This window comes from Balaenoptera acutorostrata, chromosome 11, assembly GCF_949987535.1.
Source record: "Balaenoptera acutorostrata chromosome 11, mBalAcu1.1, whole genome shotgun sequence".
In the NCBI taxonomy this organism is placed as follows: Eukaryota; Metazoa; Chordata; class Mammalia; order Artiodactyla; family Balaenopteridae; genus Balaenoptera; species Balaenoptera acutorostrata.
The window spans coordinates 96,557,646-96,701,824 of record NC_080074.1 but is presented as its reverse complement, the minus strand read 5'-3'; the positions used below and the strand labels follow the sequence as shown (position 1 = coordinate 96,701,824).

General features: G+C 43.7%; 2 protein-coding genes and 1 long non-coding RNA gene across 3 annotated transcripts; 2 read left to right on the top strand and 1 right to left on the bottom strand.

The window, feature by feature from the left end:
• Nucleotides 1-34,151: 34,151 nt before the first annotated feature.
• On the top strand, nucleotides 34,152-71,281 carry FAM234B (family with sequence similarity 234 member B). Its single transcript, XM_007196046.3, has 13 exons — nucleotides 34,152-34,370; nucleotides 45,177-45,575; nucleotides 49,009-49,107; nucleotides 52,694-52,882; nucleotides 54,378-54,508; nucleotides 59,215-59,362; nucleotides 59,708-59,849; nucleotides 60,865-61,008; nucleotides 61,168-61,249; nucleotides 63,631-63,786; nucleotides 66,200-66,317; nucleotides 67,827-68,047; nucleotides 68,629-71,281. The coding sequence occupies exons 1-13, from the start codon at nucleotides 34,193-34,195 to the stop codon at nucleotides 68,632-68,634; spliced, it is 2,013 nt and encodes a 670-aa protein (XP_007196108.2). The 5' UTR covers nucleotides 34,152-34,192; the 3' UTR covers nucleotides 68,635-71,281.
• A 717-nt stretch (nucleotides 71,282-71,998) lies between these two features.
• Nucleotides 71,999-99,355, bottom strand: GSG1 (germ cell associated 1). The gene is given in 10 exon segments (XM_057556991.1): nucleotides 71,999-72,037; nucleotides 72,040-72,176; nucleotides 72,179-72,302; nucleotides 72,304-72,346; nucleotides 74,167-74,278; nucleotides 74,931-75,083; nucleotides 75,902-75,949; nucleotides 76,236-76,304; nucleotides 77,244-77,562; nucleotides 99,228-99,355. Coding segments are annotated over 9 exon segments (1,044 nt in total). The 5' UTR covers nucleotides 99,228-99,355.
• LOC130709242 (uncharacterized) lies at nucleotides 86,055-142,232 on the top strand. The gene is made up of 4 exons (XR_009009749.1): nucleotides 86,055-86,593; nucleotides 87,388-87,595; nucleotides 91,649-91,773; nucleotides 142,131-142,232. It is a non-coding gene; the product is annotated as an uncharacterized LOC130709242 (long non-coding RNA).
• The last annotated feature ends 1,947 nt before the right edge of the window (nucleotides 142,233-144,179 follow it).

Below are 144,179 nucleotides of genomic sequence, written 5' to 3'. Positions count from 1 at the left end.
GAAGTATAGTGGATTTACGATGTATTAGTTTCAGGTGTACAACAAAATGTTATACATATGTATATGTCTATTCATTTTTAGATTCTTTTCTGTTATAGGTTATTACAAGATATTGAACATAGTTCCTTGTGCTATACAGTAGGTCCTTGCTGTTTATCTATTTTATATATAGTGTGTGTATCTGTTTTTAATAACACTATAAAATAGTGTTTGGTACACACTATTTTATATATAGTGTGTACCAAACTCCTTATTTATCCCTCCCCCAACCTTACCCTTTAGTACCATAAGTTTGATTTCTATGTCTGTGAGTCTGTTTCTGTTTTGGAAATTAGTTCATTTGTATCATTTATTTTAGATTCTACATATAAGTTATATCATATGATATTTGTCTTTGTCTGACTTACTTCACTTAGTATGATAATCTCTAGGTCCATCCATGTTGCTGCAGATGGCATTATTTCATTTTTTTAATGGCTGAGTAGTATTCCATTGTGTATATATACCACATCTTCTTTATCTGTTCATCTATTGGAAGCGACTTAGGCTGCTTCCATGTCTTGGCTATTGTAAACAGTGCTGCTATAAACATTGGGGTGTATGTATCTTTTCAAGTTAGAGTTTTCGTCTTTTCTGGGTATATGCCCAGGAGTGGGATTGCTGGATCATATAGTAGCTCTATTTTTAGTTTTTTAAGGAACCTTCATACTGTTCTCCATAGTGGCTGCACTAATTTACATTCCCACCAGCAGCGTTTAAGAGGGCTCCCTTTTCTCCACACCCTCTCCAGCGTTTATTATTTGTAGACTTTTTGATGATGGCCATTCTGACTGGTGTGAGGTGGTACCTCACTGTAGTTTTGATTTGCATTTCTCTAATAATTAGCAATATTAAGCACCTTTTCATGTGCCTGTTGGCCATCTGTTGACATGTTTATTTAATACCTGCTATGTTCTCAGGTAGGCTCTGGGGTTGTAAACTGTAGCAATGAGCAAAACAGACAAAAATCCTTGCTTTCTTGGAGTTTACATTTCAGTGCAGGAGACAGGCAGTGCATAAGGCTCGAACCCGTGTCCCCTGCATTGGCAGGCAGATTCTCAACCACTGCGCCACCAGGGAAGCCCCTGTGCCACTTTAGATGGAGAGGTGACATCTGAACCCAGACCGGAAGAAATGAGGGCATAATCAAGGAGATAGCTGGGGGAGAAGTGTTCAAGCCAGTGAGAAGTGCACATGCAAGGTCTTGTGGTGGGAGGGTACTGGTACGTTGAGGAAAGTGAGGCGGCTGGTGTGCTGAGGTGACGGAGAGGGAGCAGGTAGCAGCGAGAGTGGCTAAGCCTGGACCCCGGAGCCAAGCTGCCTGGGGGCCAAGCCCCAGTTCTACTGCTTATGAATTGGGAGACCTTGGGCAAGTTACTTGCCTTCTCTGTGCCTCAGTGTTGTGATCTGTAAAATGAGGATAATGATAATATCTTCCTCATAGGCTTGTTATGAGGATGAATGCTTGTAAAGCCCTTGGAACAGTGCCTGGCACATTGTAAGTCAAGGAAGATCTGTTTATATCTATGTGTCTCATGTGGGTTCATTTCTCCAGAGAGCCCTGGCTAATACAGATGGGGTGCAGGGCGGATCTTGTAGGACCTTGTGGGTGTGAAAGGAAAATAAACATGGAGTCGGTATGGCTAAGAGAGCTCTCTCTCTAAAATGGAGCCAGGAGGCCATAGAGGAAGTATGACTTTTGCACATCAACCTGGATGGAATCTGGCCCTTTGACCACTTATTGTCCCAATGCAGGCATCCAGAACATCTGCAAAATGCTCCAGAAGCTCAAGATACCTATCAGACCCTTACCCTAAAGCAACTTGTGACAGTCTACCTGCTTATTAGACCCGTACCCTAAAACAGCTCGTGACAGCCTATCCCTTAGGACAAATATTTCTTTTTTTTATGTCAGGCTATAGCTTTGTGGTTTAATAGGCCCCCGACTCTTCTCTTCCCTGGAACACTCTTTCAGTTTTACCCTAATCTGTGTCTCCTGAATTGCAATTCTTAAGACCCCAAATAAACGCTTTTCTTATTTGCAGCTTTCTGTGGGTTTTGGTTTGTTCGTTTTGTGTTTTTTGGTTTTTGGTTTTGGTTTTTTTTTTTTTTGGTTCACATAGGTCATTCATAAGGACTTTGGCTTTATTCTGAGCAAGATAGGAAACCACTGGAGGGTTTAAAAGGGCCTCCCTTACCCGCTAGGCGGTAGGGGCAAGGGCAGAAGCAGAGAGACCAGGAAGCTGGCCCTTGGGAGATGCAGTGAGAGATACTGATGCTCAGACAAGGGTGGGGTCTGTGGGGATGGTGAGGAGTGGCTTTGCTCTGGATGAACCGGGAGGAACGGCTGATAGGATATTGCTGGTGAAATGGGCTGTGAGGTGTGGAGGACGGCTCCAAGGTGTTTGACCTGAGCACCTGGAAGAATGAAGAACTTTCAAAATCCAGCAGGTGGGACAGCAGCGGTGGGTGATCCTTACAGCCCTTCCTCAGGAGTGGGTGCCGATGCTGTCTGTCCGTCTGCCTGTCCTGAATTCTCTTTGCCTCACATATTCACCTCTGGGTCGCAGTTGTTCAGATAAGGACAAGTAGACCTCCCCCAAATAGCCATTAGTTTTTAGCTACAGTACAGTCTAGATGGACATATTTTCCCCCCCAAAAGAGATGGTCTGCAGAGCCAGCCTCGGCTCACACACCGACCATATGCATTTTGTCAACGCTCTGACCTCTGGTTCCTGGGAGTCGCAGCTCCTTCCACACTGTCGTTTCCCACCACGGTTTCTGCTTCACATTTGCTCATCTAAGTTGCCCGTTTGAGCAGTTTTCCCCAACATAACAGTCTGCACCAGGAGGGCATTTGAGCCTCTAAGGTAACACACACCACACACACACACACACACACACGTTTGCAGTGTTTGTAGTGAGTCTTTCAGTATGTACCATTCCTGATAACGGTATGTAAATATTTTACAGTCAAATTTCAGCCAGCGTTCAGTCTCTTCTCCACGCCAGCGGTCATAGCAAGGAGCACTTGGTCTTGAGTAGCTCAGCCCTGAGGTAATGACCGAGAAGGCCTCTTCCTCCCTGCCACTCCCCCTCCATTCCACATCTTTGCCCCCCGAGTTGGTGGCTTGGATACTTCGTGCCGTGAGCAGGCTCAGTCCAGGACTTTGGCTGACTCGTGTTTTGGAAGTCTGCCCGAGCTCTAGTCCTCACTCAGGAGGGAGATTTCTGAGTCTGGAGAGAACACAGCACAGCCACGACCTGCTGCAGAGGGAGCTGATGTGCGTACACGGTTGGAAGTGAGGACCCAACAGTTCGAGAGAAGTCGGTGAGCTCAATGTGCCAGGCGCTGGAGTAGTAGAATCACCGCCCTGCGTGTGTGTCCAGGACGCTTCTCGGTCACGGAATTTCATGCCTGTGAGAACTGGCGAGGATTTATGTTCCCTCGTCATAGACCGAAAGAGACACAAGACATAGCAGCCAAATGCATTGTAAGGACTGTCTTTGGACCCTGATTTAAACAAAAAGTTTGAACATTTTTCCAAATAACCCAGAAAATCCAACCGAGGAATTATTGTCTGTTTTGTTGGGTATAAATTAATGTGTTTACGTTTAAAGGGTTCCTTTGATGAGGAGTAAGATATCTACATGCTCTCAAAGTATCTTTCCACAAAGAGTAACAAAGCAGTGGAGAAACTAACAATACCTTCCCCCAGATAATCACAATTAACATTACCAACAAGGGATAGCATGCCTCTGGTTTGATGCTCTGAGAACACAAAATCGCCCATGGGGCTTTCCAGCCATAGATTTGTAGCCTGAATCTAACCATAAAGACATCAGAAAAACCCACATAGAAGCAATGAACTTACTTACAAAACAAATAAGAGTTACAGTTGTATCAATAGAAAACAAACTTCTGGTTACCAAGGGGGAAAGGGGCAGGGGGAGGGATAAATTGGGAGATTGGGATTGACATATACACACTACTGTATATAAAATAGATAACTAATAAGGACCTGCTGTATAGCTCAGGGAACTCTATTTAATACTCTGTAATGGCCTATATGGGAAAAGAATCTAAAAAAGAGTGGATAGATGTATATGTAAAAAAAAATTTAATAAATCCAATCCGAGATAAGCTAAAAAAAAGCAAATTCTATGAAATTACTGACCTGTATTCTTTAAAAATGCCAATATCTTAAAAGACAAGTGAAGGCTGAGGAATTGATCCAGGGGGAAGGAGGCTAAAGAGACGTGACAACTAAATGCTGTCTGTGATTTTGGACTGGACCTTGGACCAGAAAAAATGCTATAAAGAACCTAGTGGAATAGTTGTTTACATTGGAATAAGGACTGTGGATTAGAGAAATGTATCAATGTTAAAGTTCCTCATATTGATGACTGTATTGTGGTTGTGTAAGAGAATATCCTTGTTCTTAGGAAATACACACAGAAGTATTAAGGGGTAAGAGGGCATGATACATGTAAGCTACGATGCAATGGTGTAGAGGTGAGTTATAGTACGTATATACACACGCAGCCGCCTTCTTTTATCTAATATTTTAGTATCCTCCTCCTAGTTTACTGTACTCCACCCGTACTGGTCTTTGCACTCCTCAAGAATGTAAGCATGCTCGAGATCAGAGCCTTTGCACTCGCTATTCCTCTGCTTGGAATGTTCTTCCCCCAGGAATTCACGCGGAAATTGGCTCCTCCTCATCATTCAGGTCTCAGGTCACCTCTTCAGAGAGACTTTCCTTGACTACCCAACCTAAAGTGTTCCGTCTCCCCCAGAGCACTTATTACTACCTGAAAATATATAATTTATTTCTATGCTGTTTTCTTTTGTTTGCCCCCTTCCACTAGAATGTACACATCATGGGAGGAGGGACCTTGATCAGGACTCTGTCCCTGGTAACTAGAATAGCACCAGAAACATAAGTTCTCGATATATGCTCGTTGAATGAGTGAAGGCGGGACAGGATGGGATGGTGTGGGAGGAGCAGGACGCTAGGAGGAAAGTTAGCACCATGAACATGGTTATTGGAGAGACTGTGTGTGTGTGTGTGTGTGTGCATGCGTGTGTGTGTGCGTGCTGGTATCTACCACTCCATCCTACACCAAGTACATTTTTTAGAAGGGAGAAGGAAAAAAGTTGTGCACAATTCTTATTTGAATCTTAAAGGTTGATTGTCATCAGCAATTTTGGAGAAAAAGAGGAATCCAAAGAGAGGAGCTCTACTGACATGTCTGTAATTTAATTGTCACATCAGCTATTTCTTTCTGATGACACAGTCTATATTAAAATTGCAGTCAGAATGGAGAAAGGATCTAGTTCTCATTTACATCTGCCTGGATGGATTGTCCTTTATTTTGGAAAATTCCCCTTCCATCTTATCCTATGGAGGACAAGGTTATAATTTCCCCATTCTGAGGGACCAGAGCCTGGATTTCATCTTTGGCTCTCTTCATCCTCATTTCCTTGTGCTTCCACTTTTATAATATATATATTTTTTAATGGTTTATTTATTTATTTATTTATTTATTTTTGGCTGTGTTGGGTCTTCGTTTCTGTGCGAGGGCTTTCTCTAGTTGCGGCAAGCGGGGGCCACTCTTCATCACGGTGCGCGGGCCTCTCACTGTCGCGGCCTCTCTTGTTGCGGAGCACAGGCTCCAGACGCGCAGGCTCAGTAATTGTGGCTCACGGGCCCAGTTGCTCCGCGGCATGTGGGATCTTCCCAGACCAGGGCCCGAACCCGTGTCCCCTGCATCGGCAGGCAGATTCTCAACCACTGCGCCACCAGGGAAGCCCCACTTTTATAATAATTTTATATGTGGACCTGTGAGGAGGATTTATGTTACTCACAGTGTGCTCCTTGCATCTCCCGTATCACTTGGGAAACCTGTTAATAATGCAGATTCCTTGGCCCCAAATCAGAATCTCTGGGAGGGAGCAACAGGGAAACGAACTTTTACAATTCCATATATTTTGGGAGTAGAATATATATTTCAAAAATTAAAAACATACTGAAGGATGTGTAGTAAAGAATTTCCATCTAGCCTCTGTTTTCCAACCACCCACTTCCCTTTCTCAGAGGTATGTATTGTTATGTTAGTTTCATATATATTTTTCTGAAGATTTTTTTGTACATAGACAAGGAAATACATGCATATGTTCTTCTCCCCTCTCCCTATTACTCAGATGGTAGCCTACTATACTCATGGTTTCCGTACATTGTTTTCTTTCCGTGTGCCTATATGTCTTAGGAATTATTCCATATTGGTATATGAGACCTGTCCTCATTTTTTCTGCAGCTCTATAGGTTCCCAGGTGTGGGCGTGCCATGCCTTACTGAACAAGTAGTCAATCAATGGACATTTACATTGTTTTCAATCTTTTGATAACAAGAACAATGCTGTAATGAATAACCTACTACAGATATCATTTCCCTTGTTTGCAAGTTTATATAAATAAAAATTTCCTGGGCTAAAGGATAGGTACGTTTTAAGTTTTGATAGATCTTGCTGAATTATCTTCCATATAGGTTGTTAAAATCACCAGTGAAACCATCTGGGCCTTGTGATTTATTTTTTGGAAGGCTACTAATTATCGATTCAATTTCTTTGAGATAGGACTATTCAGGTTATTTATTTTTTCTTGTGTGAGCTTTGGTAGTCTGTGTCTTTCAAGGCATTGGCCCATTTCACCTAAATTATCAAATTTGTTGGCACACAGTTGTTCATAGTCTTCCTTTATTATCCTTTTAACGTCTATGGAATCAATAGTGATGACCGCTCTTTCATGTCTGTTTTAAAAAATTTTTATGGAAGTATAATTGATTTACAATGTTGTGTTAGTTTCAGGTGTACAGCAAAGTGATTTAGTTATACCTATACATATATCCACTCCTTTTGAGATTCTTTTCCCATGTAGGTCATTACAGAGTTTTGAGTAGAGTTCCCTGTGCTATATATTAGGTCCTTGTTGGTTACCTATTTTACATATAGTAGTGTGTATATGTCAATCCCAATCTCCCAATTTATCCCTCCCCTGCTTTCCCCCCTGGTAACCATAAGATTGTTTTCTACATCTGTAACTATTTCTGTTTTGTAAATAAGTTTATTTGTACCATTTTTTAAAAAAATTAATTAATTAATTTATTTTTGGCTGTGTTGGGTCTTCGTTTCTGTGAGGGCTTTCTCTAGTTGCGGCAAGCAGGGGCCACTCTTCATCGCGGTGCGCGGGCCTCTCACTATCGTGGCCTCTCTTGTTGCAGAGCACAGGCTCCAGACGCGCAGGCTCAGTAGTTGTGGCTCACGGGCCTAGCTGCTCCGCGGCATGTGGGATCTTCCCAGACCAGGGCTCGAACCCGTGTCCCCTGCATTAGCAGGCAGATTCTCAACCACTGCGCCACCTGGGAAGCCCCCTGTACCATTTTTTTTTAGATTACACATATAAGCGGTATCACATTATATTTGTCCTTCTCTCTCTGACTTACTGCACTCAGTATGACAATCTCTAGGTCCATCCATGTTCCTGCAAAAGGCATTATTTCATTTTTTTTTATGGCTGAGTAATACTCCATTATATATATGTGTCACATCTTCTTTATCCATTCCTCTGTCGATGGACATTTAGGTTGCTTCCATGTCCTGGCTATTGTAAATAATGCTGCAGTGCACCTTGGGGTGTGTGTATCTTTTTCTTTCATTTCTGGTATTGGTAATTTGTGTCTTTTTTCCATAGGTTGGCTAGAGGATTATCAATTTTACTAATCTTTCAAAAGAACCGGTCTTTGGTTTTGTTGATTCCCTCTATTGATTTCCTGTGTTCAGTATTATTTCTTTTGTTCTTTCTGCTTTAGGACCAAATTGCTCTTCTTTCCCTAGTTTCCTAAGGTGGAAGTTCAACTTATTGGTTTTAGAGCTTTCGGCTTTTCCAACATGGGCGTTCCGTTTCCCTATAAGCACTGTTTTTGTTGCATCTCTTAAATTTTGATAAGTTGCATTTTTATTTTCATTTAGTTCAAAATATTTAAAAATTTCTCTTGAGACATCTTCTTTGACTCGTGTTATTTAGAAGCGTGTTTAATTTCCAAGTATCTGGGGGATTTTTCAGCTATCTTCCTATTGTTAATTGCTAGTTTAATTCCACTGTGATCTGAGAAATCCTTTTGTGTGATTTTTAGTCTTTTAAATTTGCTAAGATGTGTCTTAGGACCCAGAACGTGTTCTTTTGAGGTGAATGTTCTGTGTGGGCTTGAGAAGAATGTCTATTCCTGCTGTTTTTGAAGGCAATAATCTATAATGTTAATTAGATCAAGAGATCGATAGTGCTGCTAAAGTCAACTGTCTCCTTATTAATATTCTGCCTGCTTGATCTACCAATTACTAACAGGAAAATGTTGAAGTCTCTGACTATAATAGTCCATTTGTCTGTTTCTCTATTCAGCTGGGAGTTGAACAGCTTTATGATTGGTTTATCTTCTTGGAGAATTGATCCCTTTATCATTATGCAGTACCCCTCTTTATCGCTGAAAATTTTCCTTGTTCTGAAATCTGTTTGTCTGAAATTAATAAGCTCTTCTAGCATTCTTTTGGTTAATGTTAGCATTATCTATATAAATATATCTTTCTCCATCCCTTTACTTTTAATCTACCTGTGTCTTTATAATTAAAGTGGGTTTCTTGTCCTGTAGACAATATATAGTTGGTCTTGTTTTTCTTATCCACTCTGACAGTCTCTGTCTTTTAATTAGTGTATTTATAGATATATTTGCTTGAATATCCACTATGTTTGTAACTGTTTTCTATTTGTTGCCAGATGTTTCTTTTCCTGCCTTCTCTAGTTTTGACATCTTTTTTTTTTTTTGGCTGTGTTGCGTGGCTTGCGGGATCTCAGTTCCCCCACCAGGGATTGAACCTGGGTCATAGCAGTGAAAGCCCGGAATCCTGACCACTAGGCCACCAGGGAACTTCCTGCCTTCTCTAGTTTTAATTGAGCATTTTATGTTATTCCATTTTTTATCTACTCTCTTAGTTTATCAATTATACTTCTTAAAAAAATTTAATGGTTGCCCTAGAGTTTATAATATACATTTTGACCCGTCTAAATCTACCTTCTAGTAACACTAAACCATTTCCTGTGTAGTGCAGGTGCTGTCCTTACATTATAGTAATTATGCAACTCTGGGGGAGTTTTAGAGGTAAAGGAGTGGGAGAAAAAATGATCTACTTGTTCTTTCATGGGTGGAAAAAGGTTAAAAATTCCCAATCCTATTGTGTTTCTGCCTATTCTTATATCACCTACAGGTTTGTTTTATGACTATGCAATGTGATTTGGTGCATAGACACTGGTAATTGTTATATCTTTACTGTGAGTTACATCCTTTGTCATTATAAAGTGCTTTAAAAAATCTTGTTAATATTTTTTTGTTCTGAAATCAATTTTTATATTAAGATCACAGCCTCAGCTTTCTTTTCAGTTGGAGTTTTCTGATATGCTATTGCCATATTCCTTTTTTAAAAAATTAATTAATTAATTAATTATTTTTGGCTGTGTTGGGTCTTTGTTGCTGCGCACAGGCTTTCTTTAGTTGCGGCGAGAGAGGGCTACTCTTCGTTGCGGTGCACGGGCTTCTCATTGCGGTGGCTTCTCTTGTTGCAGAGCACGGGCTCTAGGCGAGCAGGCTCTAGAGCACAGGCTCAGTAGTTGTGGCGCATAGGCTTAGTTGCTCCGCGGCATGTGGGATCTTCCTGGACCAGGGCTCGAACCCGTGTCCTCTGCATTGGCAGGTGGATTCTTAACCTCTGCACCACCAGGGAAGTCCCTGTCATATTCTTATTTTTAACTTTTCTGAATTTTGAGCACACGTATTTGAACTATGGACAAAGAATTCTACCTCTGGCTATATTAATGCACTTTATAACTGAACTCACACTCTACATAGATACAGAGATGCCTTCATAAACATATGATCAGCACCAGAGAAGTTTCTAAGTGAATTTGTGACAGATGAGGTTGCATATTCAACGGTAATATGGGCCAGGTCATCTTTTTCTTGGCTCAGCTCCTACTTAGCAACTCAAGATTCATTTTCAAATAGACAAAGCAATAGACACTAGGATAATCTCTTTTAGGTGTGTCCTTATGCATAGCAGAATTTTACTCTGTGATCCAATCTGAAAACCTTTTCTTTTCAAAGGTGAATTTAGTCATTTCACATTAATTCAAGGTTAATGTTTGTTCTTGCTTTGTCATAAATTTTTAAGTGTATTTTCTGTTTTCACAATTCATAGATAGCATCTTTTTTTATGTGTGGGTTTCTTCTGTTAACACTCAAGTATCTGTATTTTTATACAAGTGGTTTACTTTATAACACACCATTTCACCTGTATTTCTTGAGATAATGCCAGTTAATTCCCTACAATGATCAATGGTAAATTTAGTATATTGGTTCTTTCACCTCCCTTCTTGAATTAGTGTGCTAAGGCTGCTGTAACAAAGTACCACAAATTGGGTGACTTAAACAGCAGAAGCTTATTGTCTCATAGTTCTGGAGGCGAGAAGTTGAAGATCAAGGTGTTGGCAGGGCTGGTTCCTACTGAGGGTTGGGAGGGAAAGATCTGTTCCAGGGCTCTCTTCTAGCTTCTGGTGGTCTCAGACATCCTTTGGCAGGTAGATGGCTTTCTCCCTGTGTTTTCACATCATCTTCCCTTTGTATGTGTCTGTCTCTGGTCCAAATGTTCCCTTTTTATACGGAGGCAGTCATATTGGATTACACCCCAATTACTTCATCTTAACTTGATCATAATTCATGACAAAACATTTGGTCTAAATTTTCATCTGGTCTATAGAAATATTTTTCTGTTGTTTTTTGATTCCCTCTTTTTTCTGTTCCTCTCCTCCATTTTTTTCCTTGCTGTGTCTCTGTATAGCTGCTATCCTAGTTCCAATTTGATTACTCAATTTTGAATGGATTTCCCACACCTTCCCACCCCCATGGAGTTGTATATATGAGAGATGAATGCATTTCTATCATAGATGCCATAGAAAAAAGTTTCAGGATGGAGAGCTTAAAGGCATTTCAGTTAAAAACTGACAGAGACTTGTGTAGGAATGTCTGCCACTGTGCCACCTGAAAACAGCCTGGGGCCTGATCTCTTTTGTCTCTGGGCCCCTGTCTCTGGATACAAGAAGGCTGAATGCTATTTTGGGGGATTTTGAAGATTTTAAATGCAGCATCAGAGAGAGAGAGAGTCAGAAGTACCAGTCAGTGAAATAAAAAGTTGAATCATTGAAAAAATTTTTTGGAATGGATTGAGTTTTTACTGGATCAGCTGTTCATGGAATGTCAGTGAGAGAGAGGGGTAAGAACGTGTATCAAGTTAGGGACATTTTAAAAAACAATTCTGAGATATATGTGGGAATTCATTTGGTCTCCCCCGCCACTCCTTTCTAACCAGATGAAATCAGTTCACAATGTAAATTGTCTCTTTTCTTACCTCCTTATGGACTGAGATGATGATGATGATGATGATGATGATGATGGTGGTGGTGGTGATGAAGAGGAGGAGGGGGAGGAGGGGGAGGGCGGGGGAATATGCCCAGTCCAAGGGATTCTTCTTTAAACCTACAGCCTATATATATATATATTTTTTTTTTTTTTGGATGACCACAACAAAAGCAACAATGATGGCAATTACCAAACACGAAACACACTCATACTATGTCATAATATTGACATTCAGTCCAGTAATCCTCCCCTGTAACAGGTCCTTTACTTTGCAGTGAAAATTGATTTGTATATTTTTTGCCTCTGAGTTCTTGTGGGATTTTTTATTTTTATTCAAACAGAAAGTCACAAAAATTATAATCATCCTCATCAGTTCACTCAGTCCCATGTAATTAAATTTTTTTTCATCTTGATCTTTTGTTAGCACTTTTATGAATTCATCAGTTTTGCATTAGAGTTCTGAAAATGCTTATTCATTCAGTTGCAGCCTATATTTTTATGAATCAACCTGTACATTCCATTCCCCACTCTTGTAAACTAATTATTTTGAGTTTGCACTTCAGTGTGTTCCCTTAATCTTGGTAAAATGCCTTTGCCAACTCTTTCTGAAATCTCTACCCCAGGGTGATCTCTCCCTCTCTGAATTTTCTTGAATCCTTGCTTAATCCTTTCTACTTTTGGCATTCTTTGGCCTACTTAGAGGTTCACAGTTTCAACTATTTCTAAATTTTATTGAATATTATGTTTGTGTTTGTGTTTCTCCTTCTCCTTGCTGTTTTGGGGTAATTTTCTAAGAGTCAGTGGATAAATTCTGCTTTTACACCATCATATTTAATTAAAAAGTTGGTGTCCAGGGACTTCCCTGGTGGCACAGTGGTTAAGAATCTGCCTGCCAATGCAGGGGACATGGGTTTGATCCCTGGTCTGGGTCTGGGAAGACCCCACATGCCGCGGAGCAACAAAGCCCAAGCACCACGACTAGTGAGCCTGTGCTCTGGAGCCCGCGAGCCACAGTTAGTGAGCCTGCGTGCCACAACTACTGAAGCCCGCGTGCCTAGAGCCCATGCTCTGCAACAAGAGAAGCCACTGCAATGAGAAGCCTGTGCACCGCAACAATGAGTAGCCCCTGCTCGCCACAACTAGAGAAAGCCCGTGCGCAGCAACGGAGACCCATTGCAGCCAAAAATAAATAAATAAATGAAAATAATAATAATAAAAATGATAAGCAGTAGCTTCTAGCATTCGCAAAAGCTGTTTTAAAAAAATATTAATAAAATAAAAAATAAAAGTTGGAGTCTGCATTTTGAAAGCTCCTCCAGTGTTAAAGTTTTAAAGATGACCACAAATTCTTTGATATTCTTCCCACTGAGAGATGAGGTCTAATTTGCCTTCCCCTTAAATCTGGACTGGCTTTAGTCAGTCACTTAGAGTAACTCACTTTTAATAGAATTAAGCAGAAATGACACTACATGACTTCTGAGGTAGGACAAAGAGGCCATGCAGCTTCTGCCTTGTTTGCTGGAGCACTTGCCCTTGGATCCCCGAGCCACCGTGTAAGAAGGTTGACTACTTGAACCTGCCATGCTGTGAGGAAGCCCACACCACATGGAAAGTCTCCATGAAAAAAACTGGCTTGATAATCCCAGCTGAGCTCAGCATTTGAGTCATCCCAGCCCAGGCACCAGACATGTCGGTGAAGAAGACTCCAGCTTATTCCAGCCTCCAGCCATCTGCGACACCCCCAGCTATAAGGCTTGTCAACTGAGCGACCCAGACATTGTGAAGTAGAGACAAGTTACCCTCACTGTGCTCTGGATTCTTGATCCATAGGAGCCCTGAGAATGATAAAATGGCTGTTGTTTTATGTCACTAATTTGGGGGAAGTTTAGTCTGTAGCAGGTAGACAATCAGAATGCCTTACGATACTTTTGCGCAATAAAACTTGAGAACTATTGTTTATAATTTACATGGAACTCAAGAAAGTTGGTGGGGTGTTTGAACCTAGCTAAGCTAGAACTGCATTTCTTAGAATTTCTTTCCCTGTGCGGTTCCAGGCTGGGGTTGGTGACAAAAGAAACTTGTGCAAGTTTCTGAAAGGTGGACGGGAAGAAGCAGCCATTTTCTAATGCTCTCAAGGTCAGTGTAGGGCATCCGTTGCTATTGCAACTCCGACGTGTTATCACTGATCTGCTGGTTTACCTTGTTGGCCTGGAGCAGAAACCTGTAGCTCCTTCACCTTCTGATGGACCTTTTCCTTTGACTTCTTTGTGTTTTGGGCGAAGGAGAAAATGCAGCTCCATGATGAAAGATGCCAGAGGCTGGGAGAGGGAGCATACCCTTGGGACAAAACAGTGAATGAGTACTGCTGTCCATCCCACATTAAAAAAAAAAAAAAAAAAAAGCTTTTGGTCCTCTTTATTGCTAGGAATTGAAAAGAATGCGCTTGCCAGGTCAGCAGTAGTGTATACCAAGTGACAGAAACTATGTTGTTCTGTTTCAGTAAAGGTATCACATCTGGTATAGCACCTGTGATTGAGACTACCCCTTGCCTAACTTTATATCAGTTTATGGTAGTGAACCAGCAGCTGTCAATCTTTTTTCTTTTTCTTTTTTCAGGATTAGAAAGGTAAATTAAACTGGGATATGATGGGGACCACCATCTCTGCTTTCTTTAATACTTTGAAGGTGGTACTAATTTCTGTAATTCTTCCCAGTATGTGGTATTCCTTCTGATATACTCTCATGGCTGGAAGAGGAAGCAGGTAATTTCAGAGGCTTTCACTTGGCCATTTCTACCATAATGACTCTTACTGAACAAGTCAAGGAATAAATATGAGGGGTTTTCCTGTTTTTAAGTATATCCATCCCAAGGATGCACTCAGGGACCTGACAACATTCATGCACACATTGTACCCACCATGAGATGAACTTGGGCTAAGACACCATTTCTCTCCTCGCTTTCATAAGCTTCACTCTCACTTGGGAACTACGATGGCATGTTAGGTCCCATGGCATCACTGTCAGTCCAGACTGTGTATCCAGTAGGTCTAGGTATTCCTCTTTCCCTAGTGTGTCTAGAAAATGGCTGCAGATTCCTTTGGGGAAGGACTAGGGAAGTGCTTATGTATGTATTTGACGTGGCATTGCAAGGTCTTTTATCAAGGGGATTAGGCATCCTTTTCAGTCAGTAGGCTCTAGGTCTCAGAACTGTCCTAGAACTGATAAATGAGATTGTAAGTAACTATTGTAGTGACTGATATCAACCTTTTTCTCATTAGCTTTCAATTTTTGTGTGGTTACATAAACCAAGTAATATTCTAATCTGTTGTCCATCTGTATTATTCCTAGTAACACCCTGGTCTATTAGCCATTGCCACAGATCCTGGTAGGTCAAGGGACCTTGACTAGCATCCCAAGCTTGGTCTGTATTACAATGATCATGTTCATCTTGACTCTTCAGTTTAGGTGCCATCATCTGGCCTCTGCTGGTCTGGAGTCCTGTCACCCCGTTTGATAATAGAGAGTTTGACTCCATGGCAGAATCTCCTGCAATCAGTGGTGTCGTACAGAGGCCACTTATTGCTGGACTTCTCGAAGATGCTGGCGCCCCATGACCAGTGTCATCTCTTGTTGCTCTTGTGATGGGAGTGCCCTCTGGGCCTTCCTGGGGGACCTAGTTAGGTATCAGGTTCTCCGAGTTGTATAGCAATCGTTCTAACATTTCTACTTTCCTGAACCTTCCTCCGCACTCTGTCAAGGCAGTTCTAGCATTTCTATCTCATGGCCAACCAACATTGTGTCCAAGCTTGAAGGAGTCATCCCAACAACATTTGAGGACTGATTCAGGTGTCCTTGTCAGGACAGTAAGCCCCAGGTCATGAAAGAGTGCTCCCATGTCAACAATTGCTCCCTTATCCTGCCTTTTATTTTTCCCTCTCTGTCTAACAGCCTTGAGTTCCATTTCCATACATGCCCCAGCTCCTGTTGCTATATGCTGGCCAGGTATTCATATTCACAGAGTGCGTATACAATATGCTTCCAGAGGAGTAATTCCCCACTTGGGTTCCACTCTGACCTGCCCCTAGTCATTGGGTTGAAGGCAAGTAGGGAAGGTGGAGCCAGATCTAGAAGAGAACAAGCATCATTTTGTGAACTACCTGCCTCAGGTGTGGTCTTTTGGGAGTCTCCGTTTGAATGGAGGCTGTTCTCCTTCAGCAAGGGGGGAGGAAGCTGCTTTTGCCAACCTGGAAGATTAAGAGGTATCAGGGTTCAAGGTGGTTAAGCTCATGCACCCAGATATCCCCATGGTAGGTCTTTGACTCTCACCATCATGATATCGGGTCCTTGAGCTTGATGTGAGACCTGTTTAGACTGTTGTTCAGTATTCTTTGAGCTCTGCTAGCCTAGCAATTAAATCCTGGACTTGATTTTCAGTCCCCTGTGAAAAAGGGTAAGAACCTCTTTAAACACTGCCATGGAGGCTTTCTCACTTTCACAGTATGTCTAGAGTTGTCTGGTTAACCTGAGCCCAACTTTTTTTATTTTTAATTTTTTTTCTTCAAGGCCTTTAAGGCCATGAACAAAAGTCAGCCAAATCCATAGTCTTTCTTACTTATCACCAGTAGTGGAGTCATTACTGTTGTTTGACCTATCAGTGACCCAGTTCCAGAATCTCCTTCTGAGGGAACAACTTTTGAAGAACCCTAGGTTCTTCAGAAAGGCAGAGCCTGCGACAAGGACTTGCATGATGGTCATTGTTTTGGAAAATGATCCTCCAAGGAGCAGAAGAAGGGAGAATGAAGCAGGAAAGGAGGAAAAGATAACCTGAGAGCACCTCACTGAGTTGATCCCGCTATGGGGAACTAGAAGTTCATCCTGCTAGGGGCACCCTGGGAAGTCATGTAGAGTGTCCGTGAAGAACTGTTGCTTGAAAGAGAAGAAAGGGGTATTTACACTGACTCCTGTCCTTGTAGGAGGCTTGCTTCGTGGGGTATTAATTCTCTTGCATTTCCAGTTTTTAGAAAAATTATTTGGTTCTTTTGTATCCTCTAAAGGTGATCAATGAGGTTTTTAAAAAAGTATCATTATAAACTTGTGGATTTTAACATATTTTATATGTTTCACTCTACTACGATCATTATTCTTATTGATAATGTTCCATCTTTGGCTATTGGGAGCCCCTGCAAATTGTTTCAGTTTTGACCATTGGGAGCTCCTTCAAACTGGTTCCCGTGGACTTTTTTACATGACCCCAGTGAACTTTAATAGCTTCCTTGTTTTCTAGTATGACTAGGTATTCCAGGCTCATTCCTGCTTCTGACAGGAATTCATCCATTTTCCCAAGGAGCCCTGGTTCCTTTTCATGGGAAATGGTATTTAGAGAATACAGTCTGGGCACTAGGGGTCCTCATTGGGCTGGTCATTGCTTCTAGGTCGTTTCCTTGGGCAGAACTAAAAACATTTGTTCTTGTATTTTAAGTTAATACTCGTATTTCCAATTCAAATAAAATATCACATTCTCAAAACCTAACTTCTTTGATTTTATATTTGTGTCTCTTTATGCTTACTCATTAGCATAATTACTTAATTTGCCTTAGTTTAGTCTATGTGTATATATAATAGTTTCAGACATCATTAACGGATTACTTGTTTTATCCTATTATATATATGTGTGTTTAACAGTTTCATACTTTTGTTATTAGCAATATGACTCCTGAATACAATTTAAGATTACTTTGCAATTCTATTTTTCCTTTAGACTATACCTTACAAGGAAGGTACAAATCGCTGTGTTTTGAAGTTATTGAATTAATTCTTCTCTGTATAGTTAAGCCATCGACTTGATATATTTGATTTTTTTTGTTTTCAATTTTCAGGATTAATATTTTCCTATCTTGATTTAATTTGGTTTTATAATTACATAAACCATTTACATGGTTTCTAAGTTAAAAGCTATAAAACAAAGTATATTCAGAGAAGTTTATCTTCTAACCCTGTTTCCTCAAACCTGCTTCTTCCTTCCTCCTAAAAGTAGTCATTTCCCATTACATTTTAATTTATTCTTCCATTTTTGAAAATACATGCATTTTCTCATTTTGCCTCCCTTTTTAGGTAAAGGTGCACTGCTATCTATACACTTTATCCTGCACCTTGCTTTTTTCACTTAGCTATGCATCATGGAATCACTCCATAGTGGTACATAGGAATCTTATTATTTTCCCCACAGCTGCATAGTTCTCCATTGTATGAATTTATCCAGGTATAAATGGAGGACAGCACCAAGAGATTTGGAATCAGTATCTAGAAGAACAGAATTATCACTTACTGTAATGGGGAAGACAGCAAAAAGAAGAGGTTTTGGGGGGAATATCAAGAGTTTGTTTGAGGACACATTTTGTTTGAGGTGCCTATTAGACATCCAAGGAGAGTTATGAGTAGACTGTTTCGGATAGACGAGTCTGGAGTTCAACGGCAAGGTCCAGGCTGGACATATGATTTGGAAGTTAATAGCCAGGGATTATGATGAAGGGGTGGAGGAATAAATGTTCCAGGCTGGTCACTTCACCCCTGCTTTTGTTAACTCCTAACTCTAGCTGAGATTTTGGTTGCCTGATTTTACCCCCTGGACCCCTATTTCACTGATTTCCCTGATGGACAAGAAGGCAGTCATTGCCTCAAAACAGAGTACGGAAGAGGCAGGAGGGAATGTCAACTTGTCTTCACTAACGTATTTCTCCCAGCCAGTCTTCTGCCCCAGGCTCTAGCCAATCCATACGCCCCCACCCCTTTCAGGTAGATAAACCACGTAAATGGTTTATGTAATTATAAAACAAAATTAAATCAAGATAGGAAAATATTAATCCTGAAAATTGAAAACAAAAAAATCAAATATATCAAGTTGATAGCTTAACTATACAGAGAAGAATTAATTCAATAACTTCAAAACACAGCGATTTGTACCTTCCTTGTAAGGTATAGTCTAAAGGAAAAATAGAATTCCCTTTCCGGTGCACTGCTTCTACCTCCCCAGAGGTTTCTTACTGTCGATGTCATTAGTCCCTGGAATTCATGTTCTCTTGAAGCTTTTTCTTGTTTGACTCTGGGGAAGAGAGCCAGCCATCTGTGCCAGTTTACCATCTTTGCAGGAACCAGAAATTCTATTTGAGTTTTAAAATTAAACAAGGGAAAAGAATATTTATTTTTTTTTAGAGGAAAAAATATTGGGGAACTCTAGTTTATCATCTCTTTTCAAATAGTTTGTGAAAACATCCCAAAGAGATTGAACCTGATTAGAGTCAGGTTCAGGAAAACAAGGATTCAACAAAGCTAGGAACTGCAAACTGAGTGAAAATATAAAAAATTGACTCTTTATGAAGAAATGTTATAATATAAGAACTCTGAAGTTCTACTATGGGTAAACGTGTAATGTCTCCTTAAGAAGTATTTCCCTGATCTATAGTATGCATGGGAAAGATGTCAAAGTTCATCACTGACTACTTCATAGAAAAGTTACAATCAACCTTAAATATGATCACCATTAAAATAACGAGACGTAGATTACGAAATGAAACTAGATGACATAATTTGAGGTTAATAAAATGTAAATAGTTATTAGAAAAGAATTTCAATGGAAATTAACATCTACATTTTATATAATTTCTCTTGATTGATTCTAGGTTCTTAGTATATTTTCTTTTTTCTTTTCTATTTCTGTTCTGGTGGCAACTTTAACATTTTTTAGAAGAAATATATGCTTATTATCCACTTATACAAGTGAATATGGAGTCAAAAGTGAAAGTTCTCTTATAACACAGATTCTCTCTGTTCATGGATGCAATGCAACACACCTCCCATAGATAATCATTCTTGACAGTTTTGTATTTACCTTTCCTGTCTTAGTCAATTTAGGCTGTTCTAACAAAAATACCCTAGATTGGGTAGTTTATAAACAACAGAAATTTGTTTCTCACAGTTCTGGAGGCTGGGAAGTCCAAGATCAAGGCGCCAGCAGATTTGGTGTCTGTTGAGGGCCCGCTTCCTGGTTCATAGAAGGCCGTCTACTTGCCATGTCCTCATGTAGCAAAGAGGCAAAGGAGCTCTGTAGGGCTCTTTTATAAGGGCACTAAGACCTTTCAAGGCCTCACCTCCAAATAACATCACATTGGGGATTACGTTTCAACATATTAATTTCAGGGGGACACAAATATTCAGCCCACTGCACCTTTTATACACGTTATCATTTTTACACGCACACACACATACACACAATAGAGCATTATAGATTTATTTCTGAAATTTATGATGGCATGTTCTCATATTAGTACATTTGTATCTATGTCATTATTTTGAGTAGCTAAAATTAATTTTGTACACATATTAATAAATTATATTTTTATTTCTTTGAAATGATATACACAAAAATCAAATTGAAATGAATTATACCTTCTTTTATTCTTTAAAATTAAAACATTGTAAATATAAACTGAAGTAGTGGGACTTCCCTGGTAGCGCAGTGGTTAAGAATCTGCCTGATAATGCAGGGGACAAGGGTTCGAGCCCTGGTCCAGGAAGATCCCACATGCCACGGAGCAACTAAGCCCGTGCGCCACAACTACTGAGCCCGCGTGCCACAACTACTGAAGCCCACACACCTAGAGCCCATGCTCTGCAACAAGAGAAGCCACCACAATGAGAAGCCCGTGCACTGCAATGAAGAGTAGCCCCTGCTCGCCACAACTAGAGAAAGCCTGCGTGCAGCAACGAAGACCCAACACAGCCAAAAATAAATAAATAAATAAAGTTACTTAAAATAAATAAATAAAAAAATAAACTGAAGTAGTAACTGGTCATTGGTCCCAGTTGTATCTCTTTTTCTCTAAGTTGCCAGTTTGTAACTTTCGTCCCTTCATTAAAAGGGATAACAAATCCACAGATCTATAAGGCTAAGGTGTGAAAAACGATACTTTTGTAAAGGAAGCAAATAGACTCTTGCATCCCTGATCTTTAAGACTGGGGAGTGGAAGAAAATATATTCAACAATTTTTCAGATAAGAAAACAGAGATGCAGGATTAAAATTAAGGTTAAAAAAAGAATTTGTAAGGTTAAAAAAAGAATTTGTAAGGTTAAAAAAAATTTGTAAGGTTGAAAAAAGAATTTGTAAAAAGAATTTATATGGACTAGGCAGAAAAACTTCATGCAAAAACCCTTTCTCTGAGGTGCTTTCTCTTATTTAAGGTTGGTCTAGTAAAGAAGAAAAAGAGCTTCATTCTTAGACATGAGAACAAAACCTCAGGTCTTTATGGTTAACTCAGAAAAAGAAAAAAGGAGAGAGTTCTGTGATGTCATAGGTAGCAGTAGCTCCAGGTGCATTCTCTTCTCTAAATAATCCATTCTTGCTCTTCACTGGGCATTTTCAGCTTTTAGAATACATGCCTAATGTCTCATGTCTTTAAAGATTTAAAGCCCGAACAGTGAGAGAAAACATTTCTGAGGGGAAGGAGGAATTAATTCCATAAAAAAACCTTCTCTCTAAGGAATGTGAGCGTTGACTGCTGAAGGAGAAATTAATGTCAAAGGAAACCTCTTGCGTTGGGAGACACAACTTCATGTGCTTAAGAGAAAGAGAAAGGAGGGAGGGAGAGAAAATATTTTTGATAGAAAGGAGGAAATAACTTCAAGCAAACAGGCTTCAGTATTTCAGGCCTCTTAAGGGTTGCCATATGGAACAGGGATTAGGCCTTGTTCGCTGCGGCTTTGGGAGGGAAAATTAGCTTGCGGGCTGGTGGGCGTGGGCAGTAGTCACGACAGCATCCAGCAGTGGATTTCGGCTGCATACCACGAGCTCTCGGGAGCTGATATTGTCCAAGCAGGGATGACGTGATGGAGGATACAGAAGCCATTCCTACTCAGCGGGGATTAGATTTGCAGAGCTCTGAGATCCTGTCCAGCACTGAGATCCAGCGCTATTAAAAGAAACAAACACACACTCTCAAATCCCCTTCAGCCAGGCAGACACTGGACACGGGGGTAGGAGTGACATAGGATGGCTCTGTTGCCATGGAGAGACTGTTGGCGGATGGGGGCAGAGGGATGACCTCGGGAAATATTTCTAGCAGGGCTTCAGCAATATAAAGAGTTTAATTTAAAATGAATGGCAGAATTCGTGGGCATGTGGGTAGAGGCAGGGTCAGAGAGCTCCCCTAAGGACAGAAACTGGAGCTGGCATGGGCAGCTCGGCCTGAATGGCCCACATGCTGGAGGAGATTTAGAGCATTTCCACACAAAGACACTTCAAAGCCTGGGGTGCCCTGAGGCATAAGGCTCCCAACAGAAGCCCCCTTTGCTCCCATGTGAAGGCTGTACTGTCCTTTCCTCTGAAATTGCCATTCTGGATCTGCATAGAAGGCATGAAATTAAAGTTGGTCCATGGGGAATTCCCTGGCGGTCCAATGGTTAGGACTCCGTGCTTTCACTGCTGAGGACCCGGGTTGGATCCCTGGTCCTAAGATCCCACAAGCCGTGAAGTGCAGCCAAAAAATAAATAAATAAATAAATAATAAATTGAACAGCATCTGAGGCAAATATATTGAGTGTGATAAAGATTAAAGAAGATTTTTATTTATCATTCCAGTTTAAACTAAATTTTTTTGCCACATTTTTTCCTCTAAATTAATACTTATGAATATCTAGTTTACCATGTACTAGAAACTGGAAGAGATGGTGTGTCATCAATGAGATTAATATTTTAAAACCTGGATAATGATGTAATGGAAGACAGATTGGAAATTAAATTGTCACTCCACTGGGAAAGAATTACATAATATAAAGCCAAAGGTAATGAAATGAAATTCTTCAGCGTCTAATATTTCTAGGCCTAGTTTCAAGGTGAAAGAGAAAAGATGTACACAGATTTTCTCAATAAGAGAACTCGATCATTATGTATTGAAGGCTGAGGAAGAAAGAAATTTGTCTTCTGAAAGAACAAGTTAATATTGTGTGAAATGTCCTCTATCAGAAATCTACTTGTCTTAAAAGATTTTGTTAGTGAAGGAGAGAGTAGTTTTGTGTAAATAAAAATCTCTGCAATAAGACAACAGAGTTTCACAACTTTAAGGCCAAGGTATTAAAGAGAAACATAAAAATAAACATTTTTCACAGGAATGAGAAAGTATAAAAGAATCATATCTTACCTCTGAGGGTGGTAGAATGAAAATGAAGTGTATGTGATGGTAATAAGAAAACAGCTTCCTGTAAATCTCCCTGAGAATACTACTAATATTCTTTAAAACTATTGATAAAGCAAAAACTACAACGACAGAAACCCCCAAGGTCTGTAACTCTAAGGAGAAAGAGAGAATGAAGAAGAAATATGTCTAATGTCATGGACGAGTAACCCCATGCCATATCATCTCTCCAAAAACTCCTCCTTGGTTTTATTTTTAGCCTCTTCCCAAATAAGGACAAGTGCCCTTTCTCAGCTGGATTGTACCTTGATGCTTTTGATCTTGAGATGGAAATGTCAGACCCTAAGAGCCAGAGGCCATCAGAGGATTTCTCATCATCTTTGTGAGCTTTGTGGCTCCTGTTCTCTGCCTGAGCTTGTCTTCCTTAAAGTTCCCCGTGGTCCTCTGCCCAGATTCAGTGTCTTTGTTCATCAGGACATGAACGACAGAGGGCAACTGAGTGTCTGCAGGCATGACCCGGTGACATTTCCAAGGACTTAGATTGTTTTTCACTCCATGTGTTACTCTGCTCAGAGCAGATCCTGTGGGTTCATGGAGATATCCATATTCTCTACTTCATTTGGGTCACCAAGGGGCAAGTTCATTCCTATCCTCTTAGAAACATGAAAACATACACACATGGTTTTTCCATAAAGAGAGGCTTTTAATGGTGAAGTTGTAAAAAAATCCTGACGCTTGTGTCAGATGTTCAGCCTGGCTTCTGGGAAGAGGTTTGTGAATCCTGTTGTACCTTGTTTAAGAACAATAATTAGGAATTATTAGGTCTGTTAATCCCATCTGCTTCCCATGAGAAGAAAGACTCACTATGGGGCTGGATTAGGGTCCCTGGCTTCACACTGAGGTATCTATACCTCCTACGGTGGGTGTTAAAAGCCGGACAAGAGAAGAAGAAAGTAGCTTGGGGGAGAATCTTTCTAAGACAGGGCAGGAAGAAGAGAAAATAATATTGGGGAAACCTACTATATATAACAAAACAAAACTTCACATCTATCAAGCAGAGATACACAAAAAGAATATTCGAGATCATTGAAGCTTTTGAGGGCCAATAAATTAATATCCATCTTCCCTGCATAGCTCCGATTGAAGGGAGAGTAGACCAAAGAGATACGCAGACGAAGATAAAAATATCAGCTTCACTATCGAAAGCTAGACTGAATAACGTGGCTTAGATTTGTGGCCAAAAGGGCTTGCAGCTTCTTTCTTTGAATTAGAGAGGCTTACTCAGTCTGGCATAGCAGGAAAACTGCAGGCTCCTTAAGCCACAGCGGAGTAGACCGAAATGCACGCTCTGAAAGCATGCAGATCACTCCTAGTCTTTCCTTCCTCGATCTCTCTGTAGCAGTTAAACAATTGATTAAATACCGCCCCCCCCATCCCCAAACACTTTTTTCTCTTGGTTTCCCGGACACCAAATTCCCCTGGTCATTCTTTGATCTCACTGGCTACTCCTGCTGGTTTCCTGCTGGTTCCCCCTCTTCTCTGTGAACTGTGAATGCTGAAATGCTTCAGGGCTCACTCTCCCCTCCCCTCCCCTCCTCTCCTTTCTCACACTCACTCTTTTAGTGACCTCATTCAAATATGGGCTATATGCTAATGCCTCCCAAATTTATATCTTCCCCTAGGACTTCTCCCTGAACTCGAGGTTCTTATATCCAGCTGCCTAGTTCCCACTTCCACTTACACGTCCGATTGGATGTCCACTTTAGCACATCCCAACCCAAACCCCTGACCTCCCTTTCTAGCCTGCTTCTCCTCCAACTCCCCCTTTCCAGTTTTCCAGGTGCTCAGGCCAAAGCCTCAAAGCCTCCTTGGTTCCTCTTTCTCTCACATTCAATTCATCAGCAATTCCCATGGGGTCTAACTTCAAAATAAATTATCTTACCACTTCTCCCCACCTCCAAAGCCACCACCCTTGTCTGAGCCATCATCAGTTCTCGGCTGGATTATTGCAGTGGCCAAAAGCTATTCACCACCACTACCATCCTGATCCAAAGGGATCCCTTTAAAATCTAAGTCTTACTTATTTGTTTGCTTGTTAATTAATTAATTTTTATTGGAGTACAGTTGATTTACAATGTTGTGTTAGTTTCTGCTGTATAGCAAAGTGAGTCAGTTATGCATATACATATATCCACTCTTTTTTAGATTCTGTTCCCATATAGGGCATTACAGAGTATTGAGTAGAGTTCCCTGTGCTATGCAGTAGGTTCTTATTAGTTATCGATTTTATATATAGTAGTGTGTATATGTCAATCCCAATATCCCAATTTATCCCTCCCCCTGCCCCTGTCCCCTTTGGTAACCATAAGTTCGTTTTCTATCTGTGAATTTCTGTTTTGTAAATAGGTTCATTTGTACCATTTTTTTTAGATTCCACACATAAGCGATAAAATCTAAGTCTTTTAAAATCAACACTTCTGTGTCCCCAAACTTTAAATAGCTCCTTATTTAACATAGACTAAAAGCCAAAGTTTTTGCTTATACCTGCAAAGCCTACATGACCTGTTTCTGCTCTGGCCATATCTGAGCTCATCTTTTGCTAATTTCCCCCTAGAACCATCCTTTCCAGCCACATTCTTGTTGGTCTTCAAACAGTCCAGGCATGCTTCTGCCTCAGAGGCTTTTCATTTGCTATTCATGCCACCTCCATAAGTCTTTGTTCAAGGGTCACCCTCTTACTGAGGCCTTCTCTAGACATCAAATTTAAAATTGGGACCCCCTCCCCCATTGCCAACAACTTTCGAACTTCATTCCCCCTTCCCTATTCTGTTTTTCTCCATGACATTTATCACCACCTGATACACTGTATATTTTATTTATTTATCTATCTTCTCCCCGACCTGGCTCCACTATTTTGTTTGATCTTACATCCCAGCATCTAGAATAGAGCCCAGAAAGTAGCAGTCACTCAAATATTTGTTGAATGAATAATTTAAAAAGTAAATGAATGAATGAATGAATGAATGAGTCCCAAAGAGGAAGCAGCTCTGCTAACATGCCCTCCTTCCTTCTTCTGATCTCACCAATCAGAAAACTCACTTCTTCCATGGTGCTGTAGCAGAAATGCCTCCATGTGCCAACATGAGACTGGGAAATAAGTGTTCCCCCAAAAAGTGATGGGGGAAAATATAGAAACCCATTACAAAACATCTTCTCAAATCAGACCAGTGCTGGCTTTTAAGACTGGGGAAGTGGAGGAAAGATTAGCCTCATGCAAAATCTTCCAAGTGAAGAACAAAACTCAGGTTTTTAAGATTAACTCAGAGAAAGAAATAAAACGAGACAGTTGTGTTGGGAAGGAGGAAACACCTTTATGCAAAATCTCATCTCTAAGTGCCCACCTGTGGTCTTTAAGACTGGGGTAAAAGAATTTAAAAAAAGTAATTACTTAGATGAAAGAATAAAATTTACAGGTTTTGATGACTAAAATAAAAAAGAATATGAGAAGGAAGAAGTAAAAGAAATGAATGAGATCTGAAGAACTGGATACATAAGAGGCAGCTTTATTTTCTGGAAATTTTCTCAGAGCCTTTAGTTCTTTAAGGACAAGCACTTGGAAGGAAAACAAAGCAAAAGAAAAAAGAATGAATGAAAATATTTGTGGAGGCAAATGTCGAGTAGATTTATTTGTCTCACAACCTCTGCCCAGTCTGTGGCTAACTACATCCTCTCAGCTCTGCCACTGCTCTTCTCAGAACCTCAGATAACATCCTAGTGATGAACTAAGCATCACATCAAGTACTGGGTTATATTAAACCCCAGGCTGATGAACCAAGCTTTCTGCCAAACCTAGAAGGATGGCCAGAAGTACATGGTGATCAGGTTTTGGTAGTTTATTTTAGAGGCAATATTATAATAAAAATATTTAAGAAATAATTAGATGATGAAAAGTATGAAATAATTTTTAGGTCAAATATTTGAGAAATAATTTTTAGGTTATTCAAAAGTTACATTATTATAATGTGCTTCAAATAAGGAAAACTGAAAGTGTTAATTGTACAGGAATGTGAATAATGGCTAGTATTTACCATGATTGTATGTTAGGGAGAACTTACTTTTTATATAGTATATCTCATAGGATGGCCATTCACCTTCCTTTTGTGACAGATTAATATAGAAGGAAAGCTGATTTCCATACGTTGCGTGTTGGGCTGTCATCTAAGGCGATAGTTCCACCTAGCCGGGGGGCATCGCTCAGGGCAGAGAGATCCAGGGAGCCTCAGTGTCTGTGTGTTATTAGGTCCAGTCCTCCAAGGGGTAAGAGCCATCCATGGCTGCAGATAAGAGCGTGGCTGTTGGAGCGGCACGTATGCGTCAGACCGGGGGTAGGTAACTGTCCCACCTACAGCCAGGCTCACCGGAGAAGGAATGTGAGTTCTGTAAGCTTCAACAGGTTGTATGATAAGAGGAAGATAAACAGCACCCATATTTTCTTTTTTTTTGCCAGAACAGGAAAGCAGGTGAAAAGTCAGAATTTGTGCATACACTGTGTCTGAGAGACAAAGCATGAGTAACTGAATCCACCATGATCTCTTTCTTGTAGCTGGTCTCCCCATCTCCACTTTCGGTTTCTTCCAGTTTATTCTCCACGTAGCAGCCAACTAGATCATATCCCTTTTTGATCAAAGTCTTTCTCGGTCAAGGCCTGGAGGTCGCTTGCATGATCTGGCTGATGTTACCTCTTGCTTCTCACCACCAGCTCTCTGCACAGCTGTCCTCCAGGCCCACTGGTTTCCGCCACTGAACCAATCTCTTTTCTGACCCGGGTCTTCACTCAGCCAACTTCTGCCCATTCTCTGGGCCCTCAGGTTCTCAGAGAGCCCTCTCCTCGCCCCCTCCGCGCCCCGCCTAAGCTATGTTCTCCCCGTAATTGTCTCTCATGGTACTGGCTTCCTCTCAGTCATAGTACTATTGCCATTTGTAATACTACGCTATTCATAACCTGCTTAATGTCTGTCTCCCCCACTAGACTGCAAGGTCTTTGAAGGCAAGAATCTTATTGGGTTTGTTCACTATTTTATACGCAGCTCTGAGGAAACAACTGGCCCTTGAGAAGGATATAACCAGCGGACTCCAGGGCCCTTGATATCAAGTGTCAGTGTTGCTTATTCTGTAGTATGATGCCTATGGAGACGCAGAGATGAGATGACCAGAGGAAATTATCAGAAAAGCTGAGTCCACCTAACTGGAGGGCAACCAGGAGGCATGTGTGGAGTGTGTAAGCATTCCTGGGGGACAGACATTCAGAGGGACTGGGTTTCCTGAGGTCAAGTAGTCTGGGTGCTTGGACCATGGCACTGGTATGAAGAGGCGCAGTGAAAGAACTTGAGAACATCTGGATTACAGGAAGCAAGGAATGTGACCTTAGAAAAAGAAAGTCTTATTAATTATAAAAAGGTCCCCCACCTGTTTAAAAAAAATTTTTTTTTCTAAATGATTTTATTCTTCTCTCATAATGTGATAGTCATTCATTTGTGAATTCAAGTTTATCCAACAAACATCTGGGGCAATGTGCTTTGCATCAGATAGGGCTAAAAAGGATACAAAAATCTCACTTCTTTTTTTTTTTTGGCCATGCCAGCGTGCCTTGTGGGATCTTAGTTCCCAACCAGGGATTGAACCCAGGTCCACAGCAGTGAAAGTGTGGAGTCCTAGCCACTGGACAGCCAGGGAACTCCCTCACTTCTATTCTTAAAGAACTCAGCATTTAGTGTGGGGTTTTTAATATGGTAGACATATATTCAAATCATTACAACACACAGCTGCCTATGATAAATCCTCTAAGAAGGGCAGAAAAATCAGATGTTCTAATAGTATGTGGTTACACAATCAGCAGTACCCTAATTTATTGACTTTCAGAGCATTACTTAGGACTTAACCAGTGAACTAGAAGTGCAGAACGAAAAAGACTCAACCAGGACTTCCCTGGTTGCGCACAGCAACGAAGACCCAACGCAGCCAAAAATAAATAAAAATAAAATAAATTTTACAAAAAAGTCTAAAAAAAATAGAAAAAGACTCAACCAGTGGTGTAATCCAAATATTAACAAATCAGTACATGTCCTGGCCAATCAGAACATGTCTGACTAATCAGCTAGGACTCCCAACCAATTAGAACAAATGTTGGCCAAATATCAGCCACACTCAATCATTGAACACCTATCATGAATCAAGTACCGTCTTTTTAAAAAAATAAATTTATTTATTTATTTATTTTGGGGGGCTGCGTTGCTGCGTGAGGGTTTTCTCTAGTTGCAGCAAGCGGGGGCTACTCTTCGTTGTGCTGCACAGGCTTCTCATTGCGGTGGCTTCTCTCGTTGCAGAGCACGGGCTCTAGGTGCGTGGGCTTCAGTAGTTGTGGCATGCGGGCTCAGTAGTTGTGGCATGCGGGCTCAGTAGTTGTGGCTCGCGAGCTCTAGAGTGCAGGCTCAGTAGTTGCGGCGCACAGGCTTAGTTGCTACGGGGCATGTGGAATCTTCCCGGACCAGGGCTGGAACCCATGTCCCCTGCATTGGCAGGCGGATTCTTAACCACTGCGCCACCAGGGAAGTCCCTCAAGTACCGTCTTGAAGGGGTTTTTAGTCTGGTTAGTATGCTATAAGTGAAGCAGGGATTACAAATAGTTTTAAAATTTTAGGCTGAATCAAATTGATAGATAGTAGCTCCCGGGAAAGCTGGGTTAAGGATTCTAAAGCTGTGTGTAGGCTCACGGTGCAGGAGTGTGTGATTGGCATGTGCCACGGATGAAGAAAGGAGAAATTGTAGCACATGTGCCATGTTCTTTCTTATGATTAAACAAACAAACTTGCATTCAAATCCTCCTTCAAGCGCTTAGCAAGCCTGTGCCTTTGGGCAAGTGGCTTATTCTATCCATGCTCACATATCTTCATTGTAAGAATCGGGTGGTAATACCCACCTTGTAGGATAGTTGTATTAACCAACATTGTGTGAGAATTCCCTTGTATGAAGTGACAGCTTCCATGAACAGATTTTGCCCACTGTAGGATGGGGGTGAGATTCCAGCCTCCTGTGGAGGTTAAAGGCAGCAGGAGGCAGGAAAGGGAAGGGGGAAAAGCCTAAAAGTGGGACAGACCCAAGAGGGTCCTCGTGGAGGAAGACATAGTGGTGGAGTGGGAGCAGAGACCTGGGAGAAGAGACGTGCCTAACAGATTTTTTTTGGTGAAATGCTATGTGCCCTGTGACCTCTTCTCTCTCCCCTTCGAATCTTCAGGAAAACTACACAAGTCACAATATACTTGGTCCACTGGATTGTTTTTTGGAAGCTGGTGAAGGGCTGGGTTTTGGATCAAGTTTGGCAAGGGTCCAAAACAGTGTCTTCTCTGTAGGTGATAAGTGCTCAGTAAATGGAACACATAGGAACAAACTATGATGAGGGCCTAGAGGAAGGAGGGCTACAGTGGCCAGCGTGAGTCTGTCCTTAATTACACTCATTCATTCTTAAATATACGTTCCAGCCAGAGACTTGTTAAGCAGCATTTGTTTCCATCTCAGGGCCCAGAAAACGTTTTATAGTCTAGGCTAGACTAGTCTAGAAAGTTTTATGGTCTGGAAGTCTGTATGAGTCTAATCTGGATGAGCCCTTGTGTTTTATTAGAGGTTGCTCTGGGAACATAAACCCGTCTGTCTTCGTGATAAGCCATTCAACTCCTGGTGGTAGAGTCAGGTTCTCTGTGATGAGAAGTGAATATGCCACTTGTATCTGCCCTTTTCGAACTTCCTGATCCAAATGCAAGGCTGATATCATAGGATCCTTGACATTTGCATCTCACCTCCAAATCTTTGCTGAGCTCCTCTTTTGCTTTTCTCCATCTCCCTGCTGTCATTGCTATTTGCTACAGTATTTTCTTTTTGCTTTTTGATCTCATACGTATTGCTCCCTGATTCAATCTCTTTGGCACCCCTGTAGCAGAGGGTACTGCTCTGAGCCTGAGGTGGGTCTACCAATGAGTTCAGACTTATCCAGGCCCTGCTGACTGATATAGGAATGGCCACCCTTGGAGGGGCTGAGGCGCCTCCCGGGAGAGCTTAACTTTAGACGCACTGGCAAGTCCTAACTCAGGACAACAAGCTCAGCTCAGGAGCAGAGCTTTGGTCCCTAGAAGAGAAGGACAGTTCCAGGTAGAGCAGAGCCTGAAGCCCCTCCCCTTCACCAAGAACTTAGGTCTGTATCCTATAAATATGTGGGGTGACTAGTGTAGCAGAGACTGGCTTGATGTTCACCAAACTGTTTCCTTTTCTTCCTGGGCCCATACCTCCCTGGCACACATATTTTGTGTCTAAGTTCTGGCCAAATAAATGTGGGCAGAAGTCACATATATCACCTCCATGCCTGGCCCATAAAACTTCTTGCATGATCAGGAGATGCAATGATCCAGTGGGGGAGTTGAAGGCCCTGGGATGAAGAAGCACCAGGCAGAAGGAGCTGGGTCCCTGAATGAACTGGAGGAATAGAGAGTCTCAGGGCTGCCTGTCCCCGCCCTCGCCTTGACCGTGACATGAGCAGAAATGAACTCTTATTCTTTAAAACCACTGAACTTTTGAGGTTGTTGATAACAGCAATAACCTTGCCCCGATTGACTCACTGGGTAAAAATAAATAGCACTGTTTAATGAAAATACTGCATTTGACCTTGAAGAATAGGCAGCACAGCATTTAGTTTTCTAATCACGTATAACATAAAAAGAAGAAAGAGACAGTCTTCCCCAGTTGTCACTGCACTGAACAGCTCTGACATTTCAATAGCACTCAAATATGAAGTGGCAGTGACTGCTGGGAGATACAGGAAGAAGTAACGGTTTTTGAAAGGAGGCAGAAATGCCCATGAGGCTTGGCGGTTATGGCAGTGCTGGGAGGGAGGGGTGGCCGCTGCTATGCACACAGTGGTACTTGTTCCAAGAGGAAGAGGTAAAAGCTAGTGGGAGGGGCAGGACCAGCAGAAGAGGCCACGGTGTCTAGGGAATGGGAAGTACCAGGTGATCAGATTTGCTTATGAGCCCATGGAGGACATTTGGAGATTTTTTGAGCAATACTTGGGGCATCACAGAGGTCATAAAGAACCAGCAAATATGGGTTCCCACCACAAAGCATTGGAAACTTGGAAGGTTAGGGAAGAACAATGCCACTGCAGATCCTTGTAGGGAGAAGAGGCTCTTCTGGCTTCAGCTGCGATCTTCAGATATAGAGTTTCTTCTCTTCATGGCAGGCACAGTGGTCAGGCAGGGTAGGCTGTCCACAGGCTTGTCTCCCCAGCCGACCCTTGTTTCACTCCTCTGGGAGGTAAGCCAAGTTGGGAAGTCAGGAAGCCTGGGCGTTTCACTTTCCAGGGCGCCCTCAGCGGGTGTCTGTGCAGCAAGGCACTCAGTCAGCCAGGAGACTAGAGAGGATGTCACAGCTTTTCTTTAGGTTAAAGGCTACGATTCTGACTTGTTTGGTGGCCGCTTTGAATCTTTTCCTTTAATTGAAGAAAAGGACATTAAATGTGAGAATCACTGTTTTAAGCTGTGGTTTCCATGTTAAAATGGAAAATAAAAAATATGGAGGGGATGGGAGAGATTTCCAGAGGGGGCCAGACTGTCAAAGAAGAGGAAGGGTCAGGGAGCCAGAGGGAGGGATTCCTGGCATCTGCTTCCCCCTGAAAATCATTTCGGCAAAACTGGGGTGATGACTGGGGGTGGGGAGAGGAAATGCCATAAAGATTAGGCCTAAAAAGGGGCTAGAGATGCCACATCTAGGGGATGCATATACCCTTACACATGTTTATGTGCACACACGTAAGTGTGTGAACCCACACGGGTGCTTTGGGTGACGATACAGTTTGCAGCAAAGTTTTAATCAGACTTTGTACAGTTTTATTTTACTTTCATCACATAAGAAGGGACTTTCCCTAAGAAAAGTGGACAGATTTTTCTCCTTTCCTTCTCTGCTGTGTAACCTGTCTAAGTCCACCTGCACCCTCTCCTAGAAACCCAAGTTCCTATCCTACAGCAAAAATGGATCCTACTCACCTTAAAGGTTATTTTTCTCATATCTTCATATCTCAAGAATGTGTTCCAGTTAGCTAATCTGATTTCAGGCAAGCCTCTACTGGTTTATTGTGACCTGTAATGGGGCTTCTCTTAGATGACCCTCATAGATGCAAAATGTGTTTTTTAATCATACCTCCAGAGAAGTGCCAAACAGTAGAAGTTTCAGGTATTGTAGTATGCAGAAAGAATAAACAAATAAATTACTAACCCATTAAAGTCTTATTAAATTTATGATTAAGTTATTGTCAAAAATAATAAATTGTTAATAAAAAGAAGTGCTAACACTTATAAAACACGAGGTGCCACACACTGTTCTAAGTGCTTTGCATGTGTCCATTTAATTCTCAAGACTACTCTGTGGAATAGGAACTATTTCATCCCCAATTTGCAGATGAGGAAATCGAGGCAGAGAGAGATTAAGCAATTAGCCCTAGATCTGGCAGCTAGGAAATGGTGGAGTCCATTTGAACTCATGTGGTCTGGCTCCAGAAATCTGCGCTCAGTCGGAGTGAGTGACATTTTTGCGGGGGGAAAAGGGTGGTGAGGGTCGCTGTTAGAATCTCTGGGACTGTAACGGCGGCACTGTCCTAGGACAGTTTCTCACGGGAATGAAGCGGTCCAAGTGACAGGTATCTTAGAACTTTTGTTTGACACTGAGAAGTCACATCACCTTCACAGATCTCAGTTTTCTCTTTAGTAAAACAAGGAGCCTCTAAGGTCTGTTTCAGTTCTAAGATGAATAATATCTTCAGCATTCCTGGACTAAAATGCCGATCTCCTGGTGCCTGTGGGGAAGAAGCAGGTCTATTCTTGCTTCCTTAGACCGTTCAAGCTAGAAGCTGCGGGGTAGGGTGCTGTGTGGATTACCTGGAAAGAACTGGTAACCAGAGATGAGGCTTAGAGCTCCAGGAAACCTCGACTTTTACCTAAGAAACATAGAGAAACACATTTACTAGGTGCCTACTGTGTGCTGCGTGTTTTAAACAGATTATATAATATCATCCTCACAATACGCTCATGAAGTAGGTGGTACTGTCTCCATTTAAAAGATGAAGCTGAAGGTTAGCCATACCGAGTGACTTGCCCAAGATGGCCCAGCGAGTGATGGATGCAGGCAGGATTCAAATCCCGTCCGACTCCGCCCACACGCATTTCACAACCCGGGCCTACTTTACTATCTATTATCTCATTCCATGCTCACTGCAAGCCTATGAGGTGTATTATTTCCCCATTTCACCGAGAAGGAGAGTGAGGCTCCGAGTGGTGAAGTGACCTGCCCAGGAAGGGGGTCTGTCCCCGAGGGGGCGGAGTGGAGCGGGAGGAGAGCTCACGTGGCAGCGGATGCCGCAGCCTGGCCCCTCCTCCCGGCCCTGCCTCGCGGACCGGCTCCCACCTTTGCAGGTCCTGATCCCACGCACCCCGACTGCGAACTACACTTCCCGGCAGGACGCGAGAGCGCGCACGCGCACCGGGGCCTCCGCCATGGCGACCGTGCTGTCCAGGGCGCTCAAGCTCCCGGGTAAGAAACCGCAGCCCCGCGACCACCCCGCCCCCGCCGGGCCTGGGGAGATGGGGAGGCGAGACTCCGGGGGCGAAGCCGATCGGGGTCTGGCCCCAACCCGGGCGCAGCTGCAGGCGCGGGGAGGCGAGGCGCTGCAGCCCCCGCGGGCTGGGGTCCACGCGCCACCAGGGGGCAAATGAGGCGTTCGGCGGGTTGGGGGTCGCCGGCGCTGGGCGAGCCTGGGAAACACGGAGGGGGGGACGCTGGAGGCGCGTGTGGATGGTGGCTCGGCGCTGCGGCGGCGGCGAATGTCAGGGAGCGCGTCGCCACTGTCCCCAGGGCAGGGCGGTGAGGTTAGCATCCTTTCCCGAGCTACGCGAAGGAGGTACCGCAGGGTCTCCAACTCCTTCCGGCTTGGGCTGGACCTGGGCGGGGTCAGGGAGCGGCAGGATGGCGAGTGACACCTTGGAGCAGCCTCACCACTTGATGACAACATTAATGCTGCCTTGAGGTAGGTGGGACAGGCATTTCCCCTCCTAAAAAATGAGTTATTTGGCAAATTGACCTGTCCAGGGTCGCGCAAGCAGTATTGGAAAAGCCTGGACTTGAACATTTGGGGGGGGGGTCTTCTGACTGTAGATCCTGGGCTTTTGGTTCCACTTGTTGGGCCTCTGGCTCTCGAGCCTGAGCATTTATGAGGGAAATTATTTGGCACCTGCAAGTTGCAGATAACGGATGGACTATTCTTTCAGGAGGCACTCGTGGTGATGTCAACTTCCAGAGCTAATTCAGTACTTTGGGCAGCAGCTCCAAGTTTTTTGTTTTTGTTTTTCCTCTTAAACCTCCAGCATGGGACTGTGCTACTAGGAACGTGCTATTTTAATAAAAGTATATTTATTCTGCCCAAATAAATTTTAGACGTTAAGGCTTTAGAAAAATTTATGGTTTAACCTAAATAAGTTTTAAATATTAAGCTATAAACATTTGTTTGATGGTAACTTAAGGTGTTAGTGGGAAAAACAGTTGTTTTCCCGGCTTGGGTCGAAAGTGCTAGTTGGGTGTCTGACAGACATCCAGCATAAGGCTTCAGGGGAATTACTGGGTTCTGTTTCTCAAGGAGTTTCCAGTCTGCTACATTGTGGCACGGATGACACTGGGTTGGATATGAATTTGGTATGAATTTTCATTTCTGTTCCCAGATTTCATGACCTCAGACACCTTTTTTTTTTTTTTTCCCACATGTGCTCAGTAGAACATCGGAAGGAACACTGATAATATCTCTCTTGGAATGTGTATGTAACATTAGAATGGAATGGGGGACATGTCCCTCTGCCTGCAGGATTAACTTTGAAGAGAGTAGCCTTGTGTATCCTTAGTGTAGGATGATATCCTCCCAAGGGGTAATGGGATGTCAGACATATTTAGCTTTATTTCTTGTTTTCTTTTAGACTCCTTGCCCCCCTGCTTCCCCTCCAGCAGAGGTAATTGTCATTCTCAAAGGCTGGGAATGCAAACAAAATCCTGCTTTTGAAACTCTTGAGCTCTTTTGCATGAGGAGGCTTTGGTATTATTACTCCTGGAGTATTCAGTTGCAGTCACTTGGTCAGCCGACAGCGTAGGGGAAGCACAGTCTGGTCGTTGGGCCTGTGTTTGGGTAGCAGCAGGGCCCTGAGCACTCAGGAGTGTTTGATACTTTTAGGCCCAGGTACAAAGGCCATATGTTCTTTTATGTGATGTGGGTTTTTTGCTTTTTGCTTGTGCTTTTGCTTTTCTCCCTCTTGCCCTTTTCTCCCCTCCACCCCAAATACAGTTTTTAGGTAGAAGTTGCTTTCTTATAGCTCTTTTTGGATACCCTGTAATTGGGTCTGTGAAGCTGCTGTCCTGTTTGGGCTACTGTATCATGTTACCTTAGTTAACATTCCCACTATTTTTTTTTTAAATTGAGTATCATTGACATATAACATTATACTAGTTTCAGATGTACAACCTCATGATTTGATATTTGTAGATATTGCAAAATGATCACCACCATGACATCCTCACTATTTTTACGTGTAAGGAAGCAGAGTAGAATGGTGGTGAAGAGCATGCGACAGACTTGGGTTAAATCCACTCTTTATCAGATTAGTTACTTATTCTCTTTAAGCTTTAGTTTCTTCATATGTAATAATAATGTTATTGTGGAACATTCCCTGTATGCCACACAGTAGGGTTATTTGGCGTAGTAAAAGAGATGGATGTCCTTAAGAAGTTTGTTGACCTTTGACATGTGTTAAGTATTCAGTAAGTGTTAATTAACCATTCTTTTTTTTTTTTTTTTAATTTATTTATTTATTTATTTTTGGCTGTGTTGGGTCTTCGTTTCTGTGCGAGGGCTTTCTCCAGTTGCGGCAAGTGGGGTCCACTCTTCATCGCGGTGCGCGGGCCTCTCACCGTCGCGGCCTCTCTTGTTGCGGAGCACAGGCTCCAGATGCGCAGGCTCAGTAATTGTGGCTCACGGGCCCAGTTGCTCCGTGGCATGTGGGATCTTCCCAGACCAGGACTCGAACCCGTCTCCCCTGCATTGGCAGGCAGATTCTCAACCACTGCGCCACCAGGGAAGCCCAATTAACCATTCTTATCTTCATCATTAGCACCATGATCTTTACAAATGTGTTACCTTGAGGAAGACCTGATGTAATGTGCATATGACAGATGTCCATCAACCTGGTGAAGAAAGAACAGTTGCTGGGGATGTATTTCAGTCTCGTACCCTTTCACCAAGCTTAAGATGGAAAGATGTTTGGTCCACATGCATAGAATGAGGTTAATTAGTAACAGAAGGGCAGTGTGACAGTCATAAAGCAGGGGGTGGGACAACTTATCTCTTAAGAATATATATTTTTAGTCCATTTAAAAGTTTAAAGGTCAAACACTGAAGGGAATATAAGAGCATAATGTTATTGTAATGGTTTGTTTTATTATATGTAACTTGGAAAGATTATGTGCCCCTGGATAAACTAATTCATGATGCGATTGATTTACCTTTAGTTGCTGTAGAGTGTATAGGATAGTCTATGTAAAGTGTAGTGCATGTCATAGAATAGTATATATTATAGTATGTTTTCCTGAAAACACTTGGGGGTGGTACAGTTGCATGTCTTTCCTACTGATGTTTTCCTCTATCCCATTTTGGGAATGCTATTTACCTAGTAACCCCAGTCTTCCTATAAGGAAAAGTGACAGCCATGGAAAGCTCTTCTATGTTGATTTATTCTGAAATCAGTGTCCTCTCTTTATTCTTTGAAAACCTTTCATTGACTAAAAATGTGAGTGGTAGCTGAAATCAGCAGACAAGAGGGTGGGAAAGTTGAAGCAAGGATTTGGTGTCTACTCCTCAGCCTGAGTATAATTTTAGGCAAGTCAGCGTACTGTATACCTCTTTTTCTGTGAATAGACAGAAAAAAAAATTTACTTAGGACTTCTCTAATTAAAACTTGCAGTCTGTAATAATTAAGCTGAGGCTTGTCTTTGCACTTTCTGGAAAAATATATATTAATAGCGTTAAAGTCAGTATTTATCTTCCTCTATAATTTGGGCACGAACACGTCGCAATCTTCTGTGATCCCTTGAAGAAAGCCTCTGCGTTCTTGCATGCTTGCCTCTGTACTTCAGAAGTGTCGTGTGTGGGTCAGTTCTTGGACTTTGCGGCCCCCTCTTCTTTCTCTGAGGATTTTTTTTTTTTTTAATTTATTTATTTATTTATTTATTTATTTATTTATTTTTGGCTGTGCTGGGTCTTCGGTTCGTGCGAGGGCTTTCTCTAGTTGCGGCAAGTGGGGGCCACTCTTCATCGCGGTGCGCGGGCCTTTCACTATCGCGGCCCCTCCCGTTGCGGGGCACAGGCTCCAGACGCGCAGGCTCAGCAGCTGTGGCTCACGGGCCCAGCTGCTCCGTGGCATGTGGGATCTTCCCAGACCAGGGCTCGAACCCGTGTCTCCTGCATTAGCAGGCAGATTCTCAACCACTGCGCCACCAGGGAAGCCCTCTGAGGATTTTTCTATTTTGCCGCACTGTCGTTTAGAAACGTATGTTACTGTGGAGAAGGTAGCCTGATTTTTGTCCCATTATTAGTGACTTGATTCTTTTTCCCTTGGCCTGCCTGCTCATATGATTCCTTCTTTGTCCTTGAAGTTCAGTGCCTTGACTAGGATATGTTTCAATATTGTTTATTCTGTATCAGTTTTTCTTGGGGCTCAGTGGACCCCTTATTCTGCAATTTTAGGTCTTGCTTTACTGCAGAACCTTTTTGGTATATCTTTTAAATGTCATTTTTGGTTCCATTTTCTTTTCTGTTCTCTTTTTTAGTTATGCATATATTGGATCACTTTTGTTCTTTATATCTATCCCTTTCTCTCTAGTCCTTTTAAAAGCTTTGATCTTTCCCATGGGAAGCACAGAGATAGTTAGTCCAGGCTTCAGGGCAGACTGCCTGGGTTTGAATCCTTCTACTATCACTTACTTGCTATTTAACTATGGGCCAGGTACTTAAACTTCCAAACCTCAGTTTCCTCATCTTTAAAATGGAGATAATACTGTGTCTACCTTTAAGAGTTGCTATGAAGATTTACTGAGCTAAGACAGTAAAAGGGTTTGGAAGAGAGCATAGTAAGTGCTCAGAACTGCCAGCCACTGTTGTTATTTCCATTTCATCCTGCTTGATTTTCACAGTCTATCCTTTAAGTCTCTGATGCTGTTTTTAGCCATGTCGGTTCTTTTTGCTGATCTCAGTAAGGATATCCTTTCTAAAATTGTTTTCTTTTAAATTTTATTTATTTATTTATTTATTTAGGCTCTGCCAGGTCTTAGTTGCGGCACACGAGACTTCGCTGTGGCATGCATGTGGGATAGAGTTCCCCGAACAGGGATTGAACCTGGGCCCCCTGCATTGGGAGCGCGGAGTCTTACCCACTGGACCACTAGGGAAGTCCCTAAAATTGCTTTATTTTCTTCCATCGTTTTCCTGAGCTCTCCTTGTTTACTTTTCATCTTCTCTATTGGATTGTCATTTCTTCTTAGAAATACTATATTTTTCCTATGAGCCCTTATTTCAGAGAAGACTATTTCTTGAATTTCTTGGATCCCAGGAGGAAGTATAGGTTCATTATCTCTTCCGTATCGTGGTATAATTTGTCCAGCATTTGTTCTGTAGCCGGTTTCGTTCGCTAGGTTTTGTTGTAACTTCTTTCTTAGGTATTTGTAGAACTTTGCAGTAGCTTATGGACCAAGTACTAATGATGGCTCCTTTCTGATTTCTCTTCATATTTAAATGGGTGGCTGTTTTACAGCCGGCTATTGGCTGACCCGTGGGCTGGGGCAGCTGGAGGCTGGAATCTAGTTTAGGCTGTCAGCTCAGATCCCTTTCCCATCCGTGCTCTTCCTTTGCAGATGTTTCTCTCCTGGCTGGCGTTTGTCACGGGGCCTTAGAGTGCTGACTTAGTGTTTACTTCTCTTTGCTTCTTGTGCCAGCTATCAATTTATTGCCCCTGAGCTGCACATTCAGTTTTGTTGCCTGATCTGTGAAAGTGGATCTGGACCCTTTAAATACCAAGTTTGTCCTTCCTGGGATACAGTCTCCCCATCCTAGGATACCTTTTGGATTTCTCTTCCCATATTTATATTTACTCTCCTATCACTGTCTAATAATTCTTTATATGAAACTGTCCTCTTTGAATTACTGTCTGCTTTCTGTCTCCCTGTTGGACCCACACTGTCCAAAAAATCCTCCTCTCGAGAACTGAGAGCGCTCCAGCGCTTTTTCTAACCTGCCGTGCTGCCAGCCTGCTTCTTATAAAGAGAGAAGCCTTGTGCTTTTTCTCCTTCAGTCTTAACCTCGCCTTTGACTCTGTGGTGTTGAATGGGGCTCATTGGTGCTTCTGGGACCCCAAACTTTGTCTTTCCGAGCAAGAGATTATTTGGTTTGGCTTATCCGTGGAACAAGGGAGGCAGCATAACCGATGGGTTAGGACTGTGGACTCTAATCAAATTGCCTGAGGCTGAATCCCGGCTTTTCTTGTTAATTCTGTGATCTTAGGCAACTTACCTCTATATTTTCATCTTTTTGATGAAAATGGGAATAATAATAATACCTACCTCTTAGAGTTGTTGTGGGGATTAAATGAGTTAATCCCTGTAAGTGCTTGGACCAGTGCCTGGCATAGTAGCTCTCAGTACCTTTCCAGTTGTCATCCCCATCATCACCATTATTAATTCTGTGAACTCTCCTCATTGCTGGAGACTTGAAATGTATGTCCCTATTCTCACTGTACTTCCTCAGTTGGATACACGTTTCACTGCCTTTGGCAACGGTTTTTCATAAATTCTAGTTTGGGAATGTGGCAGTTTCCCTTTTTTTTTTCTTTTTCCTATTTTTATTTCTTTTTATCCCCCCCGCCCCCTGGTTTTAGGAAGAGACAGACAGAAAGGCCTTCCTTTGCCATCATTAACTAGAAGCACATAATTTTGTTAGAGGGATCAGTTCAACAGCGGCTTTGTTTTTTAAAGAATGCTTGCAATTTATTTTTATAGATTTATTAAAGAATTTACAGATTTCTGCAGCGTGTGCAGTCGAGCTTTCTTCCTGCCTGTGATAGTATATCATATAATAAAAGTGCATTTCCTTTGAACCGTTTTGTTCGCCAGTATTTCAGTCATGATTTCACTTTGGCAAAGGTGCTGTTTTAGGCTGTGTTTGTTGCAGGGTGGAAACTGACCAGTAAGATTGACTAGCGAGACTGAATTCAGTTAAGTGTCGATGCTAACTTTTTCACTAAAAATTGTGCAATGATAGGACAGCTTGAGCGTGTGTAGAAGGTGCTTGGGAGTTTTAGCTAAATCAGTTGTGTGATGGGGCTACCAAGGAAGCTGGCCTGATCCTAGGTTACAGGAATTGAACCGTAGTGTCCTCTCTGACTAGGGGGGACACCGTTCTGCTCTCCTCTGCCCTGGTCACACTGCACCCTGGGGACTGCATTCACGTCTGGGAACCGTCCTTTAAAGAGCACAGACATGTCCCATTGTGTCCAGAGGGGAGTGACCAGGATGTGTGAGCATCTGAAACAATGCTTCTTCAAGTAATGGGTTGAAGAGGTAGAGGTACTTAACCGGGGCTGAGGAGATTGGGTGAGGGCAGTGGGGAGATAGAATGCCAACCATAATAACAGAAGCTGAAATTCACTGAGTGTGACCCTAAGGCAGCACTGGGAACCATGCATATGTTATCTATTTAATCCTCATAACAGTCATATGAGGTAGGAACGGTAATTATCCCATTTCACAAATAAGGAAATTGAGGTTACTAAAGTGAAGAAATTGAATTGAGGTCACACAGTTAATGAGAGATGGAGCCAAGATTTGACTTTAGATTGCTTACTGTAAAGACTTGAACTTGTAAATACCATATCTTATGTTTCTTATGATTGGTATCTTCAAGTACTGGTATCTTCAAGTATTGTGCGTGGGGAAGAGGGGTCCCAGAAATTGAAACTAAGACGGATAGTTGGCAAATGCCCAGAAGTAGATTCCTGAATCAGAGTAAGGCGCTGCTTTCTAGATGGGAGGGTAGTGAGTTCCCTGATAAGGCCTCCGCTGAGGTGTATGCTGAGTGACTGCCTGGTGGGCTTTGGTAAGGAGGTGCATGTTTGGAATAGGGGTGGAGGTAGATGGTGTGACCTTCAAGGTCTCTAAGAACCCTGGGATTTGGGGCTGCTGTGTATGTTTTCCTCTTTGTCAAGTGTATTCTTTTTTTTAACTTGAAATTTAAAAAATTGTGGTAAAATACACATAATAAAATTTAGCATCTTAACCATTTTTAAGTGCACGGTCTGGTTAAGAATACTCACATCGTTGTACAACCAAGCTCCAGAACTTTTTCGTCTTGCAAAGCTGAAATTCTGTACCCACTAAACAACAACCCCACCATGGACCTCTCCCTCCAGGCGCTGGAAACCACCATTCTACTTCCTGTTTCTGTGAATGTGACTGCATATAAGTCGAATCATACAGTATTTGTGTTTCGGTGACTGGCTTATTTCACGTAACATAATGACCTCAAGACTCATTGGTGTTGTATGTAGCATGTGTCAGAACTTCCTTACTTTTGAAGGCTGAATAATACTCCACCATATGCAGGCAGCACATTTAAAACATTCTGTCAGGTGTATTTTTTTTTAGCAAAAAAAAAAAAAAAAAAAACTTTAAAAAGTATTAGAGTTAATATTACAACAACCTATGGTTCTGTTTGCAAACTATTATAAATTAAGTTATCTGGGATCGTTAGGAATGATGGGCCCTAACTAATGAAACCATTTGGTTCATAGAGGAAATATAAAAATTATGGGAGGGGCTTCCCTGGTGGCGCAGTGGTTGAGAATCTGCCTGCTAATGCAGGGAACAGGGGTTCGAGCCCTGGTCTGGGAAGATCCCACATGCCCCGGAGCAACTAGGCCCGTGCACCACAATTACTGAGCCTGCGCGTCTGGAGCCTGTGCTCCGCAACAAGAGAGGCCGCGATAGTGAGAGGCCCGCGCACAGCGATGAAGAGTGGCCCCCACTTGCCACAACTAGTGAAAGCCCTCGCACAGAAACGAAGACCCAACATAGCCATAAATTAAAAATAAATAAATAAATAAAAATTAAAAAAAAAAATTATGGGAATCAGCTGCACTGACTCTGTGGCATATCCTGGAGGTACTATTTTGCATTAAATTTCTAATAATTGCTTAATTTTCTTATAATTTAATACCTTAAAAAATCAAATTCAGTATTTATTGGGCAAAATGAAGTGACATCACCAAGATCACAGTGACCAGAGGCAGAGAACATGAGAAATTCTTCCTTTTCCCCTTTTAAATACCTGGGTTGTATTTTCTTTTTTATATGTCTTCTTAACAAAGGATTTAACCATAGAGTTTACATTAGTGATAGCTTACCAGATAATTTCCAAAACCAGAAACTTTTTCTTGGTTTTTATTTGGCTATAGCCTGAGATAAAGGCATAAACTCATCTAGTCACTGGCTGCGAGGGCCAGGGGTGGCTCAGGAGGAGGTGGACTTAAGCCCCCCATAATGTCTGCCTCTTGTCACCCCTGCAAAGATATGGTCTAAGTAAAACCAGGGTGCTTGTTGTGTAAACCAGCCTCAAGACAAGTCCTCCACCTCCTTGTGCCGGCTGGATCCCACCCCTCTCAGCATGCAGGCTCAGAATAGCAATTTTCAGGTAACCACTGTTTACTGAAACATGTACTGAAAGGGCGATAGACTTGCAGGAAGGTTCTCAAAAGTAAATTTTTGGTAAGACGTCTCCAGATGACTTTCAGCATTTGACTTTCTACGTGGTTTCCATAGCGACAGCTGGGAAACCACATATATTGGCCTGTGAGGAGCAGTGTGCAGAGAACAGTTGTTCTAAAGGTTTAGTGGAGGGAATTACCTGGCGGTCCAGTGGTTAAGACTTTGCCTTCCAATGCAGGGGTGTGGATTCAATCCCTGGTCAGGGAGCTAAGATCCCACATGCCTGGGGGTCAAAAAACCGAAACATAAAACAGAAACAATATTGTAACAAATTCAATAAAGACTTTTAAAGAGGGACTTCCCTGGTGGCTCAGTGGTTGGGAGTCTGCCTGCCAATGCAGGGGGCACGGGTTGGAGCCCTGGTCCGGGAAGATCCCACATGCCTCAGAGCAGCTAAGCCTGTGTGCCACAACTACTGAGCCTGCCCTCTAGAGCCCGTGTGCCACAACTACTGAGCCCACGTGCCACAACTACTGAAGCCTGCGTGCTTAGAACCTGTTGTCCGCAACGAGAGAAGCCACCGCAACGAGAAGCCCGCGCACTGCAGTGAAGAGTAGCCCCTGCTTGCTGCAACTAGAGGAAGCCCATGCGCAACAACGAAGACCCAATGCAGCCAAAAATAAATAAAATAAATAAACTGAAAAAAAAAAGACTTTAAAAAAATGGTCCACATCAAAAAATTTTCAAAAAAAAAAAAAAAGGGACTTCCCTGGTGGCGCAGTGGTTAAGAATCTGCCTGCCAGTGCAGGGGACACGGGTTCGATCCCTGGTCTGGGAAGATCCCACATGCCGCGGAGCTACTAAGCCCGTGCACCACAACTACTGAGCCTGCGCTCTAGAGCCCGCGAGCCACAACTACTGAGCCCACGCGCTACGACTGCTGAAGACTGTGCACCTAGAGCCCGTGCTCTGCAACAAGAGAAGCCACCGCAATGAGAAGCCCCGCACTGCAACGAAGAGTAGCCACCCCTCGCCGCAACTAGAGAGAGCCCGTGCACAGCAACGAAGACCCAATGCAGCCGAAAATAAATAAATAAAGTTAAAAAAATGTTTAAAAAAAAAGTTTAGAGGAGTCGCAGGAAAGATCGGAACATCGCCAATCTAAGATAATCAAAGGAAATATGCACATTAGGTGTATGGAATGTTTCATAGAAGAGCTATGGTCTTTTTCGTTAGTGAGAGTCACACAAATTAAGAGAGGGCTTTTTAAAAAAATACAACTAAAATGTATTTGAAATTTTCCGCTTTCTCTGTTTCTTTTCCAATGTTCTTAAGCTCATGAAAGCAATAATTCTAGAGCACTGATTTTCTCTTTTTCTCCCATTTCGCTGGAATCTATTTTATAGACGGCTCCAAGGTTCAGGCTTGTCAACCTAGATTTGTTCCGTTCTGTTCTGTTCTGTGTGTTCTCCTAGGTGTTTACTGTTGCTGTGTGTTTGCCCAAGGTCCCTCCTTCCAGGTTCTCCTTGACCGTCTGGCTTTCTGTCTTTTCAGGGAAGAAGAGCCCGGACCTGGGGGAGTATGACCCCCTCACACAGGCCGACAGCGACGAGAGTGAAGATGACCTCGTGCTTAACCTGCAGCAGAAGAACGGAGGGGTCAAGAACGGGAAGAGTCCGCTGGGAGAAGCACCAGAGCCCGACTCGGATGCTGAGGTCACAGGGGCTGGGAAGCCCCATCTCTCGGAGGTCACCACAGAGGGGTACCCCTTGGAGCCCCTGGGGGGCCTGGAGCGGAAGGCGGCCTCCTCCATCGCGTCCTGCGTGCGCACATCTGTCTTTCTGCTGATGCTGGTGATCTCCATGGTCCTGGTGCTCGTGTGTGCCTTCCTGATCCCCTGTCCCCCCCGAGACCTGCACAGCACGTGGAGCCGCCACTTGGGCCCCCAGGGAGGTGAGCTTCGGGATTTTTAGCTCTCAGTCTGTAAAACCTTCACGATCGCCTGTCATTCCGGCAAGCTTCTGATTACGTTGAAAATTTCCTCCACGTCTTTACACATTAACGTGTGTGTCATCTAGCATTTCTAGGAGGTTAGGAGGTTAGGATTTGAAATGAGACAGAAAGATGGATCTGTACGGCTCCAAAAACTTGGGAGGATCGCTGCGCTGTGTGTCTCTGGGGAAGGTCTTAATTAGACGCAGGGAGGAGAGAACCCTGGTTTGCTGAGTCCTGCTGTGCAGCCGAGGCTGGATCAGGGGAGAGCAAAGCTGTGGGAAGGGCGGTTTACAGACAAAAGTGAAGCTCCCATCCTGGCCAGGCCAGAGGCCACAGCTCCCGTAGGGCCCTTGGGGTTTTGTTGATTGTAGAAGCCTGATCTAATTTGAATTTTCAAATAATTTCTTTTTCTTTTTCTTTTTTATCGAAGTATAGTTGATTTACAATGTTGTGTTAGTTTCTGGTGTGCAGCAAAGTGATTCAGTTTTGTACACATCTTCTCTTTCATATTCTTTTCCACTATGGAAAAGATTTATTACAGGATATTGAATATAGGTCCCTGTGCTAGACAGTAGGACCTTGTTGTTTATCAAATAATTTCTTTTCAAGGAAAAGAGAGTTGCTTCCTTGCTGCAACTTTTCTTTCTTGCTCCTAATGGTTGGGATGGTGCTACCCAAGTAATTTTGGCTATTTTGTCTCATTTTGGAGCAGGTTTCTTTATTTTTTATTGTTATTATTATTTTTTTTATTGAATGAAAGAGTCTTTAAATTTTACCGTGCTTTCCAATTTTCAAAAGTTTCACACACACGATTTCCTGTAAACCCCTTTTTTTTAATCCCCTACCCCTACATTGCCCCTCCTCCTTCCCTCTCCCCCCTGGTAACCACTAGTTTGTTCTCTGTATCTGTGAGCCTGCTTCTTTTTGTTATATTCAGTAGTATGTTGTATTTTTGAGATTCCACATATAAGTGATATACAGTATTTGTCTTTCTCTGTCTGAGTTAGTTCACTTAGCATAACACCCTACAAATCCATCCATGTTGCTGCAAATGGCAAAATTTCTTTCTTTTTTTATGGCTGAGTAATATTCCACTGTATATATGTACTGTATCGTCTTTATCCATTCATCTGTTGATGGACTTTTAGGTTGTGGAGCAGGTTTCTTTAAAACAGCTTGCTCTGGGTCAAGACTGGGGATCCCACCTAACTGTCAGTACCGAATGGTCCTGTCCCTCGAAAACTGCACCAGGCTGAAGGGGCTCAGAACACACCAGCCCAACATGGCACTTTGGTGTATTGACTATTCTGAGTTAAAGGCATTTGACCAATAGCAGGTGCAGGAGGGCCACTCTGACCTTTGATTCTTCCTGAAAGCAGGAGATGAAACTCCCAGGTGAAAGATGCCCTCCCTATTCCAGGAGGAAAGAACACTCTTATCACCAGAGACAGGGGGTTGAGGCAGAGAGACATTTGTACAAACAGACCTTGTTAGAATAACTCTCATCTTCCTGTAGTTCCCGCATATATTTTAGTTACTTTTCCAGTCGCCACTCTTTGTGCAATGCGGGATATAAACACTCTGGCCTAGCCACGTCTTTGGGTCTTCATTTTAACTGTGGAGACTCCCATGCACATGCACAATTTCCTGTTCATCTGTCTTATGTCAGTCTCAGCTAGAAACCTTAAGAAGTCAGAGGAAAAATTTTCCCTTCCCTACAGTATGCCCACACCCCTGCATCATCTTGATCTAGAAGCATTTTCTCTCTGACCCTTCTCTGATCCCAGCTGAATTAGCTTCTGATGAGTTCTGTATTCTCATCTTTACTTTCTCTTAAGGCGAAACTGGGTGGATATGTCTTACGATATGTTCCTACACATAGAATGTCTCTCCCTCTCTTCCTTCCTTTTTTGTTTTTTCTAAGTTAGCTCTTGTAATATTTATATGCAGTGTAAAGACTAGTAACGAATTCTTGGTGTATCCACCACCGAGTTTAAGAAATAGGACCTTGTAAAGATCTTTGCAATTCCCCATGTGTCACTCCTCACCGTATCCCCCTCTCCCCGCCAGAGGGTCCTCCTCTCCTGAGTTTTGTGTCGTTATTCCTTTACTTGTGTTTAAAGTTTTACCACATAGATATGCATCTCTAAATGATATGTTCTTTAATTTTGCCTGTTTTTGAATTTCATATAAATATTGATATAATCATGTAGTTGTCTGTGACTTGCTTTTTTGTTCAGCATATTTAAAGAATATGTTTGAGGTTTATCCGTATCAATGTACTGTCACTGGAGTTTATTTTCACCACTAATTTTCCATGGTATGAATGTCCTATGCTTTATCGATCCACTTTACTGTCGATGAGCATTTAGGTGACTTCTGTTTTTTAAAAAAATAAGTAATGCCACTAAGAAGATTCTTGGGCATGTTTCCTGTTGGAGTGTGTAAGGATTTTTCTAGGGCATAAACCTGGGGGTGAAATGGCTGGGTTACAGGGTATGTGCATGTCCAGCGCTAGGAGTTTCTGTTAAATTATTTTCCGTAGTGGTTGTACCAGTTTACACTTCCACTAGCCGTGTGTGAGTTCTCTCTGAATTTGGCAAGCATCCTCTGACTCCACTCTGTTTGGAGGTGTGTGGGGGGGAATGACACTACCTACCTTGTCACTGCCGGGTGGAGATGGAGGTCCAGGCTCCCGTCAGGCCTCTGCTGACACCAGGGCTGGGCGGCTGCCCCATTAATGCTCGGTGGGGATAGAACCGTAGGCTTCCCTCGTGTATGGAGGCCTGAGTGCTGCTAGGTGGGGATGGGAGTCCAGCCTCCCCACCCGGCCTTCTCTGACCTGATGCTGGTGGGGTGAGGGGGACCTTGTTACAGCCCGGCAAGGGTTTCCTCTTGGCCTTTGCTATGGGGCTGGCTGGGACCACAGTTTTATCTGTGGTGTTTGGTTGGGGTAGAACAGTTCTTGAGGAGAACTTTTCTGGCTTGCTAGGCTGTGCCTTTCCTGTCCTTTGGCTGGGGACCAGCTCTTCTGGGGCCTTCTGTGTGTCCCTGTTGGCATTTCTGGGTTGCCAGCTTCTGCAGCACCCTGTCTGGGATATGAGGCCAAAGAAAACCCAGGGAAGCCACCAGCTTGTCCTTCCTTGGGTCTCGCCGTCCCCAGCCGGTCTGCCTTCTCTCCGCCTTCCAGTCTTCTCCTGTTTGTTTTATGTTTAACGCCCAGGGATTCTAGCTGTCCTTGGCGAGAGGCACGGGCACAGCTGGGTCTGTGTATCTTATCTAGGACCCAGAAGTCTGCCTGGTTTTTATGGAGCATTCCCTTTCCAGCCTGGAGCAGGGAGCTGGTCTGTGCAACTTGCTGAGGACCCTGTGTTTCTCACGTGTCCATCAGGTGGGGACCTGTCTCCGCTGGACCTGGCGGACGTGAACGGGGACGGCCTGCGTGACGTGCTCCTCTCCTTCGTGACATCAGGGAACGGGAGCACCGCTGGTAAGAGGGTGCCTTTGGAGGCCTCGGCGGGAGAGGCCGGTTGAGTGGAGGGTGTGAGCTAAGGGGACGCGCTGGGGCTGCCTCCTGCGCGGGCTGCAGTGAGGAGAAAGCCCTCGGGGATCCGGCCCACACGACGGGCCTCGTCGGGGGGCTCCTGCATGTATATAACGCCTGGTTCAGGGAATCACAGAGCACGAGAGCTGGAGGGCGCCCCGGTCCAGGAACCAACCTGAGACCCAGGGAGGAGATTCCGTGGCCACGCGCCTGCCCTGAACAGCACCAGCACCCAGGCTGCTTGAGTTTTCTCCGAGTCGGTTCTCCCTGGCCTCTTAGATGGTGATAAACACAGACTCTATCTACCTTCCCCTCCCTGGCGGAAAGCTTTTGCTCACGTTCTAACATATCTTTATACACATACCTCTTGGCTGGGTGTTCTCCTTTGACCCCGTCTGTTTGCTCTTCCGTCTCTGCTCTCCATCCTGCTCTCCGCGGGACGGGAGGCTGACCCGTACGCGTTGCGTCAGGTCCCAGGCCTGCAGACTTCCACTGGGTTTGGCCAATGGGGAGCACAGGCCAGAAGCTGGAGGAGAGGAAGAGAGTGACCGGAGGGTATTTATTCCCCTGGCTCCCCTCTGCCCGGGCCACCTCAGGCTGGCCACATCCTTGATCAGAGGTCACAGCCTCTCTCAAGGTGGTCCTCTTACAGGACTTTCTTTTTCTGGATTCTAGGAAACTCTTCCTCCCCCTGTCTCTTTGGGCCTGGGCGTGGCCACAGTTCTGAGGGGCTGTACTATCTCTTGTGGTTTCCCTGCACCTCGACCACATCTTTGTAAACAGTCTCTTTATTAAACCTCCACAACTTACCCTAATTGAGTGAGCTGGGGTTTTTTGGGACCCCAGCTGATACATGTCAACTGCAAAAAAAACAAAAAAAAAAGTTGCATTTTCATTATAGGTACACAGGGGCTTTTGGTTTGTCCTGCAGCCTCCATTTAAGTGGATTAGAACTGAAGTCTGTAAACTGATACAGGAACTCTGGTTTGAGCTGAGGATGCCCTACCAATTGTTTTTTAACCATTCAGGCCTTGGAATAAACATTTAGGTGTGTTATAGAGAATTCTAGGCTGCATGCCTCTCTGATGTTATTAGAAATACCTTTCTGGGGCTTGTGCAATATGCAGAAGCAATTTGGGCATAGATTTGTTTATGGGAAGAAGCTCCAGCTTAGAAATTGACTTTTATATGATTCAACCTTAATTATGTTTTTTTTCTGCCTATGACTCATTAGCCTTTGAAGTAAAAATTTCCCCCATCTACTTTTAGAGATTTTTTTCAGTCATTTGGTATTTTACATGGTTTGCTACATATCAGGACTCATGATGGCAAGGCCATGAGTTTGGACACAATATGGACCAGCCTGATTTGGTTATAGATTATAAAAATAATAGTAGCGCTAACACACACATGGTACTTTGTATGTGCTATGCACTGTTGTAAGTACATAACATATTATGAACGAATTTATCCCTCAGTGTACCTATAATGTGGACTAATATTATTATCCCCGTTTGCAGTTGGGGAAACTGAGGGATAGTGAGGTTAAGGAACTTGGTCAGTCTCACAGCTGGTAGTGGCAGAGCTGGGATCCAAATGGTATAGCCGGGAGACTCTGGAGTTCCTGCCCTTGACCCTTACGTCAAACTGCTGTGCCCAAAACCCCAGCCAGTGGGTTCAAAGATCTGTGCCACTAAACATGAGGGGGATTGTGTTTCTTATTTGTTTGTTCATTTGTTCATTCATCCAACAACCTGCTGCGCACCTCACATAGAGCTGCACTGCTTCTTTTGAGCTAAACGAGAGGAGTGTGGTCTCTGCCTCAAGGAGTCGTGGTGCGGAGGGAAAGGGCTGACGCATCACCACCGGGAAGAAGACGAGTCACGCAATTGATGTGGAGTCGATAGGGTCATGAAGGAGGAAGGAGAGCACAGTCTATTAATCAGAACATCCCTGGGAAGTCCGGGGGGTAACATACATGGCTGAGATTTGTCATGTAAACCGCTGCTTCTGGCAACAAGGTCTGAAAGGGCGAGCCAGTTTGTCACTTGTTTTTGGGTTGTATGTTTAATTAGCAGTTCTGAGGAATAGGTACAGTGACGCTCTAAAGCCTACATGTCCTTATCCTTATTAGCTGTTGGCTAGAAGTGAAAAGTGGAAGTGTGTGAGGTGGGCCGTATCCCTATCCTGAAAGTGAATGTGAAACTGGCAAGAGAGAAAGTTATTATTCTGATGGGTTAATTGAGTGCCATAAAGGATTGTTAAAGAGCTGAGCTGCTCGAATCCTTTGCCAGCTAGGTAGTGGGTTTGCCCAAGTATTCTTTCTTGGCTGGGGCCAGATCAGCTGATTCCCTGGAACTCTAGACCAGGAGGACCGCCTGATCTTTGCTAAGTATAATCTTCAGGGTTTTTTGTTTGTTTGTTTCACTTTTTGGCCGTGCCACTCGGCTTGTGGGATCTTAATTCCCCGACTAGGGATCGAACCCGTGCCCGCTGCATTGGAAGTGTGGAGTCATAACCGCTGGACCGCCAGGGAAGTCCCCAGGTTTATTTAATTTAATTTAATTTATTTATTTATTTTAACATCTTTATTGGCACATAATTGCTTTACAATGGTGTGTTAGTTTCTGCAAAGTGAATCAGTTATACGTATACATATGTTCCCATATCTCGTCCCTCTTGCGTCTCCCTCCCTCCCACCCTCCCTATCCCACCCCCCCATCCCACCCCTCTAGGTGGTCACAAAGCATCGAGCTGATCTCCCTGTGCTATATGGCTGCTTCCCACTAGCTATCTATTTTACGTTTGGTAGTGTATATATGTCCATGCCACTCTCTCACTTTGTCCCAGCTTACCCTTCCCCCTCCCCATATCCTCAAGTCCATTCTGTGGTAGGTCTGTGTCTTTATTCCCGTCTTGCCCTTAGGTTCTTCATGACCTTTTTTATTCCCCAGGTTTATTTTTTAAAGAGATTGTTTTCTGCTCTCAGGGAGCATTTGCTAGCGATGATTAGAATTCAGGTACTTTGCTTCCTGCTCTATACATATTCTAGATCAGTGTCAATTTTCTGAGCCTCGCTGTGCCTCCCATTTTTTTTTTTTGTTTGTTTCCAATCACTCCTTTTCCATATTCTTGATTTTGCTCCTTTTATTCAGAAAGCACTTGGCTGCTAGATATGCTTGGCGCTTTGCAAAGCACTGAGGATGCAGAAATGAACGTGACAGGCTTTAGCCTTAAGGATATCCCTGTTTAGTGAGGGCTAAGATGACAGACACGTCAACAATTGTGTTGGGAGAGTAGAGGTGCACACGGGTTGCCTGGAGGATGTTGTCTTAACATGAGAGATGTGTTGAACAGATGTGACAGGTACTCTGTTTGCAGACTTTGTTGCCAGAAATACAGGAGGGAGCTGAGCACACAGGTCTGAGTTGCTGCCTTACCTCTATTTCCTTTTGGTTTTCTAGCCCCCCGCTCATCTCTCCCTCTTATCTCCTCTGCCTCCTGCCCTTTCTTGTCTCTTGTGTGCTTTTAGGTGTCTCAAGGCCACCTGCTGTCCTCGTGTGCCTTTCGGGGATGAATGGCAGTACGCTCTGGTCTAATCCCCTCCCCGAGGAGGCCCGAGATATTACCTGTCTGGATCTAATGCCAGGGAGAGTGGCCGAAACCATCTGCCTTGTGACGGGGACACACAAGATGCTCAGCGCATTCAACGCGACATCAGGTAAACATCACTGACTGCGGGGGCTTCGCTGGTGGCACGGTGGTTGAGAATTTGCCTGCCAATGTAGGGGACACAGGTTCGAGCCCCGATCCGGGAAGATCCCACATGCCGCGGAGCAACTAAGCCCGTGAGCCACAACTACTGAGCCTGCGCTCTAGAGCCCCCGAGCCACAGCTACTGAGCCCGTGTGCCACAACTACTGAGTCCGCGTGCTGCAGCTACTGAGGCCCGCGTGTCTAGAGCCCGTGCTCCGCAACAAGAGAAGCCACTGCAATGAGAAGCCTGCGCACCGCAATGAAGAGTAGCAAAAAAAAAAAAAAAAAAAGAGTAGCCCCCGCTTGCCGCAACTAGAGAAAAGCCCGCGTGCAGCAACAAAGACCCAACACAGCCAAAGATAAATGAATTAAAAAAAAAAAAAAAAAAAAAGATCACTGACCATGAGAGATCCCTGTTCCTGGGAGGCCTAATCTCAGGTTAGAACAGTCTGGTAGGGAAGGGACCGTTGCACTCTCCCATGGTGGGAGGTCTGATTTCCTGCTCCGCAAGGTGGATATTAAGGGAAATAAGGAGAAAGGGTTTGAGCAGAGTGAGTAATAGATCCATGGTTCAACCTGTTTGGTGATAGGATGGGGATAAACTCAGTCATCCAAACAGAACCTATCCCAAGGCTTTCAGTTTCTAAGTAATCTCCCTTCTCTGTTCTTTGTATAGAAGACCATGGAGCTTTTTCTCTTTGTATTCAGTATTTGACATACAAGTGTTCACATGTAAACTTGGGCATTAACCACTGAAAAATATGCCAGTGAAGAAACTAAGGTTTGTGGAGGCATGCTGATTTGGCCTCTTTTATCTTTTTATCACATTCAGACATATGTGACAAAAGGAATGGAAGAGAATCAAATATAATGAAGGCTCGTTACAGAGTCTTATACTTCCAGTATGCTCGTTAACCTTCGACTTGAGTGAAGCTGAGTAAAATAGCCTCCTTCCTAGTTGTAAAGGTTGGAGTTTGGGAGTGGGGTTCTTCTGAGTGAAAAAAATTTGCGTGTGAGTTAACTCTAGCAATGAATTCATCTTGAAAACCTTTTATGATTTCTCTACTTGTATGAACACATGGTAGAAGGAGCGAGTTGGGCTTCTGTTTGGCTGCCCCTGGATGGTTCCTTCAGAGTTGGAATCATCTCTAACAGATCAATTCCTCCATCCCAGACAACTGGGCTCTTCTTTCTTAGAGAGTCTTCAGCATGTCCATGTTACCTAAAAAATCCAGGTGTGAAGTTATTATATGGGCTTGTTAGCCAGATACTTGAGGATTTCAGTGCATACTCCCTGCTCCATTTCTCCCCAGTAAGATAAAAACGAAAGGAGAAAGTGTGTAGGAGTTGCTGTCTGTCATTCAGTCTGTTGAGTCTCTTTTCTGGCCTGGGAGCATTGCATCTGCCTTTTGCAGAGGCAGAAATCCCTAATTGTGATGAGTGTACTTATCTTTCCCCAGGGAAAGCCATTTGGACTTTAGACCCACACTACTTATCCAACGGTACCCTGGCTGCCCCAGGCGTGGTGCTGCCAGACCTGGATGAAGATGGCATTGGAGATCTCGCAGTTCTGGCCATTGGGGAATTGCAGGTATGCTCCATGTTAGGTGGTCCTTGTCTCTTACAGGGAAAGTGTCAACTTTGGTTGTTTCCTAGTATCATTATTAGAAATGCTGCTTGAAACCTTCTCATTACAAGGGCTTAGGTTTAAATAAATTCTCCTTGTGAGATTAAGTGAATAAATTACCATTATGAACCCATTTTCCAGGTCCCATTGACCGGCATGGCAGAGCTTGGGAGCCAGATAGGTCTATGTTTGAATTCCTGCTCTACTGCCCTGTGGCCTTGGGCAAACCACAGAGCCTATCCCAGCCCTGGTTACTTCGTATGTAAAGCGGGGATGTTATTCTACTTGCAGGATGGTTATGAACATTAGAACTAACATATATGAAATGCCCAGAGTGGTGCCTGTTTTTCACCAAGTGTACATATTGTTGGTTTTACTATGTATATTTAACTTTTATTGCAACTATGAAACAATGAGACAGACGGATAGAAAGCTCATAAGATATATATAGAAAAAAATTGTAAGTCAAACAAGTAATAACAACAGCAACCAAAGAAAGAGTTGTCGTTTAAGCTGTGCCTGCAGACTTTGGTTCTGGTACAGTGGTCCCTAAATTATGCTTCTCAATTATGCTTTGCTGGAACTCCAGTGACCTGGAACTAGTTATTCTCTGCACAGATAAAATAATAGTAGTTTTTTTTTTCCCTGTAAATCACAGGAAAGAATATATTAATGGATAGAATTATCTCAATTTTAAGTTTTTATTCCTGAAGCTTTTCTCAGAGCTTCTGTCAGACTTTCTCTTAGACTTTTTCTCAGACTGTCTAGTGTGAGTCTGCCAGGAAAGGCTCGTGGACAGCAGTCAGCCAGGAATATCTGTGGGAAAATGTGGCTGTCGATCGTTGTGCCTCATTTGATAGCTGTTTTTAATTTTACTAGACCTTGTTGTGATTTATGTAATGTATATATGGAGTGGAGTTAACAAAATCTGCCAGTAAAATTATTTAGAATGGAATTAAATCTATCAGTACTTTACGGTTTTCTGTCAAGAGCACCGTGAACTAACTCAGCGTACTCTCCCAGTCACAAGTTTCAGGAGCCCTGCTCTAGTGCCTCAGACGATACCTTATGTTTGTGAGGTGAGAGAAAAGAAGATAGATAGTGAGGGACATTTCCGAAGGCTAGTCGCTTTTAGGGGTCCTTTCTGTTTGTTTTTCTTCAGCTGGTCTCAAAGTAGACTGAACCAAAATGTCAGGAATTCTCCACATAATCTTTTTTCATTCCAGTCACTGTGAATAAAGAGACCTGGGAGTAGGGAACATTTTAATGATTACATCCATCAGGGAGTGATTCTCAGAAGGTCCCAAAGTGGAAAGTATGGGGAGTTTCTTTTTTTTTTTAATTTAATTTTTATTTTATATTGGAGTATATAGTTCATTTCCAATGTTGTGTTAGTTTCAGGTGTACAGCAGAGTGATTCAGTTATACATATATATTATATCCACTCTTTTTCAGATTCTTTTCCCATATAGGTTATTGGGTTTTTTTTAATCTTTATTGGAGTATAATTGCTTTACAATGGTGTGTTAGTTTCTGCTGTATAACAAAGTGAATCAGCTATACATATACATATATCCCCATATCCCCTCCCTCTTGCGTCTCCCTCCCTCCCACCCTCCCTATCCCACCCCTCCAGGTGGTCACAAAGCACCGAGCTGATCTCCCTGTGCTATGCGGCTGCTTCCCACTAGCTATCTGTTTTACATTTGGTAGTGTATATATGTCCATGCCACTCTCTCACTTCGTCCCAGCTTACCCTTCCCCCTCCCCGTGTCATCAAGTCTATTCTCTACGTCTGCGTCTTTATTCCTGTCCTGCCCCCAGGTTCTTCAGAACCTTTTTTTTTTTAAGATTCCATATATATGTGTTAGCATACGGTATTTGTTTTTCTCTTTCTGACTTACTTCACTCTGTATGACAGACTCTAGGTTTATCCACCTCACTACACATAGGGGTGTTTCTTTTTAAAGGAATTATGGTTGTTAGCAGAAACATAGCAAGACATAGTGAACAGGTTTATGTGTCCCGAACAAGTTTAAAACTCTTGGCCTTGACATCACATCTGTCTTCTAGCCAGCGGTGGTGGACGGGATGATAGTTCAGGTCTGACTGAGGGACCCTCCCTAGCAAGGGGGCTGTGTTACAGGAATGGCTTCTCACCTGCTTGTACTCTGTGCCTTTTTTGGTGGTGGAGGGAGGGGGTATGGTGGTGGAGGGAGGGGATATGGACTAGTCTCCATTCTGCCTGGAAAATGATAGACAAGACTAGAAAAATCTTGGAGAAGTGGTGGGTTCAGAGCAGTGGCTTCATCTTCATACTGACTTTTCTGACCTCTATACCAGCAAAAAAGAACCTGAGGGACGTGTCTGCTCCGAGCTGCAGATGTGGAAGGAGGAGTGAGACGTATTAGGCCTATGACACAGAGGGGCGGCATTCTTAGATCTGGGGCTGGAGTGAGGCGGGTCTGGGACACCTGGACACGGTTGGGGTTAGAGGACAGATCTGGGCTAGCATGTCAGTGGGAAGGGACCTCAGAGGCCGTGAAGTTAACCCCCGCACACTGTGCTCCAGTCGCTGATACACTGTTCCAGATACATTGGCACCCATTCCCTCTGAGTCCTCAGGCTGATGGCAATAGTGTGCATTTGTGAGGCAGTCCATTTTGTTCTTGGCCCACTCTAGAAAATTCTTATTGGTGAGAAATCTGCTTTCTCATAGCTTCCATTCATGCTGCCGGCTTCGGCTCCATAGAATACTCTGAATGAATCTAATCCTCTTTCTACATGAAAGCCCTTTTGCTGGAAGCCTCGTCCCTGTAAAGCCTGCTATTCTCAAGGCTAAACAGTCGCAATTTCTCATACTGTTCCTCATGCAAAATGATCCAGACCCCTCTCTTCCTTGATGTCTTTCTTTTTTCACTACACTTTGTCCATATCTCTTTTATAATATGGTACCCATAAATGAAAACAGTATTCTATTTGTAATATAACCAGTTATATCAACATAAGGAAATTGTTGCTTCTTTTGATATAGACTCTGTATATATCTATAAATGCAACCAAAGGCTGTGATAGCCTTTCTAAGAATCAGTTTTTGTTTATAACCAGTTAAAATACCCACGTCTTTTTTCCCTACTTCTTTCATTTTTTTCCTTCCAGTTTTATTGAGATATAATTGGCATACAGCACTGTATAAGTTTAAGGTGTACAGCATAATGATCTGACTTACATACATCATGAAATGATGACCACAGTAAGTTTAGTGAACATCCATTATCTCGTATTGATACAAAATTAAAGAAATAGAAAAAAATTTTTCCTTGTGATGAGAACTCTTAGGATTTACTCTCTTAACTTTTGTATATAATGTACAGCAGTGTTAATTATGTTTATCATGTTGTGCATTGTATCCCTAGTACTTACTTATCTTATAAGTGAAAGTTTGTACCTTTTGACTGCCTTCATCCAATTCTCCCTCCTACCACCCCTCCCTCTAGTAACCACAAATCTGATCTCTTTTTCTATGAGTCTATTTGTTTTTGAAGTATAACTGACCTACAACACTGTGTTAGTTCCTGGTGAACAACTTACTGATTTGTTATTTCTATACATTTCAAAATGATCACCACGATAAGTCTTGTTACCATAAAATACCCACGTCTTAATTAATGGCCTAATCTTTTCTTCCAGATTTTGACCCATCTTCCAGTCTAAGACTTTCTGGAATTTTGAGTTTGTCAAACAGCATATTACCTATCGCTCTCAGCTTTGTGATAAACTTGAATTCTGTTCATTCAGGTCTTTGATAAGAATGATGAATAGGAATGAGATAATAGCTGGGTGCTGTGACATTCCACTGAAACCTCCCTCTGGGTTGGCATTGGCCCTTTCTCGGGGTACACTGAGAACCACATTTCTTTATCTTGTCCATGAGAATCCATGATGATAAACTCTGTCAAAAGCTTTACTGAAGTCAAGATATCGATGTAGTCCTTATGTTTCCCAACCAGTGACTCTATTCCCAAAAGAAAATCCTCTAGCGCAGGGGTTGGCAAACTATGGCCTGCAGTTTGTTTTCATAAAGTTTTATTGGGACGCGGTCACGCCTGCTCATTCATGTATTATCTATGGCTGCTCTCACGCTCGAGTGGCAGAGTAGAGTAGCTGCTACGGAAACCATCTGGCTGGCAAAACGTAAAATACTTACTGTCTGGCACTTCACAGAAAAGGTTTGCTGATCTCTGCTTGACGGTGAGGTTGATAGTGGCCAGGCCAGATGTGTATGTCATGATGGGAGCACACTGCTTGCGCTGATTCTCCTGGGACCAAATGTTACTGGGGATTTCTGGGTGTGGGGGTAGAGACCGGGGGTCGGCTCTACTCTGTTTAGCTCTAGGCTAGAGTTCTTTGCCTCAGGAGACTGCTTGTCAGCAACAGCTGTGCTTCGGAGAACTTGCCCGAGCTACCATCTAACAAGGGAATGGGGCATTTGCCCCACTTTCTAACTTCCAGGGAAGTAGAACGAAGTGGGCTTGGCTTTGGGCTTTCCAACTTTGGGAGGTGTTTCTGACCTCTTAGCTAATGAGGAAGCAATGACTATCTAGAGAAATGATTTGATTCGGAAACGATAAGTCTTCTATGGACTCAACCCCCGTCTTTCACTTCGTCAGCCAGATCTGTGCTTTCTGCTGGTGTCTGGCCGGACAGGGAGTCCCGTGGGCCGACCCGTGAAGTACAACATCGTGGGAGTGGGGAACCTGATTGGCCCTCAGGTTTACATCACCACCAGCGGGGCTGCCTACATCCTGTTTGGCTTTGGTAAGAAGCAAGGCTCATTTTTGCTACTGTCCCCATGGGTGTATGGTGAGGCCTCCCTGTGTGACGTAGAGAAAGCCTGGAGTCAGAAAGCCTGGAGTCACTGACACCAGCCCTCTGTCACCACCTCTGCCCGGGCCCCCTGCCGCAGGGCACTCACTCTTCTCCAACGAGAAGCTCTGCCCAGCGTCCCCTTAAGCACTTCCCCCCCACTCGTTCCCTTCTGGGCCGGGCGGGCTGTGTTGGACCCATCTACCTGCCCAGGCTCTGGGTCTCTCGCTCCCATCCTCACCCTGGGAAAGTGCTGTAAAGTTCACGTTCTCCGTGTTGGTTCTTCTGTGCTGCTAGGAAATATCCAGGCTGTCGCCCTGCGGGACATTTTTGTTCAGGCCCAAAATCGAGACAGCTTACCACCTTCCCTGCAGATAGACGAGCCCGAGTGGGAGAGGCGGAGATCCATCAACCTGTCTGAGCTCATTGACGTTTACAGGTGGGCAGCGATCTGGCCCCGTCACAGTGAGACCAAGTCATTGTCTGGCTGGGCTGGTGAACACGTGGGCAGAGGTTTGGGGGGAAAACAGTGCTGGCCTTCATATACCACCTTCTGATCTGGTTAAGGGGAGTTACAAGTGCTCTTCTCTTGGTGACATAAAGCGTTGACGTCTACGTGTGGGGGACCATGGCATGTGATCACTTCGCACGTAGGCGGCGAAGAAGGATATCCGTTTGGCGTGGCAGTCAGAGCAGGGCAGGGTGGGACTGGGGAACCTCAGGTAGGGAGGTAGATTTAGTTAACACAACTGCTTGTAAAACGGTGCGGAAGGATCGGCCTTGCTCTTCGCCCGTATTTTTCTCTTAGTTGAAGAATCACTTTGGCAGAAGCAAGGGCAGCATCCATGAAATCTTTTTTTTTTTTTTTCTTGTTTATTTCTTAACTAAAAGCATGTTGTTTGTTATCTACCGTGGATTCTACTCATTTCACCCCAGGCCTGGGGTGAAATAATTGTCTTCGTTCTTTTCCTCCCAGAAACTTCAAATCATTTTCTAGCATTTTCTTAGGCAGTATCACATTGTGTCAGTGCATTTGACAGATGTTAAATAGAGTAGTCCCGGTTGTACAGAGGGAGAAGTAATTGGATGAAGTGTATGGCGTGAGCAGCTATCCGAGCTTAATGACAGTTTCAAGCATCCTGTCCCGACCTCCGTCTCCTTCCCTGCCACTGTCCTCAACTCTGTTCTCTTTCCCAGAGCATCCAGCGTGAGATGCACTTCTCCTGTCAGTTCCTTCTGAACCTGCCTGAATTTTCTAGGGCTCCTTGGTTTCTAAAGAAACCAAGAAAAGGAGATTCAACTGGAATGACAGAGTGCCCTGCTTGACAAGACACTGGTGGAAGACAAATGCGAGGGTCTATACAAACACGCACGCTGAGAGGAAGAGCCAAAATAAGCAGGGCAGGAATCTCATCCAAGCCTGAGACTAACTGTCGGGGTCTTGTTTAACGCAGTGATGGGGTGGAGCTCCTCCAGGTGGTGAAGGTGCCGGATTCCAACAGCAGCAACCTCGTGATCACAACCAGACAAGGCCTCGTCCTGCTTCAGGGGCAAAATCTCACACCTTCCTGGACCTTGAACCTCCAAGGCCTGCGCAGGTGGGCAGTGTGCTTTCTGTTCCACTTGCCCGCGTTTCAAAATCGCCCAGAATGATTGCTTGATATCTGGGGCTAGTGCAAGGGAAAGGGGCGGGAAGGAGTTAGGGTCTCCTCTTTTTCTCCTTTACTTTTGATCACTCACGTTGTTCTCACTTGCAGCCAGCCTACTCCTGGGTATTTCACGGATGATGAGACGTTAGACTTCCTCCTGCAGATACCAAATGGAGTTGGGATGAAAAAGGTAAAACCTGGGGACTCCAGATCAGTCAAAACATATATCCAGTGTAAACTTGGTGTCCAGCCCTGCGCTAGGCATCGTGAGAAATAAAAAGAACCTAAAATATGGTCTCTTCCTTCAAAGAGCTCCAAGTCTAGCTGAATGGATAAAATGAAAAGTCACAATGCAGTGCTAAACTCTACAGCATCAGAAGCTTTTCTAGCTGCCCTCCTTCCTATGCAGGAGTTCCTTCTGGATTCTCAATGTACAGGAGCCTTCTGAAGTCTCTTGATGGGGAAAGGCAGGTATACATAAATGTACTACTTCAGTACACATACTCTTAGATTTCACAGAAGGTGGGCTAGCCGGGGTGGCTGGGCTGTTACGGAGGACTTCATGAAGGCGGGAAAGGTGAGCAGAGCCTTGCCGCTGAACTGCGTTTCTAGAGGAGGGTGGTCAGGCAGGCAGGGGCAGGAGCTCCAGCTCCCTGAGATAGGCGGTAGGGTGTGTTCCAAGGACACAAATAGGTCATTCTGATTTTATGTCAGGTTGTATATTGTGAGGATTTAATGACTGGATAGACCGTTTTCATTCCTTTAACATTACAGGCGGAATTCGAGTTTTTACAATTTCTTTTTTTTTATAATCGACTGAGCGTTTTGGTTTATCTTCAGCGTGAAATATCTATTTATATACGATTGTACCCTGTTCCCTGAGAGTGACTGCAACAAACACTTAATCACTGCCTCTCACGTATGCCAGGTTCTGTGCCAGGTGCACAGATGATGGCTGTGGAGATACAGCATCAATGGGAACAAGCCACTGCCTCGTGTGGTTCAGTCACCGGGGTGCCTGTACCTCGTATGTCGTGGTAAGTGCTGGAACAGAAGTTCGCACGATGCCACAGGGACGTGGGGAGCAGCTGGAGTGAAGGGTGTCAAGAGATGCTTCCCGTCGGTTGGGGGTTAGATGTGCAGAGTCACGAGAGCAGGGAAGAGGTTTGCTGGATGGATATAGGAGGCTGGGCAGAGGGGCCTTCCTAACAGAGCGGTCAGGACGCGCTCAGCTGGTGGAGGGCCTGAAAGCCAGGCTGCGGGATTCAGATGAGGCGTAGAGCCTAGGGTTATTTAGTCATGGGTAGGGGACAGATCCGAGGACACAAGTACCACTTCGGGGAGAGTCTTCCAGCAGTGCTAGACAGGAAGGAAGCAGTGTCTGAGTGTGTTTCAAAGGTAATTCAGGTGGAGACTGAACTGTCCGTTGGCTTTCCCAGCAGGATGGAGGAAGAAGGGTACTTATGGGTTTTAGTGCCTGACTTATTGGTGACTTTGGGCAGATGACACAGTCTCACCCAGCTGTAGTTTCTGCATCTGTGAAACGGGAGTAGTAAGACCACTTGCCTTCATAGGGTTGTCGTGACAGTTAAATGGAATAATACGTGTCACTGGCTAAAGTGTTTTAGTGCAGTGTCTCTAGACTTCTTTTCTCCCCGAGACTAATGAAGGGAATCTTGGACTGCTAGCCTGCTTCCTCTCTGCTTGCTCTCGGCGAAGCAGAGTCTGATCCTGGGCAGAGAACGGCAGGCCCAGGATGCTGGGGGCACAGGGAAGGGATTGTCGAAGGAGGTGCAGGGCAGAGACACTGAGGACAGAGGCCGTGGAGATGCTGGGGCTGGAGGTGATGGGCGAGTTTCTCAGGGATTTTGGCAAAGGAGAGGCTGTTTTGTTCTAGAACTGTGCGGTGTGAGGTATTTGGGGTGACAGGAGATACAAGTGTTGCCGGGGATTATAAATCTAATCCCCTTAATTATCCCTTGAGAGATGCAACTAAGGAGTGAATTTTTCTCTTAATTTTATGTTTTTGTGCCTGTTCAGACTATGCTCTTTTAAATTTGAGACACCCTTTGGGCTGAGCTGCACCTGCCAGGACGCACACGACAGAGTCAAACTTGTAAAGCTTTTAGCACAGGGGACGGGACAGAGCTGTCGCTGAATCATGTTCCCCGTAATCGTGGCAGCTGCATCGCTGGAGGGAAGGGACGAGGGTCGGGTTTCAGCCCCTCCACGGTGGGATGGTTGCTCCTTCCAGGACTGTCCCGAACGCAGAATAATCGGCGTCACTTCCTGTCCCTGAGCCTCCATCCCCTCATCTGAGGACGCGAGGAGGCCTAGATGATTTATAATGTCCCTTCCCACCTGGGAAGGCTGCAGTCCTTTAGACTCTATCTAGGGTCCTGGGCCTAGTTGCTATTTAAGGCTCTCTGAACACCCCATTGTTTGCATCTGGTAAGCTCCGCCTGTTAATGTATGTGTTATTTGCATGTCCATGGGTTTTTGTTTGGGTGCGCCTGTGTTTTCCGCTGTCCCTCTGAGGATGGCCTGTACTCACCGTCTTCTCTTCTGCAGGTGATGGTGGTGGATGGGGCCTCTGGCCTGGTCGCTTGGAGTTACAGCGTTCCGTGTCACATGGAAGAAACCCCAGCCACCTCAGCAGCCGCTGTGGACCAGAAGTCTGTCTTCCTCTTCTGGGCTGAAGGGCTGTCAGCTGCATCGCCCAATCCTGTGAGTGAGCCTGGGAGGGCCCCTGTGTCGCTTCGTCGGATGGCAGCAGCTCTCGGGGCTGACCGGGTCCGGAGGTGTTATTAGACCAGCCGCGCTTCCAAGCAGTTATGGGTAGAGGCGAAACAGCCCTCAGGTGGGCAGGGCAGGAACCTGCTTCCGTCTGAGCTGTGCTCCGTCTGCTCTGCCTTTCCGCTGAGCAGCGAAAGCTGACAACGGCTCCCAGCGACTGGTTCCATGACAGCGGGAGACGTAGGTAGAGGGTGAAGTCTAGACTCATGTTAACAGCCGACTCCTATGTGCTGCAGGTGCTGAAGAGAAATAACCATGCCTGGTCTGCAGTGGGCAGGGAGGGTTTCATGGGGGCGGAGGCCGGGCTTTGAGGTGAATAAGCTGAGATTTCGGAAATGGGCAGGGCCGCAGGGTGGCAAAGCAGAGAGGGGGGGGACGCTGGGCTGAAGGTGAGGATTCGCCTGGGGGATCACGGGAGAGAAGCTCCGATACACGGAAGGCAGGTTTGAGAATGTCTTAAATGCTGTCCTGCAGCACTTTAACGGGGTTGAGGAGGCACGGGGCCACCTCTACAAGGTGCCTGGGGATTTTGAGTAAGACTCACCCTGATTGAGTCCAGTTAAACACAGCTGACCAGCACCTACTGTGTGCCAGGGACCTCGGGGTAAACTAGGAACAGTGCTGCCCGCTGCAGGAGAAGACGGACGGTCCCTGGCGATCGGGTGGCCTGACAGAGGGGGAGTCCTGCGTTCATCAGCCCTGTGCTCTAGGACTTAACTTTTTTGGGCCCCATGCTCTTTATCCGTTAATGAAGATGCTCATATGGTCCCTTGCTTTCGGATCAGATTTCCGTAAATGGTTGTCCTAACTCTGCGGTTCCCTGACATGTGAATGTGGGCAATCTACCTAACATTTAACTTCCTGGTTTCCTCCTTTAATAAAATGAGGGGCTCGGATCAGATGACTCTCAAATGTAAGTGTCTATAAATGGCCACAAAACAAAGGCATATTACCAATGCTGTAATAGAGGTGCACATAGGAAGTTTAGATGGAAGCACAAAGGGAGGGGGGTAGTCATTTTGTTGGGGGCGATTAGGGAGCTTTTCTTGAAAGAGGTGACATCGAGTTGGGGACCTCCGGACAAGAAGTGTTTTAATGTGTGGAAATGGGCTCACGAGGAAGACGTCTAAGGGGGAGTAAAATTGGCCAAGGTCAGGTAAAGTGAAGTGAAGCGTGTGCTTGTTTCACAGACGTTCTTGGAGCGTGGGGTGCATAGGCATATAATCATAGGAGGCTAAGGAAGGCATATGGGGTTTGAAAGGCATAAGACCTTGGTTTTCACGCTAAGGAGTTTGGGCACCATGCCATAGGCAGTGAGGAGGGAGTTGTTAGCTGAGCTGGTGCTGGGACCCTGAGGTGTGTGGGAAAGCCCTCTTCTGCTCTGTGACAGTGGCGGGAGCACACCGCGAGCTTCCCGCACACGTGTCCCCTCCCCTGCTGACAGTGTGGAAGCAGGGCTGACACTCACTTCAGTTGTGTCGAGCAGGGGCTACTCTTCATTGCGGTGCGTGGGCTTCTCACTGAGGTGGCTTCTCTTTGTTGGGGAGCATGGACTCTAGGCGTGTGGGCTCAGTAGATGTGGCACACGGGCTCAGTAGTTGTGGCTCGCGGGCTCTAGAGTGCAGGCTCAGTAGTTGTGGCGCACGGGCTTAGTTGTTCCGTGGCATGTGGGATCTTCCCGGACCAGGGCTTGAACCCGTGTCCCCTGCATTGGCAGGTGGATTCTCAACCACTGCGCCATCAGGGAAGTCCCTGATGTGCATTTTTTTCTGCCGTCGGGGGTCAGGAGATTGACACTCAGGCCTTGGAATTTTTATTTTACGATTAGTGAGTTCTGTTTGTTCCATTCCTGTTTATTTCAGGAACAGATAAAGATTTTTGTGATTTTTTTTTTAGCCTGACTCTTGCGATTGGCTTCAATATCCAGTGAAAGCAAATGTCTTTGGCTCAATATTTTTTTTTATATGCAGATTTTGCCTCCACGAAGCCCCCCCGCCTGCTGTCAGGGAAGAACTTGTTCCTAATACTCCATTGGCACCAGACTGCGAGGGCCCCCATCAGTTTCTCTCCTGGGGCATGCCCATTTCCTTTCTTCCTTTCTTTTTCTTGTAAGGGAGAAAGCATTTTCTAGCTCTAGTGGTTTGAAGAAGTTAGTGTTTAATCAGTGTTTTCAGCTCTTTGAAATGACATGTCTCTCGTATGTGGGAGTTTCTCTCAGACACACCCTCACAGTTGGGATCGCAGGGGATGAGTGATCACCACCGTCTCCACCACCCTTTCATCTGAGTGACATCGTACGCTAGTGTGTGGACTGACCTTTGCTCTCACTGTTGCTTGTTGTCAGGATGTCTTCCCGGGAACCGAGCCACCCAGCCTTCACCACCTGTACCTCCTGCATCCAGCCTTCCCCTCCATTCTTCTGGATCTGGCCAACGCCACCGGCACCGTGACGGCTTCAGAGGGTAAGTCCCGGGGACGGTGGGGGACTGTGTACACAGAGGAGGGGAGGGGATGTGCTGACCGTGGTGAGGGTGATTCCGTCGTCCCACCGAGGGGAGGGTGTGTGCCTGCAGATGACGGCAGGACGCGTGTGCCGAGCTGCTCCCATGCATTCCCCCTGGTGGCCCTGGTGCCCGGGCCATCGCCTGAGAGCGCCCTCTGGGGGCAGCACCCGGCTCACGGCGTGAGGACCCCCAGCCTCCAAACATGCTGGAAGCTGTGGGGCAGTGTGGTCCCATCCCCAAGGGCCCACGGAGCTAATGTTTCAGCAGGTGTTTGCTCAGCATCAGCCATACACCAGGCGCTGTGCCCGGGGCTGGCAATACAAATCAGACGAGTTTCTCGACCTTGTAGGAGCTTAGGGCCTGGAATTCACTGCAAAGGATAAAGCAGAGGCAGGATGTTTCCTCAGGGCATTCGTCTAGGCTCCGTAGAGACTTTCTTTGGACTGAAGTGCACATGACCATCGCATAGAAACTGGCGCCAGGAGTAAAAGGGAAAAAGGAAAATCACCCGTAATCTGACCGCTCATAACCGCCGTTAACATTTGGAAGTGTTCTACTTTATATGTGCGTCTAAATAATATCACAGAGCAAAACTGGGATCACATCTTAGAGACCTGTAACGCAAAGCCCTGGAAAGTCGGCCACCGCAGCTGGTCTGGGATCGTCCGATGGTCCCTTCCTTGGAGGGTCCCGTCCCACACTGGCCTCTGGGAGTCTGCAGTCCTGCTGGGGCCGGCCAGGCCGGCCACGGTTCCTTTCTTCACTTCTTTTCCGTATTCCCTTGCCATTCAGAGACTTGCTGTCTCCTTACAAACTCGTTTGCCTTGAAGGTGAGGTTGGTGCTGTGGCTGTGGGCCCACTGGGCTGCACTGGGAAGAATAGCTCATCTGGAACCTGCAGGCACTCCTGCCCACTGGCTTTGTGCGCGGCAGGGTCGCGGTGGGGAGGCGTGAGTTTGCAAAATCCTGTGACTGGACCTAAATGACCTCTTTTTCGATAGTAGCATAAGTTGTTATTCAGTGAACGTTACGTAATGGTAATTAAGAATCGAGACCGTTTTTATTACAATACCTGGTTTATAGATGAGGCAAAATAAACACTGGCTGTGTACATAGCTTATGCTACCAGGTACTGACAGTCTAGGAATTCTCAGAATTTCTAGTTTGTTGTACTCACTTTTCTACCAAGTTGTCGCCACAGTTGGCCATTCCTCTCACTTCCTGATCTGGGGCTTTCTTAGAAATAGCTTCGGAGAAGCACAGGTACAGAGGCTGAGAATTTGCTGCTTTGCACCCCTGGGCACCCATTGTCTAGTCAGTGCCTTGCGTTGATCAGGTGCTCAGTAAACTTCTATGAAGTAGCGAAGGAGGAAATGAGTGAATGAATCCAGTTGCCGAACCAAACCACTCTCCTGTTAGCTGAAGTTTTGTGTCCTTTGTAACTGCTCTTGTTTCTGTCTTTCCTCAGTTGGGATCAACGACCTCTGGAAAGATGCCTTTTATGTTACCAGGACAACAGGGCCAAGCTCTGAAGGGCATCCAGCACCCCTGGTGGTCAGCAAGCTTAGTCTGCGGTGGGCACTGATGGAGGGCCAAGTGGTCCAGCTAAGGGAGACCACCCCCAAAATTGGCCGCGGGGAGCTGCGAAGATTCCTCTCTAGGATAAAGTTCGTTGACTCTCCCTACCAGGTGAAGAGCTTGTGAAAGAAATGTTTGGTTACTACTGAGGGTTGAAGACACATACTACCAACCCCGAGTCTGCTCTTTAGAAGATTTGGGGAGTGGGAGCCTTCTCGAGTAGCCGGGTATCAGGAAACAGTTATTTTCAACCAGTGTTATTTTGTAAGGGTACTTCATGACCATGAACTACTGCTCAGTTGTTTTGAGCTGGAAATGGTACCATCTCTCTTAGGAGACATTTGGAAGTGTGGGCTCCTGGCTTTTACTGTTACTCCTGGCCTCTTCTGGGTAAGGGCTCGTTGTACCAGCATTGTGCAGGGCTTGTGGCAGTTACACACCACGAAGAATTATCTTGCTCAAGATGCAACCCTCCCTCCCACCCCTCTGAAAATACTACGGTCTAGTTCAATGTTCAAGGGCGTATCATGGAAAAAGATAAAGTCTCTGGGCCTTTCTGGAGGGACACTTACAAACCACTGGGGCTAGACAAAAGGACAGGAAAATAGAGGGATATTCTGACATTTAGGGTCCCTCCATGTCTCTACTGTGAAAAAAATTAAAGTCATTGATACTTGCACTTTTCTCCCTAGATCTAGGCTGCTGGACTCTTCAGTTTCAGAAGAAGTGAACTGAATGGTACCGTCTCTCTCCAGCTGGAGAGGACGACTTCTGTCACCCACTCCACCACCTCTGCGTGAAGGTTGCCAAACACTTTGGAAGGCACTTGGAGGTCTTGGATAACAGCACGATCCGTTTGGCTGGGGTGCTTCCCTTCCAACCCCCTAATTAACCCCTCCTAGGTGTTCTGTGTGGATAGTTTGGAAATGTGAATCTTGTGTTATTTTTTGTGTGTCTAATTTATGAACCCTTGCTGGGAAATTCCAGTGAAGTCCTTCCCTGCAACATTTTGTTGTGTGTTACGCCCTGATTGTGTATCTCTTGGTGTGGTGATGAAACCTTCTCTAGATAAGTATGTCCTAAGCTCCAGGGACCCAGGTTCTCATCCGTCCAAAACACATCTGGTTGGTTTGGGCCTCTTGAGACTCCCAGATAGCCTACCTCTGACTTGGAGGGCCCCTCAGCATTTCTCCCCTCCGTCTCCCCCTACCTGTACCTTGGCTGCAGTAGCGAGAAAGACTGACACAGGGGTGGCGTGAGCCACCCAGAATCCTCATCTCTTCCTTGTTTTGTGGCTCCTGTCTTCTCTCTCCTCACATGTTCCTTTGCTCTGTATTCAGTGACCATAACAATAACCCTGTTCCTATCAGAAGGGGAGCAGGAGAAGTTTAAACGCCCCACCTCTGACAAGGTCCATAGGTTGTGACATGGTTCGGGTAGTTCCTCCAGTCATGACTGTTCCTACCGTGGTCACTTCGGACGTGCTTAGGTGTGCACCGTCCACAGCTTAGAGGAAAACTCAAGTCAGGAATGCCTGAGGCTGGCGGCCTCATCCCCTTATCTCCACCCTGCTTTCTCAGCACCTTTTCCTAGTGGGCGTCCTCCTTTCTGCCTCTCATTTTGCTCTCTTTTATTCAGGGATATTTTTGCTTTGCTTGCATGAGAGCAAAGCTGTTTCTGGACTTTGGCTCCTTGAGTCCAGCATGCAACCATTCTGCCCTGTACCCTCCCTTGCTTGTAGAGCCTTTGAAGCAGAGTATTTTGAGAATATGTCTGTGTAAATACTATAGCTTTTATGAATGGAGAAGTTCTTTGCGATTATCTCCAGAGCTTGCTTCTTCCTTCTTCTGTATGGATATGTTACTTTATCAGGTTCTCCCCTAAACTTCTAGGTCATTGTTTCTATTTTGAGAAAATGTCTATGTAAATACTATAGCTTTTATAAATGGAGAAGTTCTTTAGAATTATCTCCAGAGCTTATTTCTTCCTTCTTCTGTATGAATATGTTACTTTATCAGGTTCTCCCCTAAACTTCTAGGTCATTGTTTATATAGCAGAGAATCCCACGTTCGCTGGGGGAGAACCGCCGTTCTTCTCGAATAATTTTGATAGGTCATCCCTGAGTGCACTCGGGTTCTCTCTTTACTTGAGCCCGTGTCTTTTTAGATTGTGTTACTAAAGAGATTCCAGAAAATCGGGATGCCAGATTTAAAGGGGTATGTCTGAATTGCCCACTGGTAGGCATTGTGACGTAAAGGAAGGTTGGTAGCCAGAGCTGTAAGCAGGCATGTTGCCTGGCCTGGAGACTGGCCTCGCCAGGTTTCTGCCCCCTTCCCGCCCCCCGCCCCGCCGCCTGAAGTCCCTGAAAGCAAATTTGGTTTCAACACTTTGGAAGGCACGTGTGGGTCCAGCTTATTGTGAACTTGGGAGAACAATTAGGAGACACCCAAGAGTATGGGATTGATTCCAGATTCACTTCTAGGGTTTGAATCTGCCTGGGTAGAAGGGCGTAGGATCTAGTTCAGTCTAATAGAGAATTCTAAGGACTGATTCATAGTCAACCGAATACCTGAAGCCTGAGTGGCAGCCTGGGCTGGGCCACCTCGTTCTCTACCACGTGGAGGCTTTCAGGGCTGCCAGCCACTTTAGGCAGGAGTCAAATGCCAAGTTGTTTATGGAGGATCTGGTTTGGGAGGACTCTTTGGGGCAGGAGACTATATTTATGCTGGGTGAGTCCCAGAAATACCTAAGCAGCAGCTAGAAAAACAGCGTCCCTAAATTCTTTGTGGTGTGTTTGCAGACTAGCTTCACATAGATTGTTTGGACTCTGACCAGTTTGAATCTCTCTTGCTGAACACAGGACGCAAGCTCTAGGTTTCTCCTTCCTCCTGCAGCCAGTACAGGGGGAGTAAGTGGTGGCCGAAGATCGAGGAAGCTTCACCTGATCGGTGTGGGTGCTGGTCTGTTGTCAAATGTGTCCCTAAACTTCCTTCTCCTCGCAGGCAACCCCCCAGCCAGACGTCAAAGATAAGAAGTGCTCCTCTCTTTCGGGGTTGCCAGCGGAGCCAATCAAGCACTACTTAGAAAGAGTATTGACTTCAGTGAATGCCAGGGTGTTCCTTCTCCCACTCTCTCCTCTTTCCTTCCCGTACAAGCCCTCTACCCTAGACGACATCCTCCCCACCCCCAGAGGGACTCTGCTGCCCTGTCTAGTGTGGTTGCCCCCCCCCCCCCCGAATGTGAATGGCCGCCCTTATTGCCTGTGTTAAAGAAGAGCCAGCTGGTACGTTGTCAGGAAGCGCTGTTTAAAATGTGAATCGTTACAGAACAAATAAACACTGTGTATAGGAGCATACGTGTGTGCTGTTCTCATTCCTCTCAGCCGTCAAGGATGGTGGGTTTTCCCTGACGGAAAAGAGAAAGGGTGAGTGGATGGATGCAAGGTGGGGCTCAGGGGGGGGTGTTGGCCGCAGCCTGGTCGCTGGGGAGCCGCCATCCTGTCTGCACGGCCTCAGTGGGCCGTTCTGGGGGTGGCCTGTCCCCGCAGGCTGCAGGAGCCTTCTCGTGTGCCCTAGTCTCCTGATGGCTCTGAGGATAATGTGTAAGTAACGTGATGTGATACGTTACCTGTCGCGGGGATGCAGGACACCATGGTAGGCAGTGCGGAGGATGCCCGTTCTACAGGTCAGAGCTCCTAGGAGAGGCTTCCAGTGTGTGGCTTCCAGGAAAAGTCAAGTGCACCACGGAAAGGTGAGCCACCACCAACTACCCACCTCTATTCTTCTAAATCCAGGACAGATGACCAAGTTGGTCGGCCTCTAAAGGGCAGGAACTATATTTTACTCCTCTTTGTATCTCCCAGAACCTGGCATATAACCAACAATCAGAAAAGGCGAGCAGGGACTTCTGAATGAGTGACACGGGGGGCGGGGAGTGGGAGGCGGGAGATGCCCTTGTTCTTAACCTCTGAAAATCATGCTCAAGAAACAGACTTAGGCTTAAGCACGTGTTGATAACAAAGCAACATGTAGGGCTCAGCCTGCTCTCCAAGCCCACTAACCCCTAACACTGTTCTTCCTCTGCAGATGACCCGGCCGCCTCTTCCTGAGGCTCCCAGCTGGTCCCGTGTTGAAATTCCTTGTGTGTAGCTCTGAGTAGAAGTCCACTCCTCCGGAGACAGAGCGGACGGGCTGATGGTGGTACTGGGGGTAGCTGGTCAAAGGCCCCTCGGGTGGGCTGTGCACGCCAGCTCCTGAAGGAAACATAGGTGGTGATGCAGTAGGCAGCTCGGCGGGGCTCCTCTGAAGCTCTTACTGTGCTTGCACTTGAACTCCAGCGCCAGCCGGGTGTATGTGTTGAAGGTGGTTGACAGCTGATGCCATGCAGCAGGTAAAGGAAACCCAGGCCGTGCTAGGGACAAATATACGAAAAAACTGGAATGTAAGACTGACTTCCTTACGGGTTTGAAAGAAAAATACCGGGATCCCTTCCTACTAGTCAGCTAGGCCAATGCCGCCTTAGGGATTTAAGGATCTCATGGTGTTGCCTTCCACCACGTTGCAGGTAAAGAGCTGTGGGCAAGAGGACTGAATTTGGTCTGTCTTAGGGTAGGTTCTGAATGTTTCCTAGTAAAAGACAATGCCTCGTATAGTGTTAAAGTCAGGCTAGGATTTTAACAGATTCATTTTCACTGCACTGATTAGCGTAAGTGCTGTGTTCTTTCATACCTGGTGGCTTATTTTACGTGTGTGTGTATACACACACACACACACACTCACCCCCCACCCTGCCACACAATTTTTTGGACGGTTGTTTCCCAAGCTACAGTTACCCTTGTATAATCTCCAAGATTCCATAGACCTGTAGCTCAGCTGGACACAGTGGACACAGCCCGAGGCACTACATCCCTCCTTTCCCTGACACACATACTTCCTGCCAGATACCTCTTCCATCTTCCTTGGTTTTGCACCTAGCTGTCTTAGGGTCCACAAAGTTGAGCCTCTGAGAGGCATTCAGGAAACACTGACTACACGTCTAGAGGTATTATTATAGGTTGCTCTAGTGGAATTTGCCTACTATGGAAACAATGTGGTTCTTGGCTTACGGGAGTTTGTAAAGGATGGAAGAGATGCTGGAGATAAAGAGAAGCTGGATGGATTCAACAAAGGGAAAAAGACCAGGGAACTGTATCAAACACATTCCTAAAAACTGAGGCAGTCAAACCCCTAAGTCTTCCATGATCATGGGAAGCCCAGGACACCAGGAGTGGTGTAGGTCGGGGGGGTGGTATTTCACGAGGCCAAGTGATGGGAGTTTTGAAGTCTGAGCTCTGCAGTTGAAATGCCCAGAATGGCTTGAAAATGGATAAAAGGTGAGAAACGATGAGTCTGGAAAATGAGCTAAACTGATCGGGTGGCTGATGGAGAGATCAAAGGCCCCTGAATCCAATAGCAAATATTACACCGTGAGAAAAGGGGATGAGATCCTGTGACGGACATATATAGGCTTCCATATGCCTCTTCGGCATGGACTGTCTTTCCAGCGCTGTTAAGTGCTTAGCACTCAGCCCAGACGGTTCAGGTAGGTCCAAGTTGGCACCTGTGCAGTGAATGGAGAGCGATCCTCAAGGGAGAAGGTGAGGAACCCAAACAAAGGGGGTGTTTCCCTTGAAGGTGTGTGTTTCATCATGGTTGGTGCTTCCCTCTTTTTAAGAGAAATCTAAACTAACTGAGCCCTCAGTTCTTTAAGGGTTAGAGAGAGACCGGTAGGGGAAGTTTCATTTCTAACACACTTTGATGGAGTAAGAATGGAAGCAGGATGAAGTCACTCTTTGTCACAGGAGAAGAGTGAGCCATTCACAGGAATGGACTCCAATCCAGATTGCAAGGCTGATTCTTCATTTCTGTGTCTCCCAATACCTTGAATCATAAAATATATAAAACAGCATCATTTCCATAAGCCATGCAAAATTAGTCTCACTTCCCAAGGGCGTCATACATATCAGGTGAAGAAGCACTTGTTACAGCTTTATCAGCAGAAAAAATAAGCCCGAGGAATCCACTCTGTACCTCCTCAGAAGGTGGGGAGAGAATGGGTGTGGGATGCTGGTCCAGCCCTCTGGGTGACTCATGCACATCTGGGATGAGGGATGAAGAGAAGGCAGAAGGACACAGAGCAAGCCTCTAGTTGAGGTGGACCAGGGAAGAGAAGAAAGGTAGAGGAGCACCTACTAAAAGGCCCAGCCACGATTCCAAGCATGGGGCCTCCAGTCTTCTGGACCCAAGTTGGCCGTTGCTTGGAAGACTTGTGCATACATCACACGGCCCACCATCCCCAGAAGCCCTACAGAGGAAACAGGAAAGCAGCTCCCTTAGAGGCAGGCTGGCATTGCCATGTACAGGGAACACGATTCAGGAGCAACGTCCTCATTTGGCAGCAGGTACAACCTGTGTCGAGGCGTTCCATTACCCCGATGCCACCACATTCCAGGGAGACTACTCTGCAATGGGGGCTTCTCCTTGAAGGCATATTTGCAGTCGCTTCCCCAGGTGTTTGGTTTCAAGCTGTGGGAACATTTCTGAGTCAGTGCTGCACACAGGCTGCTGCTCTCTTTACTTCTTTCCCACCTGTATCCCTATCCTTCGTCTACACGCATCTCTCACTTGATCCAACGGAGCGTGGAAAAGCTGTGTGTATGTCACGACTCAAAAGTAAACCAGACTGTATTGTACATAATGAGAAAACTTAAATGAAAATGAAAAATAAAAAGAACCTAGAGAGAAATCATTTAGCAAAGGACATGATGATCTAATACAACATTTCACATGTTATTTCAATTTAAAATTAAAGACGCCTGTGCTGTTATCTCCTGGCTCCATTCTTGAGACTGCCTTGGGTCTCCTTCTTCCCTTGGGACAGAGACTCCAGCCTTCCGCTAGTGCTTCAAAGGTAGCAGAGGACACCCACCCTCCTCTCCAGCTCTGGAGATGCTCACCTGACAAGATGGAGAAGATGGCGGTGAAGGTGCTGAGCTTGAGGCCACAGCTGGGGTTCCCCGTGAATAGCAAGTCCATCAGTAGCAGGAGGAAGCTGATGAGTTCAAGTCCGATGTAGACGAATTGGACTCCCAGTGATAAGCACAGGATCTCTGTCAGAAACCAGAGGAAGAAGAACCCTCACCCTGACAGTTAACTAACTGAGCCGGCGGTGAACAAATGCTGCCCATGAGAAGTGGAGAGCCTCGTAGCACCAGAGGAGGAGACAGAGCTGAAAGCAGCTGGGACAGCCCTTAACCTGGGGCTCTTTGTTCTCACTCTGCTCAGTACCCAATACATAGCCAAGTACGCTTGATTGACTGTAAATACTCTTAGGGAGGATTGAGAAGAAATCATCCAAGTTTCACCAAATCTTGCAGGGATATGACTTTGCTAGTTATCATTTTTGTTTCTCCTTTGTTTTAAAGTTTAATTTTGGACCAATCCATTTTGTTTCTCTTCTTCATCCCCCCCATCCCCACCCCCGCCTTGCCCTCTTTGACTCCCTTCTTTCTATGTTACAATAAAATTATCGGGGAAAAGAAAGAAAAAGGAAAAACCCAAGCTTTCTACATGGTTACTTGGCAACTGGAGTAGGTTAGAGCTGTTGGCAGATTTCTATTTGTGGACTTTATTTGTCCCTGCTGTTCCTATTTTGCATTCCTGCATAGGAATGAGAGTCAGCCTAGCAGGAGTTTGTGTCACCCTATAGGGCTCAGAAGAAGAGAAAAGCAAGAGATCACAGTACAGTTTAGATACTCAGAGGCCCAACTCAATGGCAACTAAATTTGTTATCAAAGCCACATACTTGCCCCAAGCCCCAAGGGAAGCTGGGGGATGAAAGCCTTCTCCATCAACCGCTTCCCTCCAAATCGGAGAGTGGGGTGACATGGGCCTTGCAACGTGGCAAATTCCAGTAGTCCTTTCTCACCTCTCTCGGTTGGTGGTGTGAGTTCAAGGAAACTTCGGCACCTCTCCCCTGAAACAGACAAGGTACAAGGCGATGAGGTGCTGCCCTGGATGAGGGATGCAGACTTTTCCCCAGTCCCATCCCAGGTACTGCTCCATTTGGTCCTACACAGGCCTGCCCAGCAGGTGGTAGGCAGGCAATGAATGTCTCTTTGGAAGCAGGGAATGATGCATGGATTGATGAACAAAATAGGCCAGAGTCATCCAAGATGAATTTCTCTCTCAAGTCCTGATAATGAAGAGTACACTTCCCTGAGTCACCCCGGGGAATGTTCCCAGCATTGGTTCACCAGCACCTTTTGCTCCTGCTGTACCACTGGCCTGCAGGGCTCTAAATTGTTTCCGGGACTGGAGTTGGAGCAGTGCTAAGTGGCAGAATAATAACTCAAGTGTAAATGTAAATACACTCGAATTATAATCCTGTCCCATCTCCTTTTCCCCTTAGCCTAAATTGGGGGAAGCAGCAGATTGCAAATTGTACACAGGTCTGGGCTTTAGAAAAACTTCACGACCAGGGGAATCTTTGCATGCTTTGAGCAGGGAGGAGGGGGTGTCCTCAACCCCACTGCTCCCCACCCGAGGACGACCCTTACCTAACGGGCTGGGACAGCGCCTGCTTTGCGAGTGTGAGACCCAGCGGCGTGAGACCTGGGAGGGTCCGTCTGGGTCCACCTTCCACAGTCTAGTTATCCCCTCTGGGCTTCAGTTCCCCTACCTTTTCAATTGTAACAGTAACACTTAGAATGAGAACACCCTTTTGGGGGTCTTATTTAAAGGCGATCTACTCTGATCCCTGCATCTCACAAATGAGAAAATCAAGGCCTGTAGGAATGAAGTTCTCCCTATAAGGTCACAGCTGGGCAGAGCCCGGGCTTTTTCTATGATGTTCTCCTCGTTTTGTCCAGGCAACTCTAGCTCGCTGGGATGGAAGTTCTCATAATGTTAAAGGTCTGCATGAGCACAGGGAACTCTACGTCACTTTGCTGTATGGTAGAAACTAACACAGCATTGTAAAACAGCTCTACCCCAATTAAAAAAAAAAAAAAAGTCTGCATGAAACCCTTTAAGGGTAATGCTATTTGAACCCAGCGAGACTGGAGGTGAAACGCCGGATGGATGGACTTTGGACCTTATTACGAGGGAGTCTGATGGGGAAGGGACACAGTGCAGGATGGGGAGACCCCGGGGCGGAGGTGAGGCCCGGCGGGGGCGAGTGAGGGCCGTACAAAGACTCCCACTGATTCTTTGCCTGCATGAGATCCCTGGTGGGGAAAAGCTATCAGGTGGGTGGGGTGAGGGGCCACCTGGGTCTTCCACGATTTCCTCACAGGAGAGCCACATGCCACTCCGGAAGGCACGGAAGGTGCAGCGGTCATCCCCAGTCTCCCAGCCGTATTGCACCACCTCCTGGGATGATGCGTCGGCACTGCTCCCATGCAAGGGCACCGGCACGTCAACGCACACAGCTGGCAGACCTTTCCTGCACAGGGGCTGGGGCACCTTCTGTATGCCCACAGACCAGTAGTTGCTGAGCAGGGGTGCTGTGGAGAGGCTGAGTGACAGCATGTTGAGGAAGGCAGATAGGCATGTCCATTGGTCAGAAACGGCCTTCGGGAGCTCCATCTGTAACAGACAAACACAAGAGCGGAGCCCGATTTCAGAGCCTCCTCGGAGATCAGTGCTCTCCCCTGCGGCTCCCTAAGCTCGAGCCACTTTCCTCCAACAAGACGGGCACAACGAGCCACTGGGAGTTTTCTCCAAGTAGCCGTGAGGCAGCTCGGGCTCCAGGAGTGGCCCAGAGTAGGCACCGTAGTGATGATGTTCATTTAAGCCGGACCTTATTATATTAAAACGCTTATTGGGGATAATCTGAATAAGCATCAGATAATAATGAGATTAAGCCACTGCGCTAGTATCTATCTGGTTGAGAAAAAGAATTGGGAGCTCTCCAAATGCTCCTGCTGGTAATTTTGGCCTTTGTCTTCATTGAAAGGTAGGCAGCATTGACTTGTGGAGGTATTTGTTATTGTGACAGCGTAAGTTTTGGATGTCTTCCTCCCTGCGTTAGATTCCTCTGAGAGGAGTAAAGGGGCATATATCCTATCAACGAATGTTAAAGTGGATCATCCCTGGGGGAGCAGATAGAGGCACTGGGGCCTTGAGGATAAGGGCAGTGGGCCAACTGGGATGGGGGGATGCTGCGACCTTTGGAGAGGAGAGGAAGCTGTGGGTTCTCAGAGAGGTGGCGATATGGGTCCAGCTTCCATCCACTGCCCCTGAGATGACAGAATCCCAAAAGCCAGCTGGCTGCATGGTACCCAGGGAGGCTGGACGCCGAGTGCTGTGACCTTGGAGACACGGGACGGTGCCCTTGGTGGGCGGACAAGGAACGCGCAGGGCCGGGCCCACAGCCTGATGCAGCCGCAGTGCCTGACTCCCGGGGGTAACCCAGTGCGTGACGGCAGAATGAACGTGGCCCGGGTAGCTCTGGCTGGAGCCCCTGACCTCGTCATTTTTAGCCTAAGAGAAGAGAAGGGCGGGCTGAAAAAGTCCACTATTAGATATTTCAATGTTGGGGAGTGATGGCTTGGAGCCAGATTTAAGCTGATTTAGAAAAATAAAGAAATCTGACAGGTTTCAGATTTTGAGACCTTTGCATTACGAAGCAGTTTGTACTGTTATATTAATACATACCGAATGGAGAAGAAGCCCATACTTAGTTGCTGACAGACACTTCTTAAAGTAAACCATCTTGAGCCTTCTAGGCCATCGCTCATATCAGAATTAATCAGACCCAAATCTGCTTAGCTTAAGAGATGTAAATAAAACCATAGCTAAAAGAGACAGGCCCATCTCCTCTCATCACCTCCAGCTTAACATTTTCTACATTAAACAGGGAACTTTCTCTTAGAAACATAACAGTTTGTTCTTCAAACTGTTATGTCAGTGCATACCACAGACAAAGTGCAGGGTTTTTTTTTTTATGGCAATAAGAAATATACCAGATTCACATGTATATAAAAAGCCAGTAAGCAAAACGTATGATGAAACAGCTTCTGAAAAACAATTTGCTAATATGATTTTTTTTAAGCACTCAACAAATTAACTCCACCAAGAGTTTTCTGGGTGACCCTGATGAGGACTCAAAAGCCATGGCAACCGGAAGGGGGATGATCTTATATTGCCAGATACGGGAGTCATTATGAGGCCCCCTTCTTCCTGCAAAAGAATGTTTTATTCTTGTTTTTAGTTATGAAAATCCTATTGGTTTTTGTCATTGTTCTGTTACTATGAGTTAGTTATCCTTTCTATTTTTATATCCACTGCTTGACTAGGAAATAGACTTCAAGGTAAAACATCTTCATCAATCATCCTGTATAAAAGCAGAACTAAGGATTTATGCAATTCTACATTTTCGACAACTTTATTTTCAATCACTTATGGCTTGGAGATTTATCTACTATCACATCACATCAGATTTTAATTCTACCCTCAATCCATTTCAGATCATATATATTTGTAAGTTATTCTTCAGGTTATTCCAAAATAAGAATAATGAACCCCTCGCCACAGTACAACCACTTTGTAGCAGCACTAAGGTGACAACCAAATTAGGGAATTGAGAAACAGAGAATGAAAAAGAGCTTAGAATGAAGCCCAAAGAGGTTGTTTCCAGGAGTGTCCACCAAGGACAGACTCAAGGAGCCTCATTTAAGAATTATCTTGATCATCGAATGAGAATCCATTCAACAGTATTTTCAAGAATTATCTTCAACACCCGCAGTGCCATGCCCTGCATCACATATTTTATTCCTCCCCCCAAAATATGCCTTTTCTCACTAGGATCCAGATACTTTTTGAATTGGAAGAACAATCTAATTTGGCAACGGTTTCCTTAAGGGGATCATGGAGAAGTAGCAGCCAGAAGACAAGTTCTGTCTTTGCATGTACTGATAAGCCCCAAGCCAAGGGGACTCTTTACTCTCTCTTACTTCCCTGCTCAGATCACTAGGAAGTACATAGATGTGAAAATGTCAGTAATTCTTCCATTGACGTAGGTTAACAGAAAACCCTCAGATTTAATATAGGCTAGTAAGGAGAGCAAATTGATGAGACTGACACATCTCTTAAAAGAATCAGGTGCAAAACAGCTATGGAATCTATGTTCTGAGTAATAAGAGAGGGAAGCTGGTTACCTTGGCCATGGTCAGCATCTTGTGGCTTGTCCAGAAGGACTGCAGATGCCATCTGTGCTCCAAATCCCTTTGGTTTAGTGTTGAAAGAAGGAAAACTCCCTTTCCACCCTCCTCCCTCCCCCTCCCACCCCTCCCCTCTATCTCATATTTTTTTGGAGTACCTCATGATTAAATGCTGCCTTGCAGGGAACTTGGGCATTTAATAATTGACAGTGCAATCATGACCCAGCTGTTCTGGGAGATTCCACAGGAGAGCTTGCCAGTGGGGATCTGGGATTCAGCATAAGAAGCAAGAACCTGGACCTCTGCATGTGCAGAGGGAAATTTCTTTAAAGAGTACATGATCACTGAGTTTCCATCTCACTGCCATTCCCTAGGTAACTAGTGTGAATGGACTGGTCTTGATTTTATGGCAGACAAAATATTCCAGAGTCACCATTACTACAAAATACTACATTCCCTTGTGTTGGGTTTTCCATCCCTTTAATAAACTCTGTGACCTGCAGTGTCAGGGCCTCATGGAGCCATGGGTATGAAAAGGCTTCTTGGTGTCATGGGTGGTCTCCACCGTCCAGTTAGCGATATTAGTAAGGATTATTACAACATCCTGAGACCGTCAGAGCGTTAGATAGGGTTGGGGGTGAGGATGCAGTTGGAGGAGGGCTGGAGAGAAATAAATCCCAGGGTCAGCAATGCTATAGCTATCTACCATTTCTCTCCCAATCTTTGGGCAAAGGGATAAAATTTTTTATTTTTTAAAAAATCATTTCTGGGCTTCCCTGGTGGCGCAGTGGTTGAGAATCTGCCTGCTAATGCAGGGGACACGGGTTCGAGCCCTGGTCTGGGAAGATCCCACATGCCACGGAGCAGCTGGGCCCGTGAGCCACAACTACTGAGCCTGCGCGTCTGGAGCCTGTGCCCCGCAACGGGAGGGGCCGCGATAGTGAAAGGCCCGCGCACCGCGATGAAGAGCGGTCCCCGCACCGCGATGAAGAGTGGCCCCCACTTGCCGTAACCAGAGAAAGCCCTCGCACGAACCGAAGACCCAACAGAGCCAAAAAAATAAATAAATAAATAAATAAATAAATAAATAAAGTAGCTATAAAATTAAAAAAAAAATCATTTCTAAAACTTAAAAAAAAAAAAACGAATCTGGCAAATCAATAAGGGTTTGATTGCATCTCTTCTTGCCATCAGTCCCCTAGAAGTACAAATTGTGCTTTCTGTACTCAAAAATTGTACCAAGTGGGATGAGAAGGCGGGAAGACTGCTGTGAGTTCATCCTCCTCCCCTTGACAGATACTCTTTCTTCCTGGAATGTCTTCTCTTTTACCTGGTGATCTGCTTCTCATCAAGATTAATAAAAGTCACTCATTCTTTTAAAATGTTGCTTCCTGGGGCTTCCCTGGTGGCGCAGTGGTTGAGAATCTGCCTGCCAATGCAGGGGACACGGGTTCGAGCCCTGGTCTGGGAAGATCCCACATGCCGCGGAGCAGCTGGGCCTGTGAGCCACAATTACTGAGCCTGCGCATTTGGAGCCTGTGCTCTGCAACAAGAGAGGCCGCGATAGTGAGAGGCCCGCGCACCGCGATGAAGAGTGGTCCCTGCTCACCGCAACTAGAGAAAGCCCTCGCACAGAAACGAAGACCCAACACAGCCATAAATAAATAAGTAAACAAATATTAAAAAAAAAAAAGTTGCTTCCTAAGAACAGTTCCCTTTGCTTTGTCCTTGTCACACTATACCCCTCCCATGACGCTTTCTATATTCCATTCTAATTGTTTGCCTTGACTGTAAAGTCCTCAAAGGCTGCTGCTTGTTCAAGAGCAGTAGGTCTCAATTCTGACTGAGCATCAGAACAATCTTTGCAACTTTGGAAGATATGCAGATTTCTGGGCTCCATCCTGAGCTGCCATTGTGGTTCTGGGTGAGGCCCAGGAATCTGTAATTTTAGAAAGATTTTGGTACCCAAACAGGGATGGACTTCTGCTTTCCGGTTCTGCATGTGAGGACCTTGGGAGTCGCCACTCTGACCAAAAAACAAGTAAAAAGCTGAACAGACTGAAAACTATATAGCCAGGGGATTAATATACCATAAAATCACACCTCTTTGATTCACTTTGGGCTGACATTTAATGAAAGCCTCTCTACCCTGCCCTGCCCTTCTGCCACCTTGTCCAGATTTGCCACCAACCAAGTCATGGTCTTCCCATCCTATGTTTGTGCAGTTGGTTTAGGGAATCAAAGGCAGGCTTCCCTTGGAGCATTTGAATTGGCCCACACTCCAGCCAGATGAGTCTGTCACCGGATATGTTCTCTACCCTTAACAGCACGTTTTACACATGTCCTTCTGTCCAGGCGTGATGTCTGTATCACCCAAATGGCCCTTTCTTCACGGTGACAGAACTCCCTCTCCTTTGGGAGGAGGGAGCAGGGATGCTTGTGGTCACTTTTTACCCCTGAATTGGCTGTTGGTCTCTAGGCTGCAGTTTTCATCTCAACGCTGGGGGGCACTATCTCCCCATATTTTCCCTCTTCGGACACAAGCTTCCCCCACCAGTTGGCAAAGGTGGGTGGAGGTGGCTGCCCGCTGGACAGGCTGGCACTCTTGTTTTTTCTTCTTCCCTTGGCCTCCTCCCCACACACGAATCTATAGAAGCCGTGCGTCAGCCTCCTGGAATTCAGGGCTCAGAAAGAACTCTGAGGCCATCCAGCTGCTCCCCTGAGGACATCTTGTAAGACTGTTTGCTGTGGCACATTTTTTCGTGTGGCCAGTTTTAGTTTTCAGTAACTCAATAGGTCCTCATATACTTCCCATGGGAAATACAACTCCGCAGTAACAGAAAATACTGTTAGCCAATGTTTCCTGATGAGTTTTGCGCACATTTTTCTCTACTTAATCGTATCCTCATTCCCTTTCCACCCCAGAACAGTGAGCAATTCTTTTCCTTTCTCTCTGCTTCCACCCTTCAAATACTTGGAGACACTTCTCATATCCCGCTTGAGTCACCGTTTGGCACAGTACTCTGTCTTTGGGTTTTTATTGCCCCTGTGTCTTAATAGCCCGAAGTGTGCCTTCTCCAGGGAAAAGGGGATGGGAGTGGCAGAGTCTCAGGTGGGTCACATGAGGAGGTCTAGAGGTGGATTTCGAGAGTGTAGCTGATGAAACCTCAGCTTTGTGGTCCCCCACTTACTCAGGCCCCTTCCCAGATGCTGTTAACTAATTTGTACTTGTCATTTTGTATTATTTTTCTTAAAGAGGGCCTCTCAAATTATATTATTTTAGCCCTTCCCAAAGCCTGAATCTACCCCTTAGGAGGCTGTGCATTTAGTGTGTGTGCTTGGCTGGCTGGCTGGCTCCTAGCTGTGACCAATGTTGAGACCACCTCCCTTCCCTCCCCAAGGACCCTGGGCCACAATGTCTAATTTCCTCTTTTTGACAAAACATGAGTTTCTCTGCCTGGCTACAAAAATCAGAGCCCAGCATCCCACTCACTTCCTTTCATTGTAATTTGGGCATGTTAATCTTTTTTTTTTCTTCTCTTAGGACAGAAAAAGTAATCACTAGTCAACGCCACATAAATATAATTTGGTTAGGCTCAGAAGCTCATGATTCAAGACAGATGAGAAGATTCCACATCTCAAAACAATATTGAACTTTTGTGTGTTGGACTTTTACCATCTCAGGATTGACCTCACAGGGATGTATGTGCGACTGAACATTTATGACATCACAAAGCCAAGGGCTGGGACTAACCTAGTCTTGCTAAGGTCTTAAGTCGCCATGCCCTGCACTGTGCAAAACCACATTTACTAGGTATGAATGAAGAGAAACTGGTCTTGGGACACCCACACTTACTTTGTAAACAGGAATTCAATTTGCTTTGTGATTACGCTGAAGGTTAGAAGTGATTAAAACAATGGGTAAGAATGCTGAGATGTTGAGCAGTGGAAGGTTGTATAGCACACCACTTCCCTCAGGTCTAAGCCTGGGGCTACAGGATCCCCATTTTTTTTTTTTTTTTTTTTTTCATATATCCATTCTGGCATTTTGTCCCAAGAGAGGTTTGTTTGGGACAGATAGTAGTATCTCTGTCCTTCTCCCAGGAGTCAGATTTCTGACCCAGGCCCTGTTAACTAACTCCTTTCTGTTACTCAGTAGACAAAAGGCTGGAATGAAGAGTAAATGTTTTGGTTGTCACTGGCTCTGATCTACACTGCCCTGTTCTCTGTTCCAGCGTGTTCTACTGTGTGCCTCTCTCATGTAACTCATCATGTGGTTTACTTGGCTGTTCTGCCCACTTGACTAAGTTTCTAGATACAGTAAAGAAACTATGCTTTATTCATTGTTGATCCTCAGAGCCTAGCCCTAACAGCCACAAATGAATGGAATGAATGAATTAAGTGTGAAATGGAAACCAGGCTCATGAATACAATTAGAATACAATTAGGAAGACTATGGGTGAAGATAAGATAACGAAGAAAGGTGTTCAAACAGCCTTCTATTGTAGAGGAAACACGAATCCTCCTGCTTCACATACAGAAGAGCAGTGAGAAGCTAAAAAGAGGGTCCACAGGTCCACAGAAACACCCTATGCCTTTCTACACAGATGCACCCAGAGTTTCATCAAACAGACCCTCTGCCAATACATTTCCTCCCACCTGTGGAAACATTCCTGCTGTTTGACCAGCCAAGCCCAGAAAACAGCAATGATCTCATGAACCAGTATTATCTTCAGTTCACAGACACCAGGGTACAATCAGATTGCTCACAAGCCAGTGACAGATTGGAAATGTTATGTCCTTTCCCAAGCTCGTTGATTCCCCACTGACTGGAGCCCTTTCGGCTGACATATCTTGGAACCATTCGAGCTTTCGAAGCTCTAAATTACAATTTTTACTTCAATGCCTGACATGTGACTCATTTATTAACGAAGATAAAGAAGGTTCACACAGGACATTTTTGATATCTGCCTCCCAGCCCTAAAGGGAAGACTAATGCCGCTAAAATGCCCAGGCCGAGTATCCAAAATACTAACACCACTCTAGGACACTGAGCTCTGGGATTTCCTAGCGTCAGGTTAATTCTCATGTAACCATGCTTTGTGTCCACATGACCCTAGGGGCTCACAGAATAAAAAACGACTCCTGTCTTCCTAACATGGGTCCCGGAGTTTTGGGAACACCTACTTATGTGCAGTGGGAAGGCCCAAAGAAAAGCATCTGGGGGCCTCTCCTCTCTGTGCCTTTTCCCTTTCCGCTTTTTAATGGAATTGTTTGAGGGCTTTTGCTAATGCAGTCATTTCCAGGAGAGGAAGCCGCCTTTCTTCCATGCCGCAAGCAGCTGGAGTGAATCAGAGGGGCAGCCCATCCGCACATCCTGTGGGGCAATCGCTCACGCTGGGGTGACAGAGCCCTCGTGGCCTGCTTGGGGAGGGGGTGAGGGTGGTGGTGGTGGGGGGTGGGTCTCGGGGACCGATGGGTGGGGCGGGGTTCTAACGCGAGAAGCCTCTCGAGGGGTGCTTAGGGCGCGGCCCCGGGCGGGCAGCACTAGGCTGCCCCGTTTCCATCCCGCGTGCGCCCCCCTCGTCCCTTCCTCTCCTGCCCTCTTCTCCTTCCCCCGGCAGCCGCGAGGCCCGAGCATAGACGAGTCCCCGCCGCCACCCCGCAGCCCCCTCCCTCCCGGAGTAACACCCCAGCCCAAGGTTTACTACGCCTCCCGGTCGCCTAGCAGCGGCGCGCGTTGCCATGGCGACGCGCGGGCGCGTGCTTTGAATTGTTTGGCTAGGCTCCGCCCAGCGACCGAGCGCCAGATGGTCCCGAGCGGGTGGGGCTTCCCGCCAGGGCCCTTCGGGCTCTCCATCTTCCTGCGGGGACCGGAGCGGCGGCCCGGGGCCCCTCCCAGGCGGGGAGGGCGGAGGGAGTGCGGAGACCCTGCCCATCCCCTGAATTCCGAACACAGGCTGGTGGGCCGAGGGTCGGGAGGAGCCGGGTGCCGTGGAATCCAGTCAAGGCTTTCCCCGCCCCCTGCCCTTCCCCTGAACTTACTCTCCCGGCTCCAGTTCTGCCGGAAGGCCGTGCCTTTGCCTAATTTGGTGGGTCCAAGAGGCTAAACTTCGGGGCCACGAACCCTCAGCAGATCTGAGTTCTAGTCACTGCTCTACCCACGACCCCAGGACGGGACTAAAGATTTTGGCCAAGTTCCCTAATCTCCCCGAGCGACTGTTTTCTCAGAGGCGAATTAGAAAGAGTTTGACCTTCACGGTTCTGCTGTGAAGATCAAAAGCGGTGGAGTGAACGTGGAAAGGAAGAGGAAGGACCCCTTCCGTGTCCTGGACGGCTTACCAGTCCCTCCACAGACATTTAATCCTCACAACCAACCCGAAGGAGAGGCGGCCGCTCCGTTCTAGACGCGAGTCCGATTCCCAGAGGCTGACTCGCTCAAGGCCACAGCGCTGGTAAATATTGGAAACGTCCTGAGCCATGGCCTGTCCGCCCCGCAGCGAAGGGGAGGCCCAGTCACCTTAACCATCGCCCAGATTGAGGCCCAGTTAGGAGAACGCACACAGAATGAGGCGATGGATTGCGTACTTTAAACTTCACGGATTTATACCGATAAACAGACTCTCCCATATTTCCTCTGTATCTCTCCTCATAGACAAACAAAATATTTTTTCACTGTGGCTGGCTTTCCTGTCCTATGCCTGTCCACTTCTGAGGGTTCTCTTATTTGTGATCTATTCACTTAGGGAGCTTCTGAACCAGGCAAGCGGGCTGAGCCCACCATGAGCTCTTCTCCGCGGCCCCAGAAGGGTCTCTTTCCTAGAACCCGTCCTATCCTTTCTTCTGAGATCCCTAAATTCCAGCCCATGAACAGCACACCACATTGCTCTGTGTGTTTTATTTCTCTGGCTAATTGTAAGCTTCATTTTTCTTTCCTGAGAAAGGCAAGATATGGGAGAATGAACATTGCCTGTTTTTGTTAGTAACCCTGAGAGCTGCAGTTTGGTAGTTCCCAACTTTCTCAAAATAGGAGGCAAGTCCCTTCCAGATGTGGGTTCTACCCTAAACAAGCCAAGACATCTTTGCTGGCTGTGAGTGTCTTTCTGGGTCTGGAAGCATCTCTGCAGATTCTTTGAGACCAGAAAGAACCTAAGGTCATGCTGTCCTCCTTAGTTCCAGCAGATTTCCCATCAGAGCTGGCTTTCAGTGGGACCATGGGGCTGCTTCACCATCTCTTTCTGTTCACTAGAGTGATACACATCTTTATCGCTGCCATGGTCGTTGGGCCTTCTACTGGGGACCAGATTTTGTAACAGGAATCATACAGATGGAGAGGAAAAAAGAAGAGCTAGAAGACGCTAAGCTGCCCTGGGAACAGGGAGGAAAAGTATGATAAGAGTCAAAGGAGGAAGAAATGGAAGTTTTAATGGAAGATGATGAAAAAACAAGAGGCCAAGGTAGGGACATCACCAGGTTTATCAGTAAAAACTGGGCTTGAGTAACACATTTTTACTGCATTTCGGATAATCCTACCATGTGTTCTCAAGCTCCTTAGCTTGAGCATGTGAAATAAATTGATGAATTTGTATAACACCTATTACCAATCCAACATTAAGAGTACTATACATGAGATAGTCCTGAGATTTCAGAATTCAAGGTACCTACCTTCTGGGTGAGAGAAACATTTTGAGTCAGCTGAGAGGAATTGCTCATTCACTTTTGAAGTTCTGAGGCCAAGGGGTTTCAGTGTTTCTTCTGCTCTGTCTTAATCGGTTGCATGGGATGAGGATGGAGTTGAAGATGAAACAAGGCCCCTCTCGCCAGCAGAGGGGTCAGGTGGTGTGAGGTGGGCTGGAGATGGTGAAGAGGATATCCTGCAGCCAGGACACCCATGTAGGTGGGGCTGGCTGACACAGGAGGCTGCCTCTGTGACATCACAGTGGCAGCAGTGGTCTCCCTCCTGCGCCCTCTGCCTCATCCCCCCACTCTCAGAAAGACTGGGGCCACTCCGGGGGTACCTATCGGAGGCCTGCGTGTCTTCTCTGTCATCTGGATCAGTGCTTTGATTACTATGCATAAGAATCACCTGGGCATCTTAGTAAACGATCAGATTCTGAAGGTTGGGGATGGCTCCCACGTGAAAGTGACCAGACCACATGGGGTTGTAAAGACCCTAGACCAGTGCTGACAAAGAGAAATGAGATATGACGTAATTTAAAATTTTCTAGTAGCCACATTAAAAAAAGGAAAATGGACACACACCCTGAAATACAACAGTGATATCTTATGCAGTGCTGTCGTCAAAGTCAAATGCAGTCCTCCCCCAAACGATAAAGTTGGGTTCAATGGAAAAATAATTTACACTGTTTCCATTTTTATTTATTTATTTACTATTTTTGGCCACATCTTGCGGTGTGCAAGATTTAGTTCCCTGACCAAGGATTGAACCCATGCCCCCTGCACTGGAAGCTCGGAGCCTTAACCACTGGACCGCCAGGGCAATCCTACTTCCATTTTTGAAATTTCAATTAAAATGAAATAAAATTAGAAATCCAGTGCCTCAGTTGCACTCCGCCGAGGGCTTTGAGGACTGCGTAGCTGCATGTGGCTAAACTGGGCTACTGGACATCTCAGCTCTAGACCATTCCCAGAAAAGACAGTGATGTACAGAAATTAGCACTCTAAAGGACTAGTATCTGGAAACTAGTAGGTGTTCACTAATATTATTTTAAGAAGTACATAATGAGGATTTGGGGGCTGTTAACACTGAGACGTAACTCTGAGGCTTGAAGACAGTTTTCCAGCCAAGGGTCTGGCTGGGGACTTTCTGCCCTGTGAAGTATCATGCTCAGTCCACCTCTGAGCTTTTACTTGGGGGCCCCTCACTGGGACTCCTTTTTCTTCCTTGTCACCCCACGTAAATCCTACATGACCTTCAGGGCACACAATTCCAACCTCAATTCAGCCAAAAGTCTTGCCTTGTTATTCTAGCCCTCATTTCTCTCCCTTCCCTTTGAGCTTGCATAGCATGGATGGTCCAGCTGCACTATGGGAGCTTCTTTCCGGGGGCTCTTGTGCTGCTTGCTATGCTTCAGGTATGTTAGCCTGTCTCTCTCATGAGATCCTAAGCTGCTGGAGGACAGACCTACTTCTTTACTTTTATTGTGCTTAATATAGCATTAAGGGCATAATAGCTGCTCAATAGATATTATTTGATTTAATGAGCTAAGGTACCTAAGTAAATGTCCGAGAGAGAACATCAAATCTCAAAGTACCAATAACTTGAACAAAAGGAATAACATGCCTCGTTCTCAGAACGTCTCAATTTGATCAAGATGTCAGTTCTCCCTAAGTTAATTTATAAATGTAATGGAACCCTAATACAAATACTAGTGAGCGTTTAAAAAAGAGACAGATTGATATTAAAGTTCCTATGAAAAAACAAATGCCCAAGACTAGCTAGGAAACCACTGGAAAGAAGGAGCTCTGAGGGGGGGGGGATTAGCCCTAACATATTAAAGCATGCTAAGCCTCTGTAACTAAAACAATATGGTATTTACTGGTGCATGGCTAGACAAACAGACCAGTGGAATAGAAGAGAAAGTCCAAAAATAAACACAGCTACAAGTAGACATCCAGTATCTGACAAGGGTGATATCTATAATCACTGGGGCAAAGATGATCTTTTAACAGATGGTGTTGGCACAAACTGATAGCCATTTAGAAAAATATAAATTGGATTCATTTTTATACCCTATATAAGAACAAACTCTAAATGAACTAGAGATCTGAATGCAAAAATGAAATTATACAAGTACCAGAAGAAAGCACAGGTAAATTCCTCTACAACTTGGGTATAAATAAAGGCTTCCTAATGATCTAAAAATCCAGATACTAGATAAAAAAAGATTGATAAGTTTGACTACACTAAAAAACCAAACAAACGAAACAAACTGGAGGAAAATATTTGTACTACGTATGACAGATAAAAGACTAATATCCCTAATATAGAGAGTAATTTTAAAAATTAAGGGGGGAAAAGGGCCAAACTTCCTATAGAAAAGTGCAAAATTCGGAAATAGGTGGTTCACAAAAAGAGAAATATAAATGGCCCTAAATATATGAAAAGATGTTCAACTTCATTTAAGAGTCATGCAAATTAAAACTATAAAGAAATCATTTCTTATCTGTCAGATTGGCAAAACTATAAAGCCTGACAATATACTCTGTTGATGAGGCTGTGAGGAAACAGGTCCTTTCATTCACGGCTGGCAGGAATCCAAAATGGTACCACCCCTGTGGAGGAGAATTTGGCAGTATTTAACAAAATTGCATGTGCTTTATCCCTTGACCACAGAAATCCAACTTCTAGGAATTTACCCTGAAGGTGCACCTCCAACAGTATGAAAATATATATGCACAAAGTTATTCACTGCAGCATTATTTGTAATTGTAAAATATTGGAAACTACCTATATCTCCAAGCATAGGAGATGGGTTGAATAAAATATGGTATATACATGCAATGGAGTACTGTGCAGCTGTATGAAGAAAACCCAAAAAACAAAATAAGGGAGTTTTCTCTGAACTAGTATCAAATGATTTCCAGGAAATACTAACTGAAAAAATGGAAAGTACAGAAGAGGATATATAGTATGCCATCTTTTGTGTAAAAGGGGAACGGAAATGAAACATACATATATCTTATCGTTACCAAAACAAACACAGGAAAGATAAATCAGAAAGCAATAAACTTGATTACTTACCAGAGGGAGGGGATGGAAGTGATTCAGGAGGGAGTGACACTTCTATGTGAATAATACTTTTAGTATAGTTTGACTTTTGGAAGCATGTCAATCTTCCACATATTCAAAAATAAAATTAAAACAAGATGGGAAGGGAAAGAAAAGCCTAAAACAAAACAAACTGAAATGAATGAATCCAATTGTATTTCAACCACACTGAAGGAGAAAAAGCAAAAGAAAGAACAAATCTAAGTAACTCATGAACACGTTGTTTGACTATTTATCTTCTGTCTTGCCTGAGGTTGAGTGGAGGAGAATTGTAATCAACTCCCAAACTCTTCTTAGTATATAATCTTATTCATCTCATGGTAAGATGTGTCAAGAAATTTGGAAACTATTTTAGATGTACTGTGGCATTGGACAAGTGAAGAAATGTGTTAATGCTATAGGCAGTGAGAAGTACCGTATGGGAAATGGACATCAAAATGTGGAATGGGGAAGGCAAGAAGGAACCCTGTGGGGCTGGATTGGAATTAGAGGCATCAATGTGAACTCATGATTTCATGTATGTATACATACACACATATGCATATGTATGTATACATATACACACATGCATATGTATGTATACATATACATATATACATACACATGTGCACATAAATATGTATACATGTATATGTATTGTGCATGTGTATGTATATATAATATGTATATAGTATTATGTTTGTATGTATGTATATAAATACATGTATATTTTTTCTAGCTTTGTCTACTGAAAGGGCCTAGAAGCAGAGACACCCCAGTAGCAATGAACACCTACAACTCAAATCTTGGCTGCTAATTCCAAGAGCTCCTCAAAGAAATGGCCAGTTCCAGAGCTGGGACAAGGTAGGTACATGATGAGCTTGGAACATTTGGCCAGAAAGTAAAGAAATGCATGAAAAAAAAATGATGAGGGGCATTCACAAGGACACAGGAACCACCTTGAAGGGATTTCTACTGGTTAAATCTGGTACAGTTTGAGCACCAAAATAATTAAGTATAGCATTGAATAATAAACCATTGAAAAAAGTAGGAATTAATAAGGCCCTACTAATAAATACGTAGGCACATAGATAAACAAATAAATATATAACATTCTATTTTAAAAAGTTGGACTGTGTTCCTAAAAAATGTCAATGTCACAAATGTGACCATGGATGCAGAGACTGGAGTGATGTCCCAATAGCCAAGGAATGCTGGCAGTCACACCAGGAGTTGGAAGAGGCAGGGGAGAATTCTCCCCTGAGCCTCCAGAAGGAACGTGGGCCCCTGACATCCTGATTTTGGCCTAGTGAAACAACCTTCAGACTCGTGGCCTCCAGAAATCTGGCGAAGTAAATTTCTGCTGTTTTAAGCTCTCAAGTTTTGTGTTAATTTGTTAGAGGAGTCTTAGGAAACTAACACAGTGGTAGAAACTGAACTTTCTTCGACTTCTGTCCTCACCCTCCAGCCGATTACATATTCTTTCAGGAAGGTGTGTCCTCCCTGAGCCTTACTGCTTTTAATTTATAACATAGAAAAATAGAATATGTAGGGATACTGAGGGTAAAGGAGCAAAGGTCTGCAAAATACAACCTCATCATGCAAGCCTTTCCTCCCTCTAATACGGAAAGGTAGGTGCTTCCCAACCTTGCCACCTCTCTCTGATCCATCCAGATATCACAGGCACAAGGTGATCCAAATTGACTATATGAATAATCCTACCTCCTGTCTTTTTCTTTCTTAAATCATTATTTGGCTGAGAAAGGATCTAATTCAGAATTTAAAAAGAAATCCAATTGCATGTACTTATTAGTCATACTCCCTTTAATAAAATTTAATGCACTTAAACTCCTCATCATTAATTTGGTGCATTGTCTCATTTAATCCCCATAATGCAACCAGGTAGGTTTATTAATATTATTTTCCTGATGAGGATGACCTTGAGGAAGTGACTTTACAGATGATGATTCATGACTTTCTGATAAGTTATGGTAGGATGGCAGATCTAAGGGGAGTTCTATGCAAGCATGGCCTGGACACACATTTTGCCCAACTTCCTGGGGTGATTAGCAAATATGGCAGAAGTTCAGAGAAGGTGAATCTCCACGGAGGCAAACAGAATGGACAGGGCCCGCAGACAGGAATTCCGGTGGAATTTGAAGTTGGTGGAGTCATCAGTGATTCCAACATAACTAAGTCTGCTTAGGTTTCCAACTGTCTCTGGTATCATGTGACTTTGAGAGAGTCCAGGTCAGGAGTTTTCTTGAATGTAGGTCATTTCTATCTTGCTGTGAAGATTCTAAACCATCTGCATTCTCTACTGGGTAACGGGTAGAATTTGAACATTTGGAGGTGATATTACCCATGTGGCAAAGAACAGTTTAAAAAATGCATGGTTAAAAAATGCAGCTGATACTTCAGTCTCTAAGCCAATTATAATATTCTGGCTTTCCCTCTTGATATAAGTAGTTGCTGGCACTGTATAAAGATGACGGGATGGATGGTAGGTAGAATGGAATTGCAGGGTTAGTGCCAAAACTCTTAGGTTAAGTCATTGAAACTTTGAAGAAATCTATTTCCTCATATCTAAAATGGGGTTAATAAAATCTTTCCTACTTACTTCATGAGGATGTCGTAAAGCTAAAATGAGGAAATGTGAACTTCTTAAGAGCTTTGGATTTAGACAGATCTTGGTTCTAATCTACTTTTTCCACTTAGAGAACTTTGAACTAGTTTATTCAAAATCTCTTTAGTCTAGTTTCTATGTCTGAACTGTGGAGATAGTAGCAGCTACTTCATAGGGTCTTAGAGGAAATTAAACGAGATAACAAGTACAAAGCATTTAATAGTGCCAGGCATAGAGTAAACATCTCATTCATAGAAGCTCTGATTATTAAGAGTCATAATTGACATACAAGGGATTTAAAAGGTTAAAAGGAACTGTGCAGCATCTTACTGAATAGTAGCAGTAGTAGTTGGTACAAGGCTCGCAAAATCTAAGCATGCCTGTGAAAAATGCAAATATGTTTTTATTTATTAATGACAGTGAGCAAGGCAAATATGCTTGTTTGGGCAATTAGCTCTAGGCACAGAAGTACGACCAAGCCCTAATGATTTTTCCCCAGCTGAGACATTATCCACCTCTATTTCGATTTCAGATATTCCTACTAATCCTGGCATTTTGTGAAGCTTTTTTTAAAAATTTTTTAAAAATTTATTTATTTTTGGTTGTGTTGGGTCTTCGTTTCTGTGCGAGGGCTTTCTCTAGTTGCGGCGAGCAGGGGCCACTCTTCATCGCGGTGCGCGGGCCTCTCACTATCGCGGCCTCTCTTGTTGCGGAGCACAGGCTCCAGACGCGCAGGCTCAGTAGTTGTGGCTCACGGGCCCAGCTGCTCCGTGGCATGTGGGATCTTCCCAGACCAGGGCTTGAATCCGTGTCCCCTGCATTGGCAGGCGGATTCTCAACCACTGCACCACCAGGGAAGCCCATTGTGAAGCTTTTTGCTCCATGTGTAACTTGATATGCATCTTCTACTTCCTAAGACTGTAAATTCCTTGAGAATAAAGACAGCATTTTCTCGGTGGCTATTTAGCCGGGTGGGCCTTGGTGAGGACGGCATGTGTGTTCAATACATTAAGTACTAATCGGTGTTGGGGCATGGCAGGAATGGTTCACATTTCCGCCCAGTGTGATTCTGGGGAATTGCACGTAGGGGACATGGAGCAGGGGAGATGCTAATGATTTGCCAGGACTGGGAGCCTCTTATTCGGGAGAGCGCACATGCTTTTCTCCCTGGGGCTGACATCCACAGTGGTATGAATGAAAGTAAATTCTGAAGCAAAGCCCAGAGGACTGGTTATGGCTCCTTTCTTTCTCTTTTGAAGTAGTGGCTTATATTAATTTAGACGCCAAAGTCTAGGCTCTGATACTTCCTAGCTGTGGGAGCTGGAGTGTGTCATTAGGTCACTTTGAGCCTCAATTTTCTTATTTTTAAAACAGGGGGTGAGAACCTACTGTATAGCACAGGGAACTCTACTCAGTGCTCTGTGGTGACCTAAAGGGGAAGGAAATCCAAAAAAGAGGGGATATATGTATACATATAGCTGATTCACTTTGCTGTACAGTAGAAACTAATACAACATTGTAAAGCCACTATACTCCAATAACAATTAATTTTAAAAAATTTAAAAGAAGGTAAAATGGGGTGATAATATCCATTCTATTTGCTTCACGGGGTTGTCCTAAGCACCGATGAGAAGGCATACATAAAGGCTATGCACACTGATACACGGGATTGGGTACACACAGATACTATTATGATGTCACCCCCACTACGGGCATGGGTCTTTTTGGTGGCTTCTTGCCCAGAGATGACAGTCAGCTACATCTGAAGCACTGAGTACTCCACTGGCTTCCAGGAGAGGTTGCTGTCCAGAACACTTCAGGGGCTGTGCCCCTTCAGTGGCCCTCGTCCTCCAGCTCACAGACTGTGCTGTCAATTTCTCCAAAGCAACCAGGGCCCAAACCTGGCTCTCCAGAAGCAGGAGGCGTGCATGAATCTGTTCCCCCGGCTCCAGCACTCACCAGTCACTGTTCTGCCCAGAGTTGCCTGTGGCCACGAGCAGACATTTAGGCAGCAACTGGCTGTATTTGGTGTGCAGTCGAGGACCCCAGAACAGAATTTCTTTGTGGGAGGGTAACCATTCCCCCACTGTTCCGGCTTCCTGGTGCTTCCAGAGTCTTCTATAAGTATTTCCACACTTTGCCAGACTTCTCCTTCCAGAGTCTTTGCTGTAACTCTTGGGGTTGAGTGACCCACTTGTACACCTCGTCCTTGGAGTATGACGCCTGACCTGGCCAATGACAAAATCGTTGGCTGATGCGTCATAGGTCAATTATGTCTCCCCAGGTCCCTCAGGAGAAGGGACATTATCAGCTCTGACCATTACTACCCATCACCTCATTTTTTGAGGACATTTCCGGAAGAGAGGGGTATATCTGAGATTGCTTTTGCCCCTCGCATTGGTAGTCATCAGACGTGAGTAGACAGAGGTAATTGATCCTCTGGAAAAGTCTAGAGGCTTCACTGCTTACATTTCTCATCGGCTCTGTTCCTTTTTACAAATACTCCAAGACGCTCATGGACAAATTCCCTTCCTGCTACTCCCTCCGCTTCTCACTTTACCTGGAGAAAGACATTTCCAGGGCAATTATAACTTCCTTTAGAATTTAATCACAGAATCACTGAACTTCAGAGTCAGTAGAGGCCTTGGAAACCGCTGTCCTAAGAGTTTCATGTGGACACACGTGGACCTGGGGGCTCAAAGAGATGAGGGGATTTAAGGGACGAGGTGGCTCTAGCTACGTGCTCCCTGCTCTCTCACACTGCATGGGGCTGAAATTCCTCTCTGCAATAAACGGAGTATCATAAACTAGAAGGAAACTTGAGCGAGCTTCTGCTCTAGCCCCCTGATTGAGGCAGCATTGACCTGGCACCCAGACTGTAGGCAAATCTATTTACTTCATCTTCCTACATGATGTTCTTTCACTGAGGTCTCTTATAAGTCTGTCTTTCACTCTCTCTTTTTTGCTTGTTTTTTCTCTTAATTCCTCCCTCCCTATACACTATAATTAAATATTACTATTTTAGTCCCTAGGCTTGTGATGTATTTTCTTTAAAAAAAAAAAGGCACAAAGCAAAACAAAGCAGTGCTGCCACGTGGCAAGGCAACTGTATCCCAAACGTTGTTTTCCTCCAGGCACAGCGGGACACCAGGCTGGTCCCTGCTCATCCCTTCTGCTCTTCCCTCCCATTTGTTTTGAACTTAGATTCTTTCACCAAGTTCCCTAGACCCCAAAGAACACCCTGTTCAGCGAGCCCAGTCTGTCCTCTACCCTGTCTGCCACATGTTATGGAATTCCAAGTCAAACAGTGCTTTCCTGCCTTTTCCATTCAGCACAACAGGGCTGTTTTCTCTGCTGGCAGAGGACTCACAAAAAGAGGAAAATGGAGCAAGCTTGTGAAGGAATAGGCTCAATTACCACAATGGAAACGATGGAAAAGTAGATACAAAGTATAATCCTTGTAGTTACAAATCATTCATAGGATTATTATCTCAAAAAATTTTGTATATGCACATATAAAAATTACAGCTTGGAAATGTTTTGGAACCTGCTCAAGTTATCTGGGAGCCAAAGGGCTGTGTTCCCTCCTTCTGGTGACCAGTAATTTTGTTAGGGAACCATTGACCGAAACTGCCTGCCTTGGCCAGGCATGATAATAACTGCTTGCATGAGCTGTCTCACAACAAGAGGTCCTGATAAGGAACATGCTGCTGCTGCTGGAAAGCTAGCCAGGAGAATTCGGGAGGGGCCAAAAGGAGGGAGGAGATGCCAGCCCATAATATGTCCTGCCAACCTTCCAGAAACCCTTGTGCTGGAAACCATCTTGACTGAGAGATGTGTGCACCACCAGGAAGGGCCTTGAATTGGGCCAAATATGGGCCTGGGCAAGATGATTGGCCAGAGACAACCAGGAAAACCTGGTTGTCTAACCACATTACCATAAAACCTGAGACTGTGAGCCACGTGGCAGAGCAGTTCTCCTGGGTTCTCTTACCCCACTGCTCTCTGCCTGGGCACCCCTTCCCAATACAGTCTTTTGCTTTGTCAGTACATGTGTCTCCTCAGATAATTCATTTCCGAGTGTTAGACAAGACCCCACTCTTGGGCCCTGGAAGGGGTCCCCCTTCTGGTAACAATTAGACCCAAACCAGGACTCATTTGAGAGTGAAAGGATACATTACTAACGAGGATGCCAGTGGTCTGCTAGTCTGTACTTAAATACCTTTATTAAGGCTAGGCAGTGTTGTTGAATGCACGTTTGTGTGCTTGACGCATGGTGAGGCCAAGCAAACCAAAATGTCAGAGTTTTGAGCAGAGAAAGTTTTATTGCAGGGCCAAGCAAGGAGAATGGGCAGCTGGTGCTCAAAAAAACCTGAACTCCGCAATGGTTTTTGGAGAAGAGTTTTTACAGGCAACATTTGGAGTGAGGGCTGCAGGGTGTGTGACTTTCTTCTGATTGGTTGGTGGTGAGGTAACAGGGTGGTGCTCTAGGAATCTTGTACTTGTGCTCAGCCTGAAGTTACTGTCCTCCACCTGGGCGGGGACCTTAGTTCCTGCAGAAGGACTCAAAGATATTGTTATGTATATCCCTTGAGGAGGGCCTGGATCCTGCCCCATCATTGCACTATTGTTTCTTGACTGCTTCTCCTTTGTTTCTATGCTCCCTTACTTCCATAATTAGTAACTGCTTGAATTTGCCCTTTGGAACTCAGAGAAGGTAGGAGGCTGAAGCCTTTCCCCTACAAATAAGAAACTGAGACATGGAAAGTCTTTTGTACCCAGGAGGGCCCCACAGGGTCCTGCTCGGTTTCAGCAGTGCATTAGTCTCTGGACAGTTCTGAGCATTAGCTGAAATCAGCTTCTTTGCCTTTGTGTGGATTCTCTCCATTGAGCCATCAGGCAGGACCTCATCCTTCTTCCCACAAGAACAGATTGATGTTTGAAGATAGTTCTCCTGTCTACTGAGTCTGTTCTTCCTCAGACTAAATCTCTCTAGTTCCTTCAGCAATTCCTTATTCGGTGTAGTCTCTTGGTCTTTTGCCCTCCGGGCTGCTCTTCTGAAAGAGCTCCACTTTGTCTGTATTTGAAAGTGTCTGCCCGGAGCCAAAAGCAGTCCTCCTGCAGTCCTGCCTGTAGCTATTAGATCTCTCAACCTGGCCTGACACAGCAGCTTCTTAGACAGACCCGAGGAACAGGTGCTCAGCAGATACCCTCTTATTTTCTTGAGCTTCTTTCCACACACTTTCTCGGACATGGTGGGTAAGGATTGGCAGGCATCAGTGATGAGACCACAGGTGCAGAAGGAGGAACAGGGGCCAAAGGTCACCTGAGCTGGTCAAGCCTTTTACGAAATGGACAGGATTAAATAGTTTTGGCTGACTTTCTGTCAAGGGCTTAGTTTCCAGACTCAGACTACTTAGATTCAAATCCTGTCTTGTACCACTTATAAGATGTCTAAACTCGAGCAAGTTACTTAATCTCTGTGCCTCAGTTTCCTCATCTGGAAAATGTAAAATCATATTGCTGTTGTCAGGATGGAATTAAAGGTGCTGAGGACAGCCCCTGGTGACAAGTAAGTCTCACCCATGCTATTATTGTTATAAGTGTTGTTACTCTCTCTGCCGTCGTTTTTTCTTGGTGCTGTTGGTCACTCCTGGAGAACTTTTCTGAAGCAGCAAAAACTACAACTCACCTGAGTGCTTCAGGCTGGAGACTCACGTTTGCCTTCCAGATTGCAGGTGTCTCTGTGGGAGGATAATAACATGGAAAGCCTGTCATTAATCCCTTTCAGGCTCCTGGGGCCTTTCATGCTAAAGAATTCCAAGGCCCTTGAATAAATGAAGCCAAAACAATCATTAAAACTCTGGACATTTGTATGGCAGGTACAAGAAGTCATTCTGATACAGCTCGTTATCTGTAGTAATTGCTCATTATCTGAAGTTTGGGCTTTAAGAGTTTATTCTAAGTAAGCTTTAAATTTCAAAGCTCAACCCAGAGTCTCCTTTCCATTCCTTTTTTCCTTCCCTTCTGGCAAACCAGAGACAAAGGCTCTGAGCACTCCTTCCAGCTCCATTTCCTCAGATGGGAGAAGAGGAAGGCGCAGGCCAAAAGAGGAAAAAGGCAGTAACATGGGATTCCTGCAAAATCACATCACAAACAGCAAAGAGAATTGGACCTTTCATCTTAAGATCTCACAGCTATTTATACTTGACATTTCTGTATCTGCAGTCAGACATAATTGTACTTAATTTATGTAGAGAGCGTTTTGACTTGCCCATGGTTAGAATTTCACCTCTTAGGCATAAGCAAAAACAACAACGATATATTAGTTTGTGAGATCAGCCCCATTGTTTCTGATTTTTAATGAACTCTGCAAAGTTCCTTAATCAAGGAGGTGCTGGAGGTCTGTTCTGGTCCCAGCTCTGGGCAGCGTGGTTGGCCTGGCCGCCTGCATGGGCATGACTGCATTGTTGGGGAGGAAGTTTTCCTCCACCCTTCTAGGTTCTTCTGGCTGGTCTAAGAATGAAATTGACACAGAACAGATTAGCAGGAGAAAATCAAACAAAAGTTTAACAACAAGTATACATGGGAGAGACCCAGGAAAACGGGGTAACTCACCACAATGTTGGCCAAAGCCCTCCCCTTAAATACTACCTTCAGCTAAAGACGAAAGAAAATGTTGGGGATGGGGTTTGGGATTTGGAAGGGGAGGAAAGCAATTCACATGGAGTTAGTAAAGCGAATGTTTGGTAAACGAATGTTTGCTGGGCCATCCAGAGACAGTGGGATACAGAGGACTCTGGTCTCCAGGCCCTGCTGAGCTTCCCCACTACACTCAGCCCATACTCTTTGCAGTTCCCTCTAGTGACAGCTCTATTCCAGGAACAGGCCTTCTATCTAAATTCTTTTATGAAGTTATGGGGAAGGTCAAAGTTCCTGAGTCTTCTGTTTCTTAAAAATAATCAGCCTAAATTAATCCTCAGGCCAAAAAGGCATATTTTGGGGTGGCAAATTTTGCTTCCCTACAGCATAGTGGGTGATTTGGAGGTTGTCACACACACAACCATGAATGGTCAAAGGCTGCATTCAATCACATTGCAAATCCCTCATGCTCTGGTGAAAGAAAGAGATGCTAAAATTCCATTTCCTGATGGCCACATGAACACTCTCAATAGGGTGTGTCATCTGCCTAGGGATAACCTGAACCTCTTGGGAAGATGAGGATCTATTAATCTGGGAGAATCTCTTCACAGCACAGACTTTCAAAGATGTGTGTTCCCATCTCCAGTGGCAACAGATGTGCCTGGGTTTCCTCTTGCCCTCTGTCCCACACGTGGCTGGTGGGATGGAGGAAGCATTTGATGAAGTGATCTGTAGTCTCTGTCACTGCCCGCTTGGGTTTGGTGGCACATTCTTATTCCTAATTTCTGGTTTCTTTAGGGAGAAGGACAGAGAGAAGTGAATTAACATTCGGTGAGTCCTTATAATGAATCAGACACATTACATACATGATTTCACAGGTTGTAACATTCCCTGAGAATCCTGGTTTTTTGAAAATCCATGTTAAGGAACATGGCGGATGATCTACACTTCAGACCAGAACACAGGAGATAAGGGGACAGGAGGATTCTCTTTGTAGAACCTCCTCAGTTCTCTCTGCTCACAGGAGATGAAAATGGTGACACGATGTCAGATTCTAAAACTGATAGACTTCCACATTTGGGCACTTTTTGGGAGTGCAAATCTTCCTTTGCAGGTTTGTGAAATGATAGGCTCATATTACTTTCTGGACTGTCATACCCAATGGCAATAGCGTTTTGGATTTGTACTGGTGACCCTGAAGAAACAATTTAGCATCTTAGCATAACTCATTGAGAGAACATTCTCAGCACTTCATAAATCATGTGTCTGAGATGCATGGCTGTTAGGTGATCAGGCCGTGACCAAGGTACCTCTGCCCATCTTGCAGGACAAGTATCTCAGAGAAAATAAACTCACTGGATACCCTGAACATGTATCATGATGTCAATAGCATGATAACTATTTGTAGTATCTGCTTAATTTTGGTTCTTATTGCCTTAGTTTTGCTTTTGCTCATAAGAGTTGTTGCTTGCTGACCATAATAGCTCAGAACTTAATTCCATTGACACCTTTTTTGGATAGATGACACACCTTGTGGCTCAGAGATCCCAGGAAGAGTGTGAAGATGTGGCTTCTGAAGTTTGACCCTGGCGGTTTCCTGTGGGTGGGGAGGTGGTCTGTTCCACATGCTGAGTTGCTGGAAAGAACTTACATGAATTATTGTATTCTGCTTTGCATATATAAATATTTAAGTCTGTGCTTAATAATATCCTTGATGTAAATATCCTATGAACACATGAACTGCTAAATCAGCCTTTCAGATAAGTTCAATGGGCTTGTCATCCCACAAACAGTTTTTAACAGCCTGCCCTCTCTCCAGGCTACAAAACCTGTATCACAGAGACAGTAAAACTGATTAAAAACAATTAACATTCTTTCCTATTCCTATAAATTATATAACATTATTTCCTATTCCTATATCTAACATTCATATTCCTATTCTTTCCTATTTCCTTAAGCTTTTCTTAAGCTTCTTCTGGTAATAGGTATGTAGAACGGTGACATATGAGACTTATCAATTTACAAGTGTTTAGTGGACATCTTTACTATAAAGCTAAGTGTAGATGCCTGATCCAAAAGAGGTGGGAGATATTGTCCCTGCCCTCAAACACTAATAATAAAGTCCAGGAGTTAAAAATAACACTCAAGAAGTAAGCATAAAAATGTTTGACAATATGTATAAATTGTGTGACTAGCCTCTGTCCTGGAGTGCTGGGGAAGGTCATCATGGAGATCCAGAAATGAGCTGGGACTTGAAAAAATTGTAGAATTTGTATTATTAATAATAATTATAATAATGGAGCACATTACCATTTACAGTGAGTTCTTTTTATGATCCCTATACCACCTCTCTGAGATAGGTGGTGGAAGGAAGGAATAGAATTTGTTGAAAAATATGCTAAGTGGACCAGATGACACCTGCACACGAAGTGGGTTTCATTACAGAAGAGGAATCTTGAGCTTAGGGAACCCAAATCTTTTATAATGGGGAGTAAAAGCCTTGATTTTTGTTCCGAAGGGAGACTCTGTCTTCCAAGGCTGTTTATTATACCAATGTCTTTGAAAAGATAAATCTGGAACAAAGAGTAGTCAGTGCCTCTCTCATAAGACATGCAAACTTATGAGAGACCCAAGGAGAATTGTCTCTCATTACTGTCTCAAGATTACCCAGCTAGTAAGCATCAGGGATAGGATTAGAACCAAAGCAGCCAAGATCATTGAAATGGTCTCACTGATTCCCTGTCCAAGATATCAGACTCAGATTTGTTCCAACACCTGGGACCAGCCCTCATCCCATTTGGGAAGTTTTGTTGCTGGTCTGGCTCATATGAGGCATCACTCATCAATGATTGGGCTCCTTTTTTGCCCTTTGGAGCCAAGTCCCAACCTTGGGCTCCATTCTTGTGGTGTTTCTTGCCTTGTTTCTCATGGCTGAAGTGCCTGTCTTGGTACTTGACCCACTTCCACAGTCTCAGGAATTCCCCTGCCATTTTCCGGGCCACTCTGGGTCAGCATCATGCCTGGATCTGTGTGTCTTCTACCCCACTGTACTTGGTGCAGTTGTCATAGTTGCAGGAACTCCCGATAGTGACCTGCCTACCAAGAGCTTTGTGCTGTCATTCCTTCTACTAAGGCTACTCTGAAGGCCTAGTTGGGCTTCAGATATCCCCTCCTGTAACATCTCCTCCCACGTGCTTGTAAGACCATGTCCAGTGTGTTTTGTTTCTGGGTCATCGTCCAGTTGCTTACTTGATTTCATTCCAGTGGGAGAGGGAGAAGGTGATGGGGAGATCGAAGATGAGCAGCATGAGCAGAGTGCTGCCGGGTGATAGTGATACTGGACCAGCCGGGAGGGCAGCCTGATTAGAGCCAAGGGGAAGAGTGGCACAGAAGAGCCTCTGAATGCCAGGCTGAAGAACACTGATGGAACAACTGCTAAATCATAGAGCATCGTAAAACTTGATGGTAGTGTGCTCGGTCTGATGGAGAGAGCATGGATTTGGGAATCAAACAGAATTGGGTTTGAATCCTGGATCTGCTGTGTACTCGAGCATGACCTTGGAACTTTTGCTCTCTGCCTCACAGTTTCTCATCTGTAAAATGGTAGTAATAACACCTATTTCATGGGGCTGTGATGAGGATCGTTGGTAACACACATGAAACACCTACCAAATGCTATTCTGCATTTATCATTATGGAATGTTTGCCCGGGGTAGACCTTAGATCTTATTTAATCTAACCCTCTTATTTAATTAAATTAATTACTTTATTTATTGAAGTATAGTTGATTTACAATATTGTGTTAGTTTCATCTGTACAGCATAGTGATTCAGTATTTTTGCAGATTATACTCCATTTTAGGTTATTACAAGATAATGGGTATAATCCCCTGTGCTTAAATTAACAGTATGTCCTTGTTGCTTATCTATTTTATATATAGTAGTTTGTATGGTCTAACCCTCTTATTTTACACACAAGAAAAAAACAAAGCACAGAGCGGTCAGAAAAATGACCTGTTCGCCCAGCCTTGCCAACTAGTGACAGCGTCTTATTCATTGGACACTTACTATCTATCAAAGAGTGCGTGAGAGTGTGCAGTCCCACATTTATAACTTGACTTTACTGCAAGCAGTTAGGAGCAACTTCCGGAGACACGGTCCGTGGGTTTGATTCTGGCTTACCCTGTGCAGGGGAACTTGCCTTTCTTAGCCATAGACTATCTACATGTAAACCAGTAAAGTGCTCCTGTGACATAGCCAGTCTCCTAGCACTTGAGCCTCACTCCCTTTCCCCCATTCCTCAAAAATACCTCATCCTTTGCTGCCACTCAGGGTCACTTCAACCAGCTAATTCCTACTCATCCTGCAGGGCTCAGCCTAAGTGCCGTTTTCTCAACGAAGCCTTCCCAGAACTCCAGTGAGGGAAGTTTGCATGTCATGTGCTCCTGTAACACCCTGTGTTCTCCTTCACAGTATTCTTTCTGCTCCTTATGACATCACAAGCACCCTCCTTTTCCGCTGGGTGATCTCTGTGAGAGCAGCGGTTGGTTGGTCTTGTTTTCCGGGACATCCCCAGAGCTCAGCAGACAGTAGATGTTTAATGAATGTTGGTTAAATGATTAAACAAGGTTTGCCAACTGCAATAGTTGTTCCAGAATCTTGGCGTTGCTGCTTGGAGTGTAAAAAAATACTCTCAAAATTGGAAGATAATAGTCTCAGAAGAAAGGAGAGTTCTTCCCAAGAAAGGCAATTGGAAAAGTTATGCAGACATGGATAAATTTATGTAATCTACGTAGTATACGTCTCCACATACACAAGCATATTGCATTGCCCTTATTTTTCCCATTTCATCTTGCCGTGACACTTCATCGTGGACTTACTTGGCCCAAGGACTGGCATTTGGAAACTGCTATGCTAAAAGTCACAGCCATTAATTAACTGTAGCAATTTTCATTGCTCCACATTGCTGAGGAAAGCAAATTTCACAGTCCCAAAGGTTTTCATTACAAAGGTACCAAATATACATCCATCTTTTATTTCCTCTTGGTCCAATTTTTACCCCTAGTTCTACTTTTTTTTTTTTTTTTTTTTTTAATGAAAACCTCACTTTGTCGCCAGGGCTTATTTAGTTCCCAGGACAGTGCATCCCATCCAGGCAAGGGAAGTAGCAGTAAGTGCAGAAAAGGAGCACTCCTCTGGGAAGTGTCATTTAACCAGAGTGAAACGTGACCCTTATAGCTGCTGAAATGCCTTCATGGATTTATGGTGTCCTCAGATGGGCCCTATCCTGCCCCAGGGTGACAGCAAGGGAACCGTGCTTAGGAAATGGGGCACGGGGACCCCATGTTCAGCTGTGCAGGCTGCACCATGCCCAGGGGTCCCCAGCTAAGGGGAGGGAGCTCTCTCTCCTAGCTATGCATCCAAATGGGGACTGGCTCTGCTAGGAAGACAAGGCCATGTGTCCCTAGGTCACACGGAGGAGAAAGGGCCAGAGGTGATGTTGATTCACCGCGTCCGTGGAGTGTTTTGGTTTAGGGGATGTGGGTTTTGCAGTCAAGGAGACAGGGGTGTAGCTCTCTGCTCCACCACTTACTGTGTGACGTTAGGCAAGTTTGTAAGCCTCAGTTTCCTTCTCTGTAAAAAGGATAATGACAATATCTCTTTCATAAAGTTGGTGGAAGGATTACATGAGATAATGCAGGCAGAAGCCTCTCAGAGTGGCAGGACCATGTTCAGGGCTTCCTAAATTCCGCCTCTGTCCATGGTGCCATGATGCCCATGGCCATCCAGGAAGTGCTCAAGGGCAGACAACTCTTATGCCCTTTGCTCACTTCCCCCCATCTCACTGCCCTGTCCCAGCCCGTGCCTCCCCTTCCTGACCCCATCATTCTTGTTCACTAAAACCAGAAACCCAAGACCGTCCTAGCCGCCTCTCTCTTCCTCTCCCTCACCTCTAACATCTAAGCGGTCTCAAAGTCTATCAGTGCTACCACCTCCGCCTCCATTCCCACCGCTCTCACCCCTGCTGCTTGGCCCAGAAGAGCATGATTCCTCTCTTAGTCCATGGCAGCAGCCCCGGGGCTGGCTCCCCTCGCCAATCTTCCAGAAATGCAAATCTGATCTCATGGACTCTCTTGCTGAAGACTATCACTGTTTAGGTTCGGGATAAAGCTCCAAGTTCTTTGGGGGTAATTATGGCTCGGCAAGACCTGGGCCGTCTCCTCCTGCTCGTACCCCCATTCGGGTGTACCAGAGACGTGACACTGTTTGTGAACTCCCAACAGCTTTGTGTGGTTTTCTGTCTCTGTGCCTTAAACACATTTCCCCTTTCTGGAATGCTGTTAATAATGAGGAGGAGGAGGACGAAGCAGAGGAGGATGGTAATAAGAATAACAGCCAACATGTACTGGGAATTTACAATGTACGATTCTCAAGGCTCAGTGCTTTACATTCATAATCTGCCTTTCCCCAACTCATCAAATATAATTATCAGTTTTGTTGTTGTTGTTGAAATCTCAGGACATTTATTTATTTATTCTTTTTTTTTTTTTAAACTTTGGGTTTATTTATTTATTTATGGCTGTGTTGGGTCTTCGTTTCTGTGCGAGGGCTTTTTCTAGTTGTGGCAAGTGGGGGCCACTCTTCATCGCAGTGCGCGGGCCTCTCACTATCGCGGCCTCTCTTGTTGCGGAGCACAGACTCCAGACGCGCAGGCTCAGTAATTGCTGCTCACGGGACCAGCTGCTCCGCGGCATGTGGGATCTTCCCAGACCAGGGCTCGAACCCGTGTCCCCTGCATTGGCAGGCAGATTCTCAACCACTGTGCCACCAGGGAAGCCCTATTCTTTTGTTTTTTAAAAAAAACTATTTTATATTGGAGTACAGTTGATTAACAACGTTGTGTTAGTTTCAGGTGTGCAGCAAAGTGATTCAGTTATACATATACATGTGTCTATTCTTTTTCAAATTCTTCTCCCAATTAGGTTGTTGCAGAATATTGAGCAGAGTTCCCTGTGCTATGCAGTGGGTCCTTGTTGGTTATCCATTTTATTTTATTTTTTAAAAAATATTTATTTAGTGAGCCTCCCATCAAGCCTCTTAGATAGCCTCAACCACCAGAGAGCAGACAACAGAAGCAAGAAAAACTACAATCCTGCAGCCTGTGGACCAAAAACCACAGTTACAGAAAGACAGAGAAGATGAAAAGGCAGAGGGCTATGTACCAGATGAAGGAACAAGAAAAAACCCCAGAAAAACAACTAAATGAAGTGGAGATAGGCAACCTTCCAGAAAAAGAATTCAGAATAATGATAGTGAAGATGATCCAGGACCTCGGAATAAGAATGGAGGCAAAGATTGAGAAGATGCAAGAAATGATTAACAAAGACCTAGAAGAATTAAAGAACAAACAAACAGAGATGACCAATACAATAACTGAAATGAAAACTACACTAGAAGGAATCAATAGCAGAATAACTGAGGCAGAAGAACGGATAAGTGACCTGGAAGACAGAATGGTGGAATTCACTGCTGCGGAACAGAATAAAGAAAAAAGAATGAAAAGAAATGAAGACAGCCTAAGAGACCTCTGGGACAACATTAAACGCAACAACATTCGCATTATAGGGGTCCCAGAAGGAGAAGAGAGAGAGAAAGGACCAGAGAAAATATTTGAAGAGATTATAGTCGAAAACTTCCCTAACATGGGAAAGGAAATAGCCACCCAAGTCCAGGAAGCGCAGAGAGTCCCATACAGAATAAACCCAAGGAGAAACACGCCGAGACACATAGTAATCAAAGTGGCAAAAATTAAAGACAAAGAAAAATTACTGAAAGCAGCAAGGGAAAAACGACAAATAACATACAAGGGAACTCCCATAAGGTTAACAGCTGATTTCTCAGCAGAAACTCTGCAAGCCAGAAGGGAGTGGCATGATATACTTAAAGTGATGAAAGGGAAGAACCTACAACCAAGATTACTCTACCCAGCAAGGATCTCATTTAGATTTGATGGAGAAATCAAAAGCTTTACAGACAAGCAAAAGCTAAGAGAATTCAGCACCACCAAACCAGCTCTACAACAAATGCTAAAGGAACTTCTCTAAGTGGGAAACACAAGAGAAGAAAAGGACCTACAAAAACAAACCCAAAACAATTAAGAAAATGGTCATAGGAACATACATATCGATAATTACCTTAAACGTGAATGGATTAAATGCCCCAACCAAAAGACATAGACTGGCTGAATGGATACAAAAACAAGACCCATATATATGCTGTCTACAAGAGACCCACTTCAGACCTAGGGACACATACAGACTGAAAGTCAGGGGATGGAAAAAGATATTCCATGCAAATGGAAATCAAAAGAAAGCTGGAGTAGCTATACTCATATCAGATAAAATAGACTTTAAAATAAAGAATGTTACAAGAGACAAGGAAGGACACTACATAATGATCAAGGGATCAATCCAAGAAGAAGATATAACAATTATAAATATATATGCACCCAACATAGGAGCACCTCAATACATAAGGCAACTGCTAACAGCTATAAAAGAGGAAATCGACAGTAACACAATCATAGTGGGGGACTTTAACACCTCACTTACACCAATGGACAGATCATCCAAAATGAAAATAAATAAGGAAACAGAAGCTTTAAATGACACAATAGACCAGATAGATTTAATTGATATATATAGGACATTCCATCCAAAAACGGCAGATTACACGTTCTTCTCAAGTGCGCATGGAACATTCTCCAGGATAGATCACATCTTGGGTCACAAATCAAGCCTCAGTAAATTTAAGAAAATTGAAATCATATCAAGCATCTTTTCTGACCACAACGCTATGAGATTAGAAATGAATTACAGGGAAAAAAACGTAAAAAAGACAAACACATGGAGGCTAAACAATACGTTACTAAATAACCAAGAGATCACTGAAGAAATCAAACAGGAAATTAAAAAATACCTAGAGACAAATGACAATGAAAACACGACGACCCAAAACCTATGGGACGCAGCAAAAGCGGTTCTAAGAGGGAAGTTTATAGCTATACAAGCCTACCTAAAGAAACAAGAAAAATCTCAAGTAAACAATCTAACCTTACACCTAAAGAAACTAGAGAAAGAAGAACAAACAAAACCCAAAGTTAGCAGAAGGAAAGGAATCATAAAGATCAGAGCAGAAATAAATGAAATAGAAACAAAGAAAACAATAGCAAAGATCAATAAAACTAAAAGTTGGTTCTTTGAGAAGATAAACAAAATTGATAAGCCATTAGCCAGACTCATCAAGAAAAAGAGGGAGAGGACTCAAATCAATAAAATCAGAAATGAAAAAGGAGAAGTTACAACAGACACCGCAGAAATACAAAACATCCTAAGAGACTACTACAAGCAACTTTATGCCAATAAAATGGACAACCTGGAAGAAATGGACAAATTCTGAGAAAGGTATAACCTTCCAAGACTGAATCAGGAAGAAACAGAAAATATGAACAGACCAATCACAAGTAATGAAATTGAAACTGTGATTAAAAATCTTCCAACAAACAAAAGTCCAGGACCAGATGGCTTCACAGGTGAATTCTATCAAACATTTAGAGAAGAGCTAACACCCATTCTTCTCAAACTCTTCCAAAAAATTGCAGAGGAAGGAACACTCCCAAACTCATTCTATGAGGCCACCATCACCCTGATCCCAAAACCAGACAAAGACACTACAAAAAAAGAAAATTACAGACCAATATCACTGATGAATATAGATGCAAAAATCCTCAACAAAATACTAGCAAACAGAATCCAACAACACATTAAAAGGATCATACACCACGATCAAGTGGGATTTATCCCAGGGATGCAAGGATTCTTCAATATACGCAAATCAATCAATGTGATACACCATATTAACAAATTGAAGAATAAAAACCATATGATCATCTCAATAGATGCAGAAAAAGCTTTTGACAAAATTCAACACCCATTTATGATAAAAACTCTCCAGAAAGTGGGCATAGAGGGAACCTACCTCAACATAATAAAGGCCATATATGACAAACCCACAGCAGACATCATTCTCAATGGTGAAAAACTGAAAGCATTTCCTCTAAGATCAGGAACGAGACAAGGATGTCCACTCTCACCACTATTATTCAACATAGTTCTGGAAGTCCTAGCCACGGCAATCAGAGAAGAAAAAGAAATAAAAGGAATCCAAATCGGAAAAGAAGAAGTAAAACTGTCACTGTTTGCGGATGACATGATACTATACATAGAGAATCCTAAAACTGCCACCAGAAAACTGCTAGAGCTAATTAATGAATATGGTAAAGTTGCAGGTTACAAAATTAATGCACAGAAATCTCTTGCATTCCTATACACTAATGATGAAAAATCTGAAAGAGAAATTATGGAAACACTCCCATTTACCATTGCAACAAAAAGAATAAAATACCTAGGAATAAACCTACCTAGGGAGACAAACGACCTGTATGCAGAAAACTATAAGACACTGATGAAAGAAATTAAAGATGATACCAACAGATGGAGAGATATACCATGTTCTTGGATTGGAAGAATCAACATTGTGAAAATGAGTATACTACCCAAAGCAATCTACAGATTCAATGCAATCCCTATCAAATTACCAATGGCATTTTTTACGGAACTAGAACAAATCATCTTAAAATTTGTATGGAGACACAAAAGACCCCGAATAGCCAAAGCAGTCTTGAGGCAAAAAAATGGAGCTGGAGGAATCAGACTCCCTGACTTCAGACTATACTACAAAGCTACAGTAATCAAGACAATATGGTACTGGCACAAAAACAGAAACATAGATCAATGGAACAAGATAGAAAGCCCAGAGATTAACCCACGCACCTATGGTCAACTAATCTATGACAAAGGAGGCAAAGATATACAATGGAGAAAAGACAGTCTCTTCAATAAGTGGTGCTGGGAAAACTGGACAGCTACATGTAAAAGAATGAAATTAGAATACTCCCTAACACCATACACAAAAATAAACTCAAAATGGATTAGAGACCTAAATGTAAGACTGGACACTATAAAACTCTTAGAGGAAAACATAGGAAGAACACTCTTTGACATAAATCACAGCAAGATCTTTTTTGATCCACCTCCTAGAGTAATGGAAATAAAAACAAAAATAAACAAGTGGGACCTAATGAAACTTCAAAGCTTTTGCACAGCAAAGGAAACCATAAACAAGACCAAAAGACAACCCTCAGAATGGGAGAAAATATTTGCAAATGAATCAACGGACAAAGGATTAATCTCCAAAATATATAAACAGCTCATTCAGCTCAATATCAAAGAAACAAACACCCCAATCCAAAAATGGGCAGAAGACCTAAATAGACATTTCTCCAAAGAAGACATACAGACGGCCACGAAGCACATGAAAAGATGCTCAACATCACTAATTATTAGAGAAATGCAAATCAAAACTACAATGAGGTATCACCTCACTCCTGTTAGAATGGGCATCATCAGAAAATCTACAAACAACAAATGCTGGAGAGGGTGTGGAGAAAAGGGAACCCTCTTGCACTGTTGGTGGGAATGTAAATTAATACAGCCACTATGGAGAACAATATGGAGGTTCCTTAAAAAACTAAAAATAGAATTACCATATGACCCAGCAATCCCACTACTGGGCATATACCCGGAGAAAACCGTAATTCAAAAAGACACATGCACCCGAATGTTCATTGCAGCACTATTTACAATAGCCAGGTCATGGAAGCAACCTAAATGCCCATCAACAGACGAATGGATAAAGAAGTTGTGGTACATATATACAATGGAATATTACTCAGCCATAAAAAGGAATGAAATTGAGTCATTTGTTGAGACGTGGATGGATCTAGAGACTGTCATACAGAGTGAAGTAAGTCAGAAAGAGAAAAACAAATATCGTATATTAATGCATGTATGTGGAACCTAGAAAAATGGTACAGATGAGCCAGTTTGCAGGGCAGAAGTTGAGACGCAGATGTAGAGAATGGACATATGGACACCAAGGGGTGAAAACGGCGGTGAGGTGGGGATGGTGGTGTGCTGAATTGGGCGATTGGGATTGACATGTATACACTGATGTGTATAAAACTGATGCCTAATAAGAACCTGCAGTATAAAAAAACAAACAAAACAACTAATACTAAACTTTCATTGGGTTATTTGTATGGAAATATGTTAATATAAATGTTTCAGACATTACATGAAGTTTCTAAAAATCTTATATTTGTATTTGTATGGAAATATGTATGGAAATATGTTAATATAAATGTTTCAGACATTACATGAAATTTCTAAAAATCTTATATTTGTATTTGTATGGAAATATGTATGGAAATATGTTAATATAAATGTTTCAGACATTACATGAAATTTCTAAAAATCTTATATTTGTATTTGTATGGAAATATGTATGGAAATATGTTAATATAAATGTTTCAGACATTACAGGAAACTTCTAAAAATCTTATATGTTCTGGTATAATGTTATAAGTAATAATCCTAGTTATTACTTTAAAATGTATATCTCAGAAATAACTAATTTTCTTGTCAACTGCATTATTATGAACTTTCATCAAATCTTTAACCATGGTCATTTTTAAGTCTTTTGTCATTTACAGACAGTTCTGGGTGTACTCTGATGATTTTGCAAATATGTTCCTATAAAAGGGTTTCATCTTCAAGAAATTCATGGAAAAGACTCTGACAAGTACAGGTTTCTGGTAACTGACTGTACTGCTGAACTGAATGAATAAGCATTTTCAGAACTCTAATGAAAAACTGATGAACTCATAAAAGTGCTAACAAAAGATCAAGATAAAAAAAAATTAATTACATGGGACTGAGTGAACTGATGAGGATGAGTATAATTTTTGTGACTTTCTGTCTGAATTAAAAAAAAAAAATCCCACAAGGACTCAGAGGCAAAGAATATACAAATCAATTTTCACTGCAAAGTAAAGGAGCTGTTACAGTGGAGGATTACTGGACTGAATGTCAATATTATGACATAGTATGAGTGTGTTTCATGTTTGGTAATTGCAATCACTGTTGCTTTTGTTGTGGTCATCCATGTACAATGCTTGGTGTCAGTCTATTTATCTCTTGTAAAAATAAAATACAGTGTGTGTGTGTGGAAAAAAAAATAAAAAAAATAAAAAATTAAAAATTAAAAAAAAAAATTATTTATTTATTTATTCAATTTATTTATTTTGGGCTGTGTTGGGCCTTCGTTGCTGTGCGCGGGCTTTCTCTAGTTGCGGTGAGCGGGGGCTCCTCTTGGTTGCGGTGCATGGGCTTCTCATTGTGGTGGCCTCTCGTTGGGGAGCACGGGCTCTAGGCACGCAGGCTCAGTAGCTGTGGCACGTGGGCTCAGTAGTTGTGGCTTGTGGGCTCTAGAGCACAGGCTCAGTAGCTGTGGTGCACGGGCTTAGTTGCTCCGCGGCATGTGGGATCTTCCCGGACCAGGGCTTGAACGCATGTCCCTGCATTGGCAGGCGGATTCTTAACCGCTGTGCCACCAGGGAAGCCCTGGTTATCCATTTGAAATGTAGCAGTGTGTACATGTCAATCCCAAACTCCCTAACTGTCCCTTGCCCCTCCCCCCGCCGTAACCATAAGTTCGTTCTCTAAGTCTGTGAGTCAGTTTCTGTTTTGTAAATAAGTATAATTTTTTTTGATTCTACCTATAAGCGATATCATACAATATTTCTAATATAATTATCATCTTTTAAAATCTATCTCTGTATTTAGTCACAAGAGTGCTTCATGTGTAATCCAGAGGGCTTGATTTTGCCTGGGTCTCTTACCTACTGGAGGAGCTCAAGTTGGCACATGTAGTAACCAGTGCTGCACCTCCTGCTCATGTTTTTTTCCTTTTATTTATTTATTTTAAAAATATTTATTCATTTAGGCTGAGCCAAGTGTTAGTTGCAGCATGCGGGATCTTTAGTTGAGGCATGCGAACTCTTAGTTGCGGCAGGCATGTGGGATCTAGTTCCCCGACCAGGGATCGAACCTGGGTCACCTGCATTGGGAGTGTGGAGTCTTATCCACTGGACCACCAGGAAGTCCCATTTTTTTCCTTTTAAATAGATTTTACTTTTTAGAGCAGTTTTAGATTTACAGCAAAATTGAGTGGAAGGTATAGAGAGTTCCCATATACTCCGTGCTTTCCCTTCCCAGCCTCCTCCAGTATCAATGCCCCACACCAGAATGGTACATTTATTATAACTGATGAACCAACATTGATATATCATTATCACCCAAGGTCCATAGTGTACATTAGGGTTCATTCTTGGTGTTGTACAATCTATGAGTTTTGGCAAATGTCTAATGACATGTATCCACCACTGTAGAATCATACAGTGTAGTTTCACAGCCCTAAAAAATCCTCTGTGCTTTGCCTATTCATCCTTCTCTTCCACCAAACTCAGGCAACCACTGATCTTTTTACTGTCTCTAGTTTTACCGTTTCCAGTATATCATATCGTTGGAATCACACAGTATGTAGGATTTTCAGATGGGCTTCTTTCATTTACTAATATGCATTTAAAGTTCCTCAATGTCTTTTCATGGCTTGATGGCTCATTTCTTTTTAGTGCTGAATAATATTCCATTTTCTGGATGTACCACAGTTTGTTTCTCCATTCACCTACTGAAGGACATCTTGGTGGTTTCCTGGTTTTGGCAATTATGAATAAAGCTGCTGTAAACATCTGTGTGCAGGTTCCTGGGTGGACATGTATTTTCACCTCCTTTTGGTAAACACCAAGACTGTGATTGCTGGATTATTTGGTAAAAGTATGTTTAGTTTTATAAGGAACTGCCTAACTGTCATCCAAAGTGGCTCTATCTGCGGGCTGTGGTGTAGTGGTGACAGGCTAGGAGAATGGCCCTCTCCTCAGTTCTGTTATACTTGCACCAAGTTTCACAAAGCCTTTCATGAACACAGCTAGAAACCTCAATAAATGAAGCAAAGTACAAGTAACAAAACAAAACAACAAAAAAACAAGGTGGCTGTACCAGTTTGAATTCCCACCAGCAATGAATGAGGGTTCTTTTTGCTCCATATCTTTGCAAGCATTTGGTGTTGTCAGTTTTTGATTTGAGCCATTCTAATAGGTGTGTAGTGGTATCTCATTGTTGTTTTAACTTGCGTTTCCCTGACAACATATGATGTGGAGAGTCTTTTCACGTGCTTATTTGCCATCTGTATATCTTCTTTGGGGAGGTGTCTGCTAAGATTTTTTGCCCATTTTTTAATCAGGTTGTTCTTTTCTTATTCTTGAGTTTTAAGAATTCTTTGTGTATTTTGGATAACAGTCCTTCATCAGATATGTCTTCTGCAAATATTTTCTCCCAGTCTTTGGCTTATCTTCTCATTCTCTTGAGCTTCTACTCGTGTTTAAAGTGCAGCTCAGTGCTCACTTTCTGTGACATTGGGCTTGTCTCTTCCCTTCCCCAGCAGTTGATCTCTGTTGACTTTGTACTGGCACTGTACCTTTAACAAACATCCATTGTATTGTAAGCATTTACCCAGCAGACTGTGAGATTCTTGGGGAGAGGGTCGTGCCACTCATTTTTGCGTTTCCACAGCAAAGAGCAGTGTCTGGCATTAATTAAGTCCCCAGTACATGTGTGTTGAGTGAACTGAGGTTTAACATGAGGACACCCCTGCCTCCCTCAAAAGTACAGGGGGAGTTTTTCCTTCAGCAGAGGTAATGAGACACGTGCTCTGGGAATGGCATTCTGGTACCGGTTACATTACCTCTTCACCTGGACACAGGTATTTTTGCTGAATTCCAGATGCAAGCCATCTAGTCTGCACCAGAGAAGTCACAGGGGGGGCAAGAAGCTGAATGTCCTCCCTACTCATGACAAAATATTTGTGAAAAGCTCTGAGGCTCTTCGTGGGCAGGGAGCCTGTTTGTCGTGGGCGCATAATCTTTCAGAGGGTGTATCCCAACTCAGCTCTTCTGCTCCTCTACCCATGTCTGCATATCTGCATAGCTAGAACCTTCACTTAAATGATTTACCATTCTGTCTGCCTCCAGAAAGTCTCTTCTGGTTTCCTGAATGGAGCCATATGTGCAAATACACATGCGAGCCTAGGTGGTGAAATTCCTCTTGAATTCTTTCACCGATCAGAATGTTTCAACCTTTAAAATCAAAACCCTTTCCTCACTCTCTTCTCTCTACTTCCATCTTCTTTCTGTTTCTTCTCACATATCATCTTTGCCTCTCTTTCCTTTGGCTTGCAGTGTTTTTGTAAAATTCCCCCTTCCTGACCCATCTACTCTTTGGCATTTAGCTCAGAATACGTTCCATTATGTTTAAGAACCCTTTTCTCTCAACGGAGCTTCTATTGGGATCAGGCTCTGTGTCCAGGCTTGGGTTAAACCCTCGGGCGAAGTAATTCGGAGAAGAAAGAACTTTCACATGGTTTATAGGCTTGTGACCATTTGGCTTAATAGACATGAATGCTAAGACATTCAGAGGAAAAGTAAAGAAAAATCCCTTAAAAGATCACGATGTTTTGTCTGCAAGACTTCAGGCTTTTGATGTTAGGCAGGAAAAATATGTGGATTCTTGACTGAATTTTGCAACTTCCACAGGGTGTTTTAGGAATATTTAGATAATAGTCATTACTAGCATCTTGGATCAATTTAGGTAATTTAAAAAGTTACCAAAGTATTGCTTACTTGTTGTAAAAAGTCCAGGTAAGATGGGAGTCTACAGGGTAGAAGCTTAAACGTCCTTCTAATGTCGTTTCCCCTCCTTCCAATTTCACTATTTCCTAAAATGAATCAGAGATTGACCATCTTTTTGGACATTTTTTTTTCTGTGCATCTGCATACATTCATAGTTGTATTGTTTTTTTTTTAATGTAAATGGTCATTTTATACAATTCCCTCTGTGATGTTCATTTTTCTGATGAACAATAGACCTTGGAGATCTCATGTCAGTACACCCTAAGCTACCTCACTCTTCTGTACTGCTGCCTAAGGTTCTGTACCATGGACACATTGTCATTAATTTAAACATTTCCCTAGGGAGGGGTGTTTGGCTTGTTTCTTTTCTTTTTTTCCCTTTCTTTTCTTTTTTAAAAATTTTCTATATTAAACAAAAAAATCAATAAATGTCCTTACACATATATTTTTTCCCATGTGTGTATATTTCTGTTGCATGTTATCAAGCTTTATAAGTTGTTGCTGATTCCAAGTGAGATTGAACATCCTTTTTTATTTGTCTATTTGTTTTTCTTTATTTCAAAGAAATTATTTCTGTAAATTTCCTTGTTTACTCTTCTTAGGAGTTATATGTATTTTCTTATTTCTTTTTAAGGACTTTCCCCCAACATTTTACTATGAAAAATTTCAAGCATACAGACATGTTGAAAGAATTGTGTAGTAGACATCCACACACCCACCATCTAGACTTGATCATTAACATTTTCCTATATTTACTTTATCATTTATCTTTCCATCTATTCATCCCTTTATTCATTTATCAAGCCATCTTATTTTTGTGCCTTTCAAAATTAAGTTGTTGATATCCATACACTAAATACTCCAGATGTTTATCAATAACAGACTTTGATATTCATTTACAGTCCTATTTTTTGAAGTAAAATTTACATACAGTAAAATGCACAAATCTTAAGGGTACAATTCAATGTAGGGAGCTTTTTATATATTAAGAGTAGCAATCTGGGACTTCCCTGGTGGTGCAGTGGTTAAGAATCCGCCTGCCAATGCAGGGGACACGGGTTCGATCCCTGGTCTGGGAAGATCCCATATGCCACGGAGCAACTAAGCCCGTGAACCACAGGTACTGAAACCCGCGTGCCTTAGAGCCCGTGGGCCACAACTACTGAGCTCACGTGCCACAACTACCGAAGCCTGAGCGCCTAGAGTCCATGCTCTGCAACAAAAGAAGCCACCACAATGAGAAGCCCACGCACCGCAACAAAACATAGCCCCTGCTCGTTGCAACTAGAGAAAGCCCACGTGCAGCAACAAAGGCCCAATGCAGCCAAAAATAAAGTAAATTAAAGGTGTTGCATGTTTCATTGTTTAAAAAAAAAGAGTAACATTCTTTCCCCTTATATATATATTGCAAGTATTCTCTCTCAAGCTGCCTCTTAATTTTTAACTTTGTTATGATATCTTTCACATACAGAAATGGAAAATGTACATAGTCGATCTAGCAATAATTTTCTTTTTTCATTCTAAGTGTTATGTTTGCTTAGGAAGATGTCTCCCAACCTAATATTACCTTTTCTTTATAAAGCAGAAATATTTTCACTTTTTAAAAAAATTTTATTTTATTTATTTATTTGGCTGCGTTGGGTCGTTGTTGCTGTGTGCAGGCTTTCTCTAGTTGTGGTGAGCGAGGGCTACTCTTCATTGCAGTGCATGGGCTTCTCATTGGGGTGGCTTCTTTTGTTGCGGAGCGTGGGCTTCAGTAGTTGTGGCATGCGGGCTCAGTAGTTGTGGCTCGTGGGCTCTAGAGCGCAGGTTCAGTAGTTGTGGTGCACGGGCTCAGCTGCTCTGTGGCATGTGGGATCTGCCCCGAGCAGGGCTCGAACCCGTGTCCTCTGCATTGGCAGGCAGATTCTTAACCACTGGGCCACCAGGGAAGTCCCCTAATATTACTTTTTGACTTCCATATTTTCAGTGCTTTGGTAGTTCTATTTAAAAAATTTAAAATCCACATTAAATTGTATTTTTGTTTAGGGAGGAATATAATATAGCTTTTGCAGTGGGGAAACCAGTTGTCCCAAAGCCAAACACTCTTTTTAGAATTCTCTCCTATAGTCTTTGAGTTTTCTCCAAACCTTAGAAGAAATTGGAAGAGTGAAGAGAGAAAAGGCAGCAAAAAAGCAGAAGGTAGGGCAGAAGGGGATGGAGAGAGAGTGGATGAGATTGCTGGAGTGATGATTTTAAAGGTGTCACTAAAATTTTCTACAACAACTGAGTGGAATGATTTCTGGCATAAAACAGTGAACATGCAAGGCTAGTTTTTGACAGCATCTCCCAAATAATACTATTTTCTAACTTAAACAACATGGTAATATGATTCAGGGTTTGGGAATTGCAGTTTCTGTATCTTCTTAGTGGAGATATCTGTGAATGAGTTAGAGCCCAGATATGAAGTTTGGAAGATAAAAACTGCAGCGTTAACGATTGATGAGTCTCTACAGACATGGAAATGAGAGGGAGAAAGAAGACAGCAGCCAAGAGCAGGAATATGGGGGATCTGGTCTACATCTTGCTGATTCACTTTCGAGGTGGGGACAATGTAGCCTTTGTAAGGGGGCATGACCTAGGGTTTGAGAAACAAGGGAGCAAAAGCAATTTGAACATGTAGTTCTTTTTTTTTTTTTTTAACTTTTTATTATGTATTGGGGTATAGCCGATTATCAATGTTGTGATAGTTTCAGGTGCACAGCAAAGCGACTTAGTCATAGGAACATGTAGTTCTTGTGAGAACACATCTAGAATATTTTATTCAGTCCTGGAGATGTTACTGTTGTGTAGGGAGAGATAATCAATTGGAGTGAATTGGAGAAACAGAAGAATAAATTATTCGTTAAGAGGATATGTTAAGATAATATATGCAAAGGCATTTTGTAAATTCCCTTGTGTAACACAAAAGCAAATGCTTTCTATTATTATAATACAAGGAAAGAAAAAGGAGGTATGATGTTTTTTTTTTTTGGTTCCATGATAAACACTTACAGGCATCAAGCGAACTATATGTAGGGGTTCACATATATCATGCTTTTCTCCAAACACAATCTCTATTTATTTAGGATCTACTCAGAAGATAATATTGTACCATATGACCTAGCCATTCTCCACCTCGGCATTTGCCCAAGAGAAGTGAAAGGATATACCCAGACAACAACTTGTACATGAATGTCCATAACAGCTTTATTCATAATAGCCCCAAAGTGGAAACAACCCAAACGTCCATCAATATGTGAAGAGATAAGCAAATGTGTTATATGCATACAATGGAATACTATTCAGCAATAAAAAGGAATGAACTATGGTAGACCCAACAACATGGAATAAATTTCAAAATAGTTACACTGAATGAAAGAATCCAGGCAAAAGAGAGCACATGCCTTTTGATTCTGTTAATATAAAAGTCTAGAAAATGCAAACTATGGGGCAAGGGGAGACAGTGAGGGATTATAAAAGGGAACAAGGGAAGTTTGGGAGTTGATGGGTATGTTCATTATCTTGATTGGGGTGATGGTTTCACGGACGTATATCCTTGTTAAAACTTTTCAAATTGTACAGTTTAAACAGTGTACTTTATTGCATGTCATTTATACCTTAATAAAGCTGTTTAAAAAAAGATAATATCAGAAGGTAGCTATTCACTTTGAAAAACATAATCATTTCTAAAAGATTCAAAATTAAAAATTTTTAGCAAGCACAATTTGCTCCTGCATTCAATCCATGATTTGATTCAGAAAAATCCAGTTTATACCACATATTTTTAGAATTAAAATCTTTTAAAGAATTTTTCTTAGAGTTTAAGGAGTTTGTGATCATCTATGAGATGAAAAATGAGTCCGAGGGAAACATAAGAGGTTTGTAAATGCATCTGTTCACCATGACACTCTTAGGGTTATAGAATTAGTTCTCCAGAGGGAAATTATAGAAGTCCCATTTACCATAGTCAAGAAAATCCAACTGTACAGAGACTCAGCTAAGAACAGAGCTCAAAACTTGTAAATGCTTTCATCCAACGATATAAGCTTTTCCAAACACCAATTAACAAAGTCTCACATCATCCTAGGAGCAGAGCGGTACAATCGTCACTCCCTTTATAGACTGAGAATTGGACTCCAAAAGTGCTAAGACAGCCAGCTCAGGGTCCCCTGGTGGGGCAGCTGCTGACACAGGGCAGAAGCTTGAGTTCTGCATCCTGGCCCTTCCCTTACATTCTCCAAACAACAAGAAATTCTCTGGCCCTAAACCAGACCATGGAGGGGGAAGAAAACTCATGCCTTGACCAGTTTGCTTTGGAACTAAGACGGTATTTGAGGCACAACAAGGCAGTGATCTACAACAAGTGTGATGCTAATCTCACTTCATCCCTCACTATTTTGGACCAGTTCTCTTCTGTCTTCATTGAACTCTTTGTGAGGGAAATAATGTGTTATTGAAAGCTAAATGATTTCTTGGTAAGCTCAAAATCAGGATTTTCACCCATTTGCTTTTCATCTGTTTTGTGTTTTCACACAAATTAGAGATTCTTTCAATTCTGTGGAAACTCTGGGAAATGCTCAATCCTGATGGATTGATGACACAATAAATTTGGAATCTCCAGGACCCAGGGAGGGAAAGCCTAGTAGACTCAAAGCACCAGCAAATGGAAGATTTGGTTTACTTCTGAATTTTGAGGAATTATGTAGCCTATCAGGGCCCCCTCGTTGTCTGGGGCGTGACTTCTGTTGGCTTTGGTTCACAAAGGTGGAGGAACCAGTTAATTTAGATGTCAGATCCTATGATCAGAAGCATTCTTTTCCTGGATGACAAGGTTTGAGGTTCTAGCCCATGTAAGACTCATTTACCATGAGTTTCTATCGTAGCTCCTCTGGTAATGCTTGACTTACCTGGGAGTCACTCATACAGCAGATGCAGCCTTCTGAAATACAGCTGAGAAAACAGAAGGGAGCAAAAAAGGCCTTTGGGTGGCCAACATGGGCATCAAAAATCCACAGAGCGATGCCTTCTCTCTTAGAGACTATTTCATTTTATTTCTGGCATGACCTAATAAGTTTAATTCTGCTCTACAGCAGATTAGAATCAGTGCATTAATGGGGCAGGGAGGAACTTTTGGAAACAGAAGCAAGAAGCTGGCAACTTTATAGTATGGGAGCAGAAAGAAGAATTATAAAAGCACAAATAAAAATGCAAGTAACATAGTCTGAGGTAAGGGCAAATAGCTCTCTATAATTCCAAAGCCCAAGAGTTCATTACTTTTCAACATCAAAGTTCAGTATTGGAGGTTATAATTATTTATTTGTTCTACAAATGTATATTGGGAGCCTGAGTACACCACCAGGTACTGGGTATGTAATGACAGAAATGGTTCTGTCCTTATGGAGGGTAAATAAATTATGTTGGGTCGGTTCTGTTTAGAAAAATAGAGAATGCTACCATATATTTAGAAAGAGTTCCATACCAATGAAAAATGTTTAAACGATTTGATTCCCCAAATTTTAGGCTCCAGGAATCTGGGAGAATCCATTATGTAGAACAGTTCATTTCCCACTGGACCTAATAAATGAGGCATTAATCATAGCAGCATGACATTGTTATTAGTTTGAAATTAAGAGCAGTATGCATGTGTATTATTTTCTGAAGACACAGATGTCTGCTTTATCCTTTAATTATTGCCAACGCCTATGACATTATACATTTCAGCTCAATTAAGGCAGCCTACTACTCCTGGGGGTGAGGAGACCTGGGCACAACCTTGCTCTTTGATGAAAGGCAGTGACACATTCCAGAAAGGAGAAAGTAAAGAGACAGCACAGGGTACAAGGGACCCCCAATTTTCATTTGTTTATGGAGGACCCTCTTTTTTTTAGCTTCTCTCCCTACCTTTCTCCCAAGCCCCCCTTTTATTTTTTTGAACATCTTTATTGAAGTATAATTGCTTTACAATCATGTGTTAGTTTCTGCTTTATAACAAAGTGAATCAGGGACCCTGAACCAAGATGGCGGAGTATAAGGACGTGCTCTCACTCCCTCTTGTGAGAACACCAGAATCACAACTAACTGCTGAACAATCATCGACAGAAAGACACTGGAACTCACCAAAAAAGATACCCCACATCCAAAGACAAAGGAGAAGCCACAATGAGATGGTAGGAGGGGTGCAATCACAGTAAAATCAAATCCCATAACTGCTGGGTGGGTGACCCACAGACTGGAGAACAATTATACAACAGAATTCCACCCACTGGAGTGAAGGTTCTGAGCCCCACGTCAGGCTTCCCAACCTGGGGGTCCGGCAACAGGAAGAGGAATTCCTAAAGAATCAGATTTGAAGGCTAGTGGGATTTGATTGCAGGACTTCGACAGGACTGGGGGAAACAGAGACTCCAATCTTGGAGGGCACACACAAAGTAGTGTGTGCATCGGGACCCAGGGGAAGGAGCAGTGACCCCAAGGGAGACTGAACCAGACCTACCTGCTAGTGTTGGAGTGTCTCCTGCAGAGGTGGGGGGTGGCTGTGGCTCACCATGGGGACAAGGACACTGGCAGCAGAAGTTCTGGGAAGTACTCCTTTGCGTGAGCCCTCCCAGAGTCTGCCATTAACCCCACCAAAGAGCCCAGGTAGGCTCCAGTGTTGGGTTGCCTCAGGCCAAACAACCAACAGGGAGGGAACCCAGCCCCACCCATCAGCAGTCAAGCAGATTAAAGTTTTGCTGAGCTCTGCCCACCAGAGCAACAGTCGGCTATACCCACCACCAGTCCCTCCCATCAGAAAACTTGCACAAGCCTCTTAGATAGCCTCATCCAACAGAGGGCAGACAGCAGAAGCAGGAAGAACTACAGTCCTGCAGCCTGTGGAACAAAAACCACATTCACAGAAAGAAAAGTTGAAAAGGCAGAGGGCTATGTATCAGATGAAGGAACAAGATAAAACCTCAGAAAAACAACCAAATGAAGTGGAGATAGGCAACCTTCCAGAAAAAGAATTCAGAGTAATGATAGTGAAGACGATCCAGGACCTCGGAAAAAGAATGGAGGCAAAGATCGAGAAGATGCAAGAAATGTTTAACAAAGACCTAGAAGAATTAAAGAACAAACAAACAGACATGAACAATACAATAACTGAAATGAAAACTACACTAGAAGGAATCAATAGCAGAATAACTGAGGCAGAAGAACGGATAAGTGACCTGGAAGACAGAATGGTGGAATTCACAGCTGCGGAACAGAATAAAGAAAAAAGAATGAAAAGAAATGAAGACAGCCTAAGAGACCTCTGGGACAACATTAAACGCAACAACGTTCACATTATAGGGGTCCCAGAAGGAGAAGAGAGAGAGAAACTTCCCTAACATGGGAAAGGAAATAGCCACCCAAGTCCAGGAAGCGCAGAGAGTCCCATACAGGATAAACCCAAGGAGAAACACGCTGAGACACATAGTAATCAAATTGGCAAAAATTAAAGACAAAGAAAAATTATTGAAAGCAGCAAGGGAAAAATGACAAATAACATACAAGGGAACTCCCATAAGGTTAACAGCTGATTTCTCAGCAGAAACTCTACAAGCCAGAAGGGAGTGGCATGATATACTTAAAGGGATGAAAGGGAAGAACCTACAACCAAGATTACTCTACCAAGCAAGGATCTCATTCAGATTCAAAGGAGAAATCAAAAGCTTTACAGACAAGCAAAATCTAAGAGAATTCAGCACCACCAAACCAGCTCTACAACGAATGCTAAAGGAACTTCTCTAAGTGGGAAACACAAGAGAAGAAAAGGACCTACAAAAACAAACCCAAAACAATTAAGAAAATGGTCATAGGAACATACGTATCTATAATTACCTTAAATGTGAATGGATTAAATGCTCCAACCAAAAGACACAGGCTTGCTGAATGGATACAAAAACAAGACCCATGTATATATTGTCTACAAGAGACCCACTTCAGACCTAGGGACACATACAGACTGAAAGTGAGGGGATGGAAAAAGATATTCCATGCAAATGGAAATCAAAAGAAAGCTGGAGTAGCGATACTCATATCAGATAAAATAGACTTTAAAATAAAGAATGTTACAAGAGACAAGGAAGGACACTACATAATGATCAAGGGATCAATCCAAGAAGAAGATATAACAATTATAAATATATATGCACCCAACATAGGAGCACCTCAATACATAAGGCAACTGCTAACAGCTATAAAAGAGGAAATCGACAGTAACACAATAATAGTGGGGGACTTTAACACCTCACTACCCCAATGGACAGATCATCCAAAATGAAAATAAATAAGGAAACAGAAGCTTTAAATGTCACAATAGACCAGATAGATTTAATTGATATTTATAGGACATTCCATCCAAAAACAGCAGATTACACGTTCTTCTCAAGTGCGCATGGAACATTCTCCAGGATAGATCACATCTTGGGTCACAAATCAAGCCTCAGTAAATTTAAGAAAATTGAAATCATATCAAGCATCTTTTCTGACCACAACGCAATGAGATTAGATATCAATTACAGAGAAAAAAAAGGAAAAAACACAGACACATGGAGTCTAAACAGTACGTTACAAAATAACCAAGAGATCACTGAAGAAATCAAAGAGGAAATCAAAAAATACCTAGAGACAAATGACAATGAAAACACAATGATCCAAAAACCTATGGGATGCAGCAAAAGCAGTTCTAAGAGGTAAGTTTATAGCTATACAAGCCTACCTCAAGAAACAAGAAAAATCTCAAATAAACAATCTAACCTTACACCTAAAGGAATTAGAGAAAGAAGAACAAACAAAACCCAAAGTTAGCAGAAGGAAAGAAATCATAAAGATGAGAGCAGAAATAAATGAAATAGAAACAAAGAAAACGATAGCAAAGATCAATAAAACTAAAAGCTGGTTCTTTGAGAAGATAAACAAAATTGATAAACCATTAGCCAGACTCATCAAGAAAAAGAGGGAGAGGACTCAAATCAATAAAATTAGAAATGAAAAAGGAGAAGTTACAACAGACACCGTAGAAATACAAAGCATCCTAAAAGACTACTACAAGCAACTCTATGCCAATAAAATGGACAAACTGGAAGAAATGGACAAACTCTTAGAAAGGTATAAGCTTCCAAGACTAAACCAGGAAGAAATAGAAAATATGAACAGACCAATCACAAGTAATGAAATTGAAACTGTGATTAAAAATCTTCCAACAAACAAAAGTCCAGGACCAGATGGCTTCACAGGTGAATTCTGTCAAACATTTAGAGAAGAGCTAACACCCATCCTTCTCAAACTCTTCCAAAAAATTGCAGAGGGAGAAACACTCCCAAATTCATTCTATGAAGCCACCATCACCCTGATACCTGAGCCAGAAAAAGATACCACAAAAAAAAATTATAGACCAATATCACTGATGAACATAGATGCAAAAATCCTGAACAAGATACTAGCAAACAGAATCCAACAGCACATTAAAATGATCATACACCATGATCAAGTGAGATTTATCCCAGGGATGCAAGGATTCTTCAATATATGCAAATCAATCAATGTGATACACCATATTAACAAATTGAAGAAGAAAAACTATATGATCACCTCAATAGATGCAGAAAAAGCTTTTGACAAAATTCAACACCCATTTATGATAAAAACTCTCCAGAAAGTGGGCATAGAGGGAACCTACCTCAACATAATAAAGGCCATATACGACAAACCCACAGCAAACATCATTCTCAATGGTGAAAAACTGAAAGCATTTCCTCTAAGATCAGGAACAAGACAAGGACGTCCACTCTCACCACTATTATTCAACATAGTTTTGGAAGTCCTAGCCATGGCAATCAGAGACGAAAAAGAAATAAAAGGAATACAAATTGGAAAAGAATAGGTAAAACTGTCACTGTTTGCAGATGACATGATACTATACATAGAGAATCCTAAAGCTGCCACCAGAAAACTACTAGAGCTAATCAATGAATTTGGTAAAGTTGCAGGATACACAATTAATGCATAGAAATCTCTTGCATTCCTATACATTAATGATGAAAAATCTGAAAGAGAAATTATGGAAACACTCCCATTTACCATTGCAACAAAAAGAATAAAATACCTAGGAATAAACCTACCTAGGGAGACAAAAGACCTGTATGCAGAAAACTATAAGACACTGATGAAAGAAATGAAAGATGATACCAACAGATGGAGAGATATACCATGTTCTTGGATTGGAAGAATCAATATTGTGAAAATGACTATACTACTCAAAGCAATCTATAGATTCAATGCAATTCCTATCAAATTACCAATGGCATTTTTTACAGAACTAGAACAAAAAATCTTAAAATTTGTACGGAGACACAAAAGACCCCGAACAGCCAAAGCAGTCTTGAGGGAAAAAAACAGAGCTGGAGGAATCAGACTCCCTAACTTCAGACTATACTACAAAGCTACAGTAATCAAGACAATATGGTACTGGCACAAAAACAGAAACATAGATCAATGGAACAAGATAGAAAGCCCAGAGATAAACCCACACACCTATGGTCAACTAATCTATGACAAAGGAGGCAAGGATATACAATGGAGAAAAGACAGCCTCTTCAATAAGTGGTGCTGGGAAAACTGGACAGCTACATGTAAAAGAATGAAATTAGAACGTTCCCTAACACCATACACAAAAATAAACTCAGAATGGATTAGAGACCTAAATGTAAGACCGGACACTATAAAACTCTTAGAGGAAAACATAGGAAGAACACTCTTTGACATAAATCACAGCAAGATCTTTTTTGATCCACCTCCTAGAGTAATGGAAATAAAAACAAAAATAAACAAATGGGACCTAATGAAACTTCAAAGCTTTTGCACAGCAAAGGAAACCATGAACAAGATGAAAAGACAACCCTCAGAATGGGAGAAAATATTTGCAAACAAATCAGTGGACAAAGGATTAATCTCCAAAATATATAAACAGCTCATGCAGCTCAATATTAAAAAAACAAACAATCCAATCCAAAAATGGGCAGAAGACCTAAGTAGACATTTCTCCAAAGAAGACATACAGATGGCCAAGAAGCACGTGAAAAGCTGCTCAACATCACTGATTATTAGAGAAATGCAAATCAAAACTACAAGAGGTATCACCTCACACCAGTTAAAATGGGCATCATCAGAAAATCTACAAACAACAAATGCTGGAGAGGGTGTGGAGAAAGGGGAACCCTCTTGCACTGTTGGTGGGAATGTAAACTGATACAGCCACTATGGAGAACAGTATGGAGGTTTCTTAAAAAACTAAAAATAGAATTACCATATGATCCATCAATCCCACTACTGGGCATATACCCAGAGAAAACCATAATTCAAAAAAACACATGCACCCCAATGTTCACTGCAGCACTATTTACAATAGCCAGGTCATGGAAGCAACCTAAATGCCCATCAACAGACAAATGGATAAAGAAGATGTGGTACATATATACAATGGAATATTACTCAGCCATAAAAAGGAACAAAATTGGGTCATTTGTTGAGACGTGGATGGATCTAGAGACTGTCATACAGAGTGAAGTAAGTCAGAAAGAGAAAAACAAATATCGTATATTAATGCATATATGTGGAACCAGAAAAATGGTACAGATGAATCAGTTTGCAGGGCAGAAATTGAGACACGGATGTAGAGAACAAACGTATGGACATCAAGGGGGAAAGTGGTGAAGGGGTGGTGGTGGTGGTGTGATGAATTGGGAGATTGGGATTGACATGTATACACTGATGTGCATAAAATTGATGACTAATAAGAACCTCCTGTATAAAAAAATAAATAAAATAAAATTAAAGAATTTAAAATAAAAAACCAAAGTGAGTCAGCTATACATATACATATATCCCCATATCTCTTCCCTCTTGCGTCTCCCTCCCACCCTCCCTATCCCACCCCTCTAGGTGATCACAAAGCACGGAACTGATCTCCCTGTGCTATGCAGCTGCTTCCCACTAGCTATCTAAGCCCCCTTTCTAATGCCTGAAAATAAAGGGCCAAAAGGAATCGACTGAATGGAATTAGAACAGAGGGTGGGGGTGGGCCTGGGGATGTACCGTGCATTTAAAATGAACCGAAACCTAATGCCTCTCAGTTGCCAAGGCAGGAAATTTCTGCCCAACTGGAAGGGCTGGTTGCTGGAATGCTGGAATCCTTGAGGGGCCTTTCTGGAAGGGCTGGAGGAGGCGAGGCTGTGGGAGAGCTCCTTTGGGCATCCACACCCTGCTGCAGCCTGGCTGGGGGAATGAGTCAAGTACACCAGTGGTGCCAGGGCAGCTAGATGAGTCTGGCCCAGCAGAGGGATCATTTCGGAATGGGACAGCATTCTGGCGGGGTCATTTCTGTGTCAGGGAACCCTGGGCCCAGCAGGCCAGAGATGGTTGAATTGAACAGCTAGCGTGGAGCCAGCATTAGAACCAGAGCCAGAATCAATCTAAACTATATTTCTGAAACTACTTGCCATTCCTGATTTAAAACACACACACACACACACACACACACACACACACACACACACGCACACGCACACCGAAACAAAGCAAACAACATCCCACCTGTTCTAGAACTCCTCACACAGTCAAATCCAAGAAATCAATTAGATACTAAAATTGGGAAAAATTGGGTAAATTATCCCCATATTATTATTATTGGCCATCACTTCACAAAAGTTTCCATAGAATAAAAATAAATATTTTTTTCCTAGTAAAGAGTTTGGTGGTTTCCTGTTATTAACTTATTTACCCTTAGTAATGAAGTATACACTCAGAAGTTTATGGTTAGACAAGTTTTACCCTGAGGAGTCAGCAGTCTAATTATAATGAAGACAAACAAGCATAAATACACGTAAGTGCTCCTCTCATCAAAATAACCTCCAGGCAGGGCCTCTGCTCTGTGGCTTCTGAACACCCCACTCTTTTAAATATGGCGTCTAGGATGGGAGGGTGTTCTAGGCGTCTGTAGTGCTGGGTGACTGCATTTATGGGGTTAAAATGGTGTTCTGCCTCCTTGGAGCCTGAGCTTTGAACCCACACGTGGGCAGTAGCGACCCTTGCCCACTGCTCAGTTGACAGCACTACTCAAAGCATCCACAGTGGCCAGTCCACATACCCTTAGTGGTCTAGGTCTACCGCCAGTGAAGGAGCTTGCACCAAAACGTCGACCACCCATGCCACTAAGCACACTGTTAGGTTCTACTGCCATTTTAGAATAAGACCTCTCGATCAAAGGTTGGCCAGCTTTCTCTGTAAAGGGCCAGATAGAAAATATTCTAGGCTTTGCTGGACAGTCTCTATCACAACTAGTCAATGCTGCTGTTTGGTAGCGCTAAAAGAGCCATAGGCAACGCACCTCGAATGGGTGTGACTGTGTTCTAATAGAATTTTTTTAAAAAAATAAATTTTATTTATTTATTTATTTATTTATTTATTTATTTATTTATTTATTTATTTTTGGCTGTGTTGGGTCTTTGTTGCTGTGCACGGGCTTTCTCTAGTTGCGGCGAGCGGGGGCTACTCTTCGTTGTGGTGCGCAGGCTTCTCATGGTGGTGGCTCCTTTTGTTGCGGAGCACGGGCTCTAGGCTCATGGGCTTCAGTAGTTGTGGCACGTGGGCTTCAGCAGTTGTGGCTCACGGGCTCTAGAGCACAGGCTTAGTAGTTGTGGCGCACGGGCTTGGTTGCTCTGCAGCATGTGGGATCTTCCCAGACCAGGGCTGGAACCCATGTCCCCTGCATTGGCGGGTGGATTCTTAACCACTGTGCCACCAGGAAAGTCCCAACTGTTTAAAATTGGGGGACTTCCCTGGCAGTCCAGTGGTTAGGACTTTGCCTTCCAATGTAGGGGGTGCTGGTTCAATCCCTGTTCAGGGAGCTAAGGTCCCACATGCCTTGCGGCCAAAAAACCAAAACATAAAACAGAAGCCATATTGTAACAAATTCAATAAAGACTTAAAAAAAAATAAGAGTGATTAAAAAAAAATGAAAATAAACAAAAACTGGCACAAGCAGGAAGTGGCCAGTGGGTTGGATGTGGCTTGGGGGTGGGGGAGGGGCTGCAGCTGGCCAACCTCTGCTCTAGATGAAGGAGGCTGTTCGTGGTTACATTCTGGTGTGAGTTCCTCACCTTGAATACTGCTGGACTACAACATGTGGAGGTCACATGAGGCAGGATCCCAGGGCCCATCCACCTGTTGCTGGGGAGACCATGGACAAAGATGTTCTCTCTTTTCTGATCAGAGGAAACATCTACCCTTTGGCCACCCTGCCTTTTCTCCAAACTCATCCTTGGCTTTAGCACCATTGCCAATTCTTATAACTTCACTTAGTAAATGCCCACCCCCTTTTCCCCAATCTCCTTCTCAGTCTCCTTCTGCACTACTCCCCACCTTCTTGCCTCTCTCTCACTTCTAGTTCTCTGCTCTGGTTAACCTAGTTTGGGGCCAGTTATCCCAACTTCCACTCTCTGCCACCAATAGTGCTGCTTCTACGAATGTCTAGTAAGGCAGATCCTCCTTTTCCCACTTGTAGTTGCAAAATGGTCAAGGCCAGGATTTTGGGGTCATATTTCTTCTTGTTTAGATGTCCAGATCCTCCCTCTGGAGTTCTATGCTATCAAGTCTTCTACCTCTTGCTTCTCTGGACGCTAGTTCTTAAAGACTTCCTTGCATTTGTTGTCAATAAGACCCCATCCTCCAAGAGTAAGTTTCTGTGCTATGTGTCTTAATGATGAATGTTTCTCTCCTTTTCCATCTAGTTTCCATCTGAGTTCACCTCTATCATTTCCTAAACTGCTCCCCTGACCTCTTGATCTTTTCTTCTGAGTTGCTGTCAAGAAACACCAATGTTTTCTCTGTATGAAAAGTTACCTAATTGGCCCTTCCTGTCTCTTTCTTGTTCCATTCAGGATCCTTGACGTTGGATCTTTGTTCTTTTTTTTTTTTGTCTTTTCTTTTAAATTATTTATGGCTGTGTTGGGTCTTCGTTTCTGTGCGAGGGCTTTCTCCAGTTGTGGCAAGCGGGGGCCACTCTTCATCGTGGTGCACGGGCCTCTCACTGTCGCAGCCTCTCTTGTTGTGGAGCACAGGTTCCAGACGCGCAGGCTCAGCAATTGTGGCTCACGGGCCTAGTCGCTCCGCGGCATGTGGGATCTTCCCGGACCAGGGCTCGAACCCGTGTCCCCTGCATTGGCAGGCAGATTCTCAACCACTGCGCCACCGGGGAAGCCCTGGATCTTCGTTCTTTACTCTCACAATCAATACAGTGAACCATAGTTTTTTCCAGGAGCCAGCCACCCCTCACTGGGTTGGCAGAGGCTAGCTTTTTTTCTTTTAACCTTGAATTTAAAGATTCTAGCTAGTACCTGGTACCTGGTGTATAGTCTGTAAATTTTTTAGGCTGACAACTGCACAGATCCATCACCCCAGCCCATGATTTCTCGTAACTAGGCAGAGGCACTCTGAGAATAGGCAGTAGTGAGGCTCCAGAGGAGTCGTGTGGCGCTTGGCCAGCTGGACGCTGATCAAGTCTGTCTTCTGTCTCTAAGTGGGTCTTTCCTCCACTGTTCCCATATCCGCCCTATCTTCTTTGAGGTGACCACTCTGCCTCCCAGACTTTTGTGGGTCCTACAGGAATCTCCCAGAGAACCTGGATTGTAGACATCGGTAGAATGGCATCATGCACCTGACCATGGCAGAGAACTGGGTAAGAGAGGGTGAGGGAGGCTGTGTCTTCTGCCCTTCTCCTCCCAACGGTGCGACGCTTTGGATGGAAGATAAACTCCTCCACGGGATTGCTGTCAGTGATTGGCACCACCATGAACCCATCACTCGAGCCAGAAACCAAGGTGCCCCCTGGATAACTCCCTGTCCCTCACCTGCTCATTTCCACCATCGAGTCTTGTCATCACCAGCCTTAATATCTACTTCCTTTCCTCCTGCTGCCACTTTCATTCAGGTGGCCGTCAGCTCTTAGTTGGATTACTGTAACAACTCCCTTCTCTCTGGTCTTCTTGGCTCCAGTTTGAACCCGAGTAATTCATAATCTCCACGGTAGCCAGAGGGACCTTTCTTCAATGCAGTTCTGACCCTTCAGCGGTTATTCATCTTTTTCAGGTTAATGGTCAGATTTCTGAGCCATTCCTCATCTGCCCCTTGGTTACCTTCCCAGACTCACCGCTCACTACTCCCAGCACCTTCCCACACTTACCTTGCTTTTGCCTGTACCCTCGCCCACTCGTCCTTCCCAGATCAGAGTCATTCTCATGGATGACCTTCTCCTCTGCTCTAGGGAGCAGAACAGGGAAGCTGATAGGAGCACAGCTCTGAAGTCCACCGACTGTTCAATTCCCAGCTTTGCCATTTACTTCCTGCATGACTTTTATAAGTTACGTACCCTCTCTGGGGCTCTGTTTCTTTTTCTCTTTTTTTTTGGAAAATGGGAATAATAAACTTACCTCCCTCATAAAGTTGTGAAGGTTGAAGAAGTTAATATATATGAAATACATAGAACAGCATTGGACACACAGCAAACACTGACTATGCTTTCGTCATCTAATTGTTGTCATTGTTATCGTTATTTTCTCTTCCAGTATGGGGGTAGGTGCCTCTCATATATGCTTCTGTTATGCTGACTGTTACCTGATCCTAGCACTTCCCACACTAGGTTGTTTAATCTTTATTTGTCTCCCTGTGAGACTGTGAGCTTTTCCTTTATTGAACGCAAATGCCCAGCACAGTGCCTGGTGCAGAGCAGATGTTCAAAAGACATTTCTTGAATAAATGGATGAATACAAAGCAAGGATTTTCAATTCCCTGTAAAATGAAGTAGAAGAAGAAGATAAGAGGAGAAAAAAATTGAAAAAAAAGAAAAAACCAACCCAAACACTGTTAAGACAGCTTTATGCCTCTCCTTACCAAAGACACACTCTCCTCTGGACCACCAGCAATTGGGGCTTATTTTCTTCTTGGCTCAGCCAAGCAGACATCAGCTGTCACCTTCAGGTCCTCATCTTTCTTTGATCCATCATGATGGGTGATCAAGAGTTGATTTATGCACCCCAAAGTCTTTTTTTTTTAATTTAATTTTTATTTTATACTGGGGTATAGTTGATTTACAATGTTGTGTTAGTTTTAGGTGTACAGCAAAGTAATTCAGTTATATCTATCTATCTATCTATCTATCTATCTATCTATCTATCTATCTATCATCTATCGATATCTCCATTCTTACTTCCGCAGTCATAGCCATTCTGAGGATTCCAAAAGGCTGATCTCTGGATAACTGAGATGTTAAAGGCAGATCTCAGATCATTGTCGAGAATGGAACGGACCCTCAACTCCTCAAACCCTGAAAGCCAAAAACCAGTGTTGTGAGTTCAGTAACGGAAGGCTTCTGATTCCTGGAGTGAATCCCATTGGCAGTGGTGACAGCAGCAGGATTCACTTAATGAAGCTCACAGCGCCACAGTCTTCATTTTCTAACAACTGGACCTTGTAGACATTTGCTAACAAAGAAGTGACATGTGCTGCTTTGGAAAGGTCATGGTCAGGTGTCTTCAAAGAAGGGACCGGATGACAGTTTGAAAAGAGTGAGGAGAGCTGAGTGGGGTGAGACAGTCTCCCTCAGATCCTGACTATGGTGTAGCCAATGTGAAGCACTGGAATCCTTCAACTTTTCTTCCAACAAATGTTTATTGAGCGCCAACTATCTACCAGACACTGTGCTAAGCCCAGGAGACCCCAAAATGAATAACACAAATTGCTGCCCTTCAGAAGCTCACAGCCTGGAGCATTCTGTCTGGGGACAGTCAGAGACACCACCACATGTTGCTGTGCACAAGTGTCACATCTTATTCAGAGATTCAGTCCAAAGTCAGCATATAAAGTGAAATGACAAAGGGAAATCACCCCTGCAAAAACCCCCAAAATCAACTCTAAGAAACTTCCTTCATTTTTCTTTGCATTTCAGCTAGAACTTCCTTTTTAAAAAAATTTTTTTTATTTTTTGAAGCTAAGGTATATTTTGCAGGGGGAGGGGGATTTAAAAAAAAAAGATGTCTTTCTTTTTCTTTTCTCTTCCTTTCCCTCTTTTTGTTTACTGAGCATGTGCAGTTAAATCCATGCAAGTTAAATGTGCATATGAGACAGCCCTGCATTATCCCTAAGATGGAAGTTTGTATGAATGTACTAAGTGCTCTGAAAGCACAGAGGAAAAAGGTTCTAACTTTATCCTAGGAAATCTAGGAAGACTGCACTGAGGAGGTGTCATTCAAACTGGTGGAGGGTTAAGAGCATTCTAAACACAGAGAACAGCATGAACAGAGGCCTGTAGATGTGGGAGAGCAGAGTTTCTTCAGGGAATGATCTAGAGTTTATGGTTAGGGCAGGGAGGATGGTAGTGGAGACCATGGGGAGTGATGGGAAAAGAGAAGTTCATTAGGGCAAGACCATGATGTCAAAATATTGGCTCCCTGTACACCGATGCTTAAATAAGATACGGTGACGGAGTTTTCGAGGAGAAAGGGTGGCTTTATTCTTTGCCAGGCAGAGAGGGGAACACAGCAGGCTAGCACCCCAAGAACTGTGCCCCCCTCCCTGGGGCATAGGGTGAGGTGTTATAGTCGGGGCTTATAGTCAGGGGTATGAGATAAGGATCTAGGCAGTAACAGTCTTGCATTCTTCTTTCTTCTGCAAAGTTTCCAAAGGGAGGGGTTGCTGACAAGATGAGGGTGTGTGCAGGGTCTCAGGTGGTCGGGTTTCCTAATCTTGATGGGCTTCTCTGGTCCCTTTAATCTCGCCTCAGGTGGTTTCCTGGCAGCTCCTCCCTTGATTAGCAACTGTTCACATCTGCCTTTTGGAACTCAGGGAAGGTCATGGAGGCTGGAGTCTTGCCTACAAGAAAGGGGGGACAAAAAGGCCTCCGTGCCTGGGAGCCCCACAGGGCCCGCTCGGTTTCAACCATGAAGGACCGAAACACACCATGTGGCTGGCGTAGCCGGAGGGAACACTGTGTTCACTCCCTAGCAGCCCCGCAGTCTCCACCCTCCCTTCTCCTCACTGGCCACTTCCCTCCAGTGTTAACTACTTCCCGAAGTGGCCAGAGAGACCATGCTAGGCCTCAGTCCTGCTGTGCCAGTTCTGACTCACAGAGCGTTGCTTTCTAGCTGAAAAGGATGCGTTTCTATTTCCTAAGCCTCTTGTCCTCTAAGGATCATCAAGTCACCTGGAGACTTTGAATCACTACTAAGCTCACTCATGACCCTAAGTGTAGGTGGGTGTTGTTTGCTTATGGAGTAGTTAGACTGTGGCACAGCTGCTCTCGGGGAATCCACGGACTAGACTTTGGCCTGGATGGGAGCCTAGATGATACACTACTTTCCACCTTGTCATTCAGACCGTGAGATGGGCATCTTCTGGAATCATGGAAATACTGCCTTTTTCACTTCCCTGGAAAGAAAGGGAAGTGAGTTTCATATTTAGAGCCTCTGGAGAAATTAAGGAAACAACAATGGAATTTTTGGACTAGAATTTATTCAAGATAACTTAGGTGTTCTAGCTAAAGCCTGGAAGGAGGCTTTATCAATTAGAATCAGATCAGGTCACATATAACAAAGAAACCAAAATAACAGTGTTTTAAACAAAATAGAAATTTATTTTCTATATTTTCTTCTATATAAGAAGTCTAGGGGTAAGCTGTCTAAGGTTGATACAATCATGCACAGTGTCAGGGACTTAGACTTCGGTGTTAATACTCTGTTATCCTCTGCATGTGGTTTCCATCTCATGGCCCTGGGTGGCTGCTCAAGCTCCAGCTATCACATCCATACTCCCAACAGCAGAAATAAGGAAGGGACAATTAAGAAAGGGGTTAAGTGGCACCTGACAACTGTCCTATATAGAGATTTCCTGGAAGCTGTCACACATCACTTCTGCTTATAACACATGGACCAGAACTTAGTGGAGCCTGGGAAATGTCATTTCTCTAGTTGACAAGGTGAGAATAGATGCTACAGTAGGCAACTAGCAGCCTCTGCCACAAATCCCACAAGCAAGAAACCAGCACTGTACATGTGCTCAGAGAATGAACACACCCTCGCCTCTCCCCTCTGCTTCTTAACAAAGAGGCCTGTGCCTCAGAGAATCATGTAACAGCTGTAGGGGCCCTCCAGAGAGTCACTAAGCCTCACATCTGTGTGATATTTTTAGCACTGGTCTTAATTAAATGCCAGGGAAAGGCGGGGTCACCCCGTGTGCTACCACCCTAGCCCTCCAAGTTTCTTGAGAACATCAGTATGGATGTTCCTAACTTTTCCCCAGACCTTCAGCTGTTTGAATGCTACGCAAGAGGTACCCAGCCTCTTTCTGAGCAATCGTGAATGTGCATTTCCTCTGTCACCTAGACAATACATATATGAGTGGCGACTGAGGACACAGGAGGGAAGAGGAAGTAGCGGTTCAAGTGGAGAAGGGATGGTGGGCGAAGAGGAGGAAGGAAAGGGTGGGCCAGCCCAGCCCTGTACAAATATGTGAATGAATCCAGTTTCTTTCCAGGGTCCGTCCCTATCTTTGGACACGATCCCCTTCCTTTGTTCTCCATGTCCTCACTCCCCTCTAGTCACCCACCCTCAGGTCCTCCTTTGCTCTGCCTTGACCAGTTTCTCCCTCCCTTTGTCCCACTCCAAAGCAACATCTGCTGCACTATGTCTTTAGGGAGTCCCATAAGCGATAGCACTTAACTAATGGCTAATAAATCACAGGCTTTCAAAATACGTTATATTTATTCACTCGCTCCTGTAAGTCTGATAAGCTTGTTCACTGCCAGAATGATCACTGTAAGAGTGTGTTCCTCCCAGAAGCCATAGTTACATTGTAAGAGAGGTTTCTAAGCCTGAACTCAGTGATACATTTATCACCTTCAAAAGAATGCTAGTAAAGTGAAAGGAATTAGGAGGTGACCCTGTGGGACTAGGGCTGGGGCTCTGGGGCCTGTGTCAGTCCACACCGTGAGTGATCCATAATGAATAGATGCGCAAGTGGAGATTTCATGGATGGACAATTTGCGAAGCTGTGGGATGAGATCAAGAGAACCACAAGGATAAACACGGTGGAAAACCCATGCAACCTCTCAGCCTGATGGCGCAGGGGAAAAGGGTGGCTAGCCGCCCCGGAGAGAGTCATGACTTTCAGAGAAGGGCTGTTTGACAGGAGTTGTGGCGTTGGGTAGAAGACCACAGCCACTGCCTGAACATGGCTCGGCAGGAGGGAATGAATCCCCAGACCTCTCTCTTCCCACCCCCCAATCTCTCACCTGCGCCTCCCATTGGCCAAACCCACCGGAAGCCAAAGGTGCAAGGGAGTCTGGGTAATAGTCTGAAGAGTTCAGCCTCTCAAAGGCAGGGTGGAGAAAGATGGAAAGTGGACCTGGAGGGGCAGATAGAAAATGTTTTAGCACATTAGACTCTGGAAGCTTATACTTTAGTGCAGGAGGCTGGTGTGCACATAATTCTAATTAGACAGATCTGACCTGGTGACTTTGCTGGGGAAGAGGGTTCCCTGTAGGAGCTAAGGAAGATAAAGTTGGATTGTTATTAGGACCACTTGGTGCAGAATTTCTAGACTTAAGGTTGAAGAAACAAAACAGTACAGAGCAGCCATCAAGGTCATAAATAGAATGTATTATTTGACTCATTTTATACTTTTCAGGGGTTTCTGTCAGTCCCTTAGTACAGTCTGGAAATCCTCAAATCCTCAAATCAGCTATAAATATTAATCAGAATAACCCGTCTTTTCTCCGTCCCTTCCTTCCTTCCTTCCTTCCTCCCTTCCTTCTTTTCTTCCTTCCTTCCTTCCTTTCTTCTTTCCTTCCTTCCTTCCTCCCTTCCTTCCTCCCTTCCTTCCTTCCTTCCTCCCTTCCTTCCTCCCTTCCTTCCTCGCTTCTTTCCTCCCTTCCTTCCTTCCTTCCTTCTTTCCTTCTTTCCTTCCTTCCTTCCTTCCTTCTTTCCTTCCTTCCTTCCTTCCTTCCTTCTTTTCTTCCTTCCTTCCTTCCTTCCTTCCTTCCTTCCTTCCTTCCTTCCAACAAATACTGAGTCCTTGGCACATGGCGGGCACCATGTTAGGCATCTGCTTCCGGTTGGTATCAGCTCTGGGGTGGCTCTTTGTCATCACGGACCCTTCCTCTCTCTCCTGCAGACTAGCTTTTCCAGACCCTTTTTGAGAGACAATGATGCTTCATTGTTGCTAAGGTTGGAAAGAAGCAAGAGATGAAACTTTTTCATAAGGAATAAGCCATGTGGAATATGTATTTAAGTTCAAGCATGGACAGAGGAGTGGAGGGAAAGATTGGGACTCTGGAAATTCTGAACTAGAAGGTGAAGGCTGTGGGGCAACAGGGAAGGGAATGTCTTGGAAGTTCAGTCTTATAGAGGGATCGCCTTTAAATGCTAACTCGTGTCACTTTCCTTTCTCCCTCTCCACAAGAAATCAGCACACATGCAGAGGAAAAGCTACCTCAGCAGGTGAAGAGAGAGCCCCCTCTCAGCTCACTTGATCCAGAACTGACCCTGTTTTAGATCTAAACCGGGAATTCAGTAGCGTACAAGTTCCATTCAAATAGTCCTAGAACCATTAAGCAATGCAGACAGACTCTTGGACACTTGGTGTGGATTTCTGGCAATTCCCCTTGCCAACATGCCAGCATGCCTCCCTCACCCTGTCTGCCGGCACCTGCCTATTTATCTTTCCCTCATTCTGCCAATAGTCAGTGCCCTGATTTCATCATTTCCCTGGAGAACTCCTTTTCAGTCTGTCTCTCCTCTGTTCCTTGGAGCCACTGTTCTTTAATAACTCAGTATGTCTGGCCAGCCTATACTGAAGTTATCTCTGAGGCATCCCCACAAGGATTCCAATTTTTACTGAGTAGCTACCTCTTTGCTAGAAAATGTATTTCGTTGCTTTCACAATGTCTCCTCCCTTCTCTGATGAGTCTTCAAATGTCAACAGGGTCGCCATCTTGGTTTCCACTTTGAACAGCACAGTTGTCAAGAGCGCTGATATCAGACTGCCTGGTGTTGAAGTCTGCTCCTGCTGTTAGCATCAATGTGATCTTGGATAAGCCACTTAACCACTCAGAGCCTTAGTTTTCTCATCTGTAAAATGGGAATGTTAATCGTCCTAATTTTGTAGGACTGCTGTGGGGATTGAAGGAGTCAATATGTATAAGATTCTGGGCCCCATGTTTGACCCATTATGTGTTCTCAATAAGAGTACGCATACATCATTACCATGTTGGGGTTATTATTATGGCCCAGGGTACAGTATAGTGCTCTTTAGAGTACAGTGTGCTGATTCCATCTGTAAACTGAGTTCTGTGCTCAGTTACAGGGATCTTCTAAGCAAAGAGATGACTTAGTTCTCAGGCTTATCTCCATATAAAACTCCATCTTCTCAAGAAGGGGAGACTAGGGTAGAGTTCCAGCTCTGGTCATTAAAGGCAGCTGTCGGCTTCTTCTAGAGCTTCCTTGCAATCAGAGAATCAACTCATGTTGGAGCTGAAGGTCCTTAGAGAAATTTTAGCCCACGTTGGGCATTTCTCAGTTGAAACAAAGATTAGACTTAGAAGTTATGATCACTTGCCTAAGGTCAACTGGGACCTAGTGGCAGCCTGGGCTAGAAGCCTAGTCTCTTAACTCCCAATGCAATGTTCTCTCTACACAAGAGGGCTTTTCATGTTTTATGGATTTCATCTATATCTATCTATCTATCTATCTATCTATCTATCTATCTATCTATCCATCCATCCATTTCATTTATCTGAATCGTTTCCCCTCAAATTACATCTTTTCCTGAGCCCACGTTTATGAAGAGAGAAAGCTGTGTGCTCTGGCTGAAGGGAGATGTAGGACCTGGACCCTGCACACTGGCTTTTCCTTTGCCTTCTGCAGCAGCCTTGAGTCTGCCCACATCTCCATCTTATCAGTACTTGTGCATCTGTTTCTTTGACATGGTGTCACATTCCATTTTTCGGACCAGTTTTTCTGGTATATGGAGTTACGGAACCTATTCTGTCTTAAAAGGGGGTTGTTAGCTAATACTCTCCATATAATATATTGTAAATGGAGAAGTTTGGGGGCAGATTACCTTGAACTTTGGTCGTTGCAAGGAGCCTGGAAGCCAGCCTGACTCCTTAACATGGGCCAAAGTTCTAGAGGATGGGAAGGACCCTAAAGAAAACAAGCCTACACCCCACTTTCATCAACCTGAATATTTCTGTCCTCAGCTTGCAGCACACCCAGTCTCGAGTTCCAAAAATTCCATTTAATTTTTTGGCTTCTATATTCACTCAGTTACAAGGGGACCAGAAGGAGTCTTGGCACTAAAAGTCTGCAAGGAAAAGGCTGTTTCTTTTAACTTTATTGCCCAACTCCGCAGACATTTTAGGTTCAGATAAGGTTTTGGGTGGCCAGTCAGTTCTTTCTACATGTTGTTCTGAAATGAACCCAAACTCTGTCACCTTCTGAGAATCCCTGGTCAAATCGTGGCAATAAGAAGCTGACACTCCTGATTCCGAAGCCAAGTTTTCCTAAAGGTCGTTTCTCCACTGTGGCCCTTCTCTCAGCCTTCTCTTTACCTTCAGGTCATGGGAGGTGGGGGGGGACGGGTATAGTCTGAGCCTTTCCCTCTGACCCTGTGAACGTCTGCTTGGCGGCATCTGTATGTACGGTCTGGTTGTTCACTTGAGAAGTAAGAGGAAGATTTTTTGGAAGCGTTATCTCAGCTTTCTGGGCTATTGCTTATTTTTAAACCATCAGTGTCTGCCCTAGCAATTGAGCCTTCCACTGTAGGGGTTATAAGGAGAGTTAAGTGTGTAGTTTCTCTCCTACTCAGTTAGCCGTGTGTGTGTGTGTGTGTGTTTCAGTGAAAAGGGGAAAGGGCAAGTTCAAGGGGCCCCATTATCTTCTAAGCTCCGGGAGGGCAGGGAACATATCTGCCTTGGTTGATGCTGTTTCTTCTGCCCCTGCCACATACCTGGTACCTAGTAAACACTCAATAAAGTTTGGTTGAAAGAATGAATGAGCATCTGTCTTCCTGTATCAGTAGATCTTCTCTTCTGTTTCAGACTTAAAAAGTACCTTAGCCTCTGAGATCCAGGATATGGACTTCAGTGGATTGTCTGGATCCATGGAAACTGGTCAGTAGGGCAAACTTCAAGTCAAGGAGGTAACTTATGTGGTATGTTTTGAAGGGTGTTGGGAGTTCTTAATGCCCCAAACAATCCTATAATTCAAGGCTCGACAGTCTACCATTTTAGATGAATTTATTTGAGTCTTGAGTGTTATTTATTCAGCAGAAGTTCTCTATGAGAATTTTAGTATTCCTGGTGGGACACCTCCTTTAGATTTCTTTGTAAATTTGTGGACCCGCAAGCTGTGTGGGTGGATCATGGGTTCTGGAGCCAGATGAGCCTGAGTTCTAACTTCATTGCCACCATTTACCATCTGTGGGACTTGGATACATTATTTGACCTCTCTCAGGCTTTCCTCATCTGTAAAATGGGGATAATAATATCTTCCTCTCATAATTATGAAGATTAAATGATATTGAACATAGAAGGTGACCAGCCACATGTTGGCACATAGGAGACACTCAGATAATATGAGGTCTTTTTCCTGTGCTTCTTCTTCCTAAATGCCAGGTCCTAGGGAAGAGGTGTTGGTGCGGAAGGGGGTAAGGGAGGGTGGTGAGTACAAATCTTGTCACAGATTTAAAAAATTTGTCTGGCACCAGTCCATTAACTAATATTGCCTAACTGGCATGCAAAACTAGTAAACAGGGAAATATGAAACTTTTTCCAGTTATATAAATTTTATTGGAACAAACTAACTGGCTTGTACAATACCTTTGTGCAAATTAGAAAAAAGTGCCAACACGTGGGTATCAACCCTCTGGGCATGAGGCTTGACAACCAGACTATGCCTCCAGACACATTTGAAAAGGGGCCATTTCCTCTGGGCAGATGCAGCCCTGAGTCGGGGTGCACAGCTTGGTAGAAAAAGCACAGGCCAGATATTAGTCCCTATCTGCCCCCTCAGCTGGTTGCCCCTTTGCAGTGAACTACCTGCTCGATCATATGAAATGGGCTTGCCAACCAGAGACAGCAGTCTGCCGTAAGCTGGGTCTCGGTCACCAAACATAGTAGAACTTTGTGGAGGAAGCCCTGTTATTTGAAGCAGAAGACTTGGTTCAAATCACTTCTACTTCTAATTCTGTAACCCAGGCCAGAATTATGAAGCAGACAAACACTCCAAACCTCAGTTTCTTCATTTATAAAATAGTTATAACTATATTGTATTAGTTATCAATTGCTGCATGACAAATTATCCCATAACTTTGCAGCTTTGAAAAGAATTAACATTTATTATCTCATACAGTTTCTGTGTGTTGGGAATTGAGGAGCAGATTAGCTGGTTCTTGCCTAGGGTCTCCTGTGAGGTCTTGATCAAGATTTTGGTAGGTCAATCAACATAATATGTTATATCAATAGAATGAAAAACAAAACCCACATGATCGTGTTTATGGATACAGAAAAAGCATTTGACAAATCTAACACCCTTTCATGATAAGAACACTCAATAAAGTAGGAATAGAAGGGAACTTCTTTAACTTGGTAAAAGAAATCTATGAAAAACTCATAGCTAACATCTACCTAATGCTGAAAGACTAGATGCTTTTACCTGCAAATCGGGAACAAGATAAGGATGTCACTCACACCACTTCTATTCAACATTGTATTAGAGAATATAGCCAGCGCAGTTAGACAAGAAAAAGAAATAAAGAGTCATCCAGATTGGAAAGAAAGAAGTAAAACCATCTGTATTTTTAGATGACATGATCTTGTATATAGATAATTCTAAGGAATCCACAAAAAGTATTAGAACTAATAAATGAGTTCAGCTAGGTTGTAGGATATATTTGCAATGAAAATGAAATTAAGATATCAATTCTATTTACAATAGTATCAAAAAATAAAACAGAAATACATTTAACAAAAGAAGTGCAAAATTTATACTGTGAAAACTAAAAATTGAAACAATTAAATGAAGTTCAAATAAATAGAAATCATTCTATGTTCATGGGTCAGAAAACTTAAAACTGTTAAGATAGAAAT

What these genes read in the sequence shown, in the direction of transcription:
- FAM234B (XM_007196046.3), top strand. Translation starts at nt 34,193, where the DNA reads ATGCCGCAGCCTGGCCCCTCCTCCCGGCCCTGCCTCGCGGACCGGCTC. An exon ending in AGGGAACGGGAGCACCGCTG is followed by an intron (nt 49,108 to 52,693) that starts GTAAGAGGGTGC and finishes GTGTGCTTTTAG; the next exon opens with GTGTCTCAAGGCCACCTGCT. An exon ending in CAGCTGCATCGCCCAATCCT is followed by an intron (nt 63,787 to 66,199) that starts GTGAGTGAGCCT and finishes GCTTGTTGTCAG; the next exon opens with GATGTCTTCCCGGGAACCGA.